Raw genomic sequence first — 144179 nt, 5'->3', positions numbered from 1 at the left:
GTTGGACAGTTCAGATGAGAGGTCCACTGTGAGGCAGGATCATTAGTGTATATGTGATAGATAAGACTGCCACTATTAGCCCCTTTTATACAGGCCGTTCAAGCTGGAAATCTGAAGATTAGGGGAAGATCGGGGTAGAGCTAATAGAAAATGTAAATGTTACTTAGTTACGCACACCAAACTTTTACCATTGGAAATTGTTATTGTTATTGTTGATATTTTCGAAACAATGACTCCTTGATGTATGGCTTCAGGTAGAGGTAGAGAAAAGCTGGCTTGTCATTTCAAGTGTCCAACTGCCAATTTTGTTGGCTGTAATGACAACTGTCACTGGCAGCTAATTCAGCTAACATTTGTTTGTGAGTTGATTGAAACTCTGTCTCTAAATGACTTGTTTTAAAAATAAGAATCTGGTTTAAGAGGTCTCAACTATACACTACTTGGATACTTGAATGGTTATCATGCAAACACATTGAGGCTAAAGCTAACATGTCCCAAATAACTCAATCAAAAATAAGACAAAGCTGCTAAGATTATCCTAAACTCTGTCCTGCCATTCAGGACTAATACTTGATAGTGGATTTGACCTTGTGTTTGAGACATTAGCTGCATCTTTTTGTTTTTCCACACTGATCACCAGACAAAGCATACAAAGCTTCTTTGGATGCACCGGCAAGGAATCTGCCTTACTGGCACCTTTATTGCCACAGCTTCATCACACAGTATAGTAGACTGAAAACAAGCTTGGCAGTTGAGCATCCCCACTGCCACCAAATGCTAATGTTTGCCCAAAGCCTGATTAAGGCAAATAAGCAGTCGACTGTATGTCTTAGATCTGCACCATGTTAAAAGACTGTGATTTCAGCCTGTGTGAGTGGATGAGCAAAACAAAGCTCCATCTGAGCGTGTCTCTCCCGTGTGACCGCTTGGTGTTTACACCCATCATACCCTGTTAATTACCTGCATGTCTCCGGAGCCTCCAGTTATATCCCCTGCGATAACTGGTATTAAACAACCATATTTCATAAATTGATCTTATCTTTTAATCGCCTTAATTGCCTCTATTGCTTTGAGGATTACCTGGCCTGTGGTGAACCTTAATCTCTGGGCTTCAAAACAAAAGCCAGACGTATGTAAAACAATGGCTGATATAAAAGAAGTGAGGCTTCACCCCGCTGTGGGTCGAGGCATCTTCACGCAACTTCTCCGCACGGAATGCCAAGTGGCTGCTGGGAAAACCTTTGTTGTGCCATGATGGGGAATAGGGGTATTTGACTTAGATCTCCGTGATTGCTTGTGGGCTGTGGCTACACACCATTTGCTGCAGCTCTCAATAGCTTTCTGTAGTGGAATGCATGGACCAGGATTGCTTTCAGCACAAGCATTAATAATTTCTCTGCACCATAACTCATACAGTATAACATGAGAAGATTTAGAAAAAGATATTTCAGGGTGGTGATATTTATTCTCAGAACGGTTATACTGAAATTAATCTTAATTCTACAGATATGGAAATAAGCAAAGGTATAGTTTTAACTCCTTCAAGCAATTCTTCATTTTAAGAATGCTTATTGTTTAGCTGCTTGTGGTTCACTTGTGTATTCTGCTCTGAGTGACTTATTTGCTGGAGCTGACCCCAGCCTGTCAGACTGTGATGCAGGCACACAGGGAGCCCGGCCTTATCATTATTGTGAGAATGTTGAGGTCCTCGCAGATAGAGATGTCATCTCTTGTGCCTTTTGTTTGGATGGTTTTACACTTTTATCACTTGCACATGGAGCCTGTCTGACCAAACCGCTCACGCACAGTCTGCAGGCCTCCCATACCCTCACAGCCTCTCAGTTATCTAGCTCAGCAAAGCTATAACTGTATGCCAGTGACACAGGTCATATGACCACAAGGGTTTTGCCACATAGTACATCATCTTTACAGTTTACTTATTGTTTTGTTTCTCTACATCTGCTTTTCATCATACAACTGTTTGTGCTTGATTTTTCACAGACGTTCACAGTATCAGGTCTCCATTCGAAATCTGCAAACGGCTTGTCGCTTAACAGATTATCAGGTGAAAATAGAATTTGTACGGGGCTCATGATTGAAAATGTGCAGTTCATAACAAACTGCTGATGAGGTGTCGCTTCAAAGCAAGAAAAAACATGAAAACTACACTCCTGAAACACTGTGCTGGAAGTTGGGAGGATGTCAGATGTCTGTTTCTTATTTGCTATTAATACATACACATGTGTGGATAGGATTATAATCACCAATGCAGGCATGAGAAATTTTAGGATGGGAAATTTGACTGTTTAGACTTATTATCATGTAATTGAGAATATGGCACTAACTGCAGTATATATATTTTATTTGTTTTTACTATTTAACAATATTTTAGACAGAATATACAGAATACTAATCAAGCTTTGATGAAAAGCTTTTCAGAATGTTTTCTATTTAAATTTGAATCTCATTAAAAGATTTCAAATAATTACTGGAAGCATATGTTCCACACGGTGGTGCTTTGAGCTAAACACTAGAACATTAATGTGATCACAATGATAATGGTAACATGCTGATGTTTAGTAGACAGAATATTTACCCTGCTCACTATCTTAGTTTAGCGTTTTAGCGTGCTATGTTTGCGTCTAATGTTTGCTTATTGACACCAAACACAAAGCACAGTTAAGCCTGATGGGAATGTCACTAGTTTGGAAACTAATGCACTGTTGCCCATAAAGTTGGAATAATTTTGTTTTCAGACACATTCCTCTTTTTATTCCTATTTATACACATCAGTCATCACATTGGAAGAGACTGATCAATAAAGTTTTGAGAAGGTATACCCTTTATCTATGAAGAATAAATCACATTGTCACAATCATTTCATGAGAAGAGGTAAAATATATTTTATTTCAACTTTATGGGCAACAGTGTACATATAAATTTTGACATGATGATGGGGTTAAATGAAAAGTTAAGAGATCACCAAAGTGATTACAATTCATCCATAGGGAGACATGAATATCTGCATCAAGGCGATTCATGGTCAGAGGTTTTAATCAAAACCACAAATTCTAACCTCATGGTGGCACAAGAGTAAATGTCCAGGGATCACCAAAGCCATCTGGACTAATCCTCTGGAGACCATGAATGTCTGTACAAAATGACAATCCATTAAACAGTTACTGAAATATTTCATGTAAACCAAAAATAGCAGCCTTATGGTAGCAGAAGGGAAAAATGAATATATTTAACACAAATATATTTACAAAATTAAATGTCAGTCTATTTAAATGTTGCTGAGACACACTTACAGCCTGGACCAAAGTGGCTGACCAACCAACACTGCCATCCATAGATGTCCCGCGTCACAACAAAATTTACTTTTCTTTCTGCTTCACTTTTCTTGCTCGACTTTAATGGATGTATCTTTAACCATCACTATGCCTGATGTTACAATTGCAAAGCAGATAGCAGCTATCACATACTGAAGTATGGGTTTTTCCCTCAAAACACTACATAACACATCACAAATTATCAAGCTGACAGTCTTGAAATAATATATCGGGTCACCCAAGTTTTATTCTGGCCATCAGATTTAATTTAAATGTCCATGTAGGGGTATGACTTACAGCTACGTCAGTGGCCCTGAGACTTGCAACATGCAGCGGCGATAACAGTCCTGATAAATCCAGCACTGATTGAAAACAGTGAACCCTACACCTCTGGTTGTTGTCTGGAAATGGAGAGCCAGGGAGCTTGTTTGGCTGACCTTTCCCATCATTAATCAAGCAGGCCAGGCACGACTCTGCGTGTGCCTGACACGTCGCCCCAAACACCATGCTACAGTTAAGCCTTCAAATACTACACAGATATTTCTAATCAATGTTAGCATGCTAACAAGATATAAGCAAGCCAAAAGGTCATTCCTGTCCAGGCTCTGGGTGATGGCCAGCTAATGCACCCTCTGTTTCCACTTTATAAACCATGCTGTGTAATGGATAACTGCATTTAGAGGTTTAACATGAGATGTTTTGCTTTTTTTAATCAATTATGTCATCCTACATCAATGTTGGCTACGCGAAGGGTTCTGATATTGAATATTAAGTTGAAAGGTCAACCACCTTATTCTAAAATGGGACGCAGCGGTCATTTGGAAATTATGCCATATTTCTATGATCAGTGTGTTTGGTCAGCTAAAGTGGTACTCTGAGGAGCGTTGATTCAGTGGTCACATGTACACGATCTGGTTGCATCTGCTGAAACAGGTCCAGACAGCACATAGAACAGGAAGGTCCATCAGCAGCTCCCCTTTCTTTTGGAGTATTTTCAAACTCCCATACTTGGAAAGTAACCGGTGACCTCCTCCCTTACAACTTCACACAGCGCTTTGCATCTGCCTTTGGGCCACCATCCCGTGTAACACGAGAGGTGTCGACTTGGCTGTGGTAGAGAAGCTTGAGTGACAGGCTATAAGAGGCTTCCGACGTCACCTAACGGGGGACTTCATGCAGCGAAAGACAGACAAGAGAGCGGGGAGACGCCATGAAGATCAGGGCGGCTCTTTCTGAAGGAGGAGCGGCCTGCTGCAGGCAAGGAGATTGGGTTTCCCTACAACTTGTTGCCTAGTGCTAAATAAACGCTGGCATGTTGTGGGGAGACACCTTACACCCTGGCTGAAAGGGTTGCTCACCCAGAGTTGTTCACAGCACCCATTTTCTGACCCTCTCTGTGCCCTCATAACCCCTTCATTCCCTTTTCTCTTTGGGACCTATCATCTCTCTCTTGCCCATTGCTGCTTCTGTCAGATCTGGCCTGACGACAATGACTTGCTTACTGGCAGGGCATTTTCGCCTGTCACTAACAAGGATGTAGCTCAGTAATACAAAGGTACTGTGTATATGCTAGAATGAGCATCTCAGTCTTGATGATCCAGCATTAAAACCCAAAACTTCTTAAAAAATTTACTGCAAATTTTCTGCCAGCTGTGCACAAGCAAACTATTGACCCCCCTTCCCACAGTGCTGCTCTGCCTCAAGACTCAAGGCCAATTCCACACCCCACAAAGAGGTATGTCAGATTCTCCTGATTCAGAACTCCAAGGATATACCCCGATATTTTTCTTCTGCTTCACCAAAACCATTTCACAGAGAAAAGGTCTACCCAGTACTACAGACCTCACTAACTGGCTTCCGTAGCACAAAGGGAATTTATCATTAAAGAAGCACAATCAATATCTCTCACCCCCTGCATGGCAAAGCAAAGCAAGGCCCCGATAGCGAAGCCCAGAGCTGAGCTCCAAGAGGGGAATGCGGGGTACCAGAGGAGCTAATTAGAGAGTGAATGCCGGCTATCTTGTTAGCCCACATCCAACTGTGGGAATGGTGCTAATGAGATGTGCTGTACCAACATAGACAGGCTGTTATTGCAACATGGAAGATCACTGCACTTCCTAATCTCATATGCTTGTATAATCATTCAAATAATACATAATTAATGCTTTTATTCCCTTCTGGAGCTTCGTGTTGGCAAGCTAAGGAATCTCTGCCAGCTACATGGACACAACATGCAAGATCATGTCTGACACCATGTAGGCACTTCAGATATGCTCCGAACATTCCTGCAGCGTGCAGAACACTCTTCTCAGAAACAACATTCATGTAAGTCTATGTTTATGTATTCAAGTGCTTACAAGAGACATTTTACATGTGATAAAAAATAACATATTTGGTTTGCTTTTTCGGTTGGCTGTGTATTGAAATTGTGTGGACATAAGACAAGATTATTTTTTAAGTGTATCAAACAAAAACAGGATGTGATGTGTTAGCAACCAGTAGACAATGAGAGCCCAGGCACAAGTAATTAATACTAAACTTCCACAAAAACCTGAAAAACCTGCCTTTGAGTGACTCCTTGAAATGTACCTCTTTACCTCTTTCTGATTAATCAAGTAATTACCAATTAACTGTACTGATGGCTTGCATCCAGGCAAACTGCAGTGCAGCATGCCTGTTTCATCTTCATTAGAAAGAAGGGGGCTGTGAGCACCAGTGCACATTTTGACCCCTCTCTCCTGGGACACATCACTTGGCAGCAGGTCAGGCTTCATATCAGACTAAAAGTAATTGCTTTTTTCCGCCTTTTCTCGTTCTTAGAGTACATGCTTGTTGTATGTTCTCTTGGGAGAGGTTAAATGAAGGTTTTTTTTTCCCTAAACCAAAGGTTTTCCTTCCGTTCATTTAGAAAAAAAAGTTGTAAACCAACATTAGCTGCTCAAATCAGCCTAATCAGCCGTGCGGTTTATATGATAAAGTGTATATCAGTATATCACAACCACTCAAAGCTCAGCAGGGAACTCTGTAATGAGAAATCATTGCAGGGGGGCACCGTGAAAGTGCTTATCTGAGGCTTATTACTCCCTCCACTTAAGTGCCGCCTTGTATGAGCTTCAGTTCACAGAATATCACTGCCAGTTCTGAAACCAAACCTAATGGCTGCGACCTATAGTTTGGTTTCAAACTTCCTCCAAGCTTTTCTGTGAAATTGGAATGTGCTGTGTAACTGCAGCAACTTTTCAACTCAACCTCTGAGACTGAAAACACAGAATTAATTCGGGGGCCAATATCTGCCGTTCTGTCAGTGTCGCCATTGATTGTGCGCAGTTTCATAGGCTCCTCACCAAGGTAAATATTTACAAATGTGCACTCAATAACATCTGCTGCGGTTTGGGCTCAGCAACATGGTGGAGCAGGGGAGATGAAGCACATCATGAACTCATGGGAACATACATGGTCTCAGGTTCCATCCGCTCATTGAGAAGCTTCAAATGCCACAAACAACCGGTCCCAGATGTGTGCCATGATGCAACACAGATGAATTAAAAGCTCAGGGGATATCTTTGATTGTTTAGCGTAAGGAATAGAAAAGTGGCAGTTGGCAGGATTATCGCAGTGTAATACAGATCAGCAGATGGGACTCATGTGAAACATCTGTGGAAACAAAGGCATTTTCCTACACTCTAACAGATGTACAGTATGTGTGTGGGAACTTAATAAAAAGAATTTGCATTACAAAGTCATAGAAAAAAGGGAATTCCAAGCGAACAACTGATTTTTTTTTCCAAAACATAAAACTGTTTAGTGCAGTGACAGAGAACATGCCACACAATAAATATTACCCAATTTTCCTGATACCACCAAGATGTTAATCTGTCAAAATAAAAGTTCTCCTGTCAAGAATATAAAAACTGACAATAAATATACACAGATTAGCTGAACAATATATACAGCTCTATCTCTGTGTTTGTTGTCTATCTCATCTGTTGCCTCTGCACTAGATGATTCACCTCCTCTCCACCCTTTCTGCATCAACTGCACTGGTTGAAGCCTAGAAATATTCCAAACAAATTAGCTGGTTATCTGGATTATCTGGATATAGGGAGCAAACATTGATCACCAGTGTTAAAGAAGTCACATTAACGCTATCTACTTGCATGAGCAGCTGATACTGATTAGCTGCTATGTTAGCTGTCGTTTCTATTGGGAAAGCCAGTGTTCATGGAGAGGAAGGGCTATTCATAGACAGGTCCATGGTCTATGTGTTTGTAAGAGAGAGAGAGAGAGAAAGAGAGAATGACTTTGGACTGACCAAGTGTTTCGACTGCAAGTGACAAGATAGCAAGTTAAAATCAGTTGAAACCTGTTTCAATGTATATTTATGTTATGGTTTACGTATTTATATGTACATATGGGGATATGAGGGGGATATAAGTCAGTAAGTAAGTTGTTGTTCTTGACCCCACTTAAATCTGTCTGGAGCTCAGCCAGAGTGAGAGAGTTCTTGGTCACTTCTCTTACCAAATCCCTTTTCCCCGAATTGCACAGTTTGGTTGGGTGGACAGCTCTAAGGAGAGTCCTGGTTGTTCCAAACCAAAAAGTGAAGAGGTCTGAAAACTTTCTGTAGGCACTGTATATTGATATATTCTAAGACCTCATTAAAATAGAAGACAGACTGTATTTTGTGTGTGTAAGTGTGCATATCGGTATAGTATGTGTTGGCACTGCCTGTGACCCTGTGGTCAAGGTTAGTTTTTAGAGGTTATAGTGGTCTCATAGGAACATCAGCAGCATCAGCATCCAAACTACTATGGTTTAGTAGGGAGACTTCCAAGATAAGCTGACGGAGCCAAAACCTCTGAATTGGAAAAGTATGGGCTGCCCTTAAGATATTTACCTGTGGTCTGCCGCAAGAGAGCTTGTGAATGCCACCATGAGAGCTTGTGAATTAAGTGTGACAGGATTTACTTATGGTTAAATCTTAGCAGACAGAGTGTTTAAAGAGAAAAAGGGGGAGTGCTGGGAGGAGACGAAAGGAGCAGTAAAGAAAAGAATTTAGGAAGAGAGTGTTTGGAGATGCTACTTGAGTATAATATCTTGCTGAGCACCCTTTAAAACTTTCCTCACTGTTATATTCCTTTTGGACCAAGATGAAGCATGCTCTGGGCAGAGAAAACTTTGCTGTCATTCATCCCTGGGATGAGAGCACAAAAAGCAAAGGCTCTTTCCTCTCATTCAGACTTTAGAGTTTGGACAACTGGACAGCACACTCAAGTCAGAGTTTGCAGCTGTGTTTGATCATTTCATACATTTTTTGCTAAGCTTGGAAAGACTCAGACACATCTTCACCATGTGGGTGCATCCCTGTTTGAGAGGAAAGAGCGCACATATCTCTGATCTCGACAGCAATCCCCAGGGAATAGGTTTTCATCTCTATTCCTGATAAATCTGAACAAAAACAAGAGATTCGGATATTCTTCAAAGGAGGCTGAGAAAATCTATAACCCGTCTGGGCGGAGCCTTTCATCAATATCACATGAGGATCTCACAGAGTTCTCATGTGAAGCTGGCAAGGGGGTTTTGTTTTTCTACTGCAGCTCTGACCGCAGAAGGCTGGGTTTTTGTGTGGAGCTGTGGGAATGTGGCAACAGAAGACGTGGTGTGGACACTGAAAACAAAGTAGGTCCTGACAGGTTGAAGGTCCTGCACAACTAAAGGATTGTGGAGGTTTGCCCACAGTTGCAGTTGCTTTAATTGGTTGAAGCTGGATGGCAGCAATAGGTCGATCATGGGATCATCAGAAGTTCTCCTTCAAAGAAGCAAATCAAAGTTTTTAACACTACCTGGACTGAAAAAGTGATGAGTCTCCTCCTCCAGATCTATCAGGGCCATTTTCAGCCGGAGAGAAGCAGGATTGCACTGCATCTACATTTTCTATGTGGGTTTTATATTTACTAAATTCAAATCTGTCATATTCATATTTCTTGACATTGCATCTGACACGTGCATCTAACCTATACATAAATATAGAGAACATCATTGAACTATAACTTGAACACTAAACTAAAAGGCTTGACTGTGTGACCTTATGTGTACCATACAGCATTTCCTGTTATTTGTGGTCGTACAGAAAAGAAAGTTAACAAAGGTGAGGAAAGCAGAAAAAATTAAATATTAATTAAATCTAATCATTCAGCAGAAAGATAAAGTAAATAGCTAGTATTTAAACTGCTGGAGTATGTGTTAGTTTAACAGTCAGAATACATTAGTGTACTAACGTTACTGAAAAACAGAGAATTACTAGTTTCTCAGTTTGTTTAACAGGGCTAATTTGGCTTCTTAGGGGCAGTGGAACAAGCCATTAGTTCAACAGTGACACATAATCACGTTATACAGTTGATTTGGCTATCTTATTAGCTAATGGTTAAAAATGAGCATGTTGGCTCTGTTCTCTGATTTTGTTGCCACGTCCTTGCTTTTCTGTTACCTAACTTGCTTTTGTCCAAGTGCGTTAGCTTGCTAACGTCTTCTCTACTTGTGCAACTGTTACATTGCATTTTGGCATTTGCCAGTTTCTCCTGAATGTAAATCTAATGCTATTCAGTAAAAGTTGTAGTTTCACTTTGATGTTTAATGATTCAGTAGAGCAGCCTTAATTAAAGAAAAGAAATAAAATGTACAAAGCTTTTTTTTTTGCATACGTACATTTGATGTTCTACTTTTTTATTTTATTTTAATTTTAGTCCTTTCCACGTTGCCTACATGCACACATAAACACACTTCACATTCTCATTGCAACATTTTGTGACTTGCATTGTTGCTGTTTTCCTATATCACAGGCCTGCCTCTGCTATCTCTACTGCTACCTGTCAGCCCTCCAGAGGTCAAATATTATCTCTCTTTTCAGATGTGGCAGCGGTGCTCGTCAACAGCAGCCACACCTGTGTGTCTGTCAGTGTTCTGACCTCTCTGCAGCCCTTCAGGTATACACAAAGACATGCACTGTGTGACCCAGCAGTCACAGAACAAACAACTTTATTCATCTGCACCTTTTTGCTCTCTTTCTCCTCCTTCACCCACTTCAGAGGAGACAGACACCGAAAGAAGGTCATTATCCGGTGGAGGGCTAACTGAGCCATTGCTGACAATGATGAGAATCACAACAAATCTCTCATTACAGGAAGTGACAGTCCGGTGGACTAGTTTGGGTGCCACCACAGAACATTCTGGTTGGTTGACCTGGAACTGATACTGTTCAGGGGACAGCATGGAAGGAAATCCTTGAGCCTTACGAAAACAAAGTGAGGGAAAGTAGCGTAAAGACCTCTTGTCACAGATTTGCACTGTGACCGTGAACATTTATGTTGCGAGAGATCCTTAAGTCTTCCTGCTTCAGAGCACTTCCTTTACGCTTCGCTACAACCATTGTCAGCTTGCAGATTAAGCATGGAAAGAATAACAGCACCTGACCGCACATTACATTCTGTATCACTTTCTCTGTACAGTCTATTACTTTATTAATGTTGTTGTAAAGAACAGAGCTTTGTATGTGCAGAGTTTATACAGCAGTCTCTATGTCTGAGCTGTGGCCTGACCTCTCTCTGGGTCTCATCAGGCGTCTCTTGTCCTAAGACAAGCAGGCAAGAGGAGACCGGTGCTTCACCTCAGAGGAAATGAAGGAGGCAAAGGTACAGGGTCTTCGCTGACCTCTCTCCCTTTACACTGTCACTCAGAATGACCTGAGAAAACCGGCGTACAACGTGTATGTCTGTCAAAGGGGCCCCCTCTGCATGTTTTAAATACTTCATTGTCGCTCACTTAAAAATGCATACGGCACACAGTGTGGTGCTTTCAGATGAACTGGATGGGAGGAACGAGCCTGCCGTCTATCAAAATGAACATTTCCTCTTTGTTTTGACACATGACAAAGTAACACCTGGGTAATGCAAAACAGATCCCACAGCCTTTTCAAACCATCACACATTTAAGTTGTTTGCATTTACAAGCCCTATACAAACACATCTACTGTGACACATGTGCACTGGAGGTGTTCAGAACACATAAGAAAGAACCTTTACCAACAAATCAACAAATCAAGTGAAATGACTATGCTGAATTATCACTGAACAAATCAAGCTTTGACTGAGAGCACTGTTGTAAGTTCAGCTGTGATTCACAGCATGTTTCTCCCTTGTAAAAAGCTAATTAAAAGACCAAAGAAAAAAATCAATACAATCATAATCTGATAACTCTAAGGCTAGTTTTATACTGAACTGAACTTTACAGCTTGGACTAGCAAAGGCCTGAATGCACTGACAGTCAGAAACAGCACTGAACATAGGGCCATATAAATGGTGATGTGTTCAACTACTGTTGCAAATACTGACTAAATACTGGCTTTGAACGGTGCTGCATTCACTTGCTGATGTACATACTGAAGTTCATTTGAATAGTGATGCAACCACTTAGTTTAGAGCTAAATGGTCACTGACTACAACCTTGTGAACTGTCCCCCATACTATGTGTTGCTGTCCAGCTCTTTTGATGTCTTCACCTGACTTGTTTTGAAACAAAAACTCTATACAAGGATCTTAAAGATGCCCCATAATGGCTAAATAAGCTATAATGCTCATAGACTGAAGTTAATAATACATGTCCTGGTCAAAAAGTTAGCATCCTAACCAGCTGATCCATGTAGAAGGTGTGGAAGTAAAGAAGCACCATTGGCACTGTACTGCAAGGTATAACTAGTTACAGCCTTCAGGTGCAGGACAGAACGTCTAGCATTACTCTAAACTTTGATGTAGTGACATACTGCCTTCCTGTTAGAAAAAGGGGAATTATGATAATGTAACACAAAATAATTTAGTCAGATAATTATTTGTTCCTTGACATAGATTTCATGATCTCATGCTACACATGCCTTTCTCTTACTTGTGTTCAAGTTCTGGATATGCCTAGTTGTTAATATATTCGTTTTGATGACAAAGTTATCAATCGAAGACTTATCACCAAGCATGTCCACGTTTTTGACTGGCACTACAAAGACAAATCAGTTTCGTCATTGGTGAATAAATCTGAGCTGTTGTCGGATGTTCTTTTTTTTGTTTTTTGATGTGCCCTCCCTCCAGTCTCACTCCAAGCTGAACTCAAAAGCTGGCAGCCCTGCACAGTGAGTCAGGTTAAGTAAATATACTATAAACGGTTTCTGTTCAATGCCATGAGGTTAGGGTGGTGCAAAGAGGGTATGAATTGAGCCAATGGTCTTCCTGTATGTGTTCCTGAGTAAACACGGAGTCATTAGCCACTTCCTCCTATGTCTCCTCTGCACAGCCATGGCCACTTGACCCTCATAAAAGTGATGAACAGTGTGTCTAGAGATGCTTATTCATGTTAACACTCAAAAACTTAGAAAGGTTAGACTTTCACATTATAGAGCACCTTGTACTCATGGCTCTCCTCAGATTGACAGCGACATACAATAACTCCTCAAACTCACATGACCTGTCTCTTAGTGCCTTCTCGAATCAGTATTTAAAAGCTCTCTTGTGGTCTTAAAGTCATGAATGGGTTTTAAGACATCTCAGGGCAGAACGCCCCATCGCTCTGTAAACATATGACATTGGTTAATGCACAGCCAGGATGGTTTCATGGGGTTCACTGTAATGCTACACCACAAGTTGGAGGGCATTCACCCTGCTTGTGTGACTTTAATGGGAACAAGGGAGAGTGGAGCTTCCACCTTCAAGCCTCTGGTTCTGCAGTGTGTTGGCTAACAAGTCAAACATTTTCCTTCTTTCCTTACAAAAGACACATACATTTCCCCTTAGTGTCAGCTAACAATGACTTTTATAGATTTGAGTTGTCAGGCCGTTCATTGGTTTATATACAAAGTTGTATCAGTTTTCTTGCTTTAAAGCCTCTTGTATTAGGGAAGGATGTGTTTAATGCATACTACATAGGCTAAGAATGGATGGATAGATCAGAAATACTATATGGTCATACCCTCTTAGTTACTGTTGCTATACCTGTCAAGTTTTTCATTCCAGCATGGTGTATAGGCAGTTTCTAATCATAACAATGGCAGTTTATTTTTTGACACAATGGGTCCTTTATCTACCTCAGCAGGCTTCTAAATTCTAGGTGGTGACTGTCAGTTTTCACAATGGTCACTGGCAGGTTTTATCAACTCTAGCTGACCAACACTAACTATGCTCTTGGCTGAAAACTTCATCTCAGCTGACTACTTGACAGGAAGGTGACTAACTATAAGCCTGTAAAAGGGTGTCAAGTGCTGCCTGTGCACTGTACTGTACTGAGCTCATGCTGAAAAATACTAATGCTGCATTTCATACAAGTCAGTGCAGGGTAGATTCAGTTAGTCCTAGTGTTATACTACAGTAATATTAAAAAAATAATAATATTCTTTAGATTTTATAGTAAAACTGTTGTTTGTTCAACAAGAAGTCAAAGTCCTGGTGGCACATACTGACCTGATTCTCTGCTCAGTTCTGCAGCTAAAGCTGAACTAAAATGAACTTTGACCCAAAATATGCTGACCTTAACAATGTTTCCAAGGAAGTTCCAGCTTCAATCAGTTATGATTGTGCAAAATTTCAAGCATGGCAGAAAACATCATAGAAAATGAATACTGGGATTGTTTACATGCCAATGTCTTCCATAACATATTGATTAGCTGCTTTGTACAGTATGAGTATAATTCTTTTTCTGGTGCATTTCATCATATCATATCATTCAACCTACTTTCAACCTTTACTTTGCCCACTTGCACATTTAGTGTAAAATATGCTTTAAAAAGTGTTAAACGTTAACACTTCGGTCGCCATCCTGCCTTGTACATCTGAATCATTTTGACTCTTTCATTTGAATTCAGTTTGACCAGCGTGGTGGCAAAATAGTAGGCAGACTAATTGCCATCTATCACTTTAATGGTGGAGAAACTTAACACTAAGCAGCATACCCAATAAAGACAAACTGGTTCCACCTTTACCTGATCCAGTAAGCTAGCAGTGGTAGGAGGGCTCATTACGGCTCGCATGGGGCACGGTGTCATACCATGACTCATAAAAAAACATGGCCACAGCAGCTGCGGGGGCTATGTAGCTCACTTACACAGGCATTATTTATGCTGGGGTGGTGCAGGGGGGCAGTGAGAGTGGTTTGGTGCCCTGTCTGTCACGCTGCTGGAGGGGTCCGACCTGGGCTTCATTTTTATAAGCCTTTGGTGCCAGGGGCCCCAGCTCACAGCGGCGTGGGAAAGGAGGCTTCACATAACCATCAGGTTATGTGAAGGTTTTTATGGTGTATTGTCCAATGAAGGTGGAAGGCCCAGAGACCATGACCTTTGTAACCTCCACACACACATTAAAAAAAGCGCACATCCACATATTGCTCACAACCACAAACTTAAACACTTACATTCTCCATCTCTTCCTGTTAACTGTAACATAAACAAAGACAGTAATATGTGTGTGTGTGTTGAACCTCTTGATCGTAAGCCATAGCTTTTGTTGCTCATCCCTCTCTTGTATCAGATGTATTCAGCCAGGATGTATGTGTGTTTGTGGTATGAGCAATGCATCAGTGGGCTTGACAAATCCACATCTTAGAGCCTCTGTAAATCTGCTCCACTCCACCACTGAATCACGCCCCTGTTGGTGAGTGAGTCAGCTGTGACTGAAACTGAAGCATATCAACCTCATATCCGCATTTTCACTGTGACAACCAAAGAGTCATTTAGCATCATTAGCAATGGGTTTTGAATTTTGTAAAGACTCTTTACTTGGCTAATTTTGAAAGGCTTTATCCATATGAAGTTCCTCGTAATTGGCATTTTAACAACATTTCAGTAATGCTAACACATAATGTTAGCACTATCACTGAGCAGGTAATGTTTCAGCTAAGGCAGATAGGAATGCCCTTAGTTATATTAGGCATTCAGTCATAAAACAAGGTATTAGTCAAATGACCAATAACTTCACTGAATAACTGGCCTGTTTGTGGCACTAGAGAAAAATTCATAGGGATACACATCATCCAGAAACCATGAATGTATGTACCAATACGACAATCCATCCAATAAAACATTATGATAAAACACAAAAGTCAACCACATGGTGGAGCTAGAGGAAAAGTCAGTGGATCACCAAATCATCAGATTCATCCTCCTGGGACCATGAATGTACAAATTTGTAAATCCATGGCAATCCATGGATTTACAAATTTGTCTGGACCATTTCAGTCTGGACCAAACGTAACCCACCTTAGAGCCATGCAGCTTGCATGACTAAAACCAATGTGACATGGTGTTTATCAGTGTTTTCAAGCTGCATTCTTCCAACACCCACCCACCAAAGAGGGTCCTTGTCTGTTATCTAACAGATGGATCTCTCCTTCCTCTTTGCTTTTCACACATGTTCAACAGTGATTTAAAGTGAGTGTCATGCTTCATGACATAAATGAGGTTCACATTATGACCTGTTCTCTGTACACACTGTGGGCCCTAAAATGTTTTACCTACATATTTGCAAACTGCAACGTCAAGTATTTTGTGGCAATGCATCATTGGTTAATCCTTAATTATTTCCCTCATCAGGCTATGCTCAATAGCCTGATGACAAAGGAAAAAGATGTATTGCAGATTTGCAGTACTTGCAGATGTATTAAAAACAAAAATACTCACATTAAGTAGGTTAGGACACTTATTTCCTTGGCCCCATGGAATTTATGGAGCAAAGGAAACAAGAGTCTTAACCCATTTTTCTCAACTACAAAAAAGGAAGCTTGTCTTTCATTTTGACCTGGTCACATCACGTATTTCACTGTAAACAAAGCTTTGGCCCATATCCAGGTCCACGTTTAAGTCCTACCCTGAAGTTCTTCAGTGCAAAAGGTTCCAGATTCTAATATTTAGTGTTAATATTATTGTAAACCATGCAGGTGTAGTGACATGGTTTTTAACTATGGCATCTTAAGTTTTATTTTGTGTCAAAATTTATGTGGATTGTTAAATATTGATATTATCATCATATTAACTTCTATCTTATGACAGAAATACTGGTAGGTTTACCCGAGATCAACTTTTGCAGAAAGTACCTTAGATTTAAAAAGCTTAAAGGCTATGGCATCATGGCACTGATGCCATTGTCCCACTAATTAGCTAATAGCCATTCTGAGCATATTTATGTGATTGACCAGTTGTCGGCCATCTTTCCTCTTACTGTTCAAATTTCCTTTTCTTAGAAAACTAGAGCATCTTGCCAATAGGACTGTCCCTAGAGGGACACATATGAGGCCTGTGACCACTGTGTCTGAGCTGAGTGCTTGCCTTCACAGAGTCAGCCACGTGCCTGACCACATCCATCCCAAGAGCCACATCTGGAAGCCACATGTGTTCAGAACCTGGGTGGAGCTGAAGTCAGGGCCCAAAACAGCTCATGGGGACATTTAATGCAAGACTGGGATTGCTGGATTAACCTGGCTGCTTGTCAGTCGTTTTTAATTACCAGGAGTGCCTGTTGATGTAATCTCCTTGTTTTCCTCTGCCCAAGGACTAAGTCTCTTGGGCTGGACACAGAGGGGTGGAGCAGTTAATAGCATGGGGTACATTATGTTACCTCCACCCAGAATTGATTGATTTCACCAAAATCCAAACACTGGTCTACAAAGCACAAATAATGCATTGTAAAAAAATTTCTAGCTAGTAGAATTTGTGGTGGGACCAAAAGCTATAGCTATATTCCACTGAAAACAGTAAATGCTTTGTTAGATTTAGGCTGCCCCGATGTACTGAGAAATAATAAACAACGCAATGTTTATGTTTGAGAGGAAACAGGTGTGTTTCTCCTCCACTGACCTGTAGTTGGGTGCTCTTCTTAAAAATCATTCCAGTGTGTGTTTACCCTAAGTGGCACATCATTCAACTAGCTATCAGCAAGAGAACAGTTTATGTGCATTCAACAAGATCACCAAATCAATCCAGACCAGGCCCACAAAACCAAGCCTAAGGAGTACTCCACCAGTTTAACATCGCACTCTATAACATTGTCTAAGCTAACTAGCAAACTAACAGCTGTTTGGCTAACTTGCATCCTGCCTGATACACAAAAAGACACTGGCAAACAATCTTCTTCAGCTACATTATGCTAGCAATCAGGGGAACTTTGGGTCATGCTGCAACTCATCACTGATTAATTCATGATTTTTATTCCCATGTCGATGAAATGTTGTTCTTAGTTATGACAAAAAAGTACGTTTTCCCGCCAACTTTTACCAAATACAGATTAATATGATTCAGTGTTTGTAAACAGAGCTTCAAAATGTTTCCAAACTGTGATGACATAACATCAGTTTCACGCACAAGCACTTATTTCACAACAATGCTCTCTCCTCTTTGATCAGCGTCGACTCTTCCCCTGATGCTTGTGAGTGCCACTTGTGTTCAATGACATATTTACAGCTGTTGTGGAAGATTTTTGAAGTGTTCTTGGAAGTTCAAAACTGAGGGATTCTTTTCTGAGACAAGGAGGAGTCTCTTCATAACAGGCTGTCAGTTGTCCCGAGTGGAAGCAACAAATCATGCCTTTGCATTTTGACCCCTGTTGAATTTTTCTCAGCAGTTATGCAACAGCTTTCAAAGGCGTTTATGTCATGAAGGAAGCGAATATTGACAGACATCAGATTATGTTTAGTGGAGACTGCCTAAAGCATGTTCATGTGAGACTGTGTAATAACCTTACATTTGACTGCATAACCCACTGAACAAAACAACCCAAAACATCTCGATCATGCCCTCGTAGCTGGCTGCAGAATAAGCCATAAACCCAGCCATGGCACATGGGACAAACTGAAAAAAAATCAAAGTACACAGCAAATAAATTTTTCAAAAGATGGTTTCTGTCATTTTAGATAGTTTCATCATGTTGATGTTTGTTCATTTAATTGTTATTCATAAGTTTGGTTTTAATTAGTGTCTAGATGCTGTGAAAAAGGGGGTGTGACATTATCGCTGTGATTGACAGTTGCTCTGAGTGAAGTGTAGCAAAGTAGCTGTGAAGGCACCTATTGACTTCTTTTTTTTTTTTGGTACGTTAAATTTGTGCTTTGGAAGCATCACTGACTGTTAATATTACTGGTCAGAAGGATTTGAAGCATGCTGCAATTAACTAAGATGTAAGGTGAGGTACTGAAACTGTTTTGATGAGAAACAGTCCAATAAAATTCATCTGGTCTGCCCAATCAGTAACATTAACGTTACTGGGGACCCCCACCCCCCCACCCCATCATCATTTATCACTACAGCACAGACTCTGGCTCCAAATGACATCATCAGTGCAAGATGACAGCGTCTGTATCTGGGGAATTTTGGCAAAACAGGAGAATATGACGTCCATCTTATAGTAACAAGTTAATACATAGATATAAATTACATTTTACAATTTCAATTTACTTAAAAATATTTCTAATATTTTTAACATTTCTAATATTGTTTTGATGATTTATCTGTGCTTTAAAACCAGAAACTATAGGAAAAAGCATCTCTGCACATCATGAGAATTTTGTGAAGGACATATTTGCAGACATGTAAGTTACATTACAGGAGAACGTAACACTGAGTACAGTGTGTGTCCACTCGGTTGGAAAGAAATGGATGTACAGAGGGGCCTGAAAAGCTTTTTACAGCTAGCATTTGGGTCTTGTAGCGGCTGGAGACTTTCAGTGTAGATTAGTGTCAGCAGGTAACAGAGTGTGGAGCCCCTAAACCTCCTGGGACTGACATCTGGAGGCAGGAAACCACAAAGCAATGAAACAAAGGGGCATGTGGGATGGAAAAAGTGCTAAACAGGAAGAGAGGAAGAACCAGCCAGTGGTAAAAGGGCATGGAGACAGCTGACACTTTGGGACATCTCTGGAACTGACCTTTTAATGGTTATCTATGAGGGAATATTCAGATTAAAGCCGCAACAACAAGTTTGGAAGCCAAAGATAAACAGGACTATACGTCTCAGTGAAAAAAACTGCCACCCACATTCCATTGCTTTCTTAATTTAAAACTGAACTGAGCAGAAACCCATACAACCTAACAAGGAGAAGTCTGAGAATCAGAAGGCGTGACTCTATCCTGTCAATCACCCCTAGCCTATTAGCTAGCCAGCAGGGGGCTGGGAGGAGTGGGAAGCCCATCGTTTCATGTGTTGGTTTAAATTTCTGGAAACTGAAATTCCTCTCCTTTTAAAAATTCTTTCAGCAGCTTTGAGATGAAAAAAACAAAACAAAACAATTTACACAATTAAATGTCCAATTCAAGGGTTAAATCCAGTCTTAAATCCATCCTTTCTCAATGGTAGGATCCCTTTTTTGTCCCATTGTACCAATTATAAAGCAGTATAAATTAGTGCATGTCAGATTTGTTCCAAACATGGCAGGAAAATGCTGGCATCCTTTCAAGGTAATAGGTGCGGCTGAAACAGCTTGTCAGTTTGAAAAGGTCAGACTGTTGTTTTGTATCACAGATATATATTTTTTTAACCTTGCAGTGACTGTGGTTTTTAAACAGCCCTAATTAGGTTTTCAGACCGACACGAGTGCTTTGGGTCTGCATGCAAAGTAATGCAGCTCCCTATGTGTATACATTAAACTGTGTTTCGGGTAACACGCGGTATGTGCAAGATTGTGCGTGCCTCTGCAGTGTACATACTGTAAACACACACAAAACAAACTTTTTATGTGACCTAGAGTTAGTTATGCCTGGCGCTGGTCCACCAACATGATGGAAACACAATCCGTCTTGCTTAATAAAGGAAAATTGCAGTGCCCTTGTAAGAGAAGTCTTCATGAAAACAAGTCCTGTTCAATGCCTCACTCTGGAGTGTGTAATCACAGGTTACAGGGGACAAAATGACATTTCATACACCACTAGGTCCAACTGTGTCCATATGATCAATCAGTTGCTTGAACTGTTGCAGCTTTTTTATCCTCGTGCTGTGTGGCACCTCTCACCTATAGACTCACTTTATGGTGTTTGGAGAGGAATATGTCTTTTTTCCTTTATAGCCGACATTATATGTACACATGGAATAAAATGGAAAATGTTGAACTAGACTCTGTAAAACTAAGTGTTAGCAATGTGACTTTAATGCTGTCTACTCCTGACTTTAAAAATCAGACAACCACAGGACTTGAGGAGGGTTCCAGGGGGGCTGGTAAAGTGAGGATTAGTTTTATGACAGTGCCATTTTTATAGCCATGCTAGAGGCATGCCAATAAAATTTCTATGACACTTTCAAACTTTCTGTTTGAGTGTGTTTGTGTGTTTATCTAAAACTATATCTCTCTGTCTCCCTGACGTAATTTCAGTCGAGCTACATGACATGTCTAATCACTTTAGAGTGGACACACATAAAAGTCACAAAAGATCAGTCTGTCTTTGTTCAAAACTAAGATATGTCAACAATTATTGGATGGGTCGCCATGAAATTTGGTACAGATATCCATGTTGAAACAATGGAGGCAGCAACAACTTGCTGCCTGAAGGTACCATTAGTCTGATTCATTAATATCATATCAAGCTTTTTTTTTTTTTTTAATCTTTTTATCATTTGATTTATCAGAATGGTCATAATTTGAAAATGTCATTTCACTCACTAGTTTTACCCATGTTTGGACAGTCTGAATCAAATGAAGCTCTTTCTGTTTGTCTACTTGAGAATCATCCTTCAGACATTGCACAGTTCATAGTGCTTTCTTTCTGTTTTTCATCTTTTGTGACTTTTATCTGTATCCAGTCTAAAGTGATGACACATTTAATCAGCTGATGTGAGGGTCTCTGATCCTGAAGATTAGACTATGTCATGTAACTCGACTGAAATTATGTCAGGGAGACAGAGAGATATAGTTTCAGATAAACACACAAACACACTCAAACAGAAAGCCTGAAACTGTCATACCACGACACAGACGCTGCTGATTTCAGCTCACAGTCTGAACACAGACACTGGTGCCTGTTTCATATCGTTCAAAAAGATGAAAGAGCAGATTCTTCCTCTTTGCAATCAAGATACACACAAAGACTTAAAACATGTAACCCTTGTGTCGCCGGGTGAAACTGAACAAAGCAGAGAGATTTAATCAGTCTGGACAGTAATGAGAAAGGAGAAATGAGACCATCATGAGAAAAAGATATGCATCATCTTTTGTTTTGTCTTAAAGTGATGAGAACAAACATTTTCTGTGAATGCAAACACTCAAGTTGGATAGATGGGTCTGAGAAATGCTGTGTCCAGTTTGGTTAAATTCTATTTCTCACAACAAAAGCAGCAAAAGGCACTTTAGCTCCTCGGTCAATCAAATCAAATATAACCAGTTAGACTGAAGAGATGAGTATAAACTACAAAATACTTTAAAACCATCAAAACCATTATCCCTCTGTTCACATAATACACACACAGGAGACGCCACCATGGTGACATCACGCTGTCATGGCTGACTTCCATGCAGTCAGTGACATAAGGTACATACCATGTAGCATTGTGGAGGGACATAGAAATCACAGCTCAAAACCACAATCTGATTACAGGGACGCAGACATGCTGCTGTTCAAAAGCTCCTCTTATAGAGTCCATTGAGTGGGTGGTCTCTTGAAAGAGTCATATTATCATAATGCCATGCTGAATAGTGTCATTTTTGCCGCTTCAGGCCACAGGTGACACAATGATTGTCAGCTAAGAGCAGAGGATATCAACATGAGTAAAGAAGGAATGCTGCAGTTACTGCATGCACATGGTAGTTAAGAAGGCCCCACATGAAGCCAGTCACAAAGAACAAGGCACCTCCAGCACGTAATGCAACTCTTAAGTAACAACAATGATCCCATAGCAGGTGATGGATGTACACTCAGGAGTCACATGCCAGTGGGAGGGGAGAATTAGCACCCAAAGGTCAGATCACCCTCTTTCTTTCACCAACAGTCACTCAAGCTGAAATAGCTGAAACCTCTTGTAATTATTGGCTTATATTTCATAGAAATCTGCAGTAAAAGATTTCATCAGCTTTATGATACATCTGAGTCTTACAGTTCAAAGATGTGAGGCTGTGTACAGTCAGGTAAAAAGCAAGTGATTCATAAAGGCACGTGTGATTACACCCACTGCTTTTCACTGAGCTGTTTTTGTTTCAGTATGTGGTTAAGTGGCCTTTGCTCATGAGTCATGTGTGTTGGGTTTCCATTAATTGCACTGTGTACGTGAGGATCCACGTCTGCTACTGCAGTTCAGATTAATATTCAAATGGAACTCATTCTGTTTAATGACTGGAAGTATGTTACTACCAGCATTTTTTTCAGCAGATTACGGCCAACTAAGTGAATTATGATAATCCCAAAGCATGTATTATACATGAACTACGACTGGAAATACTACAGATATTAACAAATCACAGTCAGCAAGTTCAAAAGTTCAAGTATTAGGCCAGGCAAGATTTCCTCATTTCCTCATTCTGAAGTGCAAAATCTGCAAATTATTTAGAGAATGTTAAAAATCCCTGCATATACATTAAGGATCAACTATGGTTTATTAAAACTGGATCTTAATTTTTATATTTTTCCTGTTGGAAATGCTAGTGTCATATGCAATTGGGTGAGTTCTGGGAACACAAGGCTGCTGCTAAAAACAAGTCAGACTTCTCAAGAAACATGATGAGTCAAATGATCGTTCAGGTTTTAAACAAACCCGAGTTTCAGCAAAAACAAAGGGTATCAGTAAAATCATGACCCAAACTGTCAACTGGAAACATCCAGACTGGTCCGACTGGTCTTCATGGCCCAAATTTGACCTAGTGTCCATGCCACATTTGTGCACACATAAATTTTTCCTGTGCAATGAGGGGTTATTACAGACATCATGTTTGTGCTCATTTTCAATGTTACTTCCTGATAAATAAGTGGTTTACATACAATAAACAGGATAAACCTCTGGCATGTAAACCTGACCATCTGACCACTTGTGTCTCTTGTCATGTCGAACCTTGTATCTAACCAGTTCCTTTAGTGAGCACAATGCTATTGTAACCATTGGAATTGAAACTATGGAACTAAGAAGACCCAAATTAGAAGAAACTGAATCATCCTTCAATAGTAACTGCACAGTCTCGAGATGACAGACTAATTTAAAGACAAAAAATCTCCTTTGTGTGTATTTAAATTCAATAAATGCATTTGCATCCATGTGTTCTTGTGCATATTTTTCATTTATGCATTAAAACACCTGTGTGGGACTGCTAGAACTTTGAAATACTGCAAAAAAATTGTGACTCACTGTATTTGTCACTCAAACTCCCACTCAAGAGATGAAAGATAGCGGCAGATGAAAACATCAGATCCGTGTCTAGTGATGAGATTATCCTCCTTCCTCACATCAATACATGAAACAAACATAAAATGCCACATTTCTATTATGTTTTCTACATTGTTTTCCATTGTTTCAGGTTTGACAAGCACTTTTCTCACTTATGTCATCTCGTTGTGTCCACAGGAGAGTTAACTGTCTATCTGGATAAAGCCACCTCCTAATATACTCATAATGGTAGTGGATGTAAATGTACATTAATTAGCATTTTCCTTTACATGTTTTCAGGAAATCCTGTTAAAATCTGAATTAAATATAATTTAGGTTCCATATTTTATGAGACACATCCATGTTTTCTGCAGTATTTGTATCTGTAGTGATACTTTCTTCCAGTAATCAGATTATTAGAGGTTTTTTAAACTGAAAAAAGAAAAAAAAAGAAAAACAACTGCAAGTGAATTTAAAGTGTCAAGTACTGTATGTTAATCATTAAAATAAGCAGAGGAACAGAGGCCCAGATTACTGTAGCAACAACCCTCTGTGCTCCTGACATGAGAAAAGACTGACCTCTCATGACCATTTTTAAAGTGCAACTGATTGGGAACCGGGCACACACACACACACATGCACATGCACACGCACACACACACACACACACACACGTCCTTGGTTCATGCAGCCACAGCACTGAACATGGATATACTCATGCAGCCTCTGGGGTCCACTTACTCTCACTGCTCCCCTGCTCTGGTTACCTTTCCTGGTGAGGGAGCCTGTTGCTGTCTGCTGCTGGACCCTGGCCCCAGCCTGCTCTGACCCCTCCCTCTCTCTCCACCTCTGGACAATCTATTACTCACCTCTGGTGCAGCACACATTCACTCCCATGTCTGACAGGTCTCAGGGCCCCAGATCGCAACCTCTGTCTAATTTATGCTGAACTGTGCTGCGAGGACACGTGCCCATTCCTGTTGTTTATGTGGAAGCTGCTGACAAGGTATTAGAGGTTCGACACTGAACTCTTACTTTTACTGAACTCTGAGGTCCTGCATGGTGAAAACCTAAAAAAAAAAAGAAGCTGTTGTGAATGTCTTCCAGGCCAGAAAATGAAAGGTAAGTCTATAATTTCGAGCTTCAGGCTGAGGTGCAGGACAGTTATGTGCTGCGCAGTGAAACAAATTGAGACTTACTGACATTAATTAGTGAGGGAGGCGAATGTCAGCAACATTTTAACAGATTTCAAAGGCTTGTTGCAGAGAGAAGTTGGGAGAACAGGTTTGGAGAAAAGAAGTGAAGCACTTTAACTAATGGATGCTAGTTCTTCATGAGGCACACATCGTAACTGTCAAACACCTCTCTGTTCTATGTCTGAATATGACTCCTGAGTCCTTTGCTTTCGCTCTTTTACTCGCTTATTCTGTCTTTTCAAGGGCTATAATTGCCCATGACAGCTACTGGAAAAGTTGGACGGTAATTTAGAAAAAAAAAATTGTCTGTTTTGGAATAATTACCTCTGTACAGAGAGCGGCTCAGACCCCCTTTGAGACTCACTTTCCACGCTTTCTGCTCTAGTAAACAAGTTGTTTCTGAAAGTGCTGTGTGGAGTATTTTGGCAACAAGCTGCACTATTGAGGAAAGAAAATGAGAGTGAGAGAAGAAAATGAGAGCAACATCCACTTATCAATAAGTGATGATAAAAGTGAAGGATGGAAACTTTGGGGAAAGTGGCCAATACATTTTTTCTTACATAATGGCCATGCAGATGAAAAATAAATCAAAAACACATTGTTTGGACTGCTTAGTGACAAATTAAAATACAATACTGCAGAAAAGGAAAAATCCCCCCAGCGCACTACTGCTTTTTTGTAAGCCTTCTAATTCCTAGAAGTGACACACGGAGCTGGTGGCGACCACGAGGACCCATCATTACTCTCGATTTAGCACTGAGTGAAGCGCCACCCTCTGTCCTTACACACATACATAAAGAGTGATGATATTTTCATAACCCGGTTATGGTGAGGTAATAGCCTATAAAGGAAGGCCTGCACCAACAGCTGCAGTGAGGATGACATTGGCTCCAGACCCTGGGATCTAAAAAGGACTGCGCCCTTTTCCTCACACTTAGGTCCTTAAATCCATTTTTTATTTACCCAGAAACCACAGGACAGGAACAGAATAAAAAGGTGCCACTCCAAAGCCAGCAGATTGTCAGTATTGGGATTTAAAAGGTTGGAACGCTTTTGAAGGATTTCTACACACAGGATAAATATCTATCATCTGTCATCAGTCTTTTAGGTAGAGTTAAGCACAGAACTATTCGGTCCCGAGGGCCTGCACATGATCACAAATTAAAAAGGTGAAATGTAAAAGCTTCCAATTTAAGAGGAAAGAAGGTGTGGTAGCTCAGAAAATGTGTTTTCGTTTCCTCCTTAATAATACTTTCCAGAAAGACCTATGCATGAGAAACAGCAGTGATGACAGAAAGATGAAATACTTTGCCTTCCATGAAAACTGCACAGATTAATTATCTATTAAACTTGTAAATGTCTTTGAACTAGAAAAACAGCTTGAACAATTAGCCAATAATATACCCATAATTGAATTTGACAAACAGCTTAATGGCACAGTTAAGAAACTCAGATAATAAATATCAAGAACAATCAGGAAATCCTGCTTTAGTCTCCAGTCAGTCATCTAAATATACATCACTCACAAGCGTCTCTATAATCAGCCATCATGCATTAAATAAACACAGTTCAGACTCTGTTTTGAAAAGTAAATGGAAACAATTAAGTTGGAGCTTCAATGGCCAGAGGTTCTGCCAACATCTGCATGTTGTCGCAGCTGTCCACATGAAACATGATGAGCACGTTTGTATGTTTTCTTGAGTGTGGAGGAGGAGGAGGCGGGTGGTGACACCAGCTATTCAGAGATTTGCCAGCCAGAGATAATGCTACTATTCCGGCTGGTTTCTCTTAAGGTGTATAAGGCTCCAGCATTATCTGCGAAGTTAGTCTAATTGCAGTTGGGACAGCCAGGTGTGTGGCTGAAAAAGTAAGTATGATAGCAGTGAGTGTTTGCTAAGCCCAGCCCCCTTAGAGACTGTTGCATAAAACTTTTGGCTCTTGCACAGCACATGTAGTTCACAGCAATAATAGTGGCATATTTAGCTCTCAGAATTCACAATAATTTTTCAAACAATGGGTCCTTGATTTCAGACAGAGGTCAATGCAGCATTTCTAGCTGATTACTGTCAGTGTTTCTGGCTGAAACGATGACTGTCACAAGCAGATTTCCAGCTGACTTTTAAATGTTTCCAGTTGATTCATTTCAAAATGAGAGTCTTGTAAAGAATACTTACAAATGAAGTTAATGGCTATTACTGTGCTAAAAGGCTAAGGCTAAGGCTACATGCCCCAGGAAGAAAGTGAGTATCCGTACCAGATGATGATAAAGGACTAGCATTATTGTTGCATTGTAATGTAGAGTTATCTAGTTCTCTAGTCCTGTTCATACCATAGCTCAGTCCACACCATCTGGATGTGAAGAAAGTCAAAACTCGACAGGCCTCCTGTATCTGGTTATAGCTGCTGAGATATGACTGAACAATGACTGTTTGAGAGATGGGGTTTGCAAGTGGTCAATTGCGGAAAGTCAAATTGAGTAAACTTTAAATGTTTTATGTTTGAATTTAAATAATAGTGTTTGACAATATTGATTTAGTAAATAGATCTCTCTTTGAGTAGCATTATCCAAATGGTTTTCTGCTTGAGGCCTGACTGACTGCACTGAAATACCTACTTCGAGTGACAATCTACAAATCAAGCTCTTCTGTGGATGACAGTGGTGTGTTTGTTTTGCTTTGCCATTCCTCTCAGTGTATCTGTGGTGGCTGTGGTAAGAATGGGGGTCCTTGGGGACAGTCGGGGCAGTTGTCCCAAACCAGAAGGGAACAGGTGGCTATTCTTGTAACCAGGCCTCTCTCTAATACCAGCGCGCAGAGTGAGCATGGTGTTAACACTTTTACAGCCCCCCTGGGCAACGTAAGACCCATAGCAGGCCTGTGTAAAAGCCTGTGGTGACAGGTCACCTTGGCAGAAGGTGGCACTGTCTAACTGGGCACTCAGCCAGGTCAGATCAGGTCAAATCTGTGAACAGACAAGTAGCCTCAGTGACAAGATGTTGCTGGACAGAAACACACAAACAGGTGGTGTGTGTCAGGCTTTACGGTATCGGCTGTGCTATCACTATACAGATTTCTTTGTATCAAAATGGCACTTTATGAATTATTACATGATAAACATGCAGGAGGAGGCCTGTTCCTTGTTTATGAGTAAAATAATGAAAATATGGACAAAACAGTATCTCTGACAAGTTAAAGTTACTATTGAGAGTCAGACATTTTCGCCTTAGAGGAACTATGACTTGATGACATTAACCAACATATTCCCATGTAGTTTCAAACACCTGGCTCTGATATATTACAGCATCTAAAATCAAACCTTACTGAAGAAAGGAATTATACCCTTGATCATGGTGTTCTTGTGCAAGGACTGTTTATATACCGAGTTTCCCTTTTTCACACTAAAAGTATTACTCTAAAAGTATGAAAGCTGAGAACCACTCCATTTTTATCAAGACAGTACAGAGCCTAAGGCAGAGGGATGAACACTTTGAAGACTGATAAAGAAACCATTCAAATAAACGGCTTTTTTTCATGCACACATTATATGTATCCATACATATATTATGGCTAACTGTCTATCTGACAACTTCTGAATTACACTTCTCAGGATTACATTATCCTAAATACAATAAAAGCATTACTGTACCAGGTACTGAAAAATGTACTTTTATACACATTACTGTAATTACTGTACTTTTCTGGATGACTGGGCATCAGAAACACTTTATTGCCAGGTATGTTACACATACAAGGAATTTGGGGGGGTGGTGTTGATGCAAACAGAAAACTTGGACTGACAAGTCCCATAACACATGCAGCAAAACTTACTAAATATAAAGAAGGTACTAAGAGAAAAACACTGAGTAAACAAATAAGATAAAACAATGCAACGCTCACCAGTGTGGATCATAATGGTTTCTTTGAACTACACAACACGTGAATCAGAATCAGTCAAAGTTATCACACAGTTTCTTACCTTTATTTTACAACACCTGCTGCTATTTAAAAGCCTGACCGCAGCTGAACAGAATGAGGTCAGGTAAATCAATTTTAATGCACCTCCTTTCATGGTTTGCCTTCTATACAGCATTTCATCCAAATAAACTCATCACCCCAAGGTGATAGATGTTAGGCCTTCATCATGACGTTTGCATTAAGTGAGACATTAAAGCCATTACAGGCTTATAAATACGGTTTCCCCTGTGCCATTAATCCAGGAACCTTTTCACTCATCAGGACTGTGCTGCTTTCACAAGATAAAACCATTCTTGATTTATGTATCAGCTCTAATCAAGAAAGGCTAGAATTTCACTTGGAAGCACCATTAAGGACAAGCTGATGCTCAGAATATCCTAGTTAATGTTACAGGTCCAGACATTTGCCTGCAGTGATGTGTATGGGCTGTCAGCTGAGATTACAAGTAACATTCACCTGACCAAGCTCAACAGGCTGGCCTGGATTAGTATGTTAAGTGCTTCATTTGTTCTACTGAGAAAACAGCTCAAAGAAAGATACTGCTGTGTGCAGATGAGGTATCCTGCCAACAGGGAAAAAGGACTAATCAGCATGTGGCAGCAACAGGGAGTAGACAAATTAACGGGAACACCCACCCTACACCATCTAACTCATTTGGGGGGAAAAAGATGTTGTTGTATTGCAGTGTAATGCAAATACAAAACATGTAAACCTGATTTTTAGCGATGCTAAGCAATATGGCTTTGGTTATTGGTTAATGACAAAATACCTGCAAAAGTGTTGAGTATGCAAATTGTGTTTAAGGCTAAATAGTAAAGGTTAGCATGCTAACAGATTAAACTAAGATGGTACACGTTATACTTGCTAAACATCAGTGTGTTAACATTGTCTTCATGAACGTGTTAGCTTTCTAATATTTGCATATGCATTGTGAGTACAGTCTCATGGAGCTGTGCTTGTAGTTTTCTTCTAAGTTACATTTCATCATCTCATATAAGTTCCAGTCTTCTTCTCTTACAAGTTTGACTGTAACTTAAATTTAAGTAACGTGACAAGTGCAATTTTTGAAGCTTTTAATTCTGCATGTTTCATGTCAATGAATAAGATATTAAACTCTTTACTTGGTTTTACATTTGGTCTTGATTTTCCAGAGCTACTATGCCCTGTACGCCCTGGGGTGTCAGTGACACAGCAGCTTATTGAGGATCTGGCCACTCTATCAAAATTATGAACAATATCGACCCACGGAAGAGAGATATCATACATCAACCAATATATTGCTCTTTCGTAAGTTCAACAAATGTGTATTGTCTCCACATAAATTCCATCATCTAACACAATACCAAGTTTCACAGAACCATCACAGCAACAATTACAGGGAAATAACTGGCACAATACAGCTATTGAGAATGGTCATATAAGCTGCAGGCTCATGGCCAAGCTGTCCACATCTGTTACCTTTTTTTGACCTGCACAGTGATATTTATAATCTGAAGGACTTGGGCCATACACAAAAGTAGTAAAGGGCAAAATTAAAAATGAGCTCACGTATTCCATCATATTCTGTTTAAACCCTTTAAACCTGTACGCTTGTATAGAGGACATGCAGTGCTATAGGTGCCTTGTTTGTGAGTGTTTCTCACACAAATTTACTGAAGGCTGATCATTTCTTCCCACAGGAGAATTTGCTCACTCTTCCCGAATATCCCTGGCCCCGACTCTACAGGGGGAGGACATAAATCTCACCCCTTAAGAGATTACACACTATTAAAGGCATATGATCCAGGTCGGATGGAAAGCAGAGCTGTGGAGGGGAGCTACAGGAAAGACTCCAGCTTGCCTGGAATGACTCTGGCTGACACACTGGCCCCATTCTGTGCCTCATTCTCAGCCCTACAATCAGGATTATTAATGGAGGTCTGCCGGTATATTTGATTGCTGATGGTCAAAATCCAATCCAGTGTTGTATATTAAATTTAAGGTAAGGGTTGTAGCGTATCTATAAATGTATGATAACATAATGGCCCACTGACCCACATAGTGAAACAGGACTGGACATGAGAGACAGTTTTTGTATCTGCGCTCTCAGATGTCCACACATCAAATTAGAAATATGATGATTGTGCTCGATGATAAAGCTGCAGTACACTGACAGATTAACACACCTGTTACCATGACTATGAATAGACGGATGGATGGATGGACAGTCAGATGGAACAGTTTGTGGTATAAAATTACCTTTGTATTTGCCATTACAGTTCACATAATTGCTCTCATACAACCTGCAGTCATTTGCACTCTCAACATGGGAGCCTCTTGGGGAAATGATTCTGAATGGATTCTGATGAGCTGACATCTGTGTGAAAAATGCTGAGTGGCCCTAACGAGTCCCTGTTGTCTCAGTTTTGATGGTCACAATCAGCAGCATTATAAAGTACTGATGATCACTCAGCTGCATTCCCCCAGGAGGAGAGTGGCATGAATGGCAAAGCTGCGTGTTTAACCGTTTATTGCACCTCTGCATGACGATGAAGACTAAACACCCCCACACACACTCGATCAAATCCTTATACAACAGATCCAGAAACACTACATATGAAATAGCAAGGAAGTACACTGAGATTTTGCACACATATCAATCATCATCATTTGACAACTGAAGCACCGCATGACTAAAAAGTTGACCTGATGATGGTGTCATATAGAAAGCCAAAGGATCACCAAAGTCATTACAATTCACCCTGAGGGAGACACAAATGTTTGTACCACATTTCATGACAATCCATCCAATAGTTTTGGAGACATTTCACAGACCACTAATATGGCTAAAAACAGACATACACACACAGCTACATTTAATTAAATAAAGGACATGGCCATGCCTGCTCCAGCTCTAGCACATATACAACGCTGAGAATAGATGAATTAATTTCACTGTTATTTTTGGATTTGTCTTCAAAGTGTATCTCTGCAGGGTGTTAGATTTTGTTAACCGACAGCAGAGTCAGAGGTGAGATCTGGAGATGATATTCTCTGATCTGATGTCTCAACCTCTGGCACGTCTTAGAAGCCGTCCAGATTTTAACCCTTTCACCTTAATGATGCAAACACCCACACACACAAGCCCATAATTTCTTGATTGATGATGCCCATGGAAACAGTACGAAACACACGTCTAAGTGTGTGTCTATATGACTTTGGTAAAAATTAAATAAGAAAAATAAACACATGCCGTGTGTTTGTGGTTACTAAACACACTCCAGCACACTGTGGATCGCTCCCTCTCTGACAGTTGAACAAAAGCTGCTCTGTTTGAAACAAAACATCAGAATGTGCAAGAGGCCCCAGACTTCACTTGGCTTCCCCCCAAGCTCTCCAATGGCTCATCAAAGTGAGAATAAGGAAGGAACTCCGCTGTGGTTTCATGGCAAGCTCAAACATGGGCTCAGCCTTTGAGAGGATGTTTGAAAAATTGCCATCTTTCTCTTTTTTTTTTCCTTTCAGGACTCGTAGTGCAAATAGTAGATAAAGAGACATATCAGCAGTGCTATTAAAATGTGGTTGAAAGTCATTTCTTTTGAGTGTGTACGAGACAAGGTACGTACGACACGAGTGGACATCTTGTGAAAGCATAATTCATTGACACTCAGAGCCTATCTATATCTAAAATAAGAACATCCACGCCTCATCTGGAGTTAATACCACTTGGCAAAAGAGAGGCTCTTACAACAGGCTGCCTAACACCCACGGGTGGAGCTGATGAATCAAGACAAGTTTGTTAATGTATGTGTCCCTGGGTGGGTGGGAGGCAGGCGTCAGGCCAGTCGAGGAGGCAGGCAGGCCAAGGTCCCTGGGTGGCAGTGTGACAGACAGGAGGGAGGAATGGCTGGACGAGGTGCCTGGGAACCTTGCTCTAAGAGGATGACAGCTCTATAAGTCAGGCCCTGATAAAGCAGTCAGGAGTGACAATCTCTGGGCCCCAGCCAACGCAGCGTCCGTCCTGCTCAGATAAAGTCAGACAGGCCATCCGTCAGTCCGGAGACAGAGAGCTGGACCCATGCTCTCCTGCCTCAATGGAAACAAGTCAATGACCAGCGGCTGCAGGAATGCACGGAGCCTCTTGCTCTCGAGAGGCAGCAGTGGGAGGAACCCTCTCTGGAGGAATCATGCATAGAGATTAGTGGGAGTGTGTGACACATAACCTGCTAAGACTAGAGGTGCCACGTCTCTGGGTGAAAGGCAGGAGATGGTGGTTGACAATAGTGGGGACACGACACGTCTCTAGCTGAGAAGACCACCACGGCTGCAGACAGCAGGCCAACTCTAGTGAACCCTCATACCATAATGCGAAAGCAATACGCCATGGAAAACTGCAAATGTCACACGATACATTCCACATGTCAAGACTACGCAAAGGCAGACAAAGCCAGTGTCACAGGGAAATGAAAGGAAATACCATCTCCGAGTCTTTTTTTAAAAAGTATCTGTGGATACAACAGGTTACAAAATTTCAGACAGAAAACTGTTATCTCAGATAACAAATGCACAAAAACATCTCTTTTAAAATCAGGAATAGCCCAGCACACAGCATTGTAAATGTAATTATTCAGTGCAAACATCTTCACTGGAAAAGTCTCTTCACTACCTCCTCTGTATGGACAACCTCTCTCTTTCTCTCTGCTCTGTCTGCACCCACACGGCTTTGTATCGTGGTCTCAAGCCAGGAACTTGTCTGTGTATCTCTCCAAAGAAAATATAACCAATTTCACAAGAACAAATAATAATTTCCCTCTTCTGTTTACCCAGAATTAACCTCTCGGAGTTGCATGTGACAGGAACAGAGCAGGAGGTGTGCAACAGTCAAGAACCAAACTAAATATGGTTTGATACTGATGGAAGATACTATTAATGTTTTCCAAGCGTCAGATCATAGTGCATGCATAAAATATATTGAAATACCAAAAGTAATGTATTATATGTGGGTTTCTTTTGAGCCAGACAGGAAACTTTCCAATAAGTGATCTCAGTGTTTGCCTCAGTGTATACAGTGGCTGGTTAATGTTTCTGATAAGTTACGGAGGTATGAGCTGGAAGTCCTCTGGCTGTTCAAATGACCCTGACACTGGTATCTGGTTTGTGTCGTCAAGGTTGTTATTGAAAAATTAAATGAAACTGCTTTTGTATCACTATCAACATAAAATTTAAGGAATATTTTGGTATATACCCATATTTGCTTTCTTGCCAACAGTTATATGAGCAGGCCCATACTACACTTGAATGTCTGCTGAAGCTAGCAAACTAAATATGCAACCTGATATCACGCTTTTTCATACTCATAGTCACAAAAATTTATCTATTTAATCTTGTCCTGGAGCACAATTTTCTGACTGATGAAACATGATGAAATTTAAACTCATGTATTTTGTGGACCTCTCCGTTTTTTGGGGCGGAGGGTGGAGTTGACCTTAGTGCTAGCTGCTAATGCAAAAAACCATTATAGTAAAGGTCACCAGAAAGAAACTGAACTGCAGACTCCTTACAGGCTGTTTCAGTCCAACCAAACATTAACAATACACATCAACACATACTGTATAATTAGCTTAACAGAAGTCTGCCTTGATGGTACTCAAGATGACTGATTTGCCAGCTGACAAAATAAAGTTAGAGACATGGCAGGTGCAGTGCTGTGCTTGCACGGTTGATAAAATCTGAACTGTCCAAAAGAAAAGTGAATTCACATGACTTACTGTAATGTTCTGTATATGGCAGCAGACAAAATAAATGAGAACAGGAACAGGAAGACTAGACAGCTAGACTGACATCAGACCTTACCTCGCTCATGTGTGTCATAATGTCCTCCCTCTCCTCTTGAGATACATGTGGATGGAAGGATGGATTTAAGGCCCAGGCTCAGCAGGACATGGACGGGACTTCAGTATGGCAGACAGCTTCTATATGTTTTGTTCTGCAAACAAAAGCTTACTGAAACGTAAGGTTATGCACAGAAAGGTGCTAACACATTACCCAGGCATCAGCAAGGATTTCCGGGACACGCTGCCAGTTGGTGTTAAAGCTGCTTTGTGCACTATGGTGAGTTATGGTGCACGCAACAGCTGGAAAACTTTTCAAGTAAAAACAATTTCTGAGTCTTACCATGGATGTTTGCTCCTCCTTGTTTCGCCACATGGGTTTAAATTTCGTTCTGCATAGCACGAGAAAAGTTGAGGAACTGTGCTCCAACTTTTCGCAGTTGGAGCACTGAACTGTGCTCAGGACACAGTTCAGTAGATTAACTTTTGTGACTATGAACACAGAAAGCTGTACTAGGCCTAGCATAATGACAGGAAACAAGAAGAAACCACTAGCTTATAGCTGCTAGTTGTTAAAATTGGCATCAATATGTAGGTCCCTGCTTTGTATATCCTAGCGCGCCAGGTTATTGTTTACCACCAATTTCTAGGAAGTTTCACCTTCAGAGGAGACTGTGCTCATTTCGGCGTGGCACAGTGACTTGGAGTTGTGCTCCTCTAGAAATAGAAACTTGTCCTCATTTCAGAGTCAAATACGAACAGTGAGGAAACAGCATTCCTGTAAAACAATAGCATTCCAGTCCTGCTTCATCATGCTTCCTTACAGAGGGACCCTCTGCTCAGAGACATGCATACGCTGTGCTCAAATGTTCTATAACTAACCTTTAATCATGCTCTCAGAAATGCTTTTAACTTGGCAGCAGACTGAGTGTGAAGGACATGCTAACTATGTCAAAGAATGTAATTCTTTCTGCAGCTGTGATTGCCATGCCTCATCTCCTTTCCTGTGTATTCAAACACTTTTCCTCGTCAGATCGTGTTCAAACACTTCTTTAATTAGACCATAACACACAGAGGTGGTTGGATAGGCGATCCTTCACGCAAAAACATGGCAACGGAATTAATGACTGGAAAGTTTGCTTTGGAAAAGTCTCAACAACAACATGCTAAAACAAAACTGCCACTTGGAAACCACTGCAGGCAAGTCAGTGAAATTAAAATGGACAATCCGTTAAACTCACACACAGAGAATGCAGTGTGGAAAACATGAATGTGTTATGAAGGAAAAAGGATGTCATAGTGAAATTCAGTATCTACTATGTATTAGTAAGACTTCACTGTCATAGAGCGCACTTTTCTGCATTTCTCTGTGCAGCCTGCTTGTAGCTGAAAAGTGTGTATGTTCAGGCAGGTGGGTAAAAGGTGCCCAAGTGCTATTTTTCCTATTGCTGTGACTGAGGCAGTTTAGGCTACAGCTGTTTCTCATCAGCAGAACTTGAGCCCTTCTCGCAGTTTATAATGGAGCGCAAACCCACGGGGAAAAACTGTTGCTTGTACAGTATGAGCAAGAGTAAATCATGTTCCTCAAGAGACACTGTGCGGATATTATCCTCCAGTAATAAAAAACATGACAGAGAAAAAAAAATTCAAACAAATGCAGTCAAGAAGATTAAGCCAGAAGATGAGCAGCAGCAGATCACAGCCAGCCTCTCAAAGTGACTTCACATACTGGAGGCCTCTTCACAAATCGGTTTTCATCTGGAGCCATGCTAACTCTGTCACTGCAGTATATGTAATGTGACGTGCATCAAGGATGAATATATGATCATCCTGTGTCTGCTCCTGACTTGTAGGAAGGGCCCTGGCAAGGGATCAGACCAAGGTAAAGGCTGTTCCTCCATCTGACTGGCCTTGTATTGTCTGCCAAGGCCAGCTACCTGCAGAGGAAAGGCTCTGTCGATATCAAAGGCAGGTTATCTGGTCTGAATCCAGCTGTCACTGGGTTTCCAGTTCATCTGGCCTGAGGGAACATCTGTCCCTCTCACTGAACTGAGTCCAAAGTCTCATCAAGGTCTTATTTAGAGGAGTGAGGATAGAGGGAATGACGCTTAACTCTTTCTGGCAGTCAGACTCATCACTCAGAGGAAGACATGAAAATAAAAACGTTCTCTCTATGTCCCAAAGTGCAAAACAAAACCTGGGCCTGTAGGTTTGGGCATGAAACACTAAACTGAACCTTACACAGTGAGAGTGGCCTGAGCCTTTAGGTTGCTACACTGTTTGCAATACATTATTTTGTCCCTATTGTTAATCATTTTTTTTCCCCCAACATTCCAGCCAGCAGTGCACCATTTGTCCTGTCAGCCTCTCTATTCACAACCCACAGGGTTTTTCAGCCTTTGACAACATGAAGCCACGGTGACTGGAGGATAAAGGACTCACACGGCCCCTGTGAAGTCCTCTTAACACACTCATACCTGATGCCGCATGCAAACAAAGAGCAGTAGATTCCTCAAGTCTCCAGCCAGCAAGGCTGCGAGCACACAGTGAGGACATCCTTTGTAGGCCTTTGGACAACATTTATCAGAAAAGACACATTTTAGTGACATGTTGTTTCTTCTCTCTTTACAATTGTCTAGTGTAGTTTAAAGACCTCCCAGGGTCCAGTATGTATGTTAATGAATAATCCGGTTTAATGACACAAGAGTTTGAGACTCTGTAGCAGTAATAATCAAGCTGCTTTAGACAACATAAAGTGACAAAAAACTGTGTGCATGGATCAATGAATATACCATCAACACTGATGTCACTCTTAAATCTGGCCACCGAATGTGAGGCTCTTGCAGCCAGTTAGTTAATCTCATCATAAAGACTGGAGAAGCCTGTCTCTTTCCAAAGCTAACAAAATCCACCTACCAGCACCTATAAAGCTCATTAATGAACATGTTATATCTCATTTAGCCTATTTAATCTGGGTAAAATCTGTGTGTAAAAAAACATGATTTGTGGTTTTATAGGGGTTTATTCACTGGACTACTTCTCAGCTTGGGGCAGTGACTGAGCTTTAGAGGTGCTGGTAGGCAGAATTTGTTTTGATTTTGCTTTAGACAGAGACAGGTTAGCCTTCCTAGCTTTCCCTAAATTTATCGTCTTTATGCTAAGCTAAGCTAACTGCCCCTTGGCTAGATAAGAGCTGTGTTGGGCAGAAATGCGTTACTCAATAACACATTACAATACAATGAGAGGGTCTGAAGACTTTGGAGTTGTCAAAGTACTTTTTCTTTTGAGTAATTAGAAATGTGATTAAATTACTTTTATAAGGAGTAACTGGAAATGAGTTTTGAATACAATTCTCAAGCAACTTGTCCAACACTCAATATGAGAGGGATACTGATCCTCTCATCTAACTCTCAGCAAGAAAGGGAATGAGCTTGTTTCCCTGAATGTCAAACTATTGTCCATGTATGTTTCTGCAGATTCTAGCTGTGTGCTTGGCATCCCAGTGGAAGAGAGATGGCAGATGACCCCAGGGAAAATGGATCATTACCTGCTCCAGCTTGTGTGGCTCACGTAGGTGTGGCTAATGACCTATCTCACTTCCATCTGCTTTTACAGCAGGATAAAGAAACTGAAGATTGATACTTCACATACTTAATCACATCATGTTGGTGGAACAATGTTTTTACTGAGGGCAGTGGTCCAAAGGAACAGACGCACATTAGAAAAAAGAAAACTGATCAAATCATAGCAAAGAAACCTCAAAACTCACAAGTTGCTCACAGCCCCTGCATTACTATTCAGCACCACATACCAAGTATACTCCCTTGTTCAAAGAATTACACTCCCTACATCAACTTTTCATTAAATATACATAAATCCAACATGGTTTAATAAAGTGGACTACAGTGAATCTGCCTTAAAATGCAGACTGATAAATACTCAATCTATATGTAAATATGAGGCACACTGGAAAAAAAAAAAAAATCAAAACGCAGGAAAAATGCATTAGCCGCCCTATTTGATCAGAGCCCCAGGAGCTGAAGTTATGATTTTTAATGGAATCTGAGGAGGGGAGAGTGTCGGAGCAGAGGCAGCGAGGTGAGAGTATGAAAGCGTTCACAGGGGAGCTGGCTATCTGAGAGGACGCCGGATAACAGAATGGACCTGAAAGATTACACTCACTGAGTGGAAATGGAATTATTGCATTTGGAGGTCTCAGCAGCTTTTCTGCACTCCCACAATCACAAAAAAAGAAGAGAAAGTCACGATTTACGTCAAATAAAAAAAAATAACTTTCTCTTTTGCCGCTCAACCAGTGGTTTTCTGTTGTGGCTTGCAAACACTATACCAAAAATAAACTAAACCAAAACCAGGATATTTTGCTTGACTAATTGATCAGAAAACACACAAAATATGATAATATGATAAAACACATCATTCTGGCTGTATTTAGGCACACCAGTGCTTTGCTAAATGCTAACATCAGTGTGCTAACATGATAAAAATGATAATGCTAACATGCTGATGTTTAACAGGTATGTTCACATCTTAGTTTAGTCTGTTAGCACGCTAACACTTCCTAAGAAAAATGTTGGCATTTGGTCAAAAACAGTGAATTGAAATTTTGACCAGGCAAAGGCACTAGATGAAGCGCTCAGGGGCCAACAAAGTGACTGCAATTCATCCAAAGGGGAAATGAATGTATGTAGGATAGGATATTATCAGGATATTTCACTCAAAATCCCAAATGTCAACCTCATGGTAGCGCTAAATGAAAATCACCACCAAATCACCAAAGTCATAGGGATACATTCTAGAAATGTATCTGGAATCTGTAGCAACATTCATGGTAATCCTTCCCTTAGCTGTCAAGATATTTCAGTCTGAACCAACCGACACTGACATTGTCATTGTTATATACCTAGAGCCATACTGCTAGCTTGGCTAAAATATTATCTGCTGACTCTCTAAGCAATATTTCAAATTGTTGTTACTTGTTTTAAAAAGAAATCCACACCTAAAGAAATAAACAACATAATGAGATTGGGAAAAAGTATGATTGAAAATCCAAATACAGTCAAACACTCTCATTAGTGTTTCTGCACCAATAAATGTCAATGAATGTTCGGCGTAAACCAGTTTAGGAATGTATTCGTCTACAGAGCCTTATTAAGCTGTGCTAATACAGGGTGTGCATGCATGTAACCATCTGTCTTTTACAGGGTGTAGAGCAGTAATGGACGGTGATATGTGCCATGCAGCTCTCTATGAATCATGTGACATTCCACACGTGGTGATTAGTGCCAAATTACGGTCCACACAGGGACCTGAATGAAGTGTTTGCAGATGCCTGTCATTGCAGGGGCTCCAAACCTCTAATCCTTAAACTATAGTTTAACAACTTTGGAACAACTTATTTACGTCTCATGAAACAGAGGCTTTAAGATCCTGGGACAAATTACCCCACAGTTAGCACAGCTAAAGACAGTGGTGCTCTGATGTCATCTCTGTTACATGAACAGAGGGCTTACTGGTAAACAGCAGTAAACAAACAACTGACTGCCTTGGCTGATGTGAAATCATGACTGTAATGAGAATGACTGTTCCAAAATCAAAGAAGAGGGGGATCTCTCACAGACTTACTCAACATGCCATCCATCTGAACTGAAGCTGATTTATTTTGTTGTTTTGATGTGTGCATATTTATTGAAAACAGTAACAATACACACTGTAGAAAGAGTAACTCCACCAAGTCAGGTAGCTACCCCTCTGTAATTCTCTGCTGAATTGCAGATTTAATATCTTGCTGTTTAAAACTCATACTGATGCAGGTGCAGTAAATCAGACATGAAATGACCTTCACCTTTATAGCCACATGTTTGCAGCTTGGAGATTTAGTGAGATGCTTTGTGGTTTTACTGCAAATGCTGTACACTGTAAAGAGTAAAGCTTAAGTCTAAATGCTGAACTAACTCACTAGCACACACCAACACACTAGGAAAGAAATGGATTGGACAGAAACATTTTCACACTGTAAAAAATGTCTTTTGTAACTTACACAGATAACGGTGAGACTTCTCCCTTGCACATTCTAACCAGGCGCGATGTGTTCACTTGTTGCAGTGCTGTAGGACAACTGAGTGAAAGTAAAGCACAGACTTCCTAAGCTGAATGTTGAGTGACTCCGTCCAGGGCTGCAAAGACAGAAGTGAACCAGTCTAAGAGACAGCAACTTCAATCTGGAACATTTTTTGTGCATCAGAGAGGGAGGCGTTTTATACCTTGCTTTATCAAGCAGGTGTTTTGTATTCTGGAAAAATATCCCAGAATTCAATTTATAGCAGCCCTTGTAATTTTGGTGATGTATGGTCTTTTTATGGGACAGACCGAAGAGTTTGGACGCTTAAGAAATGCAAACACTGCATATGTGACAGGTGGTAGGCGCAAAACATGTTGTATTACATAATGAGCGCGTTGGTAATGGAGTGTAACTACATTAATAGTATGTCGCACCTTTGGGTCATCTCCATGACCTCCTCTCTACATAAATCCTTGAGGCAGGTTTGTAACCAACACTTAATCCCTTTGCGGTCATTGCAGTTGTAAACCACACACAAACTCAAGGACCCACAAGCATATACATATAGTTCCCATGCAGACACACACATGCTACGGTCTCTACTGACCCATGGAATACATCAGGTAACACCTAGATCTGTCCACACGCTCTAACTACTGCCCTAACACACAACAAATGCCAGCAGCTGTTCATTAAATGCTGCATTTAAGAAATGAGATTAATTAAGGTGTTCCTGCTTTAACAGCATAGGCCAGCTCTCAACATGGTTCACTTTATTGCCCCCTAGTTGGCAACACACTCCCTGCACTTGTTTTAGCATAAGCAGAGTGTTACATTTCTAAGGATAATAGGCCCTTTTCTGCCAAGAAACACTAAGAGGTGTTAATCATCTATTATGGGATCTGTAAGTAGCAATAGCTGCTTGATGGAAAATACAGAACTCTATCTATCCACAAAGGTAGTTAAGTTTGTGTGATGGAAATTATGAGAAACCAGTGTATTGAGGGTGCAGAGAGACTGCCTGCCATTGGATCCACTGTGGATAACGGTGTTGTGAGGTTTTAAAAGAGCACTAAAGTGAAAGAAAAGAAAAGAGGACTTGAAAGAGTTTGTAGAGATGTTAAAGCTCCCCATTTTTCTATTACCCTTCCAAAGTCCTCTGCCTCCACCTAGTGGTGAAAAACTAAACTGACAACTTACCAAGGAGTCTGGATACAGCACTTGAGATCCTTAAAAATAAAAACAAATTTATTAGCAATCACAGGGAAAGAATGCATTACATCTACAGGAGCATTTGTTGGAATAAAAATGCTAACTTCTTATTTACAAAGTCTGCAATTGAATGTGAATAAGTTCAGCACATGCACATACAAATTGCAAATAGGCTATATTATTACACAGGTAACAAAGCTTTCCCCAAATTACCCACACAGTCACCCTATTATACAGCCCCTCACTGCTGCTGTGGTCCCAACAATCGACATTTAGGATTACGAAGATCACCAACAGACACAGCACAACGTGTGAGATAACAGTGTGTGCGATGGATTTGTGCAACAAATATTACAGTGAAATGCAGAAGCTGTGTAGGCCTACATATTGTATTGCAGCAGAAGGGATAACTCACCCCGATCTGGTGACACACTCACAGAAAAAAAAATAAAATAAAAAAAATTAACAGATCAAGATGCACTGGCCAAGCAAGGGGTAGATTAATATACAGTGGTTGAACCTGGGAGAAATCAGTCTTGTCTCTGAAAGAGAATGACGATTCAATCAATACGTCGCTTTTAGAGGAGCCAGCATTGCCCTTGGACTGCTAAGGCTTTTAGAAAAACACATCAGGATTCAGACGAGGGTGTGGCAAGGCATGGATGACATCAAAGCATCCAGCGCTTTGAACTAATGGACTGTCTTCTGTCTTCTCAGTCACCATGACTAACACTGGCTTTCTGTTATCCAACCCGAACAAAATAGGGATTATGAAACAGATACTTCGGCGCACCCCAAACTATGTTCAGACAATTGAAAAAAAAAAATCCTCTAACAACCTGAGAACTGCAAGCAAAAGTCAGCCCACATTTCAAGCTACATAAAAGTCGCAGGCTACAAGTGAAACAGCATTCAGATTACCCACCAACCAAACAAAATGTAACATTTTCTTCACCTCACATCCCTGTCATCCATTACTTCATTCTTCATTTTTCATTGTTAGTACAGTACTGTCTTTTCTCAGACATCATAATGTGTTTATATGATTAGAAAACATAAAATGAGATTGTCTAGAGGTGGTGTTAAGTGTAATCAAGGGATTTATGCTGTCTCTCTACCAAGTGTTTTTTTTTTTTGTTTTTTGTTTTTTGTTTTTTTTTTTTATAATGAGTTAGAAGTTGCATTGGGCAATAACTGTCTGATTGGGACACTCACTTAGCCAAAGGCACTTAAAAATCTGCTGACCTACCACAGGATTTTCCTTCAAACACAACAACCACTTATCTTCTATTGATCTTTGTGTTAAGTGTAAACTTTAATTTAAGTCACTTAATAAAAGAGATACTTCCATATGCCAGCAAATAAAATGCAGGCTACATTACTAAGGGTTTATCAGGAATTGAAGGCATTAGCGCAAGCAACCATCATCATTTGGCAATTAACTGTTAAAAACTACAATCACACAATGTCACGTAAACACCAAATGTTGACAGGCAACAAAACAGATGTTTGACTGTGGGATTAGAGGAGCTCCATCCTAGTTGGGGAACCATACACTGCAACATCATTCGATTCCTGTGTCGAAGGAAACAAAAGCCACTTTAAAAAAAAAAAAAAAAAAAACTCCCATGATGTACACAGACACAGAGCATGTCCGTACTGACAGGCGATAAGGCATGATGGGTATGGACAATCCACCTTCTAGCACAGTACTGAGACAACTTTTCAAGACTCCAGATAGTTGGGGTGGCGGTAGTGCTGTACAGGGGCTACACATCTATGGTAGTGTACTGGGTGGTGCAGGTGGTGACAGTAGTGAGCAGAGAGAGAGCTGGATTACTTCACGGAGGCAGTGGAAGGGATGACTGTCGAGGACCCATGACCATTACAGGGCTGAGGCCAGAGCTGCGACTGGGGAGGGGTTCACCTTCAGCTTCTCCTGGACTTTGAATGCTGGATGAGCCACTGCAGTGTGATATCTACAGGGAGACATTAAAGATATTTTATGATCTCAGCAAGCAAATCTTATTAAACATTTGTACCCACAGGGTTTGATGCTGAATCGTTTAAAGTCTGGTGGCTCAGTTTGCTACAGAGCTCTGCTGTTATCTCTTCAATCCAGTGTGAGTAATGTGTATTTCCTTTGTCATCATAAATGTTTTATGGCCATCCTTTATTTTAGTGTTGCCATGTTTTACAGTGTTTTGCTCTCTCTTATCAGTTACAGTTATCTTAACTGTTTAGCTGTTTTTTAAATATATACTTTATTGGTTCAATGATTACTTTTTCATCAGTTTTATTTATCGTGTGCGTTAGACACAATCTGTTTTCCATCTGCACTCTGATTATTAGCTTATCAGTCATCTGGAAGGCATTTAGTCTTGCATTACTCTGTATGAAAGGTGCAACACAAACAGAATATTTTGATTTATTTACAAGATGCAATGTGACATTAAATGACTCAACTCTGAAGGGTCAAAAAGGACTTTAGACAGGTTATTTATATTATTGCAATAAAACAAAATTAGATGTTTCTAGAAACAAAAGTCAAAAAAGTAAAAGTAAAAGTATGTAAGTTTTCTGAATAAACCTGAACTAAGCTGAAGTGAACTGATAATCCTGCTTAATGAACCACCCGCCAGATGTTTACCTATGTTGTCTTTTTCTTTGCAGGAGACGGAGTAGCAGCAGATCTCTCGGTCCTGGATGGCGGACAGGTTCCTGCAAAAGGAAAGTGGGAAACATGAAATTACATTTTCAAATGTCGAGAAATAAGACTCTTATTTTTTAGAGCATAAAATCCTACTAGTCAATGGTCACCTGCGCATTACATGAAATTGCTGAACATCTTATTCTAAAACCATGGGCATTAATATGCTGCTACAGATGACACTTTGTTATTGCAGAAAAGGGTTTCCATAAGACTGATGTATGATTTAAATCATTCAGATTTAACACAAATATCCACACTGATTTTTCATCCACCAGCTATGTCACCAGTGATAAATCAGTCACAGAAAAGAACACAAAAAGAAGATTTTTCATACGCTAGCTTTTTGGTTACAAAACAAATCCTTATCCTTATGTTGATTCTGGATGATAAACTAAAATACAGTATTTGGAGTGCCTCACATTTTTTCAATGAGCTGCTTCTCATCAAGTGCGTTGGGTAGGTCTCGTTTGTTGCCCAGTACTAGAACCTGGAAATTGAGGAAAAAGGAAGAAAGAGCAGATCAATTTTCAGCAGAGCAATGTATCAGTGCTACTGCACAGTGTGATGAGACTAATCTAATCTAAAGGATTTCTCTCAACCACATATTTCAACCTTCACAGAATCCTTACTGTTAGGACAAATTAAACTGCCTGTGTGTGGTGTCAAGTCACATCGATTTAGCACATCAAACCCTGTCAAGTCAATTAGCCTGTCAGCTTAAATATTGAGAACTCATTAAAAAAAATCTTGGCTTGGGTTCAAACGGCTAAGAGTAATGTCATCAAGCCTGAGCCACTGCGAGCAACTAATGGCTAATGATTAACTAATGGCAGTGATACTAACTATGAGTTTAGTCAATAGTTGTGACTGCAGTCATTGGATCGAAAGAAATCAATGACAAACCAGGGCAAGCCTGAATCATCATGACGTTTTGGTCCAAAAATTACAAGCGGCCTCTTACAGGAATTCCTTGTAGTTGCGGTTTGTCTAAAAGGTTGTGCAGCTCATTTCTAGAAGCCTCAATCTTCTCTCGATCTGCTGCATCCACCATGTAACTGCAAAGGAAAAAACAAAAACAAAAAAACAATGCAACTTTAAATTTGGTAGCATTTAAATACCTGCTTCACTAAGCCAAAATAAAACACCTTCCACATTCACTTGTTCAAATATTTTATGTGAAATGTAAAAGCTGAAGAAGAGAACATAATGACAATATTATATGAGACAAAATAAAAAATAATACTGAAACCAAGCCAAATGAATACAGGATGAATAAGGATTTTATTAGACAGTTATATATTATTTGTTTGTTTTTTTCAGCTTTCCACCCACAACGGTCATGTGCTGTCCACAAACTTACACAATTGCATTGACTCCTCTACAATAGCGCTCCCACATGCTTCTGAAGCGGGGCTGTCCACCTATGTCCCATATCTAAAGCAAGAAAAGCACAAAATCAACAATACAGTCATAAGCAAAAAAAGAGCCTGTGTAACATTTTGTTCCCTGTATGAACCAATCATTGCACCATTACCGCTCTCGAGTACACAGCTCTAAGAAGGCACTGGCCCAGAATCAAACTGATCTCAGTTGAGAAGCAAAAGCACTGAGCAGGACACTTATGCTTGTTAACCTACCTTTATTGTCACATTTCCTTTAGTGACCTTCCGCATGTTGAAACCAACTGTGGGAATCATGTCTTCACTGAATTGGCCTGACTGTACAAGACAAATGCAAAAACAAAAAGTGGCATGTTGGTGAATACTGCATGTTGCACTGTTAACAGACACATCAAGTGAGATTATAAGCAATGAAATGACTAATGAACTTGAAGTGTGGGACTAATAGTTTCAGCTCTATTGTCAAGGTGTGTACATCAGTATAACCAAATAAAAATCTGTCGATATGTACTTGAGTCAGTGTAGTTTCATCTGATTCAGAAGTCACATGAAAGCCAGGAGGATGTGAATCATCATATAGCTGAATTTGATGACTTGCCCTTTTAACCCAATACTCATGCTGAGATGATGCCATCTATGCATCAGCATGCATTAGCTTCCAATCAAGCTTTCCACAACCAGCCAGAGCTGTAACCAAACATCCCAGAAGTTCAAAGTGCCATGCAAAACAGGCATTTATCCTAAAGATGTGCCATCCCATTGTAGGGCCAGTATAATCTGCTTAGATAGGCACTACATAATCTTAATAGTAACAACATGACCAAACATTAAAAAAAAAAAAAAAACAAACATATAAATAACATATATGCTAAGCTTACATATGCTTACATATGAAAAGCTTTAGTTGGTTGGATTATATACTGCCTAGGCCTGGTTGAACAGCCTTGCAATGTCTGTATGAAAGAGAAGGCAGCTTTGTTCAAATCTAATTGCAGATCACCTGACATGACCACAACGGGGTCAGGAAAAACTGCATATTATTGTAATGAATGCAGGAAACAGGGTGTTAACAGTACTGTGGCTTCAAACTTCATCTCAGGAGTACAGTGTGGCCTATCACCTAGAAACACAGACATAAACTAAACTGGACAGCATAAGGTAACCCTTACCCAGACAAGGCTGTGGCTGGCTAAACAAGCTAGACATAACAACAAACAGCTCCAACAAAGATTGCAAAATAAAATATTACAAGTTTTAACATTCAACAAGGACGTGACATAAATCTAGACTTAACAACAGGGGGACATTTCTGTGGGAGGAGGCATAAACAAGACCCAGGGCAATGCTAAACTATACAACAGGATATTCTCTATATATAGTAAAGATATATGAACGGTATATGCAGCTGGTGGCAGCCTGTAGCCATGATGACTCCAGGCCTCGTAAGCTTCTTTACACCCACATAGACGACGCAGACAAGACAGACTGCTGTTTACAAATTGTGGTTGCAGTCTGAGTTGTCAACATATCGCCGATGTTGACACACCAGTAGCTCTGACGGGTCCGTTCACATGACTGGTTTCACAAGTAAGCGCACAGTCATACCAACTACTTCGTCATTTTAGCTAGCAAAACAACAACAGAGTGAAATCGTTACCAGCGCTGCTCCCGCGCCATTTATAAGGCAACAGATTTTTCTGGAGTCATATCATGAATTTGTAGAACAATGACTTATAAATCTGTAACATATGCAAAGAAAGCCTCGTCCACTACCTCTTCCAGGTAGTAGCCTGGGCCCACACTGACTCTGCTTGTTTGCTAGCTACTTACTGCAATCACATTGACAAATGTGGTTTTTCCGGAGTACTGAAGTCCCACTAATGTAAGCTCCATCTCCTCTTTCCAGAACAGGGACCTGAACCAGTCCAAAAGCCTGTTAATGAGGGCCAGCATCTTGGATGACACAGCAGTCGCAGTCTCTGCGGCCGTCTGGATGAAAACTGGCTAGCAATCTACACAGGAAGTAGCTAGCTGCTTTGTCATATCATGTGATCTACTGACAAGTGTTGCTAGTTCTGCCTGTAAGAAGTGCATGAACTTTACGGGAGCGCGCACAGTGACTGCGGAAACTGGCTGGCAATTAGAATAAAACTGTGTTTTTAGGTAAAGAGCAAAAGAAATTCAGCACCCTTCCTTATACTGGTCCACCAGGATTTTCAGCTTTTGCAATATAACATTTCGAAGGATTTTTATACATTTCCACATCCCAAATTCCATAGCAGCATTTCAGTTTTTTACAATAATTTTAAAATAATTGTAAGAAATGTAACTTTTTAGGAATGCGACTAAACAATTAGAACTGTGGCCGTGCATTCTAGAACTGAATCTCTGAAAGTTCCATGTCATTTAACATTCCAGAACTGCCCAGCATTTTAGAACTTGAATGGGTCACTGTTATCTATTATCTATTCTATAATTTTACAGTTTTGACAATCTAGGTGTGTAAATTATCATTCTGCATTTGTAATTTTTGAAAACCGCATTACAGATAACAGGGGTCTTCAACGTTTTTCAGGCCAAGGACCCCGAAACTGATGGAGAGACGGAGCAATTGTAGCCTGTCATTCTAGAATTGTAAAGAGTCACAGTTGTAATTATACAGTTCTATCAAACTAAGAGTTACTGGAAATGTAACAGCTACACTTCACATAACATTATAGAACTGTACCTCAGTATTCTATAACTCAATCTTTAAAAGTTCCAATAACAACTTTGAAAGCTACAGTTCACATAACATTTGAGGACTGTACCAGTATACTCAACTGAATCTTTGAAAGTTCTGTGTCGCTTAATATTCCAGAGCTCTACCCCAAAATTGTAGAATTGTTTCAAGACATTCTAGAACTGTAACAGGTTTTACAATGTTACAGATCTAACAGTCTGAGAGTGTGACTAAACATTCTGCAGCTGCAGCTTGTGTAACTAACTAACCATGAGACACAGGCTGTTCTTCATGGCTTTGACCGGCTCCACTGGAGGCAGGTCAAAGAGAACCTATCTCTATTACTACAGGTGTAGGGTCTGTACTACAACCTTGGTTGCTATGGCTACTGCTGATCGGAATAAGCCAGCAGAATTCTGGCAGACAACTATCCTAGAGAGACACAGTGAACTATTGTTTTTAGGGCCTACTTATAAGACTCATAAGCCTAATACTAACTAAAGACCTAAAGAAGAAAAACAATCCTTCACAGACCACTCCCATCCACCTGCTTTTGATCCTGAGATCAACACTAACTAAATAACACGTGACGTTAGCTCAGGAAAACTGTCAGTCTAAGCAACAGAGCTATTACTATAATAAAATCACAAAACATTTGTCTACCTCAATGAATGAGAACAACATGATACTACTGATCAATAATGAAAAATGTTTTAAAAAAGGATCAAGGAGGCAATTTAGATTCCCCTATGGTGCATAAACACAGTACGCGTAAATCAAAACACATCTTACTAGAAATGTGAAATGTGTGGAATTTATCAACCATGCACATACTCACCACAGGGTTAGTCACAAGCCAAACATCTACATCCATTGCTGGCTTAGGATTGGAGTAAAAGACTCATGTGCAACATGGGCTGGCACATGTAGGAAACACAGATTTTTATTGTTCTTTAAATAAAGACAACATTTCTCTATTACCATTGACAACTGTTCTACACGTTCAGCTGTCTTGTCTCTCCACACAGGTTAATACATCTGCATAGCTAGCAATGTATTTCTGATGATATGGTCTACACACTAAACCATCAATGTTGAGAGTCATGTAAGAATTTGGTATTGGTGTCTGTAACAAGTCTCGCCTTGGAGACATGTTTGTCTCAATAATAGCAATACAATGATACAATAATGTTCAATTTCCTCATCAGTTAAAGGAAGAATAATTACTGCGTTCAGGGGAAGTGAGCACTTCCCCTGAAATATGGGGGACTAGAAAGAACGATCGTCTCATAGCCTGAGCAACAAAGGCTGCTGTTTTATACTGAGTTACACAGGTGTTCAAAATGTTCAACAATGAATGGAGGACGCGCAGAAGACAGTCATGAGGCAGAAAAGCACTGTCACCCTAAAAAAATGCATGTGTACAATATTTCAGTATTAAAAATGTTTTATTAGGCTTGACATATAAATTGCATGTACATGTGTAAAAAACAGTCACGACATTTTTTGATTAATTAGAAGCAGAAACGTGCTGTCACCCTAAAAATGCATGTGTACAATCCCTTCTAGTCTCAACTATCATCATCATATCATCTCCACATAATCATGAATTGGCATATAACTATGTTGTTAAGTTCAGATACAGTGCAGCAGAAATCAGTGCGTTGTTCAGAAGTTCAGTCAGTCTTAATGCAGCCCTTGAAAGAGATTAGAAAAAATGAGAGTCATATTTTCAGTGGCATATCACCACTTCATTGCTGAACAAATGACTTAGATAGAAATCAAAAGTACAAACAAACATATGTATATTAGACATAATGTAATTACCTGTGGCCTGACAAGTGTTTTGTACTTCTCAGGAGTTGCTGCACTCATTGTTGTTGTGTAAACAGTAATTCTGGGAGATTATCAAGACAGTCAACATTGGATAATATTAAATTAGATGCAATATATGAACTTTATCCCAAAAAATCTGTAAAGGTTTCTTTAAAAACTGCATAAAATACACTCAACATTTTAAACACCCTGATTGAAACTCAGCTGTTCTATATGCTACTCACTATGTGCTGAGGTAGGGTATCATACAAAGGCCTATTGACATTATTGCTGAGGGGGAGGCAAAGGGAATTGAAAATGGTATGCACACAGCTGCCTCATCCCAGCGACATGAATGTGTCATGTGATTCTTTAAGGGTAATAAACAGATAACTTCCTGCTTACCGATTACACACTGGATACAGCGACAAAACCTGCAGGATAACACTCTGTTACAAATCCATACATTGACTCTGACTTACTAAATGTGCACTAAATAGTTTCAGATAGTATCACAGGTACTTTGGTCCATACTTGCCTGATAAAGTGTATCCATGTTTATGTGATCTTGGCCAGTAGCATTTAGTGCTTTTTTGGCTGCGTCCCTGGGAAGTTAACACATAACAACAGTGTAATAATAGTAACACCAAAAATACTGTGGATGTACAGTCTTCATCATGTGAGATGACTCACCTTCGATGATCCCTGGCTGGGGGAGGACGCCAGTGGTCAAAGTTTGTCTCCACTCTGAACCATCTAAAACCAGAACACACATTTGTGTAATCATACTCAACAGACACTTCAAAATACATGACTGTGTTCAGATCCTTTATTTTGCTTACTCTCCATTCACAGGATCCAGTGGCCAGATATCAGCGGGGCCCGCTCGGTCTCTGGTGATGACGACCCCTTCCCCAGCTCGCACCCCACCCACAATGTAATACACCCCAGTGATGATGGGAATTTTGGAAAGACGCATCACTGCATCCTGAAAGTTCTCTGCTTCCGCCAGTGTCTGCATAGGTTACACACAATTAGTTTAACTTCCGTATACAGTAAATGCTCTCTTTATGCCAATTTTCATAACATACTCACCTCCCTCACCAGCCAGCTGACCGGGGATCTCTGAAGGAGGAAAGCAGACACCACATTCTTCCACCAGTTCCACCAGTGTTCGGTGCCTGATGATGACAAACAAACATGTAAACAAAAAGAAACAATAAAATCAGACTACTGCAGCCTTCTTGGACAAACATGACTGCTGAAGTGAAGTGTGGTCTTGCCTCGTTGGTCGCCAGAGATGGTAAATTTATTAGGACTCTGTCCTGTCCACAGTCCAACATAGCCAGCAAAAGAAGTTCCACGGTATGCCACCTGAATGGGGGTTTCAACAACAACAACAACAACAACAAAAATCATATTGTATCCTGGACTTCAAATCATGATGTAAGCACTTCCATTGTGCAACTGTTAAAGTCTATAGACTGATATGTGATTTGACATTAATGATGTCTATTTTCTAGGTATAGTTGGTGGTGCTACAGCAGCCTACTGTTAAGTTTTTAAACATATAGAATACATACTGTACCTCTCCATTCTTGAGGAAAATTATGTCGATGGTCAGATTCCTCAGAACATCGTGTGGATAATCAAGATTCCTGCCGTGGTACACGTGTCCGTTTTTGTCCTGAGCTACGATGCTAGTGCAAAATCTAGGGATGCATAGAGTTTGTTTGCATGCATGAGTGACCTTTCACCTTGATAGTTGTTAGACATTGGGTGCCTCTGCAAACTACTATGAACGTAACTATGTAACTATGAATGCAAGTAGATTTAAAGTAAGTAGATTTGAAATCATACATACGCAGATATTTCATAGGCAAAGTTGAGAATGATGACATCTGAGATGCTTCCTCCAAAGTATGAGGCCATACCACGGATCTCCCCTGCATAAGGCTGAGGAACATACTTCTCCAAGGCCGCCACTACAGGTATAATTGCATGATGGACCCATTTTGGAACTGTAGTACTGACAAAAAAATAAATAAAATAATAATAAAAATAATAATAGTAATAAACAGATGTCTATGTACAAACTCATCTAGCCAATGATTACAGGCTGACATAACGTGAATTTTAAATTAACATTATGTTAGCATGTTAGCTTTGTAGCTGAATTTATTTTTTAGCCATTTGTGGTTATGTCTCTGGTGAATACAGCTCACCTGCACTTTGTTTACCATCTCTGATAATGGAATAGAAAGTGAAACTAGGCCACATTTGGCCTGTTAGTTACAGAAGAAATTCTTCATAAACCTTGTTAAAAATACATTCATGTTTTGATCCTGACAAACTTATTTTCAATAGCCTGTTTATGAATAACCTTTTTACTACGGACATATATTAGCTATGCTCTACTCATAACTGCTTGCTAACTTGTGCGCAGCGGATAGACGTAGCATTGCAGGGTAACAGAGACATTCTTGAAAGTTTTTATTTCAAGAAATAAATACCTACTATTATTATCATTACTTCGACCGTGTAATTAACCACATTTTATGCCTCTGGAAAACTTACTCAATGACCTCGGCGCCTGCTTTCTTGAGGTACTCTATGTCAAAGATTTTCAGAAGAGGCATCCATCGCACTTCTGGATCTTCATCCAGGCTGATATTCACCGTGGGTGGAACAAACTCTGCCCGGCACAATACGACAGGTACGAGTCCGAGCAGCAGCAGCAGCACCACAGACTGCACCATCACGACCGAGACACCCGCAGGCTGCTGGCGACGCCGAAACTCCTCTGCTCGTCTACAATTTTGCTGGCAAAGGACAAAAAAGCACGAGGCTTCCGCATCGAGTTTTTCAGAATAAAAGGCCGGTCACTTCACACAAGCTTGCAGCTTTACAAACCAATTGCTTTTTACTTCATAACAACAGCAGCAACAACAACAACAGTAAATACTAACGTTTGAACAAGTATTCTGATCATTTTCCTAAGTGAAAGTGAAAGAAAGTGGTGCATTCAAAATGTGATTGAAGTAGAACTAGAGAACAATGAGCACAAAATGTACCAAAAGAATGAAAAACAAAAGATATTATATTAAGTGGTACTGTAATGTTGTAGCCAGTTAAGACGAATTTAATTTTAACTGCTTCAGATGCTGTTGGGTGTTATGTGTACTTTTGAGTGTACATATATAACAATGCAGCATATTTTATTGCTACGTATTGTGTAAATGTATACTATATGTTTGTAGCTGTTGGGTGTGCCAGCCTTCCTAGAATGATACAGGAAGTCAATTGTTGTAATCAGAGTGAATCAGAGGCGTTGAAGTTGAAAGGGAAACTCTTTTGTATGGTATGAACTTGAGATCACATGTCAGCCTTGTTGAAACCTTGCCATGATTTTCTTGCAAAGATAGCGTCTCATCATGAGTGGCCTTTAGACATGGACCATGAAATTTGTAGAAAGCAAAAAACTCTTCACTTTGTTTTTTGCTGGGATTTTAGTATAGGCATAAGTGAGATGGTTATACAGTATGTGATCATTTTCTAGAAACCATAGTACAGAAAAGAATGAGTTCAGAAGGAAGAGGAAACATTTTATCTGATGACAGGATGAGGCTGGTCTAAACACGGTCAAATGACCTTCATTCTCCAAGTGCTGCCTGGACCATTGCCTGCTGCGAATCTGTGCCAACCCACCCACTGCTGAAACCACCAGTTATAAAATGCAGCTGAGCCAGTTACATGGCCAACTAGTGAAAAACTTATGCATGCTGTTTAGAGCTGATGTTATTGAAGGTCAAAATGGAAAAAAACTTCTATGCACCCTAATAACCTAACCCGAACCCTAATTTATTTGTTTGTTAATTTTGTTAATTTTGCAAAGCCTTTTATGTAGTCAGTCTACAGCACGTTCCAACCCTCACCTATGGCCATGAACTCTGAATGGTGACCGAAAGAATGAGATTGCATATACAAGTGGCTGAACTGAGATTCGTCCGCAGGGTGGCTGGGCTCAGCCTTAGAGATAAGATAAGGGACTTGGACATCCGGAGGGAGGAGAGCCACTGATCCTCAGCGTTGAAAGGACCCATTTCAAGTGGTTTGGACATCTGATCAAGATGCTTCCTGGTGGCATTCCAGTGGAGGTTTTCTGGGCATGTCCAACAGATGGGGAGGCCGCGGGTAGACCCAGAACATGCTAAACTACATATTTCATCTGGCTTGGCAACGCACAGAAGGAACTGGAAAGTGTTGCTGGGGAGAAGCAAGACTGGGCAAACCTTGCTATGCAACTACTGACCTGACTCCAGATAAGCTCCAGAAAATGGATGGAGGGATGGCCAATTTGTTGTTTGTTTGAATGAGTCTTCCACAAGCACCTCAGTTATCGGATGTCGTAGCTCTTCCACATGATGCTATATGTTAACGCCATACACTTCATGGAGGGTTCTGTGATCCACATAGGTCTTAATATCCAGCTGCTGCTAAACAACTTTAAACTGAAATTTTATTGACTTCTTTTACAAAAATTCAACTATTTCTTGAAGCCAGTCAAAAATATATTAAGCCTATTGAAACAGTCTTATGCAAAGAAAAATATTCAATTCAAGTGAACTGACAGCAGTGAGATTAATGTATTCTGTACAAAGTGATATAGTTCATTGTATTGGGGTATTGACAGGAGCTTCTGTATCAGGTTCCTGCTAAAGCCGCTTGTCCTCGGCTAGTCCTCCATGTGTCTGGATGAATGGATGTTTTTCGACCTTCCCCATAAGGTCATCTTTTTCTTTGATGAATGCTCTTTAATATTTTGAGCCTTAGGAGAAATCAGCCTCTCAGCCATGACAATTCTCCCTGCCGCCTCGTTCACAGAGCACACACTGTTCTCAGCAACAGTCAGCATGGAGGCCATGTCCACACACATTAGTTCCACAGTTATCCCAGCAGTTATGTCTTTTGTGACACCCAGTTTCAAAGTTAGACATTTATTAACCATCTTCTCAGTAACGAGGTCATTCTTTTGATGATATAACATTTTTGTGGTTTGCGCCATCTTGGAAGCCAGTCTTTATCTCATGACAATGTTTTTTGCTGCCTCTTTTACACTGGTGTCATTGTTTTCTGCAAGATTCATAAGGGTTGGACTTCAAGCAGTGAGGCTCCAGCAAGGTCATTTCATGCCAGCTAGAAGAGGATGCTTCCAGATAAGATTGTGCACCAAGAGCCGATGAAAGAAAACAAAGAATATGAATAAAGCAATGAATTCACCCACGTCCCTAGGACCAGTCTAAGATACCAGGGATTGGCACACCTAGGTCCCTGCCCTTGCCAGCCACTCGGCTTGCATTGCACCTGACCCCGATTCCTGTTCCTGCAGGTGGTGGACCCAGCTAACTTTTTTAGGCTGTGCCCGACCCGGCCCCTGCCAGGGTGAGAATTTGGGATGATGATTTCCACTGTTAGGTATACCAATACAAGTAATTTTGCAAGATCTGGAACTCACCACAATGGTTTTGACTGGCTTCAGTAAAGAAACTATCCAGACAGTTCTCTGGACGTAGCAGTCTCATTCATCATACCAGTCATGTTTGTGCCCATGTGGTATTTAAATTTACTTACCAGTAACAGTTTTTGGTCACTTGGGGGCAGCAGAAATAAAAGCAGCAGAAATACAAGTTTATGAGCTGGTGAACTTGCTAACTGAGAGTGGTTTATTTAGACATCTAGCTGATATAAGAAGCATTAGCAGTCACTTGGAGGGGTGATTTTGTTCCCCTGGGAAATTAAAATCCAACATTCACGCTCCTTTTAGCTCTGGCCTAGTTGCACCCACTCTTGAAAGAAATATCTGGCTCTGGCTTGAGCTGCTAAATGCTCCACTATGCTCCACTATGTTCAGCTAGCTGCTAATTTTGTCTGTCTGTTGTTGGTGTTGGGCATATAGCGTGGTGGTGATAGTGGGTTTATCAGAGCTTTTACACTGAAAACAGATGCCTGGTGGAAACAGGATTGATGGGACTGGTGAGAGTGAACCAGGGCAAGCTGCCAGCACTGAAACGTAAAACAGTGAACTGAAACAATGACGCTGAATCGTTCCATAGTGTTAAGAGGAACTACAAAGCTGGTTGATAATTTTCTGTCAGTTTCTCACTACTAGTAAGCTCTTTCATATTACACAAAGTAAAAATATTGATTAGAAACCTCCCATTAAAGCAAACTGGCATAAGATAGTCTTACAGCACTGTAATTGTAAAGCCCCCTGGTCATCTGGACTTATATTTATGTGTTCACTGATTTTAAGCACCTATGCATTGTACTATTGATGTGTTTTTCCATTACATATTTCTGACTGTCACTATTCGACCAATGTTGTGCCGAGCTCCTTGTATTTGCTGATTCTTTACAAAAAAGAACAAAACTCAACAAACATATCACAACATTGAAAAAGGCACAATATTTTGCTGAGGGATTCGCACTGACAGTTATACTACCATTAAATTGTTAGTTATCGTCCCAGTTGGGGTCTCTTAAGGCAGCATCATGTCAGTTGTGGTCTAATATACCAGGTCCGCTGGTGTGAAATTGGTAGCCAAGTGCAGTGCACTTCCACAAGATGGTGCCAGTTCTCTATTTTCGAGCTCATCAGGACTGTCAGCAAGCCTGTGAAAACAAGGTCTTTGATCTGCAGGCCAAATTACAAAATAGTGTTGTGATTTCAAGACAAGAAAAACTGCCATTTCCACATTTCTCAGGGAGGTATTGTGGGTGGTAAAGAGTGCATGACATAGACCTTTTCATTCTCACTATTACTACGGCAGCATCAGTGTTACCACCCAGGAAACAGTGCCCAAACAAGTAGCAGGAGGTTGGTGGAGGCTGACTGTCCATAGTATTAAAAATGAAAGTAAATCAAAGACTTAAAGTCTTTGCCCCCACAACCTCAAATACCATTTCCATCCACTGTGGTGTTCTCATGTTGCCAGACATTCTCTGCTCCTACAAAGTGCACTTCACATATTGTTACAGTTTCTGTCACACAGTATACAAACCCTATAAACACCATGGGAGAGAAATTATTATGTAAAGTAACATTCAGCTAATTTTCTTGTCTACATTTTTAAAGAAATCTTTAGCTTTTAAAGTAATATTGTATATTACAGGATCAGATCTCGCTGGTGTGTCCCATACTCATGACAGTATTTAGTAAACAAAATCATGTCTATAATTATCCCAGAGCTAAAAGTGGCACTGATAAAAGACGATGAAATACATTTATAAATGTGAGCTTTTGCCAAAGTTCACTACACATAATTCCTTAGATATGCTTTAGAATTTGAAATGTGTACAGCCTGTAATCTAAGACATGCTATTGATTTCCAGAGGCTCTGCTGCTTTATGGGTTATGTAAGTGTTATGTAAGTATGTGTTGTTATGAGGAGCTGTCAGGTTGGCTGGCTAGAACACGTTTAAGCCATCAGGCAGTGAAACACAAATTCCACGGGGGGGAAAAGCTTTATTAATATTTTAATATATATCAATAATACTTTATATACAAAATATATACAACAAACAACCTTGTGTTACATTTCAAAATAAAAATCCCAAGTACCTCTCTCTATACAAAACTATTATTTTTGTTTGAACTTTACATTCACTCTCTTTGCCACAGACACAACATTTAAAGCAAATACATTTAAACACCTGCCATCATTGTGCCTGCGTTAAACGAGTAAAGGCAACATTATTAACTAAGATCAGGCCTTAACTGGGAATTTGTGGACAAGATGCAAATCTGGCTGAGCATGATGCTATAAACTGTACACACTCTATGGGCATACAGCAAAGGACTACCTCAAAATTCTTCTGGTAGCGATGCAAGTACACTCAGCGGGTCACGTATCAAAAATAGAGATGTATGAGTAGTATAAACAAAAATTATTACAAGACATTACTTCACAGAATCTCCATCTAGATGCAAACACAGTCATGACTCACAAATTAAATCATAAAAGCATGTATACCACATACCACATCACTCTTGAACAGACATGAGTGACACACCTCGTACAGTGACAACGCCCTGAATTCTCTGAGCATCATGAACACTCGTGTTCATTTAGCTCCAAGGTAAATGAAGGGTGAAAGAAGCAACGTCTTTTGTGACATGTCTGATCAACATGAGCCAGACATTTATTTTGGTAACATTCTAGTCTAAACAATGTTTTGTTGCAGTTACAGGAGCTACAAACACTGAAGGTAGATCCCCCATTCACAGATCTACAGCAGGTAATAATAATTCAAGCAGCATCTACAAGGGGCTTTTGTTCAATCTTTACATTCATTACAGACTGGTGTGTGTGTGTGCAAAAAGTAGGTCCAAAAAAATGTTTTTTTTTTTCTGTTTTTTTTTTTTTTTTTTTTTGGTAATAGGGGTTGGGGGGTGCCTTACATTCTGGGTTTACCTCTGACATTCAACAATGAGCGCAGAGAAGAAGAACCTTGCTAAAAAAATGTTCTTGCGATCTCTTGTGAGCTCATCGTCTTTGAACTGACCATCTTCACAGTGTTTCAGAGCCATGCAACAGGTAATATATGAGCCTCTGCATGGGCGCTGCAGGTTGGCCCCAGAAGTCCTGTTTTCAATATGTCAGGAGCTGATGATATATGGTGGTGACCATTTGGGGTTCTTCGCCGGGGTCAGTTTTCTGATGGGCCAAACAACGGCTGCGGTTTGAAGGGAAACCAGTGCGTTGGTCTGTTTAAAGTCTTTTCAGTGGGCCAACCATTTAACCCCGTTCAACATTCGGAGGGCAAAGTTCCAACAGAAACACATCTGTTTAGTCTTTGGTTTCCAAGTTCAAAGGGGGGACCTGCTTTAAAGCTTTGTGAAGAGCAGGGGAGTCCATGGCGGGATGGTGGGGAACCGGAGACCCTGCCCTTGGGGACATCACCAGGGATGAGGGAAGTGTCTCCGGGGGCAAGCTCACTGTAGAGCCACTCATGCCTGGGTACATAACTGGCATGCCGCCTGGGTACCAGCATTTGTCCAGCATGGGCAGATAGGCTGCTGCTGCAGCAGCGGGGGGTATGAGGTAGAAGGGGAGGCAAAATGGGGGCTGGTTGGGTGAGAAGCTCATGTAGCTGCCAGGGCCTCCCGCGTGACCGGAGAGAATCTCGTCCTCCGAAGAGTCAGACCTTGACTTCTTGGCCTGAGGCTCATCACCCTCCTGCTTGATGGCACCGGCCGTGCGCTCAGACACTGCGTGCTTCAGCTCCCCCTCCCTTGCATGGCCTTCTGACCACTGGGCTTTGGGGTCACGCTTGTCGTGTTCTCCCCCATACCCGCTGTCAGTGTCTGTGTCACTGCCACTTTGCTCTCCTATCCCATGGGGGTAAGTCCTTTGAATAACAGGAACACAGTTCTTTGCAGGGCCCTCAGATGCCCTCGGGGGCTGTCCGGCAGGTTTCTTGGATTTCTCCAAAGCTTGAGGGACGGACTCATCTGGGTGTACGGTGCTACGATGCTGAAGGACTTCAGCTGCTACTTTTTGGATGTGGCTGATGACATGGGAAGGGGTCAGGTCCCTGCTGCTTTCTTGGCTTGCCAGATAGTGGAGGACTTCTTTAGCACATAAGTGAAAGCCGGAGCGGAACATCTCCTCATTGCTCTCTGCGCTGTCACCTCCATGATCACCTGGTTGATTAAAATCACAAAGTTGTGAAATCTTTTTCTGCACATTTTTACTGCTCTAAGTTCTGATAACTGCGACAGATCACAGATGGCCAAGTCTGTTGACGCTACATCACGCCATCAAACTTACTAATTTGCAGGTCCTTCTGTAATGCAATAATTTTCTGCTGCTGTTGCTCCAGGAGAGCACTCAGGGCTTTCACATGCTTCAGCGTGAGTTCCAGCACCACGGCTTTCTCCAAATGACCCAGCGTCTAAAACAGGAAGACCTTCGATAAGCATGTTGATCTTTCTTATGTAACACATTCTGCAGCTGAACAGAGGACAAGCCCCGAAGTCATGCAATCCACGTACACGCACAAAATTCTTGACAATAAATTAAAATCTAAAAACACTGTTAGAATTTAGACAATAAAATTATTAAATTAAAAAAAAAAAAAATCAATATTTGTTTTTCTCTTCTCTCCTCTTAAAATCCAAAACATATTTATTTTTTGAGTCTCCAAAAGTGAATCCAAAGTCTGGAGCAAACAGCAAAACCATGTGGCGTCTCAGATTCTCTGGCTGCTAACAGACATGCCATATGTAGAAGATAATACTCACTGTAAGCTTAAGATGTTCTGGCAACAAATCCTTCAGCTGGGCAATGCATTCGTTGATTCTGTCACGTCGTTTCTTTTCGATTAGACGGTGGGGCAACTTGTATGTCTCCTGGAGAGGGTTGAAATGTTGTCAGTGAGACCCAGGCTGCTCAGTTTAAACTCATAAATGCAGGAAGGATTATGCATTTTAACTTTTATTTACCTTGCTCTCATCCCTGCTCTTCATGCTCCTTCTGGGTTTGTACACATAAATGGGAAAATCCATTCTTTAGAGAAAAGACAAAATTTGTTAGTCTTTAGTTTGGTCAGGGTTCAGTATAAAGTGCCTTATACAGTAAAATAAACAAGAACAGAATAGAATAGAACAAATTAGAAATTTTTCCTTTTACCCTGGCATGTCAGCTATATCCAGTGATGGGTGTTTGGGTACACAGGGAGGTGGTTGCGCACTGGTAATCCTCTCCATGTCGTTTAACTGCAAAACCCGAATAAATGACTTCAAAAAGCCTTCAAAACCTTCCAAATGTGTCTCTGCAGTCGCGCTTCAAAACGAGAAAAAAATCGTACAAAAATAATAATAGTAATAAAAACTAATCAAAAAGTATCTCCTGTTATCCAGCGTGTATGTGTGTGTTCCCGCTGTGAGCTGGAGTTGGGCACGGCGCAGCGTTGTCACCCTGAGGTCCGGACTCGGTAGTATGTCTAGGGAGGCTCCACGCCCGGTTGAATGTGTGAGAGCTGGGTGGGTTTTTGACTACGTGTTAAACAAACCCTGTGACTACAGGCACGTCTCTCGGCAAGAGACTCAGACTCGACTCCGTCACATGAGCCTCACGTGTTGGACGGCGCTTTCAACTCCTCACCCTCCCCGCGCCGCGCCCGCGCGCGCACGCACGCAAACACACACACGGACTCACACCTCCTCCCCCTTCCCTCCCCCTCCTCCCCCCTCCCTGCTGCTCGAGTACAACCCATTTCTGTAGTACTCCTCCACTGGGGCCGAGTCCCGTGTACCACCATGCTCCGGCTCTCGGGGCAGAGACGTGTTTGCGGAGCCGACCGTGTTTACAAGAGCGAAAGTAGAGCAACAGTTCCCTCGTTTAAAGTTATAAAACAGCAAATATGACAGACTTTATATTACACCGTAACAATAAGACGTGGAAACACTGTAGCCTCCAGATTAACAATCGACAATAACACTTTTTTTTTAAGTGTATCAGCCATTAGTTAAAGGCCTGTATGGCTGTAAAGAGCAATGCAGTGATTTTAGACGAGATTCGAAAATGTGGTAAAAGGTCAGAATAAAGTCAAACCTGTGTTACAGACTGTAGCCCAGCAGCCGTTTCATTAAGTTTATACAACAGAACAATTACAACAATAATAAATAAGAATATCAATAATTATATAATACAATACAATACTATATGTATATAATATAATATAATATTATATTATATAGTACTATTATTGATTATTTCTATAGATATACATAAATAGATAATGAATTGTATAGTATTATTTCAGTTATTACCGTTTTTTGACATAATGAGTCAAGCAAGAAGTAACCATGATGACTTCTAATTAACTTCAGTGTTTAATTGTGGCCAGTGGGGTGATCATTTCATTTCTACTTTTCCTATTCTGTAGCATGGCATGTGTCACGCGCTCAGTATGGACACGGTGTAATTTCATTCTGTACCCATTTGCTGTGTGGCACGTGCACCTGCGGCGAGATGACACTGTCGCTGCGGCGGAGCGTTTTGTTTTGTTTCTTATACCAGGCTGCCGTACTGATATCGTTAAACCCGCTTGTACCCACAGGGATGTCACGTTGAGCTCCTCATGGCCGGGAGAGAGCCGAGGAGCAGATCCCTGCCGGTGACGTCACGCGCGCAGACAACCGAGATTTCCCGAATGGTCGGTCGGTCCCACCCGCCGACGTCCCGAAACAGCCAGAGACTATAGATAGAAACAGCTTCAAAAAACGACGGCGCGCCAGGCAGGCCGGAAGCGAGGGAGCGGGAAAGCGGTATCTGTCAACACATGTTGTAAATACCGATTAGATGGTGAAGAAATTTAAGCTGTGGTCTCTGACGCATCTGTCTGCTTTAGTGGTTCTGTGGAAAGTGGTCATCGGGGAAAAAAAAAAAAACAAAACAAAAGACAGGGAATGATCTTGCTCTTCCCACGTTTTTCTTTTTGTTGTTTTCTGTTTTCTGTTTTCTGTTTTTTTTTTTTTTTTTTAAATAGGTAATAATAAATGTAAATGTGACATGTTTATGTATGGTGCTGCTGCAGGATTTTTCTAACATTTTTACATGTTACTGTTCATCAGGCCAGAGACCTGCATCTGAAAACATGTTGTCCTCAGTGTTCAGTGGTGGAAGAATTCAAGTTAAAGTAAAAACTATGAAACAACAACAACAGCAACATTACAAATGAAAGTCCTCCATTCAAAATTATAATCAGCTATCCTATTACCAACAAAATTACCTAGTATCAAAAATAAATTTGTATTATTATTATTGTTGATGTGCAGATATTTGAGCTGTACTGAGGTGGTGCTAATGTTAACTACTAAATATAGTGTTACTTAACAGTAGCAGCTATATTCACAAATGTCACATGGCATAATTTTTTGCAGGATATATGGTATGAGGCTGGAACGTAGAGCAGCATCAGCTCTTCTGAAGACTAGCAGAGTTTGATCAGTTCTTGGGCTGCAGAGAAGCTTTCAGGAAAGTCCCCATGTAATGGTAATGCATCACACACGTGAGTGTGCATGCATGCATTTATAAATACATAGATATTTTTTTTATTTCATATCAGTGATATTTAAATGCAGTTTAAAGGAATGCTGATTGATTTTACTGGCTTGTACAGCTAACAGCTGTACAGCTGAACTGAAAATGGTAACAGAAATGAGTCACGTTAGATGCACTGGCCATTGAGTGTATGATAGTGTACGAGGCAGTATAAATACGCTTTGAAGCAAACGGGTTGTTAAATATTTTTAAACAATAAAGCACATTAAAGTTTATAGCTTATATGGAGAATTTTTTTTCATAATAATCCTATAATATCACATAAAAAGTAAACAGCACAGGAAATAAAGGATAATTACATCAATTTTAATAAATAATTCTACTTTAATATACAAATTGACAGTGCTTAGATTTTTAATTAATCTTAACATTCATTTTGAGTAACAGCTTTTTCTCCATCTCATTTTTCTATACAAAAGCGAAGGTAAGCAACAAACTTTATGTACACACAGTAGTCCAAAAAAAGAGAGAATTCTAACAGTAGCATGAAAACTAAACTAAAACATTTTAGCGATCGTGAGCGTAGAAGTTAGTTTCTCTGCACAAGCAGCAAACCTGTATCAGACTTTAAATGGGGACTGGAGGCACAGATGGGTCATGTTTGCTGCAAAACATGAAAAATGACACTAATGATGTTTATTAAAGTAAAAGTTACGCAACTCCTGAGCAAATTGTAAAAGCATGAGTGCGGCTGAATTTATACAGTATATTTGACAGACAGGTCAAATATCCTAAATGTCCTTTAGAACCAAATTAAATAAGAAAGCTAAATTATCATAAAATAAGTTAGCACTGAGATATGATACCACAGGCGAAAGAAAACTATCCGTATATATTGCTCTCACACAATATACTATCTCTATCGAGTGCAGCTGACACTCAGAAGTATGCACGTTTTCAAGAAATAAAAGAAAAAAGTACAACTGAGAAGGCCAGCCTATTAAATATTTTCTCTATATTTGTAAAGTAAAGACAACCAACAATTCCCTATTTTATCCAGTGACAATAAAGTACAAACAAAAATAAAAATGTTGGCCCACGCTTTAGAGTAAGACATGACCGATGGAACTTAAATCCACACACCAATGAGGTTGCATATTTAAGTTAATATATTGCACAACATACAAAAATAAGACATTTTTAATACTGCTCATTATGTCAGAAATTTAAATAGGAAACATTTAAATAAAAGAAACAATGAAAAACAAACAGGACTAAATTCCTCCTGTCCAGTCGGCTCCATCATGTGTCAAGTTCAACCAGTAAAGGCCATGTGTTGAGAAATCCAATTTATTTCTACATAGAAAACATTTGGCACAAATTCCAACTGGACTGAACAGAATGAGGTGGGTGAATGTTACTGTTCAGAGTAACACGTGCGTGGGATAGAGCTACACATCGTCTTATGACTACCTATGTTACAGTGTTTCCCTACCGTTATAAGTTAAACTCACTCTCAGTGCAGCACACCCTACGAGTGACTGCACACTCCATCCAGACACACAGTCGATGCTGAACTGCTTCAGCGCCATGTCAGTTGACCTTAGGCAGGCTGCTGGGGGTTGACGTTCATGTGCTGAGGGTGTCCTAACAGGCCAATGCGCTGCTTCTGCTTCCTTTGTTCTGTCATCTGAAGAGCACAGAGAAGAAAAATGTTTTAAAAACCGCTCCACCTGTACCTCTGTTGGCACGCACATCTTCTTCTGCTCTACATGCTGCCAGCCTCTCTCAGTCTTCATTGATTCACTGTTTCATATCACTTTACAGAAAGTAAGAAATGCTGCACAAAAATGCTCCACGCTGCTGAACTGAAACGGATTCTTCTGAAATCCTGCCAGCCTTGTCATCCACATTACTGCGTCTTCTGACGAAAGCAACAGAATACAAACTACTAATAATGAAACTCAGTCAAAGATATTTCAGTGATCAAGCACAGCACATGAGTCATAACACAGGTGTTAACCTTTATACCAGCAGGAACAAGAATGGGTTTTCTGCTAAGAATTAACTTTAATTAACATAAGAGAGCGATTTGCACCTCAACAGTGAAACACAAAAACATTAAAAGTGAGAAGACAAAGTGGTCTTGCAATGAGTGTTCTAGGAGAAATAATTCTGCGTAGAAAGATGTGTTAGAGAAAAATATCATTTAAACACATTCGGTTGACAGTTTAAACTTGGTTAGGAGTAGAATGGTGGCCTTTACATTACAATTACATTACAATTTTCTAATTTAACCAATTTGCTTTGGAATGACAGAATACAGAGAAGGGTTGTAGTGCTATTTTCCTGATTGGGCTCTACTCTGAATGAAATTTCTTCCTGAAGATAAGATAAGATAAACCTTTAATAGTCCCACAATGAGGAAATTACACTAATTAAATTAAATTGAAAAAAGAATTTAAATAAATGAACCGACACTTTTATGCATCTGCACATCTGTCTGCACACTTTTTGAATTGTTTTGTTAAAAAAAAAAAAAAAAAAAAAGCAGGCCGTACAAACATTGAATCTGGAGTGAAGTGTGATGCTACGGTGCCCTCCGCAGATTTTTAGAAACACAATAATCATTTCCCCCTGTCTGGGTCAAAATGTCTTGGTGACATTCACTTCCTCACACATAGTTCTCATTTCGTGGGTAAAGACATTTTTACATTTCTGTTTACTTGAAACAAAGGATTAGAGCAATTGTGCAATTTTAGTGCACAAGACTGCCGTTATATGCAATACCAGTGGAATGTATTCTTACACAACTTAAATCTGTGAGTTTAATCGCTGCAAAAATAGCCTTTTAAAATGATTCACTTCACTATCTCACTAAACAGTCTGACAAAAGGTAATTATTTTAGGGAAATCTATAATTCTATGCTCTTCTAAATGTTGAGAAAGACTTTATCCAATAAATAAACAAATCAATAAACAGATAAATAAAAACATTTAGTCAAAAGGTCAATAATGAATTCAATAGAAACTAAAGATAGGTTGTTGTTCAATGAGGAAAATAAAATCAGGCTGACAACCTCAGGAGCTGTGTTGTGAACTATGACTCATCACCTTTTGCATTTAGTAAGCTCTGCATCTAAAGGGCAAGGAGCGGCAAACAAACAAACCCCGCGCAACGTCTGCCGTCCACATCTATAGAAACACTTCTTTCACTTTTCATGTTTTCCCCATGATGAAAGTCTTTGTCAGCGTTTCATTTCTGATTAACCAACCTGTTCTTTGAGCTCGGTCAGCTGGCCCGAGAGGTTCGACACCAGCTTCATGGTGGACTCCAGTTTCTCCTGCAGGTTTCTGATCTCGTTCTGCTCCCCGTCTGCATCACTGCTGACCAGGGACATGGCCCGCATCCGTGGGAACCAGTCCAAGTTATGCTCCTGGTAAAGAGAAATCTGGATGGTTAGAGCCTGAAAATCAAAACATAATAAAAGTGATTTATTACATCCATTATGGCACTTTCTTAAATCTGCTTTAAATTTAGCAGTTTTCTACACATTTTGGTTCTAAATGTAATTCCCTAAATAAACTCAGTCTCATTTTTGCCTTTCAGTGCAGCTGAAAATTCTTCATGCATTAAAAAACTAACAGCATCAGGTGTGTAAAGCTGCCAATCCCTATCTGAGTGTGTGTTTTTCATCACTGGTCCTGTTTTGTCTCCTTGGTGCTGTGCAGTGATTTGAAGCCAAGTCTAAAAGCAGAATCAAAATAATCATGAGGGACTTTCCATATCAGAATCACATGGGATATGAGGGCATTCTTGAAATCACTCGTAACAGGCAGTTCGCTTATCACTGATGTGTTTCCATCACGTCTAATCTCAACCATGCTCATGACAAAAGTGGCAAACAAAGAAACAAACTTCCTCATTTGACTATACACACATCGTTTCACATGTAGCACCGGTAAACACGCAGCTCTTGAATGAGCCACCGTGGCTCACAGGAGCAGTGGGATGGAGGGTTAGAGTTTAGGGCACACTTCTGACATATTGGCTGCAGCAGTGATTTCTCCCGAGTAGAAGTTATTTCGCAATATCTCTTGACATGAATGAAACCTTTGACACATACCACTGGCACACTGGTGTCAGCTGCACTTAAGAAACATTCAGTTGTTTAATGTGTAGATTTTATCAGTTCTTTCATATTTCTTCAGTAACAAACTGCTGCACAGTCATACTCAAAGGAACTATTAACTCCCAGTGAATGCACAAAAATGTCAGTGTAGATTCTTTGACTCGCCGATTGTCAGTATGAACTCATTATTTGATTTCCGACCAAAGGCTGAGGTGTAGAAGTTTGACGTACTGTGGGCACAAATTTTTTAATGTGGTTGATGGTGTAAACTGATGTCCCAGCAATGTCAATCAAATGTGACATGTGGCACTGTTCCAAAAGCTAGAATTACTAGTAGGAATTTCATGTATGTCTCATAATATCATGAGGCAAAAGCAAACCTTAAAGTTAAAGTGGAGTCCTTAAGATTTTCATGGAACATACACATTTTTGATACTGTAAATGGCCGATTCTTTCTTTGTGCTGTATTCACTTTGGTCTCACGCAAACGAGGGATTCAGATGAATCCCTATGTAATACATTGTAACATCCTCACTGTTTACCGTTCACTCTCCTAAAGCCGTATCACCGCTGTTATAAATTATCACTAACGCAAAATGAAAAAGCATTCAACTTGCAAAACAATGGGTGGCTTGTGCTGTGATGCAGACACAGGAAACGCAATGTATTTGTCACAGGGGTTAGCTCAACTGTTTATCAGAAATGCCTCTCGAAAACAACAGTTGTTTGTCGGTAGATCAGTTTAAAATATTGCAGGGAGGAGCGGAGCAAGAATGAGCAGCCTCAGTGAGCTGGTAAACGAAGAGCTGCAGGCAACAGGCGACCTCACCAAGGTAACCAACTATACTGTGCCCTGCTGTGTGGAAAATGCAGCATGAAATCATATTACAGCGGTTGTGACTGACTTCTTCATTTAAAGAACGAGTTTGGTTGGTTGCACAATAAACACAGATCAGTTGCTCTCTCCTGATGTATGACTGACAAAGTCGCTGCTCAAAAAGTGTTTCAGAATTCTGGGAGTTGTAGTATTAAAAGCCCACTTGCTGTTGCAATTTCCGCGTGTACATAGGCAAAAGTGACAGCAACATGAAACCCGATAGCCACACAACCCAGGACTTGTTGTGTTCAAACACGGCTGAAGGCCACTCGGCTGCATTCTTGAAGGCTTCTATCTTCTCTGGCACTTGACCAACACATGCCATTGTTACTGTGTGCCGTCTGAACATACTCCCAAACAAGTCAAAGTCATGTGAACGCATCTATGTTAATTCCTCACAAAATAAACACACATCCCACACACCCATGTCACTGTCATGTGAACTCAATCGGCATAACCATCAGTACTAATGCAGCATGAATGAAAAAGGGAGGATGCTGCGTAGCTGCTGAGGTCACTGTCTAGAAACTGTGCAGTGCTGAAGAACTGAGCTGGAAAAGTCCCTAGGTTTCAGTGGTTGATTTGGAGACATATGGGCGAGTGAGGTGGCCGTCCGAACCACAAACCAGTCCTGGGTCAGACGGCAGCCAAAGGGGAATCACACAACACTAAGATAATGAGCAGCATACACTCATTCTGAAAGGAGTAGAGGACTGTAGTGTGCAAGTTCCACTTCCTGAATGCAAAGAGACAGAGGCTGTGTTTACCTACTTCACCTGCTCCCTCCCCCGACACACATACGCTTACTATATCTGAACACAGATCTGGCTTTACTCAAGATACCTAGCTATTTCAATAAGGCATCTTTATATTCCTTGCAATACTTATGTGTAAAACTGAGTAAGAATGTGCAGTTTCTATCAAAACAGCATTTTGATTTGCATAAAAAGCCTGTTTGTAATGATTACAGATAAATAAGCAAAATAAACTTAAAACGTTTTCAAAAACATTTTTCTGTCACCGTTTTTTTCTACACTCAGTTTTGCTCATATGCTGTCGAATAAAAATATGAACTAAATGTGACGGAGGTCATTTCCCCGTTCTGGATTCTGCCTGCCGGCCAAAGGCACACGTGTGTTTGTTTGACGACTTTGTCACTAGCAGCCCTGTCCTCTTTCCATCCCCAGTGTTTACAAATGAAAGCACTTCCAGTAAACTGAGAAGTGCAGCCACGACTTAAGAGTCGACATCACGCTGGTTCAATGGAAATGACGGAAGTACATTTTTCATTATTAAAACCGCACGGGCCATGACAGAGAAACAGGATGCTGTGTGGTTAAAACAGCAACAGAAAACGTCACAGTCATGCCACAAGACACCTGACAAGCTGGCAGCCCACTCAGTCTACAAATATGCAAATAAATGCCAAAAAATATCACACATCCGAGCGGACACAGGCAGATCTCATTTAAGCATTTTTAGATGTAATCAGATAATAACTGTTTTGAACTGTTTGTGGCTAAGGGTGTTTCAAATTGGCTCACGGAGACAAAGCGTGTTTCTGAGTTGGACACAGTAGAAATTAGGGCACCGAGTGTGAGCCAAACATCATCTTTTTACACCTTAGACGTGACATTTCACCCAGAGCCCTCCACCATTGACGTCAGTCCCAGTCATTGTCAGAGTAGTCTGACTTCTACACCCCCTTCTGTCATGTAGCTTCCTCGTTACATGTTATTGCAGCATCAAATAAATCGAAACACAGTGGGAGAGAGGCAGTACAGATTGAAGAAACTGGCCTTACAAATCGGGTTTTTAAGTCATGCTTTTGTTAAGTTCATTAAAACCACTCAACACTATTCTACATGTAGTCTGATAACATGTCAATACAAGTTCAGCAAGTAAGACGAATACAACAAAACAAACAGGGATCTATGACAGCAGAATATAACACATTAAACAAACTGTTATAATAATGGTCTGTATGGTACAGCCTACCGACACACACACTGTGGATCAAGCTGATGACAAATGCTGCTGCTACATTAGATTAGAAATGTGTCAGAAATATGAGTTTAATAAAGTTGGGTGTATTAAGTACTGTCACTGAAATGTGAAAAACACAAACACACACTACATTTTACTGTATTGCTTTTTTTTCCGTACTGGAATCAATGTACATTTTCACAATTTCATTGCATGAAGAAAACTAGGAACATTTCTGCTGAGTTTGCACAACTAATATTTAATTATATAAAAGAAACGTACAGTGAATCCTGTCATGTACTTTTGCGTATCTGAAAATATACTGAATAAATAAAAGAAATAAAAATAAAAATAAATAACTGTTGCATGTCTTCTCTCTCTCTCTCTCTCTCTCTGCATCTCCACCACTATCGGTAGTATATGATATATATATATATATATATATAGTATATGATAGGTTTATCACTATCAAATAAAAGCAAAATGGCCAAAAAATTATTTTGAAAAAATAAATAAATAAATCAAATTTAATGAACAATATTCCTGGAATGTAACATAACTTTAGGACGAAGCATAATCTCCATGAATGATGCAATAAGTATGTTAGAGGAGAGAACCTCTGTTAACACTGAGATCTTTGTAGACGACATGACACGGAAGCCCCACATTAAACATTTGCATGTGAAGCTGAGAGTTAATGTTAAGGATGACTGGGTCAGCTGATGGGTCATTGGGGTCTTTTGCACCATGTGTGCCTTGTTTGCTCAGTTTGCCCCCAAAAAACCTGCTGGTCAGAATGCACCCTTGACAAACTCATTTTGGCTCAGTGGGATGCAAGGTTAATGGGAGAGAGGATGGGGGTTAATCCCAAATCAGGTGGTTCCTCACAAGACTGAGTCTTGCAGATCAAGGCAAAAAGGCAATGAAGAGGGTTAAATGGCATCTAATGAGAAACTGTGTCAGAAACTGACTGCGACACAAGTGCGTCAGGGAAGCAACCACTTCAGAAGAAGGGGCTTTCCTTTGGCAGTTTAAAATGCTTTGTAATTGCTCACAGGCTATGAGAATGATGCAACATTCAAAACTATCAGTTTTCTTTCTGGTTTATATTTTTTAATGGCAAATTTCCTCAGAAATCATCTGCTTAAATCAAAAGTGACATACAGTAAAAAGCCAAGTTGGACGTGTGTGTCTGACATGTCACTCTCGTGTCGTAGTGATTTCATGCATATAAATATTTTTTTTACACTTCAACAGGCTACTGACTTTTTAAAAGTGCTATTTGTAAAGAAAGACGCCTTCACACTGCTGCTTAACATCGCTCATGAGGCGAAGTCCAGGTCTGCCTAAGTGCCTATCATGAGGTGACACGCAGGCTGTGAGATCTGTGTGCGTTTGAGTGAGTTTGTGTGTGTGTGTGTTTAATGATTAAAGCACGGCATGGCTGCTTCAGAGGATTAACACATTTTATGCCAGTGGCAGACTCTATCTGAATGTTAATTCCCCATTCTCAAAGCTGACTGATGTGATAATACTTTGGAAGGATTCAAGGTCACAGAGGCAGGGATTACATAATGCAGTCCTGTTACTCTTGGGCAGATGAGGTGTTTAAAAAAAAAAAAAAAAAAGAACGCAGAGAAACAAAAAGGCGGCAGTAATCAACTCATGTAAACCTGATTGCTACAGTGACAAAGAGCCTGACCTGTGCTATTCAGTGAGTGAAGTTCATCTCAGTAAAGATTACAACAGTAGCTGAAACTGTACATGTGCATGTGTAATCTGTGAGACACGCATGAATTGTTTTGAAGATGAGGTGGGGCACAGCTGTATTTCTGGATGGAGGATTTTGATAAATAACGTGTATTTAAGTTTTCCCTCCCTCAGTTTACCAGTGTACATTTGAGGGCTTTTCTTGTACGTAAGAATTTTCAACAGCCAAAAAGCAAAATGCATGCCAACATCCTTACCCTGATCATTTCAGCCACATAGCTCTCTGGGCCAGTGTACTCTGTCGAATCCTTGACCTTGACCAGAACGATGAAGAACAGGTAGTGCCACATGTTGTGCTCAACTTTGATGTGTTCTTCAAAGGTAACCGTCTTATTGTCAAACTTGTCTCTCTCCAAACCTAGGAGTGAAAAAAAAATTCAACCCCATGCCACCGGACACACAACCACATGCACATGAAATAAACACATCGCTCTCATTTCGCTGGAAGAGTGAAGAAATATGCTCTGTATTGCAACATGACATAATAGTTCTTGTGACCTAAATGAGGATGACTGACTGAAAAACAAGAGGAAATGGGGTCACAGGAGAATGGGCAGACAAAACCTCAGAGGTGAGATTTGTAAAAATGTTTCTGCACTTGTTTTTCACACCTAATGACTTTAACCCATTCACATTCTTGGACTGCATTTGCAAAGGAGGAATAATCCTTAATATGGTTGCCCACCGCAAAGCAGTAAGGATGACCTCAACTAGCCAATGATTGTTGACGTTTCACGTGTAATTCCAATAAGTAACTACGGATGAGGCCAGTGTTTGAGTGTGTGTACAGTCTAACATGGTCAAGACCCATATGGCAACAGGAAGAAACACTCCTCCTCCACAACAGCACCTGCCATGACTAACCATTCATTCTGGGAAGAGGAGGCGTTTTGTTGTTTATACTACCCAGAAAAACAGCCCCCATTTTGCAAAGAGCCCTGATGCGAAGCTGCTTCATGGCATTCGCATGCTCATACAAGAGCAGGCACGGCAGCAGACCACTTGTTTGGTTTCTCTTGATTTCTTCATCATCCTCAAGCCTCAGCGTTCACACCTGCTGATTATACTGCGTGACTTGTGCTTTTCAGCAGTGTGTCAAGTATCGATAGCAGCTTCGACTGGAACTGCAAGGCATTTCTGCTTTATTCAATTCTAAGAAGGGAGTGCAACTACTACACAGAGATGATGGAAAAAAGACAGGAAAAAATGTGTGAAAGGTCATGAGTCACATTCCCCCAATGCTCACAAACAACAGAGTCAGCCTTTAACTGCTGAGTGCACAGAATGGCTTTTATGGTAAAACAAAAATGTAACCAAGACAGAAATTAAACGGTCTTAAAAAAGTTGGATTTTAAATCATTTTGCTATTTCACCATTTAAAACAACGCTGAAAATGTATCTCTCACCACAAATAAAACATGTTGTCTTCAGGATTTCCTCTTTCTTCTGCTTCTCACTCCTCAGGTCAGCAAATGTATCGATGATGACACCAAAGATGAGGTTGAGGACAATAATGATGACCATGAAGAAAAACAGCAGGTCGTAGATCACTCTGGCTGCGAAAAGGGGCTCCTGTCGAAGCAAAGGGGAGGAAACTTGTAAGAACGATCAATACGAGCCTAATAATCTGATGGTACACACAGATTTTTGAATCACTACCTTGGTAAACTATTACTCTACTGTTCACATAAAGAAATTTGCGCTTCCTGATGGTAACAAACGTCTGCTTTGGCTAAGAACTACTAAAGGAATTTAATTTCTAATGTGCAAATGGGAATGAACTCATCTGATAAGTATATATAAAGTCAGTGAATATTAAATCAGTGATAAAAGCAATATTTATTTATTAGTAATGTTTAGTGAATTGATATTGTTTCCATGTGTGTATCATATGTGTATACAGACACTGACTTGCTGAGTAATTTTGAAAACTGAGAACTGAATCCTGAAAACTACTGTAAATCTATTATTTAAGCTGTAAAATGTTTCACTGCTATCCGATTTCAAGTTTTATTTAAAAAGTAAAAATATCTAATTTACTCTGAGGGGCAAAAGTTGCATTTATGTAAATATAGATGTAACATACATGTAATTTTACTGCGATCACTAGGATAACACATTTCAATGACTCATTGTGCCCTCTCTGCATACAGGGTATCCATTTGTACAGGAGTCATCCTTGTGTCTTGAACACGACTTGACAAGTGAAAACAGTACAGAGAATTCACATGAATGCTAAGCTAACTGAGGTTTACATGTCTTATGAGTCATGCCCTCATTCTATGGGTCAAGCTGTAAATCTAACACATGTTGAGGTACCGTACAAGCTTGTCTTCATCCTGGATAAGTACCATTAATGCGTTTTCTGACATGTTTGGAGTTATGAAAGTCCTCTGTGTAACCCCTCTCGCCTACCAACGCATCGCACCGCATCGCTCTGTCACAGAGAGACACTTTACATCGAAACCTTCACTGCACTTCTTACAAGGCTCCTCATCCATCTGACACAGAACAGGCCAACAATTCTGTTTTGTGCTTATTGGGTCAAATATGTTAGGTACTTAGATTAGAGAAAATTAAATACAAATCATGATGACCTTCTCATGGGCTCAATTGAACAAAATTACCCTTCATATCCACTTTAATTTTATTCAGATTGATTTAATCTTTATCTGTGTGGGAAGGAGATTGAGCATTTTCAGATGTATTATATTTTGCTCTTATCAGTATAAGAGTCTGGTTAGATCTTTAAAAGTTTACTATAATTTCAATAACTAAGACAAAAGGTGAAGAAAAAATGTTTTTGGATATCAAATGATATTGGGTTCTTTTTTACTTTCAGTCTCAACTTGACTTGGTTGTGATTTCTTGTTCTTTGTACCTCTTTGGATGGCTTCCGCAGGACGTCCCCAACACCTCCTCCACTCCTGAGGCCGTGACTCAATACTGTGACAATGCACATGAGCAAGGAGTCACACGTTCGCTCTTTGTCCTCAATCACCACCGCTGATGGCTGGATGGCAAGGGAAGCTATGGAGACATACCAATTCTATCAGATTCTTATTTTCCGTATAGGCTGAATGCAAAGCTTTGTCTGATCGGGCAGCTGCACTGCTGTTAACTGCTCATGATACTCTTAAATTTAACTTCATGAAAAAAGGCCACTGAGAAAACAGCTGCACTAAAAATCTGAGAATTTAGATCCAATATAGTACTGACACTATATGCATTTGAACCCTCATTTCATACTTTATTACATGTTATTAGTTTACTGAATGAGCCCCATTAGAGAACACATCCAGACTGGGAAATTTCTCAAACCATTCTCACAAAAACAAGTCACCAGACTATCATAATTAGCCAGGCTGGTGGTGATGGATAGGGAAGATTAGACGAGGTCAGGCTCCAGGCAGTTTGAGGATTCGACATGGTTGGCTGGTCAATTTTAAAGTGCCGCATGTGTTCATCTCTGATTGGGTGCTTTTCCCATCAAGGTCAATCGGTTTGCAAGAACTCGCTCTGCAGTGAGAAGCCCTCTGCGCCACCACAGAGTGGACCCATCGACCTTACTTGTACCTGACCATAATTAATCCTTGACCTTTCAACCCTGGGCCCTTAACATCAGGTCTTAGGCTCGGTCCCCTCAGACACACAAGGAGTCTTAACCCCGGGTGTTTCACCCAGCTCCTGAAAGCCCCAAGTTGGTCCAGCCAGGTTTAATCCCCTGACCCCCGGCCGCCCAGATTTACAGCTCAGTGGGACGAATCTCCTCTGGCTGAGTCAGTTGTCTGCGAGGACATAAAGACCTTTACATGCTCACTCTCACATACATGCACATACACAGACAGACATAAGCACACAGTCACACACAAACACTTGGGAATCTCTTGGGAGACAGGCATGCACCAACATGTGGATTCAAACCTAAAAGAACCCTTCGACCCTGTCGCAAACACCCACACACACACACACCCACACACACATATAAACAGTTAGCTTTCACTTTTGTCAACCTACCATCCGTCACGGCCTCTGTCGAACAGTTTTCTCTGTTTTCCTTCTGACACACTCCACCAGAGAAGAGCTCTCCCACCATACTAGCTCCATGCTCTATTCAATTGGAAACACAAAACATTATGCAACTGAAGACTCTGCACGTTTCACCTTTGTGAGAGAAATATTTATTTTTTTTCACCATGCATACTAACAGAGACATTATTTGTAGGCACAGATTGTAGGTGATGCTAAAAGCAATGCAAACATAATCATAAAAGTAAAAGCATGTCCATTAAACATGGAACACACTTTTTGCACTTCTTAGCTTCACTTTGACTTTATGTATTTTCACAGATACTAAATGCATGTGTTTGTGCTGCAGAAAAACATTCCATGTTTTAGTCTCTCGCCTGTCTGGGTCAAGACAGGGCAAGTAATTTATGTTTGTCCCTTTGAGGGATTAAGAAGAAACCAGTATTTCAACTTACCTAGTGTTTTGTTGGGTATTCTGTCGACAGCCAAAATGAAATCGTCTTTGAAGAAGATATAACCCACAATGGAGAAGAGGTAGACGAGGATAAGAGCCAGCACGGCTGTCAGAACAATGGAGCGGCCATTGCGGGTCACACTCTTTATTACGTTCAGCAAGGTCTCCTCTCGATAAACCAGATCAAAGAGCTGGAAACAGGAAAGATTTAGAGATGTGTGTACAGTTTGTGTGTGTGTGTGTGTGTGGATTGTGTGCATGAAAGAGAGAGAAGTGTGTTTGTGGAAATGTGAGCATGTGGACAAATGTGAACAAATGCCACAGTTTTTGTTTGGATCTGTGTTTGGATTTAAAATCTCCTTACTGACATCTCATGGTTTAATGATATCTATCTGGGTGACACTAGATAATCAATAAAACTCAAACATTCAGACATTGTTGATAAGTCACCTTCAGTGTCTTCACTTGGTCATTTTAGTTCAACTTCATGATGACTATATCTATATATATATATATATTTATATATGTATACAGCATGTACCTTTGTAAGCTATCTAATGGTAAATAAATCCCATTTTTATCTCATGTTTCTCTGGGTTACAGTGTAAATTAATAACAGAAAATGCACAGCATACTGTCTTTACTGCTATTCAGGACAAACTGTACATTGTTATGAGTATACCACAACCTTGGGTGTCAATGTCCATGCATGTAAATGTGTATATAGGCTTAAGATTACATGGCTCGTGTGTGCGCTCACGTACTAGCAAGCTGTAAAAGAAGACATGGACGAAGACCCCCAGGGTGCAGATAATCAGGTACAGCAGGTGGTACAGGAACTCCACATCCATGATCATGGCTTTGTAGCCACGTGTGAAGGTTCCTCGGTTCCCGACAAAGCTCATCAGGAAGATGACCTTATTACATAACTGAAAAACAATGGGCACATCGAGATAATATACAGTGTTAAAAGTGAGAAAGTGAGGCTCGCTCAGGAGTAGCAGTAGAAACAGTAGCATTTTTGTCTTTGGGTAAGATTTGCAAATGGCATTACTCAGATGACTAAAAATAAAGTGGATGTGGTTGACCGCCAGAGTAGCGTGGAATCTCCCAGGCGTATGCATCAACACCTATAAGAGACATTTGTATTAGCAGCTACAATGCTACTTCATCTGTTAAACCAGCGTGTCCAGGGCTCTGGGGGTGGGGGAAGTACAAAGCATGACAAAACAGAACCATGTATCTAGCTACTTGGAATACAGCCTTTTTCCATGCTTAGACCAGACCTCAAATTTTGGAAGAAATACAGAGGGAAGAGAGAGGCTTTATTAACTCTTAGGTAAATGCTTAATGTTGTGCTACAGTACTGGAAAACCAAGGTGTTACTGTACTGTGTACATGTTAGTCCTGGATCAGTAATTCTAACGCTTAGTTCATTTTTGGAATGCGACTGCGTCTTGTGCCGAGGCAAATTCAAGGCAACCATCTACTGGGAAATACAGATTATCTGGGCTGAACACACTGATGCACACTTACATTGAAAGCCCCAAGCAGGAGCAAAGTGGGCTCCAGGCCTACAGAGAAGATCAAGCGCAAGATGGTGGAGGCAATGAGCGCCCGGATGCCATGAGGCTGAGGTAAGATGATGACTATAGCCAGAGAGACCAGCATGGCCATCCACAGCAGGGCAGACAGATGGGGCTCCAGGGTACCTGAGGATAAAGGAGGTCACATTCGAGAAGGACTCCATTTAATCACCAATGATACAACAAACTGTGTATTTTCCTCTTTTTACCATGTCAACAAGAGGCTGATTCAGTCACTCAGGGGTGAGACAAGCCATATCTCTACAACAGTACACTACACTTCAACATGACTCAAACCATTTAAGAAAAAGTTGTTTGTTTGTTTTTTGAAAATGTTCTGTGCATATTCAGACAGAAATGTGACATCAACATGAATACACGGTTTTATAGGTGCACCAAAAGTATGGGGAGCATGGACACTCTTTTTAGCAATGCTTTGTTTCATATTGAGTCATTTATTAGTATGCTTTGAAAATTCATAGAACAACATTCTTGCCATGACAAGAAAGCTTTTGGGATTGTATATTATAAACCAAGCGCTGTGCCTGTGTGCGTTGTGTAACACATAACAACAGTTATGTATTCCACATCAATCATTGTGGGTCAACAAAGCATTAACATGAGTTCACCAGGCACCAGCTCAGAGCCAAGTCCTGACCAGCATGCAGCAGAAAGGCTGATTCATTTTTTCAATGTTAATCTAATTCCTCGGTGTTAACACACAAATGTATTCATCAAGTGTGAAAGGAGATCAGTCAGGTTTTCTTTTCTCTGAGGCACCAAGGAAACCATTTTCAATGTCTCCCTCTATGCCCTCTGTTCTGAGGCCTCCTTCTTCTCGCCTCTCCGTGCACAGATCACATGACAGGTACTGATTACATAACTCCCGGTTGGCTAAAAATACACTCGGCTCCTTCTAAATTCATCAGGGATGGTCCTGGGTACTGCATCGTAACAGGCTGCCCCGGGTGCTCGGACTTGGCAGCCAACCCAGACACAGCAGCTTGGACGTCACACACCTACAGTCTAAGGCCAGTCATCTCTCTTCCTTACATCTCTGCTTACTCTGCAGGTATAAGAAGATAGAGAGACTGACCTTTACACTAAACCACTTACACTAAACTAAAAGTAAATAATTGCTGTACAGCCTGATGTTTGCTGCACAGTGAAAACTGGTTTTACTTCACATTCAGGCGCCTGACTTAAAGTATGGCTCTGCTGTCTGCTTCTACTTGCACAGTTGCATTTAAACAGTGCCTGAAACAGGGTGGAGGCCCTGGCCCTTTAACTACTGCCGGTCAGGGCTTACAGAACCTGACCTCATACAAACACACACCTGACACAAACCACAGCATTAACCTACAGAGGGTGCACAGCCTGGAGTTATTTAAGGTGTTCCCAACCACAGTTTCTCTTCAAATAAACCACCCAGAGGAAACATTGACTGACAGATGTGAGTGTTGTGTGCAGTGGATACAATAATGTTCAATTTTTTTTTTTTTTTTTTTACAGTTTAAGTTTTAGACTTAAACATAGCTTTAAAAGCAATAAAAGTGTCTCAATGTCAAATCTGCAGTAAATACTTGACGTGACCACATTCAGCTCATTGGTGTAGTTTGGTTTATTCAAGGTTTCCAAGCTGTTGGCTTGAATATTAACAGGATATGTCTGAGCTCGTTTGAATCCAGGAAACACTGTGACATTAAATATTCACCATTGCGCAACTTAACTGAGGCTAAGATTTTTTCACTTGATAACTGACTTCAGATTGAAGCCAACATCACTTAACCCACCTTGCACTAATTGGCGTGTCCTTGAATGAACTGCTAAGCTCTCACAGGACCTTTGACACTGGAAACCACATGAAGTTTCTAGAACTAGGCTAACAACCTCTTTTTTTCTCTCTTCCATACCGCTGTGAGGAAGTGCAAACAAAAGGGACCTCGCCGTTTGACCCCAGACAGAACAATTGAAAGTTTATGCGAATCACAATGTGTGTCTTCTCTTTGCTACTCCGCACTGGAACAATGGAGGCCTTAATGGCTGCGGCTTCACATCCCCACAAATACTGCCCTCAAGGAGAACTGAGAAAAATAAGAGACGGCAGAACAAACAGAAAACTGAAACTTCCTATAAAAACGTGAAAAACCTCCTGCCATGCAGTAAATTGTATCACCAAGACATCTCCCTTTGAATGGATACATCTCTGAAGTAATCTGTTACACCTTGTGACCCAGCACCGAGAAAATTTTCCCAACCTAAATCTGTAAATTCAGATCACATGATGGAAGCTGACTGACCAGAGGTTAATATGGTGTCGGGGTGAACAAGGTCAAGCATGCGGATCCCACAAAGAAAGTGGAATTTCCTCTATTTTTTTTCTTTGTCATTCCACATAAAACAAAACAAAACAAACAAAAACATAATTTTTCATTCACTCAGTTCATTTTCTATTGGCAACACTCAGTGTTTGAGAGTTGTTTGCCTTTGTTTTTATATGTATACATATAAATTTAATTTGAGATTACACTGGCATCTAAAAGGCATAATGTATAATGAAATTCAAAAATCAGTGATATTTCAGATATAGTTACTGATGACAGTGTAACCAGTTAAACAAATAATTATAGACTAGATATCCACAGCTGTTGTAAGAAATGTAAATGTAATTGTAGCCTGCTGTACGTTCATGTCGTATGGACTGACAGTAGAAACGGGAAAGGCTCCCATGACTTGGGAGAATTTATATCAAACATCTCTTGACACTTGTGCAACTGCAGAGTCAGTCATGTGAGGGTCAGAAACACTGTGCACTGAAAATGTCACACCCACCCATTTTAGGGTTGTGTTACCTTATGTCTCGCTGGACATGGACTGACGTGACACATCTGTTTGTTTAGTTTTTAGGTGCTTGCTTATTATAAGGCAACAAGATGGATATAATGCTTTTTCCAGTCATAAATAAGACTTGAATGCTGATGCCCTTTTACGAGTCCGAAACTGGTAATTACAATAACTCCTATTGCTAGGAAACATCACAAGGCCATGTTTACTTCCTGACAGCAATGAATACTGGCAAACACTAGCAAGCAACAAGGAATATAAGAGAATGATGGAAGACACGAAAAACTGAAGTTAAGCAATGGAAAGTTTCAGTGTTGAAATGAGGGGAGAGGAGTCTTTAAAATCAGACTCAAGCTGGATTTAAACATATACGTTTGCCACTGTTACCGTGACTGTCCCCAATTGCAAAAGGCTGTTTAGTAAATGTTTGTTGAGTGGTTTTGGTTCTCTGTTTTTCACAGACATGTCAGACTTTGAAGATTTAAGGGGAGATGTCTACTAGAAAATCTGCTCTGGTGTATCAGGAATGGCCGCTTTCAAATGCTTGCTTCATGACACTGACCTACTCTTCTCTTGTTCCAAAGATATAAGCAAAATAAAAACAAAAAAACAGACAAAATAAACCAAAAACAAATGAACAGATCAAATGAAGGATGTGATGTTGTGGATTACATGAGAGTAAGAGGTCTGACATCTGACGTTTTACTGTACGTGTATCTGTTTCTTATCAGGCAGGTCTCACTTTCAGTGGTATCTCGAGCTCCTCAGTCAGTGGCATGGTATTTTGTTTCCCGCTAGAGATTTTGGACTTATGGGTAGCTATAGTATCTACGTAAGTCTGTGCACAGACAAACACACACAGACACAGACCTAATTACCAGAAGTGATACATATGGAGAAGAAAACTACTCAAACCAAAACTAGCCTGAAAATGAGACTAGAAATCTGATAACACGTGAAGTCATGTGTTAGTGTCAAGCTCAGAGGAGGTACAGTATCAATAATCAGGTCAGGACTCAATTAAGAACAAATCTGTTTTGGTCTTTTGTGACAGCACTGTAGTTCAAGATCCAGGTCTTCAGCTAGGATTACATTCTCATCACACCCCCACGTGTGGTGAAACTCACTTTGGTTAGGGAGGTGTGAGGCTACACCCAAACCACAGGCACAGGAGCACACAGTTCTTTAATGTCTTGTGCAGACAAAACACTAATAATGCACCTTACCTTATGTGATCTGATCACATGCCAGCTTTTATTAATATGTGTATGACTGCAGCTGCTGGGATGCAAATGCTCAAGCCCTGTCAGGAGGTGATCAAGGGACTATGTGTCCATGTGACCATGTGACCATGATTTGCAGCCAGTTCTCAAATTGTATAAGCTTTTGTTGCTCATGACTACTTTGGATTTCCATTTTTTTTCAAGCTGGCTTAAAGTGGATCTGAAGTTGTTGTCAGAGTCCTTACAAGGGTCCATCAATTTAGCCTTGCCCTGCTTTAACACTGTCAAACCCACAGTGTAGAGTTAAAAAAAAAAAAGATCAATACAGTAAGCAGTACTGAGGAATGGGCCATGGAGGTCTGGAAAGCTCAGGACTCCACACCCCCACATTTTGTTCAGACCTGCCTCAGGTAACATCGCTATAGGAGAAAGTGATTGTGACAGAGCTCTGCCCATCTTCACTCCAATCAGTTACTGTGGTAAGTGGGTGTGGCTGCCAATTTATTGGTTTCAGAAATTTCCACATATTGGCAGACAAAAATCTCTGCAAATAGTATGAAGAATGTTTTCACTGCTGTTGGACTAGCAGTTGGCTTTAACTCCATTGCTGGCTTGGGTTTTTTTCTTTTTTTTTTTTAAACCTGGCAGCAGAGAGCTGCACCTGGAGGGTGTAAACGTGAAGGGGTTTAACACCATCCTTCCAGGCCGTAAAATAAAGAGCGTAACAACGCACGACCCAATTTCTTTTCTTATCATCTTTGCCATACTGGTTCCTGGTAATGCACAATTTGCACTATATGACCCCTGCCCCACCCCAGGCCTTTCCTGAGCACTTAATGTTTGTGCCACTCACTCCCATTTCCTGTGTTGTAATAGTCAAATTCAAAGTGTTAACCACAGAGAATATATATATATATATATATATATACACACACATGCACGCACGCACACACACACACAAAAGATCAAAATCAGGGTGCTGCCAATCTGTTGTTCTCAAAGTGTTAAAGAGCTAAAGTAAAGAGAAAGTTTAAAAGGTGAAGATGTTGACTAACCTCCGCGGACACCCTCCAGAGGGTAGAAGAAGGCCACAAGCAGGTTCATGAGCACAGCCAGGTTGAAAGAGATGCTGCTCCAAAATGACATGTTCCTGGAGCACCAGTACAGGATGGGCTGGGCTGGAGGACAGGGTGTAGAAGCAAATGAATACAGGACATTGCACCGCACAGAGAGCACTGCAGGAGCCTAACATCATGCACACAACGCTACATAAACTGTGCTATATACCAAACACAATTTATCAAACAGTTTCACAGAGCACTTTAGTTTACAGTAAAACACACAGTAACTGATTAGTGTTTTACACCAAAGAGGAGAAAATGCATAGATTTTGTTATAAATGTAATTTCCAATTTACTGAAGTCAAAGCCAACAAAGACCAAGATGAGGATGATTTCCTTTGTACTGCACCCAGGTACCTAACCCTGTTGCCAAAAAAAAAAACATGATATCCAGTGTCAAAGATTTTAAAATTCTAACTTTTTACAATATCTATGGTTAATGTTAGGGAAAGATCATTATGGCAAATAAGCTAGGACTGAGGTTTGGTTAAGGTTAGGCAACTAAAACTATTAGTTACCACCATCCTGACTTTCACACCCTTACCCACTGCTTTGGAAGGGAATACTATTCCCTGCACTGACACTGAACAATGACACTGGATGCAAGTTGTGAGGTGTGAAATTGTCTAATTTGGACATAATGCCTAAGATAAAAAGGTTGAGATACCCTATGGTAACAGACAAACAATTTCTCTTGTTCTTAGTTTGAAATAAATAACTCAGTGACAAACATCTGCAATGTTTCTTCACAGCAACAGAACATTTTTGTTGTGTTTTCCTTTTCTTACACAACTTTAATACTAATCACCCCACAGTTGGGTTTTGGGTTATTTTGGTCATTTGGCAAATGCATTAAATTTGGGGAGAAATGACAAAAGGGGGATCTGTGTGTTTTGAAGTGCCATTTTTAGCACAGAGACTGTAAACAAAGGATTCACTTTAAAGGGAGTTCCATTTAAGTACACAAAACCAACTGCCAGGCACATTTCACACACACTCAAGGGCTTTCTACTTTTAGGAGACTAAAAACACATTAATTTGCATGCATACATGCACGGTCAACACTATTTTGAGCCCCACTGTTCCTCAGAGAAAGAAGAACTGTGGGTGGGGACTTTTAGCAACAGAAGTCACTATATTCATGACAAGTGGTTAGCACCAGCGGAACAATATGGTCTCCAGCTGTGCTGATTCATTCAGATAGGACAGAGGTGGTTCGTCAGAGGTCGTCACATGTTTTCACATTATAGACAAACCATCTTCCTGCAGGCCTGACCATGGGACAGGCCACAACATGCTCTAAAACCAAACAAAGAGAACAGTCGCTTCACTGCAGTGAGTGACAGAGAATCAGTTAGAGGGTCAACGGGGACCTGTCCCGCTGAAAGGGAAACTCAAAATAGTGTTTCAGTCTACAAGACTATGGTAGTGAAAATCTAAAGTTTAAAATGAAAAGGACCTCCCATAAAAAAGATCAGTGTTTCTGGATCTGAGCAGTTTACTGTCTTGACTGTCTTGGTGGACTCGGGAGCTAACCTGTGTCCACTACCCAGCCTTGATTAGTCTCCAGTAAGGTTGTGCCACGTCAGAAGTAAAGGATGTGTGACTGAGCAAGACCTAAAACTGGCAGTTAGATGAATCCGGTCGACCCATTAATCCCATTAAGTTTGGGCAGACCTGCAGCATCTTGCTAACTCAGTTGGCTTCGATTCAACAAGCAAGTACAACATCCTGAGTCTGAGTCCAGCCCAGGACCTTTATCACCTGTCACGCCCATTTTTCTGACATCTTTCCTGCCTGTCAGTAGTTGGCCAATTGTTGCTTTTATAAAGAAGGAGTATTAAAAAAAACAATTAAAACAAAACTTCATGCTCCATCCATAGCTTTTTGTTTGTTTGTTTTTCCCCAGACAAAACACATTCTACACTTCTTTTCTTTTGCATTCACTTCTCTATTTTCTGCTGTTTCCTGAAAGGCAAAATACAGGAACCTGACACAGTAATCTCCTTACAAAATAAAAGGTCAAATAGAAAACAGGAAACATGTTTAACTTGCACAGTAAAGACATTTTCGCAATGTACTACAATTTGTGTTTTGATCGCAGCTGTGGTGTTAATCATCCACTACAACACACCCACAGAGTTGCCATTACTCTCTCCTGGCACGAAAATATTCATTAGCTGTTGTCATGACATTTGCTGTTAGTCCATCTTAGCCTCTTATTAACTTATAATTTAAATAATCTGATAAGTTGCTTATCAAAGTTTACATGCTCTCTCCATTTGCATCCCTCCAGGGTTCAGAGACAGGGCAACAGAGTACAGCCCCCTTTCACACATGGAATCTGTAACAGTTCTGAGCTCAATTATCAGAATGAGTTAGTGGGCTTTGTTTACAGTTTATTGTGGTTTACAAAAAGATGTGTTGAGCCTCTTTGCAGAAGACACGAGCATTTCACACGGACACGGCTGTTTTTTCTTGCCAAGGAAAGCAGCACTGCTGAGAACACCAAAGGAGGGAAGTGTTCTCATGTTCCCACAAAAGTCTGGTGAATTATAGATTTAATGGATCTTGTCGCTGTGCTGTTTTTGTCACAGCTGGTTGTCCACGGTGCTTTTGGCGTTGCAAACATGTTAGACACCACACAAATGGCATAAAAGGAGAAGTTCAGTGCTCTATATTTCCTCCCTTACCATTTTTATACTGAAATCTCCACTGTGTCCTTTATTGTGCTGCGTGTGGTGGCTTATGAGGAGGAAAAGTTTGGGAAATGACTGACTTGTAGGGAAATTCTGACTCCAGTTCCTGCTCACAAACGATGCCAACACTGATGGTGCGTACGTGGGAAAAGGGCTTAGTATCTCTATTTTGATCAGGGAGGGCCCTCAGAGACCTGGAGAGATGCAACAGAGAAGCGTGTAAACCTGCCACTAGAAGATAAAGAGTTGAGGAGAAAGACGCACAGGGAACTGTGTTTGTGTTACCAGTAGCCTCTTGAGTACCTCGCAGCTTCTTCTGCCAGTTCATCTCATTGAAAAGGTCCTCAGAGCGCAGGAAGAAGTCATTGATCTTGCTGCCCTGCTCATCCCGTTCTGTGGTGTAGTAAACACGCAACTTGGATTCTTGGGTGAGGAACTCGCAGATGTTGGGCACAGGAAATACTATCTGCTCCATGGTGCGATCTAGTCGTACAATCTGGACACAACCACAGCAGGAAGCAGTCAGTCGTCACGCACTCCCTGTCACTAACTATAAGGGTTGTTTTTTTCATTGAGCGCCCAGAGGAAAATGTGCAAACATACCAAAGGTGCTCGTCATTCTGTCAAGGTACACAATGAGACTCAAAAGCAGGCCAAGAAAAACAGTATCACATGCCTGAAGCCAATTTTAAAGCCAAAAGATCCTGGCAAATTGTCTCAAGCTAATGCAGGATTTAAAAAAAAAAATTTTTAATAGTGGCACAGTGGCAAAATGGCACTGCCCAACTCAGACATGGACCTAACAACTGACCTCGATCTGAGCTGTGTGTTTGGCGTAGAACTCGAGAGCCTCGTCACCCTCTCCGTACGTCCCGCCTGGTTTCAACATAGCCTGTAGCTCCTTGTTGTGTCGGGCTAACTGAAATGACAACCAATGCCATCACATCAATGACTCACAGTCATCACAAGGATGATTTCGGTTATTTATAAGACAGGTTTGCCTTAGATGTGTTCATGTGTGAACTTTACATGTATTTAACGGCTGGGTAGAGAGTACATGCTATTTATTCTGTCTTTGAATGTAGGAAGTTCATGTCCATTCAGTCACAAGGCTGCAGGGTGTGGACTGACAGAGGGTGGTGCACAATTATACTTGTTATCATTAACCTTAATCAGGGCTGGAGTACACACACTGCGTTTGTGCTGCACACAGCCTGAGGGCTGAAGAACAGGAGATGAGTATAGAATGGCAAGTATCACATGTCTTTAGCAGCCACAGGAAATGACACAGACCTATAACAACAGTAAACCCATTGCATTTCCATTTGTCATGTACTACATTATGTATGCATGTGCTACAGCATTTACTTATGAGTGTGACCGTCTGTACTGATTCTATGGATAGTTACCTGATGTGCCAAGATGTAGATATTATGACCAACATTGCGTGGCGACGCCGAGTGCTCCTCCTCTCCATCCTCACCCTCCTGTGGCTCCCCCACCTCTATCTCCCCCTGCATGTAGGCCTTTTTTATCACCTCCACCTGCAAGAACACAGACCGTCAGACTGCATCCACTTAATACTCTGCGATGATCTGAATGACGTCACACTCACCAGCTCTTTAGGCCTCATGTTGTACAGTATCCTCTCGGCGTTCTCGCTGTCATGGCGACTCTCCATAATCGCAAGAAGAAGCTTGGAGGCATTATTCTGCAACAAGATGAGAGAGTGCAGATAACAGCGCAAACCAAATCAGCTCACGTGTATTTACTCTACCTGATGATCAGCATTCCAGACTGACTGCAGACAGTAAATCAAGGACCATTAAAGAGGAAATTCAGCTGTGAATATTTTTACTTTGCAATGTGTCGTTTTATCTGATCTATTTTTAGCCACCATTGTTACAAGATTTTCTTCAGTACTTTTCTGTAATGACAAGAGAAAAATGTGTCTAAAGTTAAGCCAACCAGATAGCTCACAATCATTACCCTTGCACTTGCGTTGCATTATGGGTTTTTTTTTTGGCCTTCTGTCAGTGATGTAATTGGTACAGTAACTTTGCAATTTAATGACTCATTTCTAACTGTATGGATTTGAATGTCGAGTCTGATGTTTCTGTTTTAAAATTCTCACCAATTTTAATTTCAAGTTTGCTTTTTTTTTTTAACAGAAATCGTCAGTGATGTCTTGCCAACATGAGAACCATTTTCCACAGGAATAAAAAAAAATACACCATCCATACGTAAAGGAAAGACAACCAAATCTGTTACATAACACTGGATGTATTTTGTTTTTTTCCCCTCTTCAGTGATTAAACCAAAATCACTCACTTTGAGTTCCAGCACCAGATCCATCCTCTTCTTGCCAAGGGGGTTGATGTCATTGAGGATGAGAGCAATGATGATATCAATACCATTGCATTCGTGAGTGGCGATGCAGTTCTGAGGAGCAAAATCAAACGAAAGTAAATGAATGTATAGAATGGGACAGGAGAGTTACCAAGTTTTAACCAGTAGCAGTTTGTGTTTTCTGAGGCAACTTGAATTTTGATGACATCATCTATAAATGCAGCAGCACAGGAGATAAATAAAATCTGTAATCAATCAATCCAGAAGTCAAATTCCTCAGTTCTCATTATTTACTCACAATTTATACTGATGCAAAACTACTGACATTATCTTTCATTAACTGAAGTCACCATGCAGATGCTCGTGTTGGCCAGTTATCAAACAGTTCTCAAACTGGTATCTGAACAGCAGTGAAATACACACACTAGCTGAGTTTTGGATCGGTTAACTGTAGCCGTGATCAAGCTGACTTACGACATCTATCCAGGAGAGCATGCTAAATTTGTATCTGGCAAACAAAGAACAAATATTTAACAAACTGGCTTTTTGCCTTCTGTTGTGCCACATACGGATGAAACTCCCTTAGGTTTACCAACCTGCCACGGTCATGTGCAAATGAGGTGGCTCACATTTCACCATTACTGGTCATGTTTGATGTTATTGACTTTGTACTCACAATTGACAAGTGTTTATTATGCCAAACACGTGCCACACCCCAAAACTAAACAGTAGGCTGCGGCAGCCAAATGGTTTGGAGCAAGTATGTTGATACCATTTAACCAAGATACTTAATACCACACAAACAAAACACGAGCAAAAGTAATTCCAGCTCTTGTGCCTCTCTTTTCCCTCTCAGTAGACATGAACAAAGAGCTTTGTTTAGTCTGGCAGTCCCCCTTCTAGCACTGTTTGAAGGAATTGAAATCAGTTCAAACAGTAACTGCATTTAGCCAGTTGCTTATTTAGTCATGCCAGTTTCACACTTGCCATAGAATGACCCCAAAGCAGCAGGAACAGAGGATGGCACCATCATGTGAGAAGACCAAGCAACGCTAATCCCTGCCAAAGAACAAACACAGGCACACTGCCCGCAGTAGGCTGGTGTTACACTGCTGAAGAAAGACAAGCGATGGCGTAGCTTCAGTTGCAGCAGCCGAGTGCCGGGCATGAAAAGAGAAACGCTCAGGACTAATTACAGTACCACCCAAACAAAACCACCAGTATGATTACTAAAAAGAAAAGGTCACGCTGACATAGACCGAGGCTGATTTGATGAAGTGTTAGAAGAAATTCATATTAGACCATCCAAATGAGAAATCGCTTTATACAATTACTAAAGACTAAATACACTGTAAAGAGGACATTTTAAGTTTGAGCTTCCACAGTCAAGTTCTGTTTGTACATGTATCACCTGGTTCTCATGACAGGGTCCTTGGCAGTACTCAGTCAGGCTCTCCACAGTCTGGTTGATGAGTCCTACGTTCTTCTCATTGATGTAAAGTCCCAGCAGCCCCAGTCCTCCTGTTGTACTGCCACAAATACAGTCCAAGAACTGGAGAGTCTCGCACACCAGATTATAGTTGTTCTTGTTATTCTGGTTGCGCAGAAAGTTCTGGAGATGGACAGAGATAAAATAAAGACTAACTTGGCAAATCTTTCTTTCTCGAGACTCAAGTCATAACCATGCACTTGGCCAGCTTTGTCAACATGGGTATGTTTCTGTTAAAATTACAAATAAGGAAGCAGAAAGACTGAGGCATGTGCTCCAACAGAGTTGATACAAGGTGACTAGTCCTGGTCTCAGGGTCTGCAAGAGACAGTTGGTACCAGAAACCAGCTTCTACTCAAGAATCTAAAAATTTTAAATTCCTTTATTTTAAGTATGAACTGAATAGATCGTGGCCTGTTCTGCTTTTGTCTTCTTTTTAAGCATGCAGACCTATACAGCAGCTAGACAATCACTGCAGCGATGTCTCTGCAAGGAACAAATGAACTGAATCAATGAATTGATCATCTGTGCTGCATGGCTGGTAGTAGATCAATATCTTGCACTCACGCTAGGTCAGAATAGGCAAGACAGAGCGATTCATCACCGCGCCAACTATCATTTAAAGAAGACCTGCCTAGTTCTGAGGTGTGAACAGAATCAGTGCAAGAAGGAAGTCTTCTGTCTGGGCTGCTGGAGCTAGCCAGTACTAAACACAAACACACTCCTCATAGTGAAACCAGACCAAGACACCCCAGATATGGAAACAGCTGCATCAGGAAGTTCTGCAAATGGTGCCTTTTTTCGACATGGTTTCATTTCTGTATAAGTGAGTGTGGTGATTGAAATTCAGAACACAGGTCAAGAAAAGTCAGCACCACGTCATGGGCCATGGAGGTGTTTGTATGTGTGTGTGTGTGTGTGTGTGTGTTGGGGGGGTGCAAATTAAAGGCCCTACAAGGACAAACTGATGTGGTGGCTGACCTGGAGATCTCTGTTGTGGTTCTCACAGAGTAGCTGCATGAGGCGCAAGATAGGCTGCATGATGGTGATGATGACGCTCATCTCGCCTTCCTCCTGGCTCTTATCAGTGGCTGGGACCGGAGTGCCATCAGTGGCTGCTTGGTTCTCTTCGGCCTCAGCCTCACGGCGGTAGGTTGTGAAGGCCTTCTTGGTGACTGCGGAGGCCTCCACCAGCTGCTCCTTCACCTCCTCGGTCACCACGGCCACCACCGGCACGTCTTTGACTAACCACAGGTATAGGAGAGTGAGTCAAACACAAACCATTCTTTACACTGTGTTGAAAAGAATGTTTGAAAAGAAGAGTCATATTTTCATGTACTGATCCTTCACATGATAATCATTCACATGCATATAGGTAAATATGTTCTTGTAACATGTCCTCATTTAAGAAGATTTTACTGCTTAATACTGTATTAAATGACTTCAAATCAATGCCTTGAGAAAAGGCAGAAGAAAAAATAAATGAAGTGGAAGTTTCTGTTTCAACAAAGAGGGAATTTAAAACACAAAAGGCCACAGAGGTTTATTTTGCGAGTGGATCTCAAACTGGGGATGGGCCCCCCTGGGGGGGGTGGCGCAGACTCACTGCAGGGGGGGGGGGGGGCGTGAAGCTGCTGCATGACCAGGGGCAAGACCTGGATGATGCTACCGTACCAACTTTTATTCGACTCCAATTCTCCTTGGATCCTTTTTTATTAGTTGCTTACTCTATCATTGTTAATGATAAAAATTGTGGAGGAGCGTGTGTGAACTTTTTACAGCCTTAAAAAGGGGGGGAAGAGGGGGGAGTGAAGAGAGAGAACCACTGCCTTAGGAATATGATCTAACAACTACTCATGTTGGTGATCTAAACTCCTGACCCCCCAACCTTTCTTGCGTGCTGGTGTGTCTTTGTCTGGTGGCTCCTCATCCTTCTTCTTGCTGCCCAGGTCACTAGTATTGACCGTTACAGTGGCTTTGATCTCCTGCTGGGCCAGCTTCATGCGCTCGTAAAACACCTTGAAGAATTTCTCAGACTTGTTGTCTCCTGTTAAACGATGGTAGAATGACCGCTGAAGAAAAATAAAGAGAAAGAGGACAATGAGTCTGTGTTAGAATGGTTACTTGTTGGTTGCACCAGGTGGAGAGGTTTACACACCACTTTCTGCTGTCTTCATTTTTTTATAAACTAATCTTATGCCAAAGTGCTGATTCAAGCTTAACACCAGGATATGTACCAACAAAATACCAGTGCTGTTTCTTTTTAAAATTCACCTTGATCAGAGAACAAGGTCTTCAAGCTGTCCAAGGTCAGAGGACATCTGTTATTTAGTAACCTCTTACCTCTAATCATTGTCTTATTGCCTCTTTTACAGTTTCTGCTCAGTGCTGAGAGCCAGAGGTTTGGTTAGACGCAGTTACATAAGCCTCTTCTCACAGTGGCTGTAAGGCCTCATCGTGCTCACCTGATTTTACACCGTCTGCTCTCAGATGCCCTCTGGGCGCAACATGGTTCGGACACCCTGAAGACTACGCTGGGTGTTAACACTTACAGACAGGCAACAGCAAAAACAAAGATTAAAATTTGGAATTTACACGCAGCCAAATTCAAAGGCATGCAGACACCAAGAAGTAGCTACACAACCAGTCACACACTCTGCTCTGCATGCATCTACTGTAGATGTGTATATGCGTAAACACAAAGGCACGCCGACACAACACACTGACACCTGCAGGTAAACACACACAGCTGTAAAAACATGTTCTTGGAAAGGGCTCACTTGTGCTGCAATAGAAATGACAATTGTGTGATTGCAACAGACCACACATTTCTGCTTTTGTGAGCTTTTGAACTATGCAACAGTGAAAGTCTGCTCCAGAGCGAGTAAGAGATTTGCAAAGTCAACATACGGGAGAAAATGCTCTGCCTATAGGAACCACACAAAGAGCAATCTTGTCTGAAAGCCTTGTGTGCACGGAGCTGTTGTTTTTCTGCAACGGGCTCATATGTTCTGTCCCATTTTCCTCTCGACAATCCCTCCTTACATAAGACCTGTAATCAGCTGAGTGGTTACAGTGAGGGCACACAGCGCCTTGGCTCTAACACTGTTACATCAGCCTACAGAGGGCAGGCAGTGGAAACAGGCAAAGGGAGAGGGAGAGAGGAAAACCCTGCCCTACTTTTCAGTGCCAGAACGGCACGGAGTGAGTGTGTGGTGTGAGAGGCAGGAGGGAGGGTCCGAAAAGTGGGAAAGTGGGCGGAGAGGTGGGGGGTGGTGGTGGTGGGGGTGTTCAATGCAAGCAGCAGTTATCACATACATAGATTCTGGGGCAGTTTTGAAAGCCTGTTACATAAGACACTTTCCAGGTTTAGCTCAACTTTTTTAAGTTTCTCACAGAGGGGAAAGACATGTCAACAGTGAAGCAACATGCAAGTGCATTCCACAGCACAGAGGTGACTTTATCTGTACAGAAAACAACAATGAAGCCTACTTAGTCACCTGACTCAAGACCTCAAGGATGCAGAACACTAAATGCATTAACAAATCTGAGTTGTTTTCCTCCCGTCTTTTATGCAACAGTTTGTTCTTGCTTGTTTTCCAAGCTTTTGACATCATGTTGTTGACAAGATAGGGTCATTCACTGATAGTAATCGGATTAAGAGTCAGACTTATGCAAGCAGGCCGATTCCTCCAGACAGACACAACAGCTCCAGGACAGCAGCTTTACAAGATTACCATATTAAATACACCTTATGACTGTGGTCATAAAAACTCACCGATGCACAGGGAATAATTTTGAAAAACACTTGTCTGTCACACATGGTTTAAATCAGTTTTGTCACATTCGGACTGTATTTCGTTTTGGCTTTTTGAAGTTTGACTTTTTTTTTTTATATAGAAAAATGTGTCTTTATTTCTCAGAGTAAGGTACTGGGGAAAAAAACCCCAACAACCTAAACTTAAGAAGTCACTATGAAATGACAACATGGTTTATCTGCAATTTACTCAACATATTTGGATCCCAGGCCTCAGTCAGGTAAATTAATAAATACCTAGTTAGTGAGTAAGAGTACAGGTCCGGCCACATGCTCCATGAAGTGCTTCATGTTCCTTGTTGTTACTTTTGTGTTTATTCAAAATATGATTTTACTTCCTGGCAGAGCAGATGAGGCACCATGATGTGATAAGTCTGAATTTAATCTCACGTAAGGAAACAAGTACAGATAACAACTTAAAAGATCCCTCTGAACAATGGGCACCAAATTTAGTCACCGATCGACTGCTGAGTCATTCTTCAAAGAAAATGGTCAGCCAACCTCAGCTTTTCCCCCGAGGCGGCTTAGCCGTCTACGTTACCACTAAGCCTCCTGGGACCTCTGCTGATCCTGCTGCTGTCAGTCATGTTCAGCACAGCAGGTTTAGTTCGACTCCTAATTCACTGTCTTATTCTACAGATTCAACACGGTGGCACAGCAGGGCCTCCTTTCTGATTATTCTGCGCTTCTACTCTTCTCTCCCTTCCCCGTCAGCTGCCACCCCGGCTCCTGGCATCAACACGGGCCAGTTATGTAAGGCCTGTTTACACCACCAGCTCTCGTTCTTTTTATCCATCTCCCGCCTTTCCAGCCTGACACCTTGGCGAGTGACAAAGCCATCTCTGTGCTTATTGGAGAGATTCGGTGGCGTACTCCACCACCGCCCAGCTGGTAACCAAGGAGATATGCTCTTTGAAGCTAAGACAAGATTTCCAGATAGGAGGTCAAAATGAAAGTGAAATACACGAGTGCGTGTTCACAAGATTCTGTTCAGGCAACAAGCCAAGCAAAGTCAACCAGAATCCAGTGACTTCAACAACAAAACATGTGGATGGTCTGACCGAAAAGCTGCAGAGGCCTGGACTGAAATAATTAAACTTCCATAAACTATAAACTGGGATTTAAAAGGAAAATCCCCTGCCCACCCTGTAGTTAGAGCTGGTATGTTGATGACACTGATGCCTGGAAACTCACTCTGCAGAATCTTTTTAAAGCTTTCCAAGAGGTTGCTGAAAAGTGAACCTGAACCAAGACGAGAGGGGGGGGGCTTTGAAGGGGCACAGGGTAGTGGCGTGCCACAACAAGCCTATTGAGTAAGAGTGGTGGCACCTGTTCGCTCCTGTGACAGTTAAGGATCTGGGGTCACGACAGCAGTGTTGAGTAGATGGATGGTGGGCTGGGAGGAGCAGAGCTTCTACACTTCTTCTGTTACATAACACACGCAAACACACACACACACACACACACACACACACACACACACACACACGCACGCACACACACACACACACATACGCTCTCTCTCTCTCTCTCTCTCTCTCTCTCTCTCTCTCTAAGGACTGTTTTTGGAATAAGCTTTCTACCCTCTAAGTATATCCTGGAGTGCGTGTGTGTGTGTGTGCGTGTGCTAATGGGGTGTACAGATGAGTACACAAGAGTGTAGCTTTATGCTATGATACACTATGTGTGCTACGTGTCTGCTTAAGTTACCCGAGCGGTGTCACAGTGTCACAGTATCACTTCTTGTCACTGAACAACAACCTGGAGGATGTGAGCATACGTGTGATACAACATGTCATGTAGTCCATGACGATCTACGCAGGTTTTGGTTATTTATGGCAAGTTATGTAGGTCAGTAATTAATGTTTGACATATATGTGTGACATTGTGTAAGTTAAGTGTCATTCATTGCCAAATTTTTCTTTTTCAAAGCACAAATTTGTCAAAAGGTCAGTACAGGATTTTCTGTTAAAACAGTGTCACCATACTGCTGGCTTTAGCTTTATTTAATGTATTACAAGTCAAGACGTAATTCTCACTTTGACTAACTAATTGAGAATTTCTACTACGTGACTGCTTAAAATAAGTAATGCAGTGAACACATTGCTGAAGACACTGAGGGTGTGAGGGGCTGGTTTTCGCTGGTGATAGTTACACCCTTTCAAACAAGCTTGCATTTGAGTTATGACGTGTTAAGCGAACCACAATAGAAGATGCCTAGATGAGCAATTGCAAAAAAACAAACAAAAAAAAAACCCTTTTAAGTTTAAAGCAAGTATTGAGCTGGCATCAAAAACATTTCTTGTTCACCCACCACTGACTGCGTATTGATGAGCCGTCTGATTTTAAATGTTCAAAGTTATCATATCCCCGCACAGCTAGACAGGCTCTCATAACTCACATCACAGATTAGCACGACGGGTGAGATTTCCAGTTTCTGAAACTCAGTGTGTGGCCTGTACTAACATCAGCTGTATTTAGTCCAGATATCACTGTGACTGTAACTGCTTTGTATACGCAAGGAAGGGGATTTTTACAAGTGAATGGACAAATAAGCGCAATTTGTGACAAGTACATGTGTGAGAGAAACCTAAGCGACAGTCTGCTGTTACAGCCAACAGAAGTCTTTGAACATGTTTGTAGCTGTAAAGGATGTGGCTACAAATGCAATTATTAGGATTTCATTGAAAGGATAAATAAGAAAATCCTGAATCCTTCAATTCAGGTCACAAGTTTAATAGTCTTCACCTGATGTTCCAGCATGTGGTGTCATGAGCAACTCTCCACTTATTTTGGCCAAAAGGTAAACATCTCTAAGAAGAGAAGCAAGGTGGGGCTGTTCATCGTGCTAGTCTTACGCATCATGCAAGACAAAAACCAGGAAAAGGCTGTGTCCTGACCCATATCTTTGACTGTTCACTAACACACTTACCATGTCCCCCAGCACTGCCACATCAAGTCTAGCTGTGGGCCATGGATGGATTCATTCTGAAGCAAACCAACAGCCCTCCATCTCCCTCACTGATGCTCGCTTTTTCCCAGAAATTTTGTTGGCTAGGCTACGACCCTGGATTACCTCAAAAACAAACAAACAGACTGCCTGGAGAAATCTGTGGGCATGTTTTTGTCCTGCTTTTCATTTAGACAACAAGAACCCTTCTGTCCTAAAAAGGGGGCAGGCAACCCATCGTTATATAAGACAGGGAAATGTGATGCATCTGCTGATATGTTGTAAATTTTCTCTGGACCATACATAGCCCTCAACAAAGCTCACTTGTCCCTGCATCATGCCAAAGGAGGAGAAAAACACCTAACTTAAATTCTGAAACAAGAAGCTTCTTTATAATTGTGCCTCATTCTTGTTTATGCTCTTAAGTGCTCTGCTTATCAAGTTCACTTTGAGGTTCTTTTCTGCCTTGTTACAGCAGGAGTCAGAAATTCAGACATTTGCTGTAGATTTTATATAATTCACACAAATAACTTTGGCGCACTTTCCCTAGATTGTATATACCATTTACATTCAAAACTGTGACTCAAACCAGACTGGATTAAAATATATTATGAGGCTGGACCACATAGGCATACAGTCAATGTGAAAAATTGCAGACGTAGTTTAAAACTGTTGTGAGATCTCTGTGAATTAGCATATTCATGATGTCATTGAGTAGTATTTGCATTCCACCTAGTCTCAGCTGGTTTCAGCCCTTTGTTTGTTTTTCTCCAACTCTGTGGCAATAGTGGCAACTCTCTTCTACAGAAACTAGCCAAGGTTTGTTGCTAGTTTTGTAGCTAGGTGTAAGTTAGCAACACTGTCTGTAAATGCCCCCCTGACGACGTAATAGAAACTGTGCCAATTAATTTTGAAAGAGCAACAACCAATAGGGAAACTCCAACACTCGGCCACTTCATCACTCAGTCAGTCAGTGACAGACATCTGATTTTACAGGGCTGGCCCCTGCTGCTGCAGTCCAGCCAAAAACTGCAAACATTTACAATGGCCTGGGGCACATAAAACAAACACACACACCCAGTGCAACATGCATGCCACAGGCTACTTTCAGCTGTGGACACTGAGCCTTTCAATCATGCCCTGACCTCAAAAAGATCAATCTGCACATAAAGTGACAGCTATAGATCTGTCCTGAGGGAGTAGCGTCTCCTCAGGTACCAGTAGAGAGCTACTGAAATCTATTGGATCTCTCCTGAGGCCTCCAAGGGGTCGTCCCTTTTATTGCCCTCTTTCCACCAGCAAAGAATGACCCAGTTAAAAGTCCAGTTGGAATGTTAGGAGGCCCAGGGCTCAGGGCGTCATTCAGCCAGGCAGAGAGGCAGGCAGCAGCTTATGTAACAGGAGTCATGTGAGTGCCTTTGTGTACACTCTGGGAAGTCAAGCCTTGTCAGGTAACGACACTATGCAAATAAGAGCCTATTATGCAACGGGCCTGTTTATGCAAGACAACACACAAAAGCACGCATACACAAACCACAAAACCAGAATACACTCATAAACAGCATACAAGCAGCACACAGTTGGTCACAAACACATGCATACACATATTTTGATACATGCATGCAGACACACACACACCCTGCAAATCTGAAATAATGCAGTTGCAAACACAGCAGCTCTCTCCCCTATCAACCTGCTCGCTGCGAGGTTCGCAAAGAGTTAGTGTTGCCGTAGCAACCCCTGGCTGGCTATGGGGAGGCAATGACGTGTTTGGCTGCACAGCCTGGACCTCTCCCAGCAGACTACTGATCCTCTTCCTTTCTGACTATCCACGGCCCAAACCCATTTTCCCTTTACTCCCCGATTTAAAATGTCAATAAGTTCAAACATGTCACGATGCTTTCTGCACCCAACTGTGAAGTCTCGCTTTCTCAACACGCACTGGTTTCTACACTTTAAACTGAGCACCCTTCCTTTTCCCTTTTGAAGTCATTCTCGGTCACTTCATTTTGTTGTGTTCACAGCAGTGAAGCTTCAGGGCAATAACTAAAATTCTTGACACTGCCGCTGTGAACTCTTGAGATAACATCTTTGTGTTGAGATTCTGCTCATGCCTCTCTGAAGGGAATGCCTTTAGTAGTTCCAAATATTTGCAGGCAAGACGTGTGAGGGCCTCATTAACACTTCACATCCACCCTCGCCTGCACTTGTGTACTATTAAACCCTGTAAACCCCAACTTACCTGGATGACCGTGTTTCCACCCTCCAGCAGTGCGATGGCTAACAGTATGCTCTCCTGGAAGATCCTGTCGCTGGTAGCGTTCATGATGAGGTCAATGACCAGATCAGATGCCCCTTCTTTGTCCAGGTGACACTGGACCTCTGCCAAACTCAGCTCCCCTCGACCTCCGACCCCGGAGCTGACAACTACGGTCAAAGACGTGATATCATTATCATCTACATTATTACAGATATGTTCGGATTTCAGGCAGTTCACATAATGGAACAAACATATCAATGCATTTTCAACTTAAAAAATAGTATAGTAAATAGTAAAAGTACAGTATTTGAATTGCAAGAACATGCTAAGCTAGCTTAGCTAACAAAGAGAGTGGGATACTGAAAAGTTAATACTTGGGGTTATTCTGGTAAATTGTCACATGTCCAGCCACGTGTCGGAAAACAGCGATAGAAAAATGAAGACATATGCTGATAAATCAACATGTTTCTTTGATCTGTGCAAAAATTAAGTTAGGTGTTACTAGCAAGTGCTACCGCAGTTACCATGACAACGGAAAATGGCTGCTACATCACTAACAAACAAACCAAAAAATAAAGAAAGTGAACAGCATGACCATGTCTGCCTGAGCGAAGTTAAACAACAGCAATTTCAGCAGGCTATATTTTTGAGAGAATAAAGGAAGATTTATCAAATGAGAAGTGTAAGGACTATAAAGTACTTTTAAAGCCACTATGTATAGTTTCTCACTTTGATACCCTCCAGTGGCCTGTAGCAAACACTATACAAAAAATATACAACTGTAGTAGACAGCAATGCAAGCTGCCACCTCTCCTCTATGAATCAAACCCAGTGAAACTGATATAAAAGAACTGCAAACATCTTTTACGCTGCACCAACCTCCAAAATTTTATTTTTACACAAAGCAAAGCCATCAGAAAAATCAGACAGATACTATTGTCACATAAAAAATTCAACTTCAGTGGCGTTAATGAAGAGTCCAGAGGATACTGGTAATGCATGGAATGAGCCACAAGTATATTTTCTGTTCATCCAGCCATTGCACAGAAATAACAATCCAACATTAGATATCTCTTTAATCCATGGAGATTCTTTTACTTTGCTGCTGCTGGCTGCTGCAGCCAGCCAGGGAAGCAGTGGTGAGATAACAGCACCCATCAGAGCCATCTCTGGCCGGGTGAGCCACTGAATCAACAACACATCCCATTCTAGACAGAGCTCAACTCTCTGGTCGCCTGGCAACAACACGACCTATGTTATGCTGAGGAGAGAGCCGGCATGCTCAGTAGCAGCGCCGAGGTTCAAGGGCTTAAAAGGAGCACAAGGCCATGGCTGTGAATAAGATCTAATTTTTTCTCTCAGCACTAAAGCATTAGAGATGAACGATGAGTCACCTCTGTGATGACAGACACAGAGCAACTCGCTGAATGTCAGTTGTGGACAATCTATTCAATTTGTGAATGTCAGAACTGCTGAAAGATTGAGTTTCTGTTTGTAATTACACTGTCTTCTGTACAAAGGAATGGTCTTCTGTAAACGTCTTACTATGAGCCTAATGGAAATGTGCACAAAAAACATTCTGCTGTAGACCACAGTGTGGTCCAGATGCCAACACATGTGAAAGTTATCTTGTGTTTGCTGATACACAATGGAAACCGCCAGTGACTTGTGTCACTATGACCTTTCTTTGTAATCTGTGTAACTAAAACACAAACATTTCCTGCATAAGTGGAACTTCCATATAATCTGTAAACACTTTCTACAATTCCTGCAATGATTTTAAATGAACTACTGATCGAATGTTTACCCTGCAAAACTCTCATTACTGCCAAAGTAAGATGCAGATTTTTTTTTTGTGAACAGATTTTATGTGCATCAACATCTGCTTGTAAAGAGTTTGTGTATCAATCTACCATCAAACTAACAAATTAAAAAAAAATATATATATATAAAAAAATATATATATATATATAAAAAATATATATATAAAAAAAATATATTAAAAAAAAAAAAAAAAAATATATATATATATATATATATATATATATATATATATAGCAGTGAATACCTTGTATGGGTAAGATTTGTGCCCTGTATACTGTAGAAACTCCTATCATCTATTACCATGAAGATCATAATTACACTTATTACACCATAGAAAAGGTTTTTGAACTTTGGTTAAGATTATATAGTACATGGGCATTTGCCCAACTTAAATAGGACTTATTTTGTATACAGTACATAAGTTCCTCTGATTCTTTTTTGAACACTACTTCTTTATGAATTGAATTTTAGTAATGGTCCAAAAAAGCTAATCTGTTCCTGACTACCATATAGCAGCGGACAGCTATAAACTAAACTATTTTCTTGCCTGATCTTTTTTTTTTTTTTGTGATGCACAATTAGCTTGATGCAGCACTGACCCAGTTTCCCAGAGTAAATCATTGGAAATCACGAAATCTTATCTTTATGAGCATACCATATAAACACACAGATACTGGACTGTTACACACACCTGTAGGTGATTTCCCCTGTGCGGCAGAAGTGAGTGGTCCGTTGCTGAAGGTTGTGAGGCTATCTCTCCTCTGTCCAGGTTTGACATTCCCATAGTATCGATTAACCAAGATCTGCCGCAGAGCTTCTCCCTATCAGTGAAAGTGGATGTTAGAAGATTAGGTCCGGTTACAGATACACCATGACACAGAAACGAAGCTAGAACCCGAAGTAAGTGTGACTGCACTAACGTAGCAGCACAAGATTACAAAAATAATGCAAGAGCACACTTAATCATGCTAATAGTTTTTAGTCTCACATCAGAAAGAAGACAATACAAAGAAAAAAGAATGAAGAAGAAAAAAGAAGCTTCTTATAAAAATGGATTTTCGAATTTTTGATCATCTTGCATTTCCTCTTAAGGTTACATTTGTTCCACTTGAGAGCTTTTCCTTTTCATTTTCATACTGTTTTGCTTCTTTTAATCAATTTTGCTTCTTTTGCTCAAGGAAATTCAATAAAAGCGTTAAAATGACTGCAGTTGTACAGAAATTGGGTGTGAATAAAAACAATAAAAATAGAAATAAAAAAATAAAACACAAACAAACAAGTGCCCAAGAACTTCTTATTTGACCTTTGCCCTCTGACCTCAGTCAGTGATGTTCAAAGGCCGCTCTGTGCCCTCTCCCATCGTAACATATGCTGACATTCAGTGTTGCCCCATACTGGTTTGGTATAAATCAGTGCAGCACAGTGACCTACACGCTCCCTCTGGTTCAAATACGACACAAGCCATCAAAGACGAGATGAACAGCCAAAGTTAATGTCCATCTGTGGATCTGCCTCACATGTTACATATCACATAACTAATAGGGGAGTGAGCGAGTGAGTGAGTGAGTGAGTGCCATGCTGGGGAAGCAGTGTGACTGTGAGGGCTTCACGACAGTCAGTTTTCAACCATCAATGAGATGGAGGCCCGGACCAGACCGCAGCAGACCGAACTCAGTACCTACCCTCCTTTGATCCTCCAGTTGCTTCTGTGGCTGGTTGGGATCAAGCTCCTTAAAGGTGAGGTGAGTTAGCAGAAAGCAATAAAATAAAAATAAATAAATAAATAAATAATAAAATAAATAAAAAGATTGGAAGGGAAATTTGGAAAAGAAATTAGAAAACAAAACAGGGTGTTAATACAGTGCAAATTAGTTACTTTACTAGCATGCGAGAAACTGGGTGTAAATTAGATCATGCAGTTAAGAGGGAAGTGGTTGTGTCAGAAAAGATGTGAGGTTGAGTCAAAATCATGCAAGGGTTTGTGGAGGGGAACACTGATATTCACTCTAAAACATCATAGAAATACACTTAACAACAATTAAGTATTTGACAGTTTATCTCAAACATCTAAATTTAATGTCAACACCATTTTTGCACACCACTGTACTCTTTGGCATGTGCTGACTCCCTCATTACTTTACAGTCACAGTGGCAAAAGTGCCTAAATTATTTACATAAGAGAATCACAAGCTGCCGGAGGGGGAGAAACACAAGCCATGAGAATGAGGGGGGAGAGAAAAAGGAAAAAAAAAAAAAAGCTCTGTCCAGGTTACATAATGGAGCCATGAGCTACTGACACACACTGTAAGCACCAATCTGGCATGGAAAAACACCTCACCCATGACATCAACCCCCCCACCCCACTGAAAGAAAGTCAGGAAATTGGACTTTGCTCAAAATGCAAGAGGTGGAAGGAAAAATGAACAGAAGGCAGGAGGGATGAATGGATGGGTGAACGGGTGGGAGGCAGTACACATACAAGGGCCGATATGTAGCATAATTTCCACAGAGGGAGAAATATGCACAAGGGGGCCATTTAAAATGGAAATGAATGGAAACGGGTTGTGACTCTTTTCTATTTGGATAAATAGATATAAAACAATGAGTACAATAAGTGTAATGGGACGGGGTTAGTATATAAATATGACATATGATTTCTGATCAGCAGTGACCCATATTAGTGTGAAGCGGGCCAATATGGGTCTTAAACACACCTCGGCAGGGACTTCAGGCTCGGGTGGAGGTGCCAGCTGATTGGAAACAAAAGGCTGATGTTAGTCAAAGTTAGAATATGTAGAGTTAGTCATGTTGCTTCTGCCTCCAAAGAGCAGCACCCTCCCTAAAATTGCTTGAGGTGAACATCATAACTATGGTTGACTTAAAGAGCCAGGGGCAGAAAGAAAGATGACAAAAAAAACATGTTCTCTGATAATGGATTGCTCACAGTGTGCATGTTAGGTGTATTCATGAAGCTAGCCTAATGGTGGTATAGCATTGATGATCTGCAGTGGTAACCTATTGCAGCAAGGAAGCAGAAGCTCTGCGTACAAAATAAAGAAGCAGTGAATTCGCCACACAATAGACCACTGGCTACAACACTACGCTGTGGTGTGTTTAGTATTCTGTGGTTCCCTGTTAACTTCTTGCAAAGTGTTGCTGCCTATCCCCTATATGACACGGCATTTACAGAAAGAATGGTAAGAGCAAAGATAAGCCTACCCACCTGAGCACCAATATGCACATTTATATTGCTTAATGTAAAGGAAAAGCCAGAATTATTTTTGCGATTTTTAAAATTTTTTTGGATATTTTTAGACCTGGTGGTATCACACAGCAAAAAGTTTAGTTTAGTATATTGCCTTTTCTCCAAAAGGCAATATACTAAACTACAACTAAATTTTGAACAGTAAATGATGGCTTGTTTAGACAGAGCAGCATTGGCTGGAACAAACAAAACAGGTTTAACAATTGAGCAATAAGTGGGTTATAAGGAAACATAAATAAAAGCATTAACATTACATTTTATGGTTAGCTACTGTAGCTAATGGCAGTTCATTTATATCATCTGAGCAAAGTAAAATAAAATGAAAAAGATTAAAATAATAATAAAAAATTAAATTCAAATTGGCAACCAAGTATGAAGAATAAAGAAAAGGACTTTACAATTTATTGACCCAATAATACTAAGCCCATTAATATTCACACAATTTAAATGAATTAATTTAGCATTATAAAACAGAATTAAGACTTGTTAAAATTTGATGATACAGAGCATAGGGGCCTTCAATTTCCAGTTGTTCAAGAAACAAAAAATACGCACTTGCACACAAAATCTAACAGCACAGCGGGCAGAAACTGTGAGAAACTACACAACAAATATGCAAACTACTGTAACATGGGCAAATGTCTCCCTCTGTGACCCAGTCATGCTGGTTTATGCTGATTAAATGGAATTTCCCTATGTCAAGCCTACTTTTACGCCAACACATTTATTTCCACCGAAAAATGGTGATGCATCACACATCATTGAAGCTATATTCAACATCTGTTTCTAATGTCTTGTAATTGATTTCAAAAATAAACTCTGTCTCGGTTCGGGGAACATAATAACCGCCAAATGTGTAATCTGACCTAATTTGCAACATTAACTCTTGTCAACAGCTCACCTGTAATTTTTCTAGTTTACAAAAAGATGGATCCGCCGGACGGCTTGACCCCATAATTATCAGCATCAGTTCGTCCGTGTTATGCTTTCCAGAACGTGTGATAACATCTTCATAGAGGCAACGCCAGACAAACAAACATGATGAGATTCAGGGGATTTGTGCATAAAGAGACAGTTGAGGCCGGATGAGCTCAATGATGAGCCACATCTGTAGACTCTCCTCTGTAGATGCTGCACCTTCCCTGAGGCGCTGCCAGTAGTCGAACCATGCCTCTGTTTAGAATAACGTATCTAAGAGCCTAAATCCGCATCACAAAACAGCCAGACACAGAGAGCACTGCTATACCTCATCTCAAAGGGAAGTTATAAAGGACACTGACTGTTCATAATGAAAGAAAAAGGAAAAGAGAAAAAGTCTTAAGGGAAAAGGCCAGATGGGTGTTTTTGTATAGCACTCTGCTGACAGTATAAAATTGGCCTTCTGCCCTGTAACAGAGGCAGACCATAAACAATTGACAGGTGTTACATTGGCTGAAGTGCACAGAGTGCAAAGTCAAACCCCAACCTTCCCATGCCACCCCCTGCCTACCCTAGGTTGCCTAGACTGAGGTGCACCACTGCTACTGTCTCCTGGAAGACATCTCTGCTGCACTTTTGTTGCCAATTACCCCTGAAGGTCACACATCAGTGGAGAGTTTAAAATTCCAGGAAAACGGAGGAAAAAAAAAAAAGAAAGAAAATTGTTGACTCTTATGTAACTGCCGCCTGAGAGCTGGCAGGAGCCCAAGAATCGTGCAGCATTAAGTTAAGGAAACTGGGACAGTGCTGCATGTTGCTGAGGAACGTCAGCAGCTCCCCCTGCTGTTGGAGAAAAAAAACAGCAGCCTGGAGTCTCCTGACTTCACCCATGGTAGCAGATAGGAGGATAAACAAGGACAAGCAGAGTCTATCTGAGGTAACTTGGCAGAGGCAGTGATAGGGGTGGTAACTGTTGCACACTGGTAGAGTTAGAGACCAAACACTGGAGAGGGAAAAAAACATGGCAGAGAAAGTGAAAGTGACAAAGACAACGTTATATTATATTTGTAAAAGGTGTGACGGGGATGTGGTCAGAAAAAACGCGTGAGAACAAAGAGGAAACAGTAATCTGGAAATCTCCAGCTCAACAAACAATAACTGGTCAGGATAATGAGGAGATTGTGATGGGCTGGCATAACACAAACGGACGGAGAGATTCACAGACACGTTCACACACCCTTGCATAGATAGACAGACCACACTTCATGTATGGGTTACGCACTCAGCCGCATCCTCAACAAGGAGTCTTCATCTCCATCTGACCCCTTCAACCTCTTGTAGTCTCACAAAGAAAGATGTTCACATGCACGACAAGGAAACACAGACACATGCAGTGGATGATATGATCAGGCCTGACAATGAGGGTGGCAGGCTGGTCATGTCTTGTTTTCCCCTGGCTCACATTTATCACGTTTCTATTTCTGGAAGAATGAGATAACCTCTGCTAATGGGTGAACCGTCACTCTGCTTTATCCCACTCTCTCATCACTCTCCCAGGATACGCAAAAAATCCAGCCCACAGACTTGGCATGCAACAAATAGAAGTATGATGGGGTCTGTCAAACAGTAGTGAAGCTGACAGCTGAACTCATTCAAAGAGACCTTTGGATGGGTGTGTTGGGAGAGGGGGATGTTGTGGTAGGTCAGAGAGCAGAAGAAGGGGTTACATAACAGCTATCATGGCCGTTTATCTTGCTGCTGCTGCTGCTGCTAAGGGGAAGTTGAGGTTTTGGCCTGTCTGCCATCTGAATGGGATCCACACACATGCTGCCAGCCGTGGGTCAGGGCACTGTGTGCTGCTGTTAACATGAGCGCGTGCATGAATGAGTGACATCCAGCATGTGCTGGGGTTAAGGGAGTGTGTGTACATTCTTGAGATACTGCATATGGGAGGAGTCGATGAAACAAAGCACTGGTCTCTGAGAAGAACAGCTCTGTTTTTGTGGAAGCCGGGGATTTCCATTGCTACAGTACCAGGCGGCGTGTATAAGGAGGGAGCGAAGGAAGGAAAATAAGAAAGAAAGACATAACAGAGAAACTGAGAGCACACTGCTTCCTGGCAACTCTGGAAAGACCCTTTCTGACAATTTCTCCATTTCCCCAAATAACATCATTGTTCACTTCCCTTGCACTCACCACAACCTTGATTAAGTTACTCCTGCCTGCCTGTTTTTCACCCTTCAGTTATTTTCCTGATGCCACAGATTCTCTTCCTCCTCCTCCCCCTCCGACAATGTGCACTTCACAGTTTTGACAAATTTAATGATTTCAAGAGAAGCCCAACACACGGGCTGCAAATATCAATATGTGCTAAGCCAAACAAGGTCAGGAAAACAATCCCAACTCAAGGTCCATTTACTTGCTTTTTTTCCCCAGAGTTTTCAACCACACCACACAGTCCACACAGTGGATGGAGGTGTTAAGGAGATGAATCTGATCAAGTGTAAGCTCAGTAAAGGCTATGATTTTATACAAAGCACCTTCAGGACTTCTTGTCTAAAAAGCTCCCAAAAAAAACTTGAGTTGAGACTGTTTTGTCAAACTACCATCTGAAAGGTCATCAAATTAACTCATTTGCTTAACTCTAAGCAAACACGGACAGGAAAGTCCTATTAGTGCTACGGAGGAAATCGTAAAAGCTAATGGGTTTACATGTCAACTTTAACCTCTGTTGAAGATCTAGTGATAAATCTGAAAGTTCTAGTAAAAAAAAAAAGCAGTTGAAACTGCTTCATCAAATTGTATAGTACATTTCTAAATAAAAAAAGTAAATGCTTACTATAAAAACATCAGTTTAAAGAGCAAAGTAAGAAAAACATAAAATAAAGCAATAAAAGCAAAGATTCAAAAAAGACTACAATGGCAGAGGGACCTGATGAACCATAAAAAAAGATAATTGTTTTAATTTTGGCTCCACTGAGTTGCTCAGATACACGTTCTAAAGCTCAGGGGCACAGACCAAAAAGGCTCTGTCACCCCTGGTAATCAAAAGAGTTGTTGGAACAACCAAGGGACCCTGACAGGATCTCAGACTGTGCTACCTGGGAGCCTGACATTACAGTGCCAGTTACAAACTCATGGGCAGACAGTGAAGAGGGACACGTGTGAAGCCAATCTGTTCTTATCTCCTACAAATGGTCAGAAGACCCGTGGCTACTTTGACTAAGCCAAAGGTAGATGGACTAACCTCTGATAAAGAGAACTGAAGTAGCATAAATGAGAGGAGATAGAAACATGGACTACTTTCTCAAGATCAGTGGGTGATAACATGTCTTAGATAAAGTCTACCAGTGGTTGTTAGAATTGTCTGTCCTTTAAAAAAACAACTAAAAACTATAAGCAGATCTGTGTAGCCCCATCTGAGGATATCAGTCAGCAGTGATGTGTCAGATATGGTTCCTCTGCAGTTAGACCCATACTGTAATCCCTGTGATGTTCACGATCACAATCAGAAATGATAAACCATTTTTATTTATAATCTTAAGGCCCCAGGTTGTGACCACACACATATTTTCGCAATGAATACACACAGCACCGCACACTGCCCGGCCCCCTGTGATCTGTTAGATGGAATATCCCCAGCTATATATACACTCACACCTGCTCTTGTAATATGTGGCAAATGGCTTAGAGGAAGAATATGCTCTCACACCACCATCCATCATAAAGGGGCTGTGTGGCTTGTAGACGCAATGACCAGTAAAACAGAAACAGCTCTGTGACGTACTGCAATGTAACACAATAACCCTAATAAATAACACATTACCATGTTCAATTTTTTTATTGAGACTACCAGGTTGTTAATGTGTTGAGTGAGTATGATGGTACAGTTAGCAGCATCATAGCTACCACTGGGAACACTGCGATTATGTCCTGTTATATTTTCTGAGAATTTCTTGTGTTTTAACAAACTGGGAATAAGTTACACACGATGAGTGTTATTGTGTAACATGATTTAAATGAAACTACTTTTGGAACATAAATAAATAAATGATTAAAATTTAATAATAAATTTGTGGCAGTGTGTCAAAAACATTACCATATTTCTAGAAAAAAAAAATTATTGTCTACAGGTGTTTCAATTTTTCTGGTCACTCAGTACGCTACCACCACTTTCAGTGCTCCACTGTTTTTTTCACCTCCTGTAATTTCACTGATCTATTTTCAGATCTGCAGGTCAAGATGAAAAATTAGACGGTGTGATTACAAAGGTACAAATGTCCTTCATGAAACAAGGGTATGAAGTTTAAAGAGATGCCAACTGGTTGTTACAGCATGAACGAAGTATGTGACATGGTTTAAATGAAAAATAGAGTGGAAAAAAAAAAAACAAAACCCTCCAATGGAATGGAAATTCCAGCGCCCAAAAGTCCCACACAATTTGTGATGAGCAATCTTAGCTGCATAAAGGTGCACATTGTACAACCAGTCTGTTATAAACTGGCTCTCTAAAAAAGCTGGTAAAAAGGAGTAAGAATTGTACGCTGAAATTAGGTTAAGACGCTTCACTGGTAAAATGTCGTAATGTTGTATGTCTACATATAGAACGTATTCAGTGAATTAGTGTTCCTCTAAAATGTCATCTCTTCCTTAAAGCAAGTGCACAACCATATAAGGCACAACAGACAAGCATATTGCATGACATGCTAGCACTATGCTACGTTTTAACATGGAGATCAGGGACAGCTCTTAACAGGCACGCAGAAGGGACGGATGGACTGAGCTGAGTATGTGATGCTAGAGAGTCTACTCGCAGCACAAGCACATCTATGCTGTTAGTTGGAGACAAATCAAATGTACATCACAATAGTAAGTAAAATGATCAACCTCAGCCACATCCATTTCATCATCAAAGGCAATCAGCTGCAAGAGAAAAAGTATAGGGGGCAGAGAGTTAGTAGAGCTAGATTGGTGAGTTAAAGCTCGGTAACAAGTGTGCAAATGTACAGCTCGTCACAAAAACACACACGCACAGTGAAACAGTGAAAGGACAGCATGATAAAGCTCAAAACCAAAACAAACTAGTAATAGTAAAAACACCCTCCCACCTTCATGTTTCATCGTTTTCCAACACTGAAATCACAGACAATACCAAGCTCGTCTGACACTGATCAACAGAAACAAGATTTCATTGTTTTTACATTTACACATATTCCTCCATCTTTTCGGTAAACATTTGCATTCTTTCTATGATTTTTTTTTTTAACAGAGGCTGTCTCTTTAAAACTGCAACAACAAAAGTTACTGTATTGGTTTCAAATCTCAGTCATGGAGCCCTGTAAATTCCAGGGTTAGAGTCTTTCTTACCGTGACACACACAACATTTTCGAGAACAACCTGTAATTCACCTAACTTTACTTACAAGGGTGTTCAAAACCTTTTCTTGCAGCCATTCTCTGATTGAAACTTGCAGATGCAGATGTATTAATTCTAAACGGACTTGACTGCACATAGACATTTCTTTCTTTCACATTTCAGTCTTATTCCTGCTGATCAGTGTACAATAAAACCCCAGTTTCATCAGTTGTGGTTCAGCGTTGCTACACAACAAAACATTAAAGAGTCCATGGGAGGTGAATGTTTTACTAGGCACTATACGTAACGTTGGAAAATGGAATTAAAAAAAATTGTTTTCAATCTTCACAACACTCCACAGCAAACCTTTGTTTGGACTCAGTCTACTGTCATAACAAAGACGAACATGTAAATTTTTCTTTTTAAAGCGGGCTGAGTCCATGGTAACAGACACACAAAATGGATTCAGGAAACAGTGGCTTTGCCTAAACCATAACAACAATCATAGATGCAGCTCCTGGTCTGATCATACATGTTGAAACACGTGCAAATAGAGCTTTGGATTTTCTCATGACTAAACATAAGTCTACAGGTGGTGTTTCCTACAAAAGCTTCACAAAAAATGTGTGATCATTTTGCTCCACCTTTTCTAACATATGCTGATGTAGTATGGGGCTACTCCTGTCTTCATGTTGTCCTTTACTTAGATATTATTTGGGTGAAGGCAAATATTACACAACAGTGTATATATTTTAAAGCTGATATGCCCTTCAGCATTTTTTTTGTGATTTCAGTGTTGAGGAGTGACATGAAAATAAATGCTATTCTGTCATTCTGTGGGTAAGAAACTTACCTAGTGGAGTGTTTTCATAAACAAATGCTTCATTTTTTTTAAATATCCCCTAACACTATTATTAACACCCACCTACATAACTTTTCTCACTTAACTGTTGCTCTGTAGCCTTTCTTGCCACATAACTACCACAAATGTTTTGCAGTTCAACCTGTGAAGCCTCAGTTCTATTGTTGATTTAGCCTTATAGTGGAAAACAAGCAGACAGAGTTGATCATCAATTAGAGATTAGTACAAGAGAGCATTAGTAGCCAGTGAATGTTGTGTAAAGTAGCTGAGCAAGAGAGTTGGAGCATGCATGTTGTTAGTGTGTAGTATTAACAGCGTTGATATTACTTTGATCTTTCGGATTTAAAGTGTGATAGTAAGCATTTCTGGGAGAAAGCAATGAGGGAATCTGTTTTTAGTGCGTATGTGCCAGAGTCTTCCAAACATAAAGTCAGACGTGACAGTGAGAATTCACAAACTGCTCTGACTGAAGTGATCACAAATAAAAGACCTTGTGACATCCAGATCATTTCCGTTCATTGTGCTCTACAGGCCCCAGAGACAAATAAAGAGAACTCTGCCTCTTATTTCATTTTAGTGCTCTTTGGTCTCATGTCTTCCAGTAAGCTTTGGTGAAGAGAGGACAGGAACACTGTATCCTGAGATGTGAGCGAAGTCTTTTATCTCATGTGTGGGTGAATCTTGGGCATAACTACAAGCAGATAATGAGAAACAGGAAACACAGAAGGTACCTACCTTCTCCCCATAGCCCCGGTCTTTTGTCATCATTTCCCTCAGTGTCTGCAGTACTTTGATGCACAGACGCTCCTCGTTCTCCTCCAGCAACTGCTTGGTGTGTTTGATCAGTCTGGTCAGAAGAAGAAAAAGCAAAATGAGCACATACAAAATGGACGGGTGAAAGTTGTTGTTCTGAACATACCCATGATAATCACACAAAATAATTTTCCATCACAGAATGATCTTCTTTTAGCCTAAAAGGCCTGGCAGCATGTTTAAGTGTTTTTGTCCATGAAAAAGACAGAAAACCATAAAAAGGGGTTATTCATCAGTGAATAAACTACTCCTACACATTATGTCAGGTGTTTTGAGAGCGTGTAACTGTGTAGAGCCCAGTGAGCTCTCACCAGGCATAACACCAAATTTATATATGTGCTCGTGTGCATGTGTATATACTATATCATCAAGAAAAAAGAAATCCCTGATTCATAACTATGGCAGAGAGGTAAATTCCTCTAAATGACTGCCTGTACTCGGGTTACAAGCTGATTGCTGAAGGAAAAACAAACGTGTGCATAAGAGACTCTGGGGCTGTCTAATCTCCACCACTGGGGCAAATTCTAACCTTAACTATGTTTTATCTAAACTGTCTGTTCAAGAAAGTCCCTTAACCCAGCTCTGACCTTTGTGGTTGGATGTTTAGACTCACTTTGATATGAATCCTCCACTTTCACATTTCTTGCGAGCTTCTGTGTTCTCAGGGAAGAGCAGCTCTGGACGATGCAGGACATCCACTAGCACCGAGAGCTCCGCTTGGACCAGCGGCCTCAGACGGTCCTCCAGCGCTGACACTATGTCCTACAGAGCAAAGTGATGCGTAGCCAGCGGTTAGAAATGACTCTCAACTGTGGTTTTACTACAAAAGACAAAAGCATGTTCTTTGAAGAGTTCACTGACTTCCTGTTCAACGACAAAAAAAGACAAAGTGATTCTGTCTTCTCGGGTTAATAATCCCTACATTTACATGCCTAACGGAATCCAGGCCTTGGATATTTCTAACACATCCATTGTTATGAAGTTTTTATTCACACGTAAATAAACTAATTTATTTATTACTACTATTCTTTCATTTTAAATACTAAGAGTTAAAATTCTTTAACGCCGTAGGAGTAATTCTTTAACTCTGCGTAACAGTCTAGCTAATCTTAAAGAAATAATAAATGTATTTCTTTAAGTTAGCTCAACTGCAGACTTAAATTATTACTCCCACAGCATTTCAGCCTCTGACTTATATCAGTCAATATCCATTGTACATGCATCCAAATCAGTTATTTCCTCAAAGAAATCCAGCTATGGCAAACATCAAAACAACTGTGTGATTGCTTAAATTCAACAGAAACAGAAGGTGACACATCCAGTACACTACATTTTGTGCGTAAACAAATCAGACCATGTATGATGCACTCCCACATCCCACTTCTCTATGCACTTCCTGTCACGTCTGGTAAAGACTAACGTGAAAATATGCAAATGAGTGAAGTTGCATCATGAAGAGTGCTAGACTGGTAGTGATTATAGTACTGTGTGGGATGTTCAGTGGGGAGGAGACAATGAACAGTATGTGAGAAATTCTTTTCCCTAAATTAAGGCAAGACAAAAAAAAAACAAAAAAAAACAAACAGAAAGGAACCCATTTTGGGAACCACATTACTCTGTCTGGGGACAGGTTGGTGAATAACCCACAAACAACCACTGGAAACTGTATAACAATATTTTGACTGATGGTCTGTTAATTAGAGTTCATTAAAGAAAAAAAATAGTATTAACATTAAAGCCAAACCTCTGAGCTTCCTGTGTGACTAGAGGTAACAGCTGAACCGAAAAAAAAAATAGGTCAGTGATTTTTCAGACTTCCACTGAACACTGAGTCATGCGTTATTGGGTGTAACCACTTGACCTATTGCAGAAAAAACACATTTTATTCCAGGATGCAATTAGGAACCACTTCTACAGTACTTTGTTTGCAACACAGTTACCAAAAGCATTACATCACTCTTGGCATATTACCAGAAATTAATGACACTGCCGGGGGGTCTCGACTAGCCCATGGTGATCACACCACATTTTCATGCCTATGATATGCAAATTATCGTCATGATGTAAAGGCAGACTGAGTTTCACACACTTCACGCTTGTATTCACTGAGCACTGTCAAGTTTAGATTTTTACACATCAGGGTGTAGCGTTACTTGTTTAAAATGTACTGTAGCTATAGCTTTTACAAGTGTGAAGTTCAGGGAGGAAGTGGAAATGTACTGCTCTTCTCCCGCTGTCTAACAGGTCATATGTATATATATATATGTTGGGTGTGTGTGTGTGTGTGTGTGTATAGTTCAAATACACCACAGGCCTAGATAAGGTAGAGAAACTCTGTAGCTGAAACATATATGTCCCAGACACCCTATCTGATCTGTACAATGAAACAAATGAGGCGTTTCACCATAATTCTCTCTGTCTGTTACCAGTTACAGCATTTGATCTTCATCAATCCACTGAAGAATATGATTTTTATCATGTGCTTCTCATTCCACTGAAACACAGAACAGAAGCAATATAACTGTAAAAATTATTTTATGAATGATTATTATTTTTTATTTTTCAGTGAAAAATCAGGGGCGGCACAGTGGTGCAGTGGTTATCACTGTCACCTCGGGTTCCGGGTTCGAACCCTCCAGCTCCCCCACGACCCTGACGGATCGAGCGATCAAGACTGGCTATGGCACAAATGACCATCTTACCACTGCTGAAAGAACTTTGTTGTAGACTGTACCACTCTGCCATTAGACGTGTTTATAAAAGCCATTACTTCTTCCTGTTCTCCATCATGAATTGACTTTCTTTATACACACAGCTGACAGATACATGGATTTTAAGAAGATAAAAAACAAAGAATAAAGAACATTTTAATTAGCATTTGCAGTTGCTTTTCAACCAACTAAATCATTTTAACAATGTTCTATTTAACCTGTGTTTTGAAATTACTTAATTAGAATTAATTACACCAAAACTGTGGGAAAAAGAAATAAAAATACAGTATCTCTAGCTACTGACCTGTAGCCTCTCAATGATGTTTCTGTAGTCTTTGGAGGTAGTCAGGCCAGAGTCTCGTCTGGAGGTGTTCTTAGCCGATAGTCTCCAGTTGAGGATGCTCTTCTGCACAACGTTATTGGACTTGACAAACAAGTTGTTCACCTGACTATCCAGGTCAACTGGGATGGCAATGGCTCTGCTTTTAGCTGGACAGAGGAAAGGTGACGATATAGATATTTAATGTTTTTAACTTGTGCCACAGTTTCTAATGTAACACCAGAGGCTGGTGGTGTGTGTTCGCCCAGTATCTTACCCACGTCAGAGAGGACTTTAATGCAAGCCTCCACTGAGGCCTTCTGAACAGGGTTCAGCCAGTTACAGTGGTATACCCTGAACACTCCCTGAAGCAGTTGTACAAATACTGGCTGACGAGTCTGTAAGACAGGGAAAAACAAATAAGTAAAAAAAAAAAAAAAACAGAGGAAAAAAATGGTGAATTTAACAATCAGTGAAGAACTACTTTGTTCAATCACTGGACTGAAGTCAAAACCCCATTTGTGCTCAATATGTCAGTGTGAGGACACTATAGTACCTATGGTTGGGGGGTCAGGGGTTTCAGGTCCCGCCAGTTGTTTAGAATCATGTGCAATCCCAAGATAACAATCCAAACCAGTGCTTAACAGAGAGTACAACTGATTTCTACCACCATGGTGAAAGACCAATCTATCAGCTGGCCACAGCCCTAGAGTACAATAAATACCTCTGTTATCTTTCCAAGAATGGTGGCCTGTTGCAGGAGAAAGAGGGTCGTGATGTCATCATGTATCGGTTAAACGTCAGCAAGCAGATTTCTCAGAATGAGCAAGTGGTTACATAAAAGAAAATCAACACTTTGTACGGAAGAGAACTTGAAACAAAACAGCTCCACATAACAGAAAATGGTGGGTCGAGAAGGCAACTGCATGCAACTACACCACAAAGATGCTGCACAAGGGATCTGACAATCTACGAAGGGTCAGTGGTCATGATTTATTGGGAAAGTTGTGAGCAACACGACACAGCTACACCAAGGTCTAACAAGAGTGACCACGTTGCAACAGTATATCATCTGCACCATGTCCCGGCAAAACCTTGTGCAACACACCCACAGATCTGGGAACAACGGAGTCTGTGTGCTGACTAAGCTATGAAAATATTGAAACCCACACAGCGAAGACATGTCTTAGCATTCAGAGCCTCTTGGTAAGTAACACAACCAAAGGTTGGGAAACAAATGTGGGGGAGAGTCTCCTTTACTTACATACATATGGTGAGCCATCTATGCAAAGGGAAGAATGTCAGAAATTGTAGTATACGTATGTATGTGAGGAGGGTTCCTCTATTTCAAACAACTAACCTCAAGCATACATGTGCTTTATAGACTTTAAATAGCAACTGCAAGGCTGTTTGTAATATGCATACATTACACTTCACAGTCCAGATTACCTGCAGGCTTGTGCTCTGGTCAGAGAAAGGAGAGCTGAAGAAACATGTGACAATGCTCATGACCGTCTCAGTTACATAACGCTCGAGCATGGTATCCGCATGCTTCCTGTCACTGGTGTTGTTGCACACCTAAGCAAGGACAGAAAAGATATCAGCATGATGCACAGTCACTGGATCACACTTCCTGCATTTGGGTGGCAGGTAACATATGTTTGCTGCATGCTGTGTTGATATAATCACCCAAACCCAGGCCACAGCATAGCGATCGATCACACTGTCAGATACATTGTGGCTTACCCTACAAATGTCCACCAGGAAGTTCTCAAACAGTTTCCACATGTGGTTGGATGTATAAATCTCCTTCATCTCCACCTCTGTGTCGACGTAGCAGTGGTTGAGGAAATTGATATAGGCAATCTTAACCTGGCAGAATGCAAACAAACAAACTTAATGAGCCACTTTTACTGTTTCAGGGTTAGACTGGTGATACACGGACAGAAACTTAGCTGTCAAAACACCGGCTGTAAACAAATCTGGCACACAGCATGAACGTAGCAACATGTGTCAGCTCCAAATTGTTTTATCAGTCTGGTCAAAACCTACAACACTGTTATCTGGCACACCTGCCTACTTCATGTTGAGACCCTTATTTGTATTCATACGGTGCAGGAAATGTTTTCTCTTGTAAGTTTTGGCCCATGCTGACTCAACACCATGATATGATTCATGCAGACATTTGACGGCACATTCATGCTGCTGCCTTTCACAGCACCGCAATTGTGCGCAAGCTGTTAAGAGAACACTGAAACTTGGTTCAGCCCAACACATCAAAAACTAAGAGTAAGACTATAGATGTTAGACAGACGTCCACTGCCAACAGTGTATCTTTGCTGTTGCTATTTGCTGTCCTTGAGTTCACCTGGATGTTTTCTTGCTTCTTAAAAATGTCTTTTTGACTCAATAAATAAAACTCGAACTTATCTAAATAAAATGTAATTAATTTTAAAATGAATAAAACTCATTATTCAAACCTCAGGGATGCAGTCCTCATGGGTGACGACCCGCACAATATCATCCAGGGGCAGCAGGGAGTTACACTTGATCTCAGTGTACACGTTCTTGCCCTCAGTGCACACAGCCAGCAGCTCCACCAGGTGGATGTGGTACATTAGAGGGCTGTTTTCGTCCATGCGGTCCCGCTCTGAACGCATCATTTGGACTAGCGTTTGAAAGGAGGCGCGATCGTTGTAGAAGACGAGAACATCCTCACCTGAGTTCACCAGCTGAGCGAAGAAATCAAGACGTCCAGTTAGTACTGGTGTAATTGACATTTACATTTCACATTTCCTTCTCTATCAGTAAGTGTCACCAACACGTCTTTCTTTCTGCTGGTATTACTAAAAATACTAACAACGCTAACTGTTTTTCTGATGGTATAAAGATCCTAGAACAGACCTCAGCCATGACGATGTCCTGACATTTCTTAATGAACTTGTTCTCGGCCTTCACTATGGTCTGCAGGAACTTCAGATACTGGACATGACGGCCATGAGTCTCAGTGCAGTGGACAAAGTGCTGAACCACACGCTCATTGATCTCACTGCACAGCTGGAAGTTATTCATGAAGATGTGCTGCATGGTGACTGCCTCTAAGATCTGAGAGATTTGGACAAAAGGGAGGACAAAAAGGACAGTCTGTCAAAATTAGCAATGATGTGTGAATTTCAGATTTGATTTCCCCAAAAATATTAAACAATCCCTCAGAATAACCCTGTACTACTCACCCCTGGGTTAAGAAACAAGTTGATGTGCTTGTGGAGAAGAGCCTGGTTCTGTTGATTGCCTGCGCAGAAATTCTGCAGAAACTCGTGAGCCAGTTTCATGATCTCCTGCATTCGGACATCCTCACCCTAACGCAGAGAACACAGTAAAAGTTACATGATGCTTTTAGAGCATACTAATTATTCTGCATGTGATGCAGTATTTGGTTCCAGTGTTTCACCTTCTCATAGGGGATCTGCAGGAGCTCAAGCACCACACTGTGAGCTCCCATGTTCCTCAGCAGCCTCTGCTGTTGTTTCTTACTCTTCTTCCCTGAGCTCCCCTCCTGGACACACAGCTTACTGAGACGCAGCAGGATCTGAAGACAAACAAACAGCAGGAGGATTTTATTACTTATATTATATACTTATTATATTTATTATTTAATTACAGATAACAGGTCACAAACATGAAAATATAAGATTAACAAACAAATGACAATACCTCTTTAACAACCCTGTAATTGTAACTGCTGGTGCTTTCTGTCTTCTTTTTGTCAGAGCCAAGTGAATCTCCCTGCAAAACAATAAGCAATAAGGAGAAGAAGTCTTCTAAATTTTATAGCATTACTATAATATGATCTGTACTGAGGTGTATTAGACTTTTAATAAACTGTTCCTGTTCATCAGTTCAACATATGTTTCATGTTTTCAGGTTATTGTACAATTTACCTTCTTTTTGTTGTCAGACTCTGAAGGTCCGTCTCCATCCATCCCATCCTCTCCTTGCCTCTTGTACACCCACAGTTCAGACTTCTCCACAATAGACCGCAGCTGGTCGAGATCTGACTTGATCTGCTTGTAGTTATCCACATCCTGACTTGTCACCAGCAGCTGGACCTAAAGTGAGGGGAATGGAGATGTGGACAAAGTTAAACTTCATATCAGAGATCCCTATATTTCCCTATATTTCTAGTGCTGCACTAAAACATAGACAAGTGCATGGTCAGATATTAAGATGGAGTGTTAAAGAGTGGTGCGCCTTACCTGTTTGAAGGCCATGAGGACCTCCTGCCTCTGGCTGAAGTGTCTAAAGAGCAGATGAAGTGCTCCAGACACGAGTGGAGGGTAGTCATGCATGGTCAGGTGCAGAAGGACCCTGAGGAAGGTACGGCCACCATGGTCATCCAGGTCTAGTGGAGTGTTCTCCTCGCTGGGGAACAACAGTGGAACAAAAATGACATAAACTTTAATCTTTCTTTATCTTGCGTCAAAAAAGCTTTGGAAAAACTCTCAATCTTTTATTACCTTCCTCCAAAGATCCCCTCTGCCTGTTCCTCGATGTTCTCAAAGTCAAGATTTCCTAATCAAAACAATTTTAAGAATAAATACATTAAAAATCAGTGTTAGTAATCATTTGGGACAAAATGGTAAATAATAACACATTTTACATTTTTATCATTAAATCATGTGGTTTCATACCTGGCATCTGACCTGTGACATTATTGGTTCCATTCTGACTGGCAGTGTTGTCTCCTTGTGGGTTGTTCTCATCAAACTCACGTTTGAAAATACAGAGCAGGCAGGAGATCCTGTAGTCCAGTCGTACATTCAAAATAAACTGAAGGGAAAGAAAACAAAGTGTTAAAACACGGGAGAAAAGGGCCAAGTGTTTGGGTTGAAGGAGGAACCAGCGTTCCTGTGCCCTACCTGCAGAATCTCAATGATCTTGAGCTTGGTGTCCATGACCATGATGTCTTCTCTCTCTGGTTCAGTCTGGGTTTTAACCACATCTCCCTCAGGCTGATGAGTGGGTGTGGTGGGCAACAAGCCGCCTCCACGTAGCACCACCTGGGTCATCAGCTCCCCCACTCCATGAATGGACTTCATCACGTTGCTGCCAGCTGCAGCACATAAACAGAGGAGTAGCATTTAAATTCATGGAAATGGTGGATATTTGTGCGGAAGGATCTCACCTGTTTTTACAAAACTTAAAAAAAAAGTGTGTCAGATTCAGTTTTTTGTTATTTTGCCTTTTAATACACACTCATGAAGATTCAGCTTTTTTTTCCTTAAATGACTTGCAGTTATTTTAACTGAACAGAACTTAACCAGAGGTTAACCAGTGTTTAACTGAATAAAGCTGTCCTTCAATAATGTTTTCAGGCAAGAGAAGTTAGACTAAGAGAAAGGCTGAGCGAGTTAAGCCTATGGAGATGGATCCTTACCTTTGTTTTCCTCTCCCTTCTCCAACTTGTTGATGGGGTATATGGTACTGACATGTACACAGTCTAAAATGTTTAATAAGATCTTTGTCAGCCGAAGCAGGTCGCTAAAGTTGTAGAAACCAAAGTATATGAGGTTTCTTGCCAGGTTCACCACCTACAGACAAGAGAATTCAAAATCATGATTTATAATTGAATTAAACCAATGTGACGACTGCTCCGTTCATACCATCCACAGAGAGGCAGTACCTCAAAGGTAAGCTTGTTTTTCTCCTTGTCAGAGAAGGGAATGTTCTGCGACACCACCTCTCTCAGGTAGTTCTCTACAAAATCCATTGTGAGGCAGAACCGCTCTTTGATCTCATCTCTGGTGGTTCCATCATTGTCATAGCTGGATAATTGAAGGAGAATCACATGTAAGAGATGCACTGACATCTCAGGAATGGAAGTACAAGTCAATTAGATGCATTCCTGAGACAAACTCACTCATCAATAGCGATCTTAGAAGGAATCTCAGACCACAGACGAGCGTATTTGACAGGGGTAACCTGCTCCTGAGGGTCGCGGTCTACGTGCATGTGCAGCATCAGGCGGCAGAAAGACGCCCGCAAGTCATAGGGCAGGTCCTCGTCGGACATACAGCGCAGGATCAAATCCACATCCAGCTGACCAGAAATCTTGTTGATGGCCAGGTACTGACGATCCAGACACATCCGGGCAAAGAGGTTCAGCTGGCACCTGAGAGGAAATATTACATGAATTTGGAATTATTAGAGTTGTGCCATTTTATTATATTCATTACTATTGTTTTAGAAAAGTTAAATATGTAAAAAATAAAGGCAGAAGATCAGATACTTAGTTTAAAGGTGTAATATTCCAAAATAACATTTGAACTTGTTATAAAAGAAAATCAAAGCTTGCTATTTGAACCAGATGTGGTTGTTTTGGATTCTAATGCACCACACAGCTTTACATTAACAAGTGGTCCTTTCAGATTAAAGTTAAAATGAGTCTAATATTATTTTACAGCAGCATATACACATTCACGTGCCTAATTAAAGACATCTCACCTGTAGTAGCTGACCACCTCCTGATCCTCCTTCTGGCCCTCTTTTGCATCCTGGGCCAACTCCCTGATGCTCTTACTCCTGATTTCCTTACAGTTGTCTTTCCAGAACAGCCACACCTCCTCCTCATCCTCTGCCTCCATTGGGTTCTCTCCATTTGCTGTCATCTCGATCTCAAACCTCGACAGGACCAACCTGGCGAACAGAGCAAAAGTTACTCCAAAATGATCATTTCAGCTTCGCAAAGATTCAGATGCTGAAGAAAAATGAGGAGCTCACTTGGTTTCAATGAGGATGTCAGCATTGGTAGGGTCCAGTACTGCATTGCAGATCAGTTCCTGTGTCACAGGGATGGACTTATTCATGGACACGCAGAGATCAGACAGGTAGTCCAGAAACCTGGATACAGATCACAAAGCATGAAAAACTTTTCATGGACACTTTGACAGTTAAGAGATATGATTGGTCAAACTCAGATTATATTACAGTACAAAGTCAGAATGTAAAGTGAATAAAAATAAAAAAGTACATTGAAATAGCAATGTTTGTTAAACTTCTCTTTTACTATAAAAACTGTCTCAGCCTGGTTCACATATCATTAAAAACCTTTGACAGGACTTAAACTCAGCCCAAGCACACATTAACTCTCAGCAAATTACCTGCTGTGCCAAGGTCATGCACAAGCAGTTACTCTCACACCGCTCTGCTCTGCACACATTTGAATACATTTACATAGATTTAAATTCCTTAGGAGTTGTTATATAAACAAATCTGACCCAAACTGGCGTCAGCTCTTACTGCTACGCCAGTTTTACGATACCACAGCAAGGGCCTGTCCCTTCCTGTGGGCCTCACCTCGGCTCCCGGTTCTTCCTCACTAGAGTGACAAAGGTGTCTATCTCAGCAGCAGTGATGTGTTTCTCCAGCAGCTTCCGGTTGTTGTGGAGAAGAGCTGTTATTGTGTCTTCTGCTAAGACATCATATCCTATCTGCTTCTGCATAAAGCGAAATTGTTTTGCTATGTATTCCTGTAAATACGGGGGAAAGAGAGGATTGTTAGGACAAAGAGAAAAACTCAGTATCAGGGTCAGAGTGGCCATGTTGTGTCCCACCCACCTGGTTCTTCCTGTAATCCTGCTGGGAATGGCGTAACACTCTGTAGCAAAGCCTGCAAATGTGTCTAAAAGGAGCGTGGCGCTGGTCTCCAAGTTCTTCCAATCGAAGCATGGGACCATCACCACTGTCTGTGAAAGGGGCTTGGAGAAGTTTGAAAATCTGCAATGGAAATGGAGAATTTGAATACACAAAAATATAGTTAGACGTAAACTTGTGATGCAGTTACTGTGTCCGGGGTTTGAGGCAAACCTGTTTAAGGATATTCTGTTCTCTCATGAGTTTCTGTCTTTCTCTGTTGGGTTTGTTAACCATGATTTCCAAAACATCCTGCCCACTGTTGGGGATGTCCACCACAAAGAAAACTAGATCTTCAAGAAGCTTGGTCACAAACCTGGAAAGTGTACATACGAAAGTCAAAACATATGCCGCCAAACATAACACAGCACTTTAAAAACCAGATATTTACAACAAACAATAATAATGATTTTAAAATTCCTGGTGTTTATATTTTTCCCCACATACCTCCTTTCATTTTGTGTTATGGTTCCCTTTTCCAACTTGCCAGCAATAGACGCTAACACTTTACTTGCATCATTAGCAAAGTCTAAATCACGCACTTCTGCTGGCGGCACTGGTACAATGGCAAAAGCTTCCTTGTCTTCTTTTACTGCTGATGTTCCAATCTGGAAAAATCAGTAGTTTTTATTATACCGGTTCAGAAAACCTCTGCCGTGCTACACATCTGGTCCTAGTCAACAACTACTCACTCGTAACATAACAGGTTTCTCCTCCTCTTTGTCGATGGGGTTGTTGGTGCTGTGGACCCACGTGTTGGTGCACAAGTGTCTTAGCCTCACGTAGGAGCTCCTAGAAGTAACAGTGGAAAGCGTCTGAGATGACAAAACCAGAAATCAAGCTACAGGGCACAGGACAAGTGTCGCCGCACTTTAAAAACCTGAAAGGCCATCAACAGCCACCATAGTCCTATCAAAGTGTCTTTTTTGACATGAAACTACTTTGGACTTGGGCTTAACAGGCTCAGGTGAGCTCTTTTCACTTTGAACACTCCATGAGCTCTCCTCTACAGACACCCTCAGGCTAAAACGTCAACTTTAGCATACAACACATCTCAAAATATGTCACACTGGAATAGCACATTCATGTTCCCAAGGGAATAAAACCTTTTAATTTTAATGAACCCATGGCCTGTTTTTCTCTTGTGTCATATTCAGAACATATTAATGTGCATGAAAACTTGAAGTACTAGATGAAAGAAGAAAACTTGAACTATTACCAGAAGCAGTGGTAGCAGTATGTGTTGGTAATACCAGTAACATCTGAGATGATAGTATTCGTATAGAGTTCAGAAAGACTTAACCAGCTGCTAGTCTTCAAATAGTTATACAAAGGCTACCAGTGTCTGCGTATCTGTGCTTACACGTGTGTGTGAGTGTATGTGTGTTGTACTTTTATCTTTGTGAGAAAAAGAATTATAGACCTTATGAAGTGAAGACAGTTTAGCCGATCCTCAATTTCTGACACACGTTCAAAGGGCTGCTTAAAGGTTAGGACATCCCTAGGAGCTGTGCTGGTTAAGGTTAGAGTAATAGGCTATGGAATGAATGATGTCAATGAGTGTCCTCACAAAGACAGAAGTACAAGTTTGTGTGTGTCTGCGTATCTCAAAGGTGCAGAATGTGACTATAGAGCACCTCAGAGACTTACAGTAAGAGTTGGCTGAAACACGATATCTATGATGTCTCATTTTTTCCTCCTAGCGGTTTTGTCAGACTTACTAGCAACCAGCTTTATAATCTTCACTTACTTTTCTTTATTTTCAAAACAAGTACTGTAACTACAACACAATCATCCTAGTTACATACTTCCAGTGGAAGAATATCATATCACAGTCCAAGAATTCACCAGCATTTTCTAAGGCCTCATCAATCAGCATCTCTATGAAACCACAAACAGGAGATTGTGTATGTCAGAAAGACAGGATTTACTGCCCTTTGTATTGTGATACAGGTGTACTGAGTACAGTGATAAATCTGTGTATATTACTGTATCACTTTCTATCTTTGTTACTCACACAAGTGAGCAAGGTATGTAAATAAACTGCCTGGGTAGGGAAGAGACTGCTTACAATGACTGCTTAGCCAAGTGAGTGGCATGACTACAGATTAGCCAGCAGTGACCTGTACAGTATCATCTCTCCTCCATTAAACACAAACCCTTTACACATACTGTAATAAAGCCTGAGCCAACTACGTCCTTCATTCTTAAAGCATTCAGCCAGCTCCACCACGTGTGTGTGTGTGTGTGTGCGTGTGTCTGTGCGAGTGTGTGTGTGTGTCTGTGTGTGCAGCTTGTCAGGCCTTCAGCACAGACATCACACAGTAGCCATTTTCTTGGCAGGCGTTACGTAACCGCCCACTAACGCTAACAGGCTTACCTTTGTGTACCGGTTCTCTGCGGTATTAATTAGTCCCCTGGCTAAAGTCTGAGGGACAGGGTTATTTCAGGTGGGGATGGGAGGCGCTACAGCAGCATCCTGCAGCATGCAGGCACATACCTGACGCTGTGACACAATAGGGGCTTTGACACGAAGGTGGAGAGGTTCTGTTCTTATCTGGTGTGCGGTGACAGGAACAAATACGCTATTGTAATTTTAGAACTATACGTTCCCTCTCACACAACACTGTCAACAAGAATAAAGGAACAAACCAGAGGCTGATTATAGATAAAATATACACTAGGTACGCGGGTCACACAACACATCATGACAAAGAACCTGCTTTTATCTGAAAGTACATGAAATATCACATAATTTAGTAAGAAGGGGGAGCAAAGAGATTTCCAGCATTTCTCTACGAGATGATGTGTGAAGGTGTAAGATGTTCACTCAACATCTGGTTTGTGGTTTTAGCTTCGACACATTTCAAGGATTTTCTGTCCACTTCTTCTTACTATAGTTATTTCTTTTTACATGCCATGCAGGGACTTTCCTTGCTATCCTTGACTAGTTATTGTACAATCTAAAGGTGAGCAGTACCCTGAAATTCACACAAAGGTGATGATTATTTTACGAGTGAATGAAAGGACAAGGCGTTCTAACTTTCCACATTTCACCTTTCTGTATCTCAGGGAAAATGAACAGTGCTGAATTATCCATACACGGGGCAAAGTCTGCATAAAAGCAAAACAGAAAACACACACACACACAAAAGCCCTTTGCCTAACAGTCCCCTCTCCTGCTATCTGTCATTCCAAACATAAGAGAGCACGCACAACAAAAAAGTTTTGTCCATAGTTGCAAAACCGAACAAACTCTCATCACTTCAGAAAATCCCTACCTACTGATGCTCAGAATTCCCCTTCAACTCTACACATGAGTCAAATGTCTACTGCTGCCACTGTTTGATTTGTGGTAGTCTTGACATCACTGTGGTCTTTTTGATTAGACAGTGTGGTGTTGAGATATTTGTCATTCCACCCATTTCCCCCCATATTTTCCAATATCCCTGATGTTATTTTTCCATTAAAGAGCAGAAACAACATTTTCCCTTGAGGGGGTGTCTGTCATTATCTTTGCCTCTGATAGTTTATTATCACCATCTCACTTCACACTGATAGTCTTGAACATTTTTACACACATGCACATCATGTTCTTCCTCTGTGACATCCTCTGAACATTATGTGAATTCTAATGAATTCAGGAGCGAAAGAGGATTTGATTTTTGTAGTGTGTGCGTATACGCATGGTTGTGTTTACGTATGTTATACCTGGGCACCATGGAGTCCCCGCCTCTCAGCGTGGTAGGATCCAGCTCAAAGATGGAGGAGATATCCATGCCGTCCGGAACTGGCACCAGAGTGTACATGATTTTCTCCTGCGGAGCTCGCAGACGACCTCGTAATGCTTCATTATCTGCATCCAGCTAGAGCAAGAGAACATACAGTGAGAGGGTGCAGAGCACAGGGTACAAACAGCAAAACATATGAATGAATCAAACCCATGGTGAGGCAGAGGAGTACGCAGTACTAACCCCCACTAAAGCTGATCTTACTTATTAGTTCATACTCTTGATTCAAGCTGTACATATCAGAGAGATCAGCTTTACTGAGCACTGTTGGGCCTTGTTGGGCCTTGTATCAGAGCTGTGTGGTACACACACAGCTCTGATAAGGTTAGTATTGGTTTGTACAACACTGCCACCTAATGGTGATTTACAGTGAGACTACCATACACCTTGTTGTTATGCACTGAAATGAGGGTGCATGCAACTTGGTGCCAAAAGAGACTCTGGATGACAAAGCAGCAAGTACAGCATGACGTATATGTGCAGACATGACAGTGACAGATGCTTGTGCAGCCAAATAAAGATTATATGACAGTACCTGGAAATTAAATGGCGTGAAGTCCACCACCTAGAGCAGAAAGCAAAGATCCACCACAACAGTGAACAGATTAGATCAATAGCAATGAGGCAACCAGCGTGACGCTGCTAAGCATTCAGACGGAGGGACGTCAGGTTGACTTACCGAAGACCGCTGTTCGGCATTCTCCTCCTCAAAGTCTGGGTTCACCTGAGAAATGTACCCACATGTCAAATATCCTCCCCAGGATTATTGATTTCACATTCTGGTCTACATGTTATGGTTCTGAACCAACCACATCAGAGTATTTTGCTGATTTAAACTAAAATACATTCTTCTATGTCAGATACATGTGAAATCCCATGAACCTGGATAAGGAATTGTATCAATATCAGATAAGAAGGCAAGGAGGTCGACACACACCTCACCCACCTCAGCAGCCAAATAACACCCTGTGGCCAAGTGTTTAAACCTGAACAGGCTGTTCCAGTAGCCAGCACCTCCCCGACATGGGTCATGGTGGACCACCTGGTAAAGGCAGAAGACATGAAAATAAAATAAAAATATAATGTATATATATATATAATTCTTTCTCTCTTCCATGATTGGGTCACTTGCATTTACTATAGTCAGTTACAAAAGCATAATAACAGACAGGTTCATCTGGAGAACGTGCTGTGCTAACCTCTACTTCCCACAATGCTTTGCTGCTGGTTGCAGAGGTGGCAGACTGCCGGCCGGTGGTTCTAAGAAAAACATACTGCTTCTTCCTGTGATCGTCACATGTGAGGAACTTCTCCTGTTCAGCGTGAAACAACCGAACTACATCACCCTGCAATTACACAAGCACACACACACACACACACACACACACACAAACACACACACACAGTTTTTATTGAAATTTAAGCAGCTGAAATTCAGTGAATAACCTTAAATGCTACAAAGATCAGTGGTAAAAAAAAAAAATCAGATGTCATAGAAAACAGGTCTTTTCAGGGATTAAGAAATTGGTTAACTTATAGTTTTCCTGCAGCAATGGAAATAAATGAAGCCTTAAAAGTTGTGCAAACAATTCCTACAGGTGACCCAACTTTTGATCACGTTCAAACCTTATGTCTTTACAAAAGCAGTGTCGGAACAAACTATACTGATGCATTACCAAGAAAATACTGTACTGCAGGAAGTAGTACTGTATATTTCTACCAGAATGGTGAGAAAACAGGCAGGTAACAAAGAAGCCAGACTGGTCGATCAAGGTTTCATCCTACAGCAAGATAATGATCCAAAGTATTAAAAGTACAGAACTAGATGGTGTGTCCATATGATGAAGACCAGCACAGTCTCTGGACTTAAACCCCATGAAGCCGGTTTGTTATGAACTGGACAAAAAGTAAAAGCAAAGTAACCTACAAGTGCACCGCTTTGCCAGTTAACAAAGGCATATGTAAATATTGCTTATTATAAATAAGCATTATATACAACTGCTTATTATAAATTGAAGTTGTACCTACCCCTTTGAGTATTGTTTCCTTGTTGTCACTCCATTTCATGAACAGAACAACTTTCCAACTTGTGTTGCAATTTACAGAATTAACCTGATAGGAGAGAAAAAGAGAAATTTAAAAGGGTAAGACCAGTAATTTCATCTTGGATTTTTATGTCCTGTCAATAACACTTGCTTTTAAACCTATGTTTCAGATTCCATTTTAATTAGGCGAATGTTTAACCCATCAGGTTCCTGTACCTCATTGCATCCTGGGTTGTCAACTAGCTGGTGGCTGCTGGCATGTAGAGGCTGTCCTGCATTCACTGGGTTAAGAACCACTTTATCTCCAATCACCACCTGCAGGAGCAACAAATATAAACAGAACATAATGAGTACATAGTTGAGATAAACGAAATTTAACCAGAATCTTACATCAGAAGAAAGTGATATATCAGTACATTAACAACTATGATACAAGTGTCCTTTCAATTAACATTTTCAAATACAGACTCATCTAGTGAAGGGCAATAAAAAAAAATCTTGAAACAAAATGGAATGCTGCTGCTCTAAGGGGCCACTGTGTGGGATTGAGCGATCCATTTCAATTCTAAACCATAACTATGTCACTTCCCAAGATATCAGCCATCATTCTTCAACACTGCTATTCTCTGTCCTCACAAGGTGAACATAACACGCAGGTATGGGAGCTCTGGGTGCACTGGATCATGCAAGCCTCCACATAAACACTAGGGGGAGTAGTGGGCCACTGTGAGTTCGAGAGAACTGGATCAGACAGAATTATTAAGGTGCTGCCCTGAGCATCACTCACTAACCACTAAGAAATATGTGGAGGCCTATGCAAGAATCAATAAAAAAAAGGTTTTGGTCGAAACATCAGTAATCACACCATGTCTTTCTTACTTTTTGCAATTACTACTGCAACGACTGATACAAAGGTATAAATTAAATGTAATTTATTTCTTGATGTCATCAGCACAAACTTATGTAAGACTATAGGTTTGCTGTGGCTGTTTCATATTCTCTTGCATTGTTGGCCAGGTATAATACAAAATGTTAACCAAACTCAAGCATCTGAAAATGACACTGCAAATACACTGTATCTTATCAAGCCGCCAATAACATCTCACAAACATGGATTTACATGAGCATTACTAAACAAAAGGAAGGACTAACTGTGGCCTGATTTGGTGCTTGTCTTTTATTTTTAATTCGCCCTGTCTTATAAAACCAAGTTTCATGTCAGTCCATGTGACTTCTGTTTTCAAACCCTGTGAAAAGTCTAAAAATACATCTTTAATTTTTCCTGCCGAGCACAATTCACTTGAATCCCACACCCCTCTCTACCCACACTGTCTCCCAGGGATCGTAGCTTATAGAAGGGCTGGATGTAGAACCAGGATCCCTCATTTCCCGCCGAGTCCAGAGTCACTCTCATGGCATTCTTCTCCAACAGCGCAGGTAGGCGCTTGTTCACTGTCAGGTATTTATTGCTTTTCAAATGCAGCAGCTGTTGGCAAAACAAAAAAATGAGTTACATAGTTACGAGTCACATACCGACTATTAATGACATAATGCAAACAGTGGAAAGAATTACAGAGGTTAGAACAAAGACGGAGGTATGTCACAGACTAGCACTACAGGACCTGAGGAAACATTTCACTGAAAATGTGCATCTCTGGAACGATTTGGTATCTTTATGTCTTAAAGTTTAAATCATTTGAGTACCTAAAGTCCAAAATATGCTTCTCATGACCTCTGCGGTCCAAAATAATCTATTACTACCCGCCTTTAAACGTTTAGGCTCTACAGATCTCCAATATATTCTTGAAATTATTTCCTACTGGAAACTAGGAACAAATTTGTGTTCACTTCATTATCACTTTTTTTACTGGTCTATTGCAACTAGGACTCTCTTCACCAAATGCCTCTTCCTTGTGAACATCACATAGCAAGAATGCATGACCATTCTTGGATTCAGATGATCTCATGCATGTGTGCAAACCATTCCTGAGCAACGACAAAAAAAAAAGATAAGACCTCACAACAGACAACCTCACTGCACACGTTTATGCTGTACCAATTATTTAAAACTGACTGATTAAAACAGCATTACAGTTAATATTATCAGGGCGCACAGTGTCATACATGGTGTTATATACTGCAACTGTTCTGTTAACCAAAACACCTTATCTCATGGGTTGCTTAACGCACCTGAATAACATTTCCATACTGGATGACTGTTCCCAGCAGCTTGCGGTTTTCAGACTCATTCTGCTTCTTCTCCAGGTCAGCAGCATGCTAACACAGAACAGGGCACAGAGGTGCTCAAGAAAGAACTCATACAGCGTAGTATTCTTTCCATAGTACAGTTTTTATAAAGAGGTTTTCTACACAACACTTCAGTATTCAATATTTCTGGAAAGAATGACGGTATACCTACATGGAGTTTGTTAAGGAGGACTGTGTCGGTGGTGCTGTTGCCTCCAGGTTTTGCCGCTTTCCAGAACTGTTTCTGTGCTGAGTATCTGTTCATAGGACACAGTTTGAAAAGGCAGTCTGGGGAAAGAAGACAAGAAGAGAAAAGTGAAAAGTCAAACCTCATCATATGATATTAATGCTCATTTCATTACAGGCAATTGTTCCAGCGTGAAAACACACATCAAGATCACCAAAGTTTTCCTCACTTTGATACTTCAAAGTCTAAGTGTTAACTTCATGTTAACACACTTGTTACTTCTAACTAGAGGACTAGAAGGCCACTTGCATTATTTCAATTGTCACAAACAAATTTGTGACAGTTGAGTACAGCTTATAAAACAGGCCATAAATTTAAAATATATGTGATTTATTTTGCTTATTGGGATTGAAAAGAAGAAAAACCTTTTTGAGATGAAAACATATTCTAATGAAAACAATACTCTTAATTAGCCAAACCTGAGGCTTCAGGAAACCCCCAAAATATCTGACTTTTAGCATTAATGGTACTCGACCTGCTTCACCTGAGCTTCTACAAGATCCATTTTGTCCAAAACAATATCCGTATATTAGATGACATTATTGTATAATATTTATAATAAACCAGCAGCGGGCCTGAACCCTTACAGGGATTGTAATGTTAGTCAGACCGTTGGTCAGTTCTGGTAACTATTGGCCACACTGCCTTGAAATGTGCTGTAGACATTCATGTGTTGTTGATAAATCTTTTTATCTTTGGGCTCTGTGGGCTTTCTTCTTGTGCTTACTTCAGGCCAAAACATTGCTGCAAACATTATGCTCCTCTGTGCTACAATGAAAAAATACAGTATGAAATGGTACATATGTGGTGGCAGCAGCTGCAGAGATCATTAAGGCTGGAAAACCAAACAAGCAGAGCAGGTAGCTGTCCCTTCAGGGGGCCCACCAGCCCTGTAGGGCTGAGGAGCTCAATTGGGCAAGAGCAAATTTTTGCCCCAGGGCCACCTCGCAGGGTAAGCCCAGGCACTGTGGCTGAAACAGATTCCTGTTCCAAATACCTCATCAATTTGCACGTTTTACTGCTTGTAAATGTGTCAGTGTTGTGTCCTAATCAATGATTTAATATGTTATTAAACATGACAAAATACATAGTCATTTGAGAGGTAGTAGGATAATAACAATGACAACATCTTTGATGAGGTTCAGCATCTGAACAACACCAACAAAAACTTTGTGGGTTAACCGAGACAGCTGCTGGGTAAGCTAATTTGCACTGTTGATGCTTTCAGACACACTACCCACAGTCAGTCCAAACTTCCTGCCAAAACCTCAGTCCTCAACTCACACATGCACATTTTAACAATGGGCAGTGAGCCAGCAAAAGCATCCAGTATTAAGTATTCCTAGTTGCTCAGATGTCCGGCAATACTATGCTGCTTTAAACAGACAATTACAGTTAGAAAGACAGAAATATGCACATACAGGGTGTCCTCTTTGTTTAGTTCTACATTTTCTTTCAACAGGAAGAGAAGGTGCTGGGAATCAGTGCTGCTGAAAATGACCACACAGGATATGAATATGTTAAAAATGTTTCATTAATCAGTATGGCTATATGTTAACCAGAACAGGGGACCTGATGAGCCATGACCAGGGTAAAAATAGCCACTCTGGCATCCTCTGCTGAAAATGCAGCCAACACAGGAGCGCCCAGGGTTCAGACATCAAGAGGCACAGGGCGGAAGAAGGAGGACAGGATGAGAGGAGGCCAAGGACTAATGGAGAAAATTGGGCACTGGGAGAACATCTGTCTGACGGGGATGAGAAAATGGGGTTAGGGAGAAAAGAAGAAAATAAATAAGGAGAGGACAATTATAGCACTGATCAGGGGATAAAGGATGGAGGGGAAGCCCAGGTTAATTCATGTATTCTTTAAATAGCACAATGCATAAATGTTCATGGTCTATTAACAACAATACTCTTTTTATGGCTCACCTAGTTTAACAAATAAAAGCCATATGATCCAGTAGAGGAAACACTAAAATGTCACTAATAACAACCTGATGCTGCTCTGGTGTCAAGTTATTCTGCTGCTGTTCTGCTATATCCACCGTTCTTCATTTTATTTACGTGTCCAAACTCTGGGTGTGAAACTCCCAGACTGTGACGTGACAAACTTCCAACTATGGAGTGAAAAGGGTAGCATCCAAGATGTGTACACTACTTCCTGCTCACCATCCCACAATATATCGTGTCACATTTCAAAGAAGTGATGTCAGTGATGAGTGTTTCTGATATAGGGAGTGGAAAATAAGTGAACAAAGGGAGTGACACTGGGCAAAGCCAGAGTTTGTAAATCTAACACTCAGGGTCCTCCCGTCCTGCAATTTTTGGCTCTCGCTGTACAACTAATTAAACGAATGAATACAATTTTGAAGACTTCTAAACTGTACCAGGCGTCATTATGATGTGATCAAATACACTGTGCCCTCACGCATGACGCTTTCGAGCTTGTGAGAGGGCAGGTGCGTTGTTTTGTACACCTAAAAACCTCCCCCTGTTCTTCCATCGGTCACAACCACTCTATCTTGCATCAATCAGTCACTGTTACAGGCCACTGACTGGACTCATTGCATCTGACTTTAACAGATACTTCCCCTATGAAACAAAACACCAACCTCATGGCAGCAAGTTCTTCACATCTGACTTACTTTTCATTCATTTCTCTTCATCTTCACTAAGTTTGTGATGGTAAAATTCTGCTCAGCCGTGCGCTGTTTTGTTTATCAGGAGTAAATGACACTAAACCATTCATTAGCAATGAAGTGTGCACAACAGTTCATAGACATGGGTCATGTTAGAATCCTGTTTATTTCCTAACCACCAACACCCACTCTAACAACTTCCCTTCTTTGTTTTGTTCTTTTTTTTGTAACTGTGAAATGATTTTGAAATCTCTGAAAACAACAGAGCTGTCTGCACAACTTTAGCACTTAGAATAAAAGGCTTTTTTTGTATTTTGATGAACTGTTGGTGGACTTTTGATGTTAATCTGTTCTTAAGATAAAAACAGCTAGAAACGATGTGGTAGTATCTAGCCTTGTTATCAGGCTTCAGACAGAGATGATGTATAAAGCTGTAAGGTGACGTTCACCCTTAAACATTCCTTGATGGTATCTCTGCCAAACTTTATCAACAAGGAATCACTAGGAACAAACTAACATATTCTTACACAAAACATATGTAGTCCATTGTCTAGATGACAGGGCAGCTAATTTTGGTTTTCCACCTGATAGACACACATCCCTTTTTAGTGAGATAAAAATGTATTGTGTTTCAAGCAAGCTACATTTTTAGTAATTTACGTCCTCTAGAAAAATCTGGTAACTGTGAAGAATGAATATGTTTAATCTTTTGAATTTTGTTTGGTCTTTTGTTGAAAAGCGATAGAAGCTGGAACAATAATCCTGAGTGATGCCGTCATTTTGTTTTATTTATTTAATGACAAATGTATGTACTGTATGATTCAAATACTTAATGTAACTGCTTTGAAAAATTCAGCAACAATGTACATACCAAAGAAATTGTCCTTATTTTGTATTTTATGAGCCTTTTATGTATCTCTGTAATGTGCTGCCAAAATTCTGCGAGCTAAGTGATGAATTTGAGCAAACAGAGACATGCAAAGATCTTTCACCTGCACAGTCCCACTTTATCTCTAAAAGCTTGTGTGCATAGATAAAAACGGGAAACAAACTTCCAACAAAACAATCGGTACGTGAGTACACACACACACACACTCACACACACAAATGTACACTTGCACATTTCATTTCATATCTCGGCCACTCAGGCCACACAGATCAGAGAGAAAGAAGGAAGGTTTAACATGCTGAGCTACAGTACAGCACAATACAGACTTTTTAAATAGCTTAAGTGCGCTATTAATACTCAACAGGGATGTTAGGATTTAGCCCTGGTACACTTTGCTTCTGTTTAACACCAGCCTTAATAAGAGGGGAGAATCTACAGCCTGTGGTTGACTTAAACATAACCTTAGAAAACTGACTCATAAAAGCTCATAAAATGTGCATGGTCATGGTTTAACTAAAAGCTGCCACAGCTTGATACCAATGGCACATTTAGTTTAGTCAGTGTCACTCTGCTGTTACTGCAGTTCTGTGGTGTTAAGCCACAGCTTTGAATATAATTTGAATGGCTCAGTTAGAAACTGACAAGTGAAGTTCTCTTTGCATCCTCAACTGAAAAAGCAGCGGCTTATTTAATTCCATATAATACGGTTACCTATCTGCTGTTCACTCAATCTATAAAGTATTTGCTGATACAGGTGAGTGGAACAAAAGCTGCTGAATGCACGGCCAGTGAGGCAAATAACACAGCGGCATATAGCTAACGTGAATATCTTACAGGAATGGGGTTTACATCTGAAGTAATGTAATCACAATTACATTAGTTACATTGTTTTTTAATAAATACGAGGCAGCTCAAAAAGGTTCATGTTTCCAAATCATCTATGCTTGAAAACCAGCACACGCAGGCATCTTAAACTATTTAATCAAATTAAAATTTACAACTTTTAAGCTTTAAGTCATACATTTGTCTTATTACTGAACCCATATCTGAATTTCAGCATCATCAGCAACAGTTTAACAGATGACGTTTTAAACAGATGAAATAGAATCTGGACATTTGTTTGTGTCCATCACTTAAAAAAAAAAAATCTTGAATTACAGCTCACATGCCTCTTTCTCAATACATGCTTCACCCCAGGATGTCATGTTTATTTTGTGTGTGCATTACACGCACAATCTCCTCTTGTCACTTAAGACTATAATTGTAGTGGCTTGAGCAATTCTACGCTGATTTGAAAATTATACCCGTGTATGAAACATAATACGACCCACCTTTGCAGCAGGGTGTGCAATGGTGACTTAGTTACTTCAAAGGTAAAGAGAGATTTTGTTTCTGGTAATTTAATCAGCTCCAAACTGCTCCACAGTGTTATACCTCCAATTCACTCTTGTTCTAAATTCTTGTTCTTATTTTAATTTGCAGCCTCTGTGAGGTAGACCTTTAATTTGTCTGGACATAAAAAAATCTTCTTAATTTACATGAAAACTCAAAGACTGTTCTAGATCAAATAAATCTTTATTGGTCATGTATTTATCAAGCTCCAGCAGGGCACACTGTGCTGTTCAAACATCAAGGTTGTCTTTTGGTCTGGCAGACATGTTAGTGTTGTCTCACCTCTAGGAAAAATCCATGCGTTATAATCCTGCTTCCGTTGAACAGCAATACCTGCTGGGCACACCCTGACATACTGTCCAACAAACAGTGTTGGATAAAGAACAATCAATACAACAACTGCCTCACCACAAATCACTATTTCCAGATATACACAGAGTGACCAGAAAATCAGAAACACCTGTGAGATGTAATGTGATGCAGTACAACAGCCCTGCAAAAAGCAAAAGCTCTCATAAGTGATGGCTATGACTCAGACTTCTACTTCTTACTTCTGTACTGATACATTTCTGTGGCATGTTTTGGGGCTGTACTTTGTGGTGGTGTTGTAATGGACCACAATACGCTGAAAACTTTGAGTAGCTTTCATCCTGTAAAAACCCCACAAAACTACATAACACACCCTAAAAAAAATAACCCTTCAGGTCAGCGTGTTTCTGAAACAGTCTCAGTAACAGTTTGAAAACTAAATTTCACAAAGGTTGTTTTTTATTCCATGACGTCTGCTATTCTCCTCTTCACCTGAGGCAGTGTCTTCATCAGATACTTGCCATCCATCACCCATCACATTTGCAATGTATGTCTTGAAACCTGTATAAACTTTACTGGCTGACGATGTTTACCTGCACCAACACACCTTAAGGCAACTTGGGAACCACTGACAACTTGTCATTTCAAAGACATATGTGAACTGTGAGCCTGTACAGTAGTTTGAATGGTAAACAATGTTGAGACACATAATCAACAACACAACTGCACTTGATCTTCACAAAAGACAAAAGATATTGTTTTATTTTCGGCCACATAGCTGCTAGCTAATCTGTGTTGACATCGTGTTAACATCAAGCTTGTACTGTCAGGTTAGAGTCTGTTATTAGATTTTGAGATATAATGGCAGGTTGCAGTCATGGAGCCTGGTGTGTAGCTCTGTCTGGCATTCTGCCTGAAAGAAACCATTCATTCTGAGATCGACGAATACAAACAAAAATACTACATGAGGTAGACAGAAGACTGTTATTACACCGATCAGGCATAACATTATGACCACCTGTCTAATATTGTGTCAGGCCATCAATACCGTTTCCATGAAAGGGTGTACATGTTCTGCAGCAATGCTTAGGTAGGTGGTACGTGTCAAAGTAACATGTATGGCAGGACCCAGGGTTTCCCAGCAGAACATTCCCCAAAGCATCATGCTCCCTCCGCCAGCTTGCCTTCTTCCCATAGTGCATCCTGGTGCCATGTGTTCTCCAGGTAAGCCATACACAACCAACTGTGATGCACTGTGTATCCTGACACCTTTCTATCATAACCAGCATTAACTTCTTCAGCAATTTGAGCAACAGTACCTCGTCTGCTGGATCGGACCACATGGGCCAGCCTTCGCTCCCCACGTGCATCAACGAACCTTGGCCGCATATGACCCTGTCCCTTCCTTGGACCACTTTTGATAGATACACTTGCCCATTTTTCCTGCTTCTAACATCAATATTGAGGACAAAATGTTCACCTGCTGCCTAATATATCCCGCCCACTAACAGGTGCCTTGTTGAAGTGATAATCAGTGTTATTCACTTCACCTGTCAATGGTCATAATGTTATGCCTGAATGGTGTATGTTTGGACAACGTGGCTGAGTCTTGCTAGACTAGAAGAGCTATATCAGTCTAAAAAGGTCTGGCCTGTGGTTGGGAAACTGCTCACAATGGACCCTAAAATAAAAATTTCCATCTTTATCGAAAGCAGTTTAACTGTCAATAAACTTACAAAGAAGAGATTCTGCTGTTTCTTGCTTCATGGTACAGGAGATATGTTTTATAAATGCAGTACATTACAGGGTTGTAATGATAATATTGAGATTTTCAGTTTAGTTCATTTGTCGTTTAGAGACTGAAAATTCCTCAACTCTCAAGAGGAGAGCAAGTGGAGTGTTGATATATGTCCCACTGATAAACAACGTTAGTAAGCACGTTGTCAAAAATGGCTTCTCTTCAAAGTCATTCTCTTTTTTGGCCTTATTAAACTAAAATATCTTTTGCGAGTATTATCTGTTTTACTATGCATGAATGGCTTCATATTGTAAAATTCAGATATTCAATTCAGATTGTGACCAAAATGAATAAATGTTACATGATATGAAATAATGTGCACATTTACTGATAAATAAACGGACAGTAAAAGGAGCTAAGAGAACAAAGTCCTCTACAGTCAGTGAGTCTGTCTGCTTTATCTTCGTCCTGGTTATCATCGCTCAAGGATGACATCAGTTAAGTCAATGACTGGGACATGTTAAATAAGGTCCTACAAGGCTTCCCATATAGAAAAAAAAGGTCAATTGAATTTATTCAATTTGGAAGGAACACTGTTCCAAGTAGATGGAACTGACATTGGCAATTGTGCCGTTTCACTCTTAATTAATTTACTAAAGAACACACCAGGAAACCTGCCAAAACATCTAGAAAAGTATTTGCAAGGAAGTGGCAGCCAATTTGGAAATACACATAGTGGCTGTTACATCAGCTTCACTTGTTGTCCCCTGGTTAGTTGACTGTCTGAGACACACTCATGACAGGGTCAGAATTAAACATAATTTATGGCTCCAGCCTGTTAAGTGTCTAATGGTCATTTAATGGTGTGTCAGATGTTTTATTAGGCCATTTTCTACCAAATGAGCATATCTGAATGAGACAATACCCACAGGCAGTGTTGCTAACCAGGTGATCATAACTACAGATGCTACAAAGCAGACGATATGCTAATAAAACTACTACCATGTGAAAACGCTTTCAGGAACACAACAATGACTTCACATTACTCCAGTGACCTGCACAGGCTCCAAATTTAAACTGAGTACAGCACCTTTTGATGGAGGACGAGGTTCACAGCATGAATACATGGTTAAAAATCTCCAAGCACCATTGAACCAACAATATTGAAACTGCATGAAGGAAAATCACTACAGAGCATTTTAAACACCTTGCTAACAAGAGCTGCCTGAAAGAATTCAAGCTGTTCTGAAGACAAAAGGGGCTCTTACCCAACACGGCCTTACGCTACATCTTCTGAATGGATTTTTAGTAAAGATCTAACAGCATGAGAAAACAATATCAGGAGAGAACTACGATACAAAGAACAGCTTAAGAAAGAATCATTTAACCAACACTTAACAAGCTAAAAAAAAAGTAACACAATATGCCCAGACAAAAGTAAATAAAAACAAAGCACAAGACATACAACTGCAAACTGAAAAGACTGATACAAGCCAGTGCCTATCCCATCTACCTGAATAGCCTCAGTTGCCTTGGATACTTTTATCAAATACTGATACAACACTTCTATCTAGGTTTCTATACAATAAAATGATGCCACTAATCTACGTCTCAGCTGGCAGCAAAGAATAATTTGTTATAATACATTAAAACTGCCAGCAACCCTGACTTAAAATATCAATATGCCGTTAAGTACGAGACAAATGAGGGTCTTACCTCTGAATTTCTTGGGTGGGTTGTTGAGGTCGCCAGTGTCTGGTTGTACCACACAACGATCATCCACAAGCCTGGGGACACAGCCATCATTGTGATGAATAAAATTATTTGAGACACATGCAACTTAAAAAGACTTTAAACCTCAATACACATTTTCAAAGGTTTCATTTTCCATGTATAAACAATCAGAATGACATTTCCATTATAACATCATCCTTATGCTAATGAGGGTCATAATTGAGCTGCATTATGCAGCTTGTGTACCCAAAATCTAACACAATCATTAAAATCTGATACAATCATCTTCTTTTTGTTAAGACAGAAGAAAGAAGGTACACAATTGAATTTCTACCAGTAAGTATGTTCACAAAAATGTATGCAATTCCAGAGATTCAAAAATAGACACCATTACAACTACTCCCCAGAAACACAGTGGACAAACTCCCACATATCACAGCAGGAAAATCACAGATGTAATTAATAAGATTATTTAACGGCTGCATTCCATTTAGACGTGTCTGTCCCAGGGGCCTGTTGTTGTGGATGCTCACTCACTGGCCTCAATTAAAATGACAAACATAACAGGTTTATGCTGCATTCTAGTGCTGCACGATTTGATGAAAACGTGCGATTGCGATTATTGTGGACAATATTGCGATTTGCGATTGCGATTACGATATTATAAATAAATGGTGTCATGAGTCCACTTGCTTGAATATCAGGGACAACACATAATAATGATAGTTTGTGTATTTCGCAACTCAAAACACACGACATACAAAAAATACAAAACCTTAAGATTACACTGTTTGTTCCAAATAACGTAATATAAAAAAATAAATAAAAGTTTGAAAATAAAGCTAATTTCAAAATGTATCCGTGATTGTTCGTTGTGGTTCTTTCAGGCGGTTTTCAGTTTTATCTTTCACGTTACTTGGTTGGGCTTTTATTTGCATGCACTCGTCGAATTTTTCTGTGTTGTCTCAAATGTTGATAGAGATTGGTCGTATTACCTCGGGACGCAGCGACTTTAGCTTTGCAGGTTTTACACAGCACGTCTTGCTGTTCAGGGTCGTCATGCCTGAATCCAAAGTATCGCCATACAACAGAAGTAGCATTTTTATTTCCGCCACCAACTCTGCTTGTCCCTCGTGTTCCTCATCAGCGTCCAACGTTACTGCTGCTTGCGGAAAGCCGGGTAGTCACGTGACCATACCTGCGGCTGCCCACAGCGTGTGGATGTGGCGTCAATTACTCCACATTGGTTTACATTAAACATGACATTAAATCGCAAATCGCAGTCTTTTATGCGGTTACGTAATCGCACAGCGTGACATCGCGATTGCGATTAGATTAATCGTGCAGCACTTCTGCATTCCTGCCTGAAATTAACATGTCAGAGTGTATTATGAAGAGAAATATGTGGTGGAGCGGAAGCTATCGACCAAGGACTGAGAGAACGGAAACATAGATTTCTGAACTGGGGCACCCGTGATAGATTGTACTATCACTGTACCTGTGAACTAGAGGGGGAACCACGGCCTTTCCTTAGTTCAGCACCAGTGCTTCCTCATTACTCTCGGCTGTAGAACTATTATTCCAACTTGTCGTGCAATTTCTCCAAACAACGTTCAAGGTGTGCTGGTGAAACACCTTTTTGAACTTGACAGCATTATAATACACGGGAATACTCGGGAAACCCCTGGGAATACTACGAGATAGTAGATCAGCACAAATACAACACTTCAGTAGGATGCTCTGGCCGGTCCAGTCAGTCGCATCTTTTTATAGCTCATGCAGTATACACTGCACCGCAGGAGCACTGTCAGGATAAAGGAAGAAAGCACATGGTGTGAGATTCGCTTCTGCAGGAATGAAGAGCCACAGCCTTGATCACACTGATGCACTAACGGGCCATGGTCCAACAAGAGCAGAGGAAGTTTCAAGGGTCATCGTTACCCAAGGTCAAGAACAGACCGCCTCTTGCAGTCTGGGAGTCAGCATCAAGATGCTGGGTGCCACCCTCTCTGAGCTAGCAGTGGTCCAGGTGGTTGCAGGCATCTCTCAGGGGTCACATTCACTATGCTGACACCAAAAGCAATACATAATACAATAATGCTATTTATAGTTACGTCCTCTAAGTTCCCCTCTTTAACAGAGCTCTCACAGCAGCATGGGGGGGCGTACGTGTGCGTGTGTGTGAAGTGTGTGTATGTAATGGGGTGAGCGGGCTAAATTTGAGATGGTAAATTTGACAAATGAGCTCTGTCATGCTGCCAGTCTTCAAAGCTGTGCACACATTTGTTGCCATGGTGGGTGACGCACAACACTAAACTGTGAAAGCATGGCTTCTGAGAGGTGGAAAGGAGGAAGGCTTGGCACGGCCTCTGGTGAGCGGCAAATAGTCTAGTGACATGGCAAGAAGAGGAAGATTGCAGCCCTTAAAAAGGAGAGGTGGAGGAGGAGGAGGAGAGGACAACACAGATGCTGCGCTCATTTCCACCTTGGGGAGAAGAACAACAAACACCCCGGGGTAGAAAATAGAAAAGAAGCAGAGGAGAGAGACAGGCTTGATGCAAAAGGATAAAGTCCAGTACAGTCCAAGTACAGAAATCTAACATCAGATAAGCTGTCTCACACGCTGGACATGGACATTCACAGGAGTGATCACCCTTTGTTCTTCTTTTGGCCTTTTGTTATTTCTGTGACTGTCAACTGTACAACTGTCAACAAGATTTGCTCAATTTGCACATGAAATGCACGTTTAACCCGTTGCCTACAATTAGGGAGGAGGGATAATGTCAAGTGCTTAAATAAATGGTGTTCAGCATGAAACAGGAAGAGACAGGGTAATTTGAGGCCAGAGTACCAACAGAGCACAGAATGTCAAGGAAACAAAAGAGAGAGAAATGACTTATACAAGTGTTCAGACTGCTTTAGCCTTTCCATTCATAACATGTGGTTATTCAGAGGGACACACAACGCTGCTCCACGTTCATAAGAGAAAACCATCAGATTACGGGGAAATAGATATTTGATTGCCATCAGTCATCACACTGACTGGACAACCATAGATAATAAAGAGGTACCTGTATGTCTCTGGCATTATCTTTGAAGCTGGAAAAACAGGCCTCATCTGGTTCTTGTACAGGTTTCTACTTAAACGGGTTTGTGAGGCAATGAAAAGCAAACTCCGTGTATGGAGCTGCAAACTGTATAATACAAGAAAGTGTGAAGAAGATTCACAAATTTTACAATCTGTACAACAGAAGACATGTTTCCTCTGTTTCGCTGAAATTAGGCGACTTATTATTCACCATAAAATGTGGACAACGATTGGGCAATGCATCTCATGACAATAACTGCCACCAGACAAACAGAGGAATTAAATCCATCCACTATATGAATCCTTCCATTATACTGCTCCATCTGCAACCATGTAAATCATTACATGAGTTACTCTGTTCATTTGGTAGCCTATGCTGCGTTGTGGTTGTGTCTTCTGTCTTCTGTACTGTTGGACAGCACCGTCTGAAGCTCCATCTATCTAGTACCCTCACCCGGAATTATGCAACATGAGACAGAAGGCAAAGTGGACTTGTGAAAAGTCAAGAAAAACCTCATTAAAAAAAATAAAAAATAAAAAAAATAAACAGACTTACCCTAAAGTGCTGATAAATCCACTGGTGGAGCCCTCTGCATACAGGGAACAAATGTCCCCAATATGGAGGAAGCTGGACATCTTGTCCGACATGGTTGCTCAGGGTTGACTACACCTGCAAAAGATTGACAACACAGCTTATTCAAGCATCCTGACATACAGCAGGACCCAATCAAATCACACAACTAGAATCATTTTGAACAGATTACCTGAAAAAAATCACATTTTTCCATATTTCTTATACTGTATAAATCACTTTAAGTAAAAACACTGAACATTATTTTTTTTACAGGTTATGTTTCTAACAGGTGGTCAATGGCTAATTTTGTTGTGAATAAACTGTAACCAGTAGTGGTCATGATCATCCAGGGGAACTATTACTTCTACGATATTAACTTTGCTGTCGCTAGGCTTTGTGGTTATTGGGGTCCAGACCATCCTCATTTCTTTAGCTCATTCTCGGAGCACCACCCACTGTGAAATCCT

At 40.7% G+C, this 144179-nt stretch overlaps 4 protein-coding genes across 8 annotated transcripts; all 4 read right to left on the bottom strand.

The window, feature by feature from the left end:
- Positions 1 to 41966: 41966 nt before the first annotated feature.
- arl8bb (ADP-ribosylation factor-like 8Bb) lies at positions 41967 to 48095 on the bottom strand. Its single transcript, XM_041034547.1, has 7 exons — positions 47895 to 48095; positions 46302 to 46382; positions 46025 to 46098; positions 45626 to 45719; positions 45084 to 45151; positions 44602 to 44672; positions 41967 to 43930 (listed from the first exon to the last, which is right to left on the bottom strand). Exons 1-7 carry the CDS (start codon positions 48015 to 48017, stop codon positions 43881 to 43883), a joined length of 561 nt encoding a protein of 186 aa, XP_040890481.1. The 5' UTR covers positions 48018 to 48095; the 3' UTR covers positions 41967 to 43880.
- Positions 48096 to 50215: 2120 nt separating this feature from the next.
- On the bottom strand, positions 50216 to 53450 carry LOC121178675 (N-acylethanolamine-hydrolyzing acid amidase-like). Its single transcript, XM_041032952.1, has 11 exons — positions 53179 to 53450; positions 52466 to 52630; positions 52190 to 52313; positions 51885 to 51975; positions 51697 to 51782; positions 51444 to 51616; positions 51295 to 51357; positions 51140 to 51206; positions 51007 to 51035; positions 50614 to 50683; positions 50216 to 50483 (listed from the first exon to the last, which is right to left on the bottom strand). Exons 1-11 carry the CDS (start codon positions 53358 to 53360, stop codon positions 50463 to 50465), a joined length of 1071 nt encoding a protein of 356 aa, XP_040888886.1. The 5' UTR covers positions 53361 to 53450; the 3' UTR covers positions 50216 to 50462.
- Positions 53451 to 58109: 4659 nt separating this feature from the next.
- Positions 58110 to 61695, bottom strand: bhlhe40 (basic helix-loop-helix family, member e40). The gene is made up of 5 exons (XM_041034543.1): positions 61296 to 61695; positions 61109 to 61172; positions 60908 to 61015; positions 60435 to 60558; positions 58110 to 60307 (listed from the first exon to the last, which is right to left on the bottom strand). The coding sequence occupies exons 1-5, from the start codon at positions 61370 to 61372 to the stop codon at positions 59451 to 59453; spliced, it is 1230 nt and encodes a 409-aa protein (XP_040890477.1). The 5' UTR covers positions 61373 to 61695; the 3' UTR covers positions 58110 to 59450.
- Positions 61696 to 64021: 2326 nt separating this feature from the next.
- On the bottom strand, positions 64022 to 143801 carry itpr1b (inositol 1,4,5-trisphosphate receptor, type 1b). 5 transcript variants are annotated; one of them, XM_041033930.1, is made up of 58 exons: positions 143695 to 143801; positions 140033 to 140103; positions 131273 to 131388; positions 131044 to 131130; positions 130181 to 130339; positions 129070 to 129168; positions 128837 to 128920; positions 128008 to 128154; positions 127746 to 127850; positions 127488 to 127532; positions 127344 to 127373; positions 126729 to 126883; positions 123710 to 123809; positions 123465 to 123625; positions 123192 to 123333; positions 122943 to 123101; positions 122682 to 122854; positions 122106 to 122225; positions 121830 to 122021; positions 121246 to 121497; positions 121009 to 121150; positions 120763 to 120916; positions 120245 to 120438; positions 120017 to 120155; positions 119843 to 119897; positions 119582 to 119747; positions 119267 to 119434; positions 119040 to 119111; positions 118777 to 118914; positions 118559 to 118684; positions 118230 to 118430; positions 117806 to 118057; positions 117072 to 117197; positions 116775 to 116903; positions 115603 to 115723; positions 115311 to 115495; positions 112909 to 113057; positions 112218 to 112329; positions 101774 to 101903; positions 99241 to 99425; positions 92120 to 92303; positions 91213 to 91475; positions 90154 to 90354; positions 88725 to 88835; positions 88009 to 88104; positions 87803 to 87937; positions 87205 to 87312; positions 86658 to 86889; positions 83629 to 83751; positions 78457 to 78632; positions 77685 to 77849; positions 76922 to 77111; positions 76455 to 76547; positions 75319 to 75467; positions 73844 to 74009; positions 72635 to 72795; positions 66947 to 67108; positions 64022 to 65361 (listed from the first exon to the last, which is right to left on the bottom strand). In XM_041033930.1, the coding sequence occupies exons 1-58, from the start codon at positions 143784 to 143786 to the stop codon at positions 65275 to 65277; spliced, it is 8235 nt and encodes a 2744-aa protein (XP_040889864.1). In that variant the 5' UTR covers positions 143787 to 143801; the 3' UTR covers positions 64022 to 65274. The 5 variants fall into 5 exon arrangements, with proteins under 5 accessions (XP_040889864.1, XP_040889866.1, XP_040889865.1 ...); XM_041033932.1 differs by having other exon boundaries at positions 86697 to 86889; XM_041033931.1 differs by lacking the exon at positions 127344 to 127373.
- Positions 143802 to 144179: the final 378 nt, after the last annotated feature.

This window comes from Toxotes jaculatrix, chromosome 3 (assembly GCF_017976425.1).
Source record: "Toxotes jaculatrix isolate fToxJac2 chromosome 3, fToxJac2.pri, whole genome shotgun sequence".
NCBI classification, from domain to species: domain Eukaryota; kingdom Metazoa; phylum Chordata; class Actinopteri; family Toxotidae; genus Toxotes; species Toxotes jaculatrix.
The sequence above is the reverse complement of the archived record's forward strand: the minus strand, read 5'-3'. Positions and strand labels throughout refer to the sequence as shown.

Bases quoted from the DNA above. Each gene is read 5' to 3' on its own strand.
- arl8bb (XM_041034547.1), bottom strand. From the start codon at position 48,017: ATGCTGGCCCTCATTAACAGGCTTTTGGACTGGTTCAGGTCCCTGTTC. The intron at 45,152-45,625 runs GTAAGAGGCCGC...CTCAATTTCCAG, and splicing joins CGCAACTACAAGGAATTCCT to GTTCTAGTACTGGGCAACAA. The intron at 43,931-44,601 runs GTAAACATCTGG...GTCTCCCTGTAG, and splicing joins CAAAGAAAAAGACAACATAG to ATATCACACTGCAGTGGCTC.
- bhlhe40 (XM_041034543.1), bottom strand. From the start codon at position 61,372: ATGGAGAGGATTACCAGTGCGCAACCACCTCCCTGTGTACCCAAACAC. The intron at 61,173-61,295 runs GTAAAAGGAAAA...TTTTCTCTAAAG, and splicing joins GATATAGCTGACATGCCAGG to AATGGATTTTCCCATTTATG. The intron at 60,308-60,434 runs GTAAGTTTGATG...TTAATCAACCAG, and splicing joins ACAGAAGGACCTGCAAATTA to GTGATCATGGAGGTGACAGC.
- LOC121178675 (XM_041032952.1), bottom strand. From the start codon at position 53,360: ATGGTGCAGTCTGTGGTGCTGCTGCTGCTGCTCGGACTCGTACCTGTC. The intron at 51,358-51,443 runs GTAAGCAAAATA...TTCTGGTTTTAG, and splicing joins CTGGATCCTGTGAATGGAGA to ATGGTTCAGAGTGGAGACAA. The intron at 51,207-51,294 runs GTGAGTCATCTC...TTAACTTCCCAG, and splicing joins CCAGCCAGGGATCATCGAAG to GGACGCAGCCAAAAAAGCAC.
- itpr1b (XM_041033930.1), bottom strand. From the start codon at position 143,786: ATGTCGGACAAGATGTCCAGCTTCCTCCATATTGGGGACATTTGTTCC. The intron at 123,626-123,709 runs GTGAGTAGTTGT...TGATTTTTCCAG, and splicing joins AGAAACCTGTTATGTTACGA to ATTGGAACATCAGCAGTAAA. The intron at 91,476-92,119 runs GTTGGGGGGTCA...ACCTGTGGTTAG, and splicing joins CACACCAGCACGCAAGAAAG to TCAAAGACGTGCCGGTGGTG.